The sequence below is a fragment of the Microcaecilia unicolor genome, chromosome 11 (assembly GCF_901765095.1).
Source record: "Microcaecilia unicolor chromosome 11, aMicUni1.1, whole genome shotgun sequence".
Lineage (NCBI taxonomy): Eukaryota > Metazoa > Chordata > Amphibia > Gymnophiona > Siphonopidae > Microcaecilia > Microcaecilia unicolor.
Genome location: NC_044041.1, coordinates 196,652,541 through 196,796,719, shown reverse-complemented (window position 1 = coordinate 196,796,719; position 144,179 = coordinate 196,652,541). Strand labels below are relative to the sequence as shown.

The 144,179-nt window shown below is 46.1% G+C and overlaps 1 protein-coding gene across 2 annotated transcripts; it reads left to right on the top strand.

The window, feature by feature from the left end:
* Positions 1–49,661: 49,661 nt before the first annotated feature.
* On the top strand, positions 49,662–123,469 carry GRHL3 (grainyhead like transcription factor 3). 2 transcript variants are annotated; one of them, XM_030219614.1, is made up of 16 exons: positions 49,662–49,809; positions 73,914–74,100; positions 75,359–75,420; positions 80,758–81,076; positions 82,008–82,087; positions 86,758–86,911; positions 88,771–88,882; positions 90,855–90,949; positions 94,675–94,833; positions 101,953–102,031; positions 107,149–107,282; positions 109,732–109,763; positions 112,177–112,259; positions 113,778–113,863; positions 116,057–116,121; positions 123,097–123,469. In XM_030219614.1, exons 1-16 carry the CDS (start codon positions 49,793–49,795, stop codon positions 123,209–123,211), a joined length of 1,779 nt encoding a protein of 592 aa, XP_030075474.1. In that variant the 5' UTR covers positions 49,662–49,792; the 3' UTR covers positions 123,212–123,469. The 2 variants fall into 2 exon arrangements, with proteins under 2 accessions (XP_030075474.1, XP_030075473.1); XM_030219613.1 differs by having other exon boundaries at positions 49,663–49,809; positions 80,755–81,076.
* Positions 123,470–144,179: the final 20,710 nt, after the last annotated feature.

Genomic DNA, 144,179 nt, shown 5'->3' with positions numbered 1-144,179 from the left:
CCAGGTCACAAATACCTGGCAAGATCCCCAAAAAGTACAAAACATTCTATACTGCTTATCCCAGAAATAGTGGATTTTCTCCAAGTCCATTTAATAACGGTCTATGGACTTTTCCTTTAGGAAGCCGTCCAAAACTTTTTAAAACTCCGCTAAGCTAACCGCCTTTACCACATTCTCTGGCAACAAATTCCAGAGTTTAATTACACGTTGAGTGAAGAAAGCTTTTCTCCGATTCGTTTTAAATTTACTACATTGTAGCTTCATCGCACGCCCCATAGTCCTAGTATTTTTGGAAAGCGTAAACAGAAGCTTCACATCTACCCGTTCAACTTCACTCATTATTTTATAGACTTCTATCATATCTCCCTTCAGCCGCCTTTTCTCCAAGCTGAAGAGCCCTAGCCACTTTAGCCTTTCCTCATAGGGAAGTAGTCCCATCCCCTTTATCATTTTCGTCGCCCTTCTCTGTGCCATTTCTAATTCCACTATATCTTTTTTGAGATACAGCAACCAGAATCGAACACAATATTTGAGGTGCGGTCGCACCGTGGAGCGATACAAAGGCATTATAACATCCTCATTTTTGTTTTCCATTCCTTTCCTAATAATACCTAACATTCTATTTGCTTTCATAGCCACAGCAGCACACTGAGCAGAAGGTTTCAACGTATCATCAACGACGACACCTAGATCCCTTTCTTGGTCCGTGACTCCTAACGTGGAACCTTGCATGACGTAGCTATAATTCGGGTTCCTCTTTCCCACATGCATCACTTTGCACTTGCTCACATTAAACGTCATCTGCCATTTAGACGTCGAGTCTCCCAGTCTCGTAAGTTCCTCTTGTAATTTTTCACAATCCTCCCGCGATTTAACAACTTTGAATAACTTTGTGTCATCAGCAAATTTAATTACCTCACTAGTTACTCCCATCTCTAGGTCATTTATAAATATGTTAAAAAGCAGCAGTCCCAGCACAGACCCCTGGGGAACCCCACTAACTACCCTTCTCTATTGAGAATACTGACCATTTAACCCTATTCTCTGTTTAATATCTTTTAACCAGTTTTTAATCCACAATATAGCTAAACAGGCTTATAGGGCTGCATGAAAAATCCTAATTATAGCCGCTTAACTATGTAGGTGCCAGCACCTGCATAACTTCCAGGTAACAGACTGAAGTGTTCTGATCCCCCCCTCCCTCCCTCCTTCCCACTCCCCAGAACAGCAAGTGACCCTTCTTCCAGTCTTCCCTCCTACCCCTCAGAACTGTAGCAGATCCCCTTCTAATCCCGTCCCACCTCCCTGAACTGCAACACACCCCCTTCTGATCCCCATACCTCCCACACTCAGAAAATAAACAGACTCCCCCTTCCAATCCCCCCTCCCATTTCCCTGAACTCCAACAGAGTACCTCTTCCAATCCCCCTCACTGCCACCTCCCTAAACTGCAACAGACTCCCCCTTCCAATCTCCTCTTCCACCCCAACCCCCACAACAGCAAATGATTTCCTCCACACACACACAAGAATCCCCCTTCTCCTTTAGACCCCTCGGGTCTACCTTCTCAATCCCTGGAGGTCCAGCAGTAGAAAGGGCAGCAGCAATGCCCACTCACTCCTGCCTATGGTGGCATCTCTTCAAAATGGCTGCCATGACCTTTAGCTCAGATACTTGGGAGAACTATTCTATTGGTCAGAGGTAACAGAAGGGGTTCCTTCTTTGGCTAGAAGCTGTGGAAAGAAGCTCAGGTCACTGGGAGGCCGTGGAATGGAGCACCAATTACTGGGAAAGCTCCTCTATTGGTTAATGGCTGTGGGAGGGAGCATAGACTGCTAGGAGAGCTCTTCTATTGGTTGGAGGCAGTGGAAGCAAGAAAAGACCTCCTTAGCTGACTACAGGTTGTGGAAAGAGGCTCAAACAACTGGGAGAGATATTCTATTGGTTGGAAGCTGTAAAAGAGAGGCGGGACAGCTGGAACGCTCTTCCTTAAGAAGCACAGACAGCTCTTCTGTTGCTTGGTGGTTGCAGAAGGGAGCACAGACAGCTGGCAAAATGCTTTTATTGATACCACCTACCCTGGTGGCAAGGGAAAGTGCTTAAACAGCTGTGAAAAGAGAACTAGGTGGACACTGGAAGCTACATTTCAAGTGCACATTGTTGTAAGAGATGATAAAAATCTCTTACCTGATCCTGGTTGGGTTTTTTTTTAATTATTATTATTGTTATAACCCCTCAGATATATCAGCTCTTGCAGTTGACTCAATGAAATGTTGTTGCCTGTTCCGCAATTAATCAAAGGTATAACCCCAGTTTTAAATCTTCCCTATCATGGTCTTACTTTTTAAACTCAGAATCTCATATTTGCTTTTGTCCGTGTTTTGTGTGTATGAACTAAAATTTAAGCTCCAAGGAGCAAGGACTGGCTTATGTAGTTCTGAAAAGGGCTTCAACTCATCTTGTGACACTATTCAAACAGTCCCAGCAATAACGAGAATTATAATAATTTGGGACTGTAGCAGGGAGCAAAGGCAGACAACAGAGATTTTCTTTTTTTTTTTAGTTCAATTTTTTATTAAAATTATATAAAACGAAAACAAATAATACCCAACAATGGTATTAAAACACGTGGAATATAACATATCAGAATAAACATCAAATGTTATAGAAAATAATGCCAAAGGAGAAAGAAGGGACGCCTTATCCTGATTAACATATTCTAGATTAAGTTGAAGAAGGTTTATTATTATTATTATTATTATTATTATTTTTATCGAATTTAAAAAAATACAAACATTTTCAAAACATAAAAAACATGTACGATAATACAATATATTTATTCATTTATTTGTTGCATTTGTATCCCACATTTTCCCACCTATTTGCAGGCTCAATGTGGCTTACATTAATGCCGTAATGGCGATCGCCATTTCCGGAATGAGAAATACAAAAGTGGTCTTGCGTTAAAGTTCATTAGTGACAAAGTAAATGAAGCAGTCAAGTATAGAGAGTTCGGTTCTGTCCAGTTCTGGTATAAGTTTCGTTGTCTGGTATTTAGGATGGATCATTGTGGTATGCCTTTTTGAACAGGTTGGCTTTTAGTGATTTTCAGAAGTTTGTTATGTCGTGCATTGTTTTTATATAATAAAGCTGATTATAGTCTAGATTAAGTTGAAGAAGGGTTTTTTTTTAAGCTGCAGTTTAATTGATTCGCACACAGCAGATACACTGGTGTACGTATAAAATTTTTCAGCCACATGTTCGTAATGTCTGTAGAGGCCAACTGTATTCCACCAGAAGATAGAGTTAAGAAATTTCATGTTTTTCCAATTCCTAAAGAATGTGTTATATGCCAACACCGATTAGAGTTTCAATCAGTTTTGGGTTACAGAGAGTTCCAACAACTCCAGGACGGAGAGAATGTAATAAGATAACATCTAACGAAATGTCAAATATACAGTTTACTATTTCTTGGATCGTGAGCCATATCTCAGACCAGAATGATTTAATCTGAGGGCAGTAAAAAAAAAAAAAAATGCGAGGCAAAGTGCCAGAGGATTGGGATCAATGCCAACAGGAATCCGAATCGCGTAATCTGGCACATCACATTTTCTAAGGCGTCCATGGAGCTTTGTGTAGAAACAAAAAGAATAAAGTCTGATAGAGGCTGCTAGAAGTTGGCGAGTTATTGCATTCCAGAGTAACATCCAATCTGGTTGCAAGGTGGTAACAGCGAGATCTTTTTGCCATGTATCTCGTAGGTCCATGGATGATTTATATGAATAGTCTGTAAATATTTTATACAGAAAGGATACAGTTTTACCTGTGATAAGGGTCAAATCGGTCTGTGCCAGAGCCGGTGGTGGGAGGCGGGGCTGGTGGTTGGGGGGGCGGGGATAGTGCTGGGCAGACGTATACGGTCTGTGCCCTGAAGAGGACAGGTACAAATCAAGGTAGGGTATACACAGAAAGTAGCACATATGAGTTTGTCTTGTTGGGCAGATTGGATGGACCGTGCAGGTCTTTTTCTGCCGTCATCTACCATGTTACTATGTAAATCGCACCAGTCTCTAATGTCAACATGAGGTGAGAGAGAATGCAAAGACAAAGAACTTTGTGAGATTGCTTGAGAAAGATTCTTTCCATTCAGAGGAGAGAGATGATATGGATGGGTAGCATGAACAGAGGGAATGGACAGCTATAAGTTTACCAGTCACTAAAAGTTGATTCAAGGACCAAATGCCAGTCGATTGTCACCTTTTCCCAAAATACAGACTTACCTTTAATTTTCAACAATGGATTATTCCATAAGCGCATTTGCATTTCATTTCATAGAGAATGTTTACTGGTCTGATCCAATCTGCGTAAGGCTGTTAGCGCAGCAAGAGAAAGACGTCCTAAAAGTGTCAAACGTGTCCTAAATGTGGACAGATTTCTTCTCAAAACGTCTAAATCAGTATTTTGAAACCTGTTTTGCAGACGTCTGTCTATGCATTTTGTCTGCAGTGGGTTCAAATCAAAAGGGGGAGCGTCAGGGCGTTTCAAAGACAGGCTTAGGGCGTGCCTAACACTTGGACATTTTACAGCCATAATGGAACAAAGCGAAAATGTCTAGGGTGAAAACGTCAACATTTTGGTCTTGACCTATTTTCAGAACAAATAGGGCACAAAAAGGTGCTCTAAATGACCAGATGGTCACTGGAGGGAATCAGGGATGACCACCCCCTGTACTCCCCAGTGGTCACTGACACCATCCGCCCCAAAAATGTGAATAAAAATAGTACTCACCAGCTGTAATGGCAGCCTCAAGTCCATTAGAGCAGCGAAGGGCGACTAAAATGATAGCGGGGATGGGACGACTTCCCTATGAAGAAAGACTAAGGAGGCTAGGGCTATTCAGCTTGGAGAAGAGACGGCTGAGGGGAGACATGATAGAGGTATATAAAATAATGAGTGGAGTGGAACAGGTGGATGTGAAGCGTCTGTTCACGCTTTCCAAAAATACTAGGACTAGGGGGCATGCGATGAAACTACAGTGTAGTAAATTTAAAACAAATCGGAGAAAATGTTTCTTCACCCAACGCATAATTAAACTCTGGAATTCGTTGCCGGAGAACCTGGTGAAGGCGGTTAGCTTGGCAGAGTTTAAAAAGGGGTTAGATGGTTTCCTAAAAGACAAGTCTATAAACCACTTCTAAATGGACTTGGGAAAAATCCACAATTCCAGGAATAACATGTATAGAATGTTTGTACGTTTGGGAAGCTTGCCAGGTGCCCTTGGCCTGGATTGGCCGTTGTCGTGGACAGGATGCTGGGCTCGATGGTCCCTTGGTCTTTTCCCAGTGTGGCATTACTTATGTACTTAAGTAGGTCCCTGGAGTAGTGTAGTGGTCAGTACAGTGCACTGTAGGCAGGTGGACCCAGGTCCATACCTCCCTCTACCTGTTACACTTGTGGTGGAAACTATTAGCCCTCCAAAAGTCATTAGATACCCACTGTACCCACATATAGGTGCCCCCTTCACCCATAAGGGCTATTGTAGTGGCGTGCAGTTGGGGGCAGTGGGTTTTGCGTAGGATTTGAAGGGCTCAGCAGACAAGATAAGGGAGCAACGGTGAGATGTTTACCATGTAGAATCTCAAAGAGAAGCAACATTCTATGTAGAACTCCAAAGAATAGCAAGATTCTGGAATCCTAAAAAGTGACAAGATTCCATGTAGAATCTCAAAGAGAAGCAACATTCCATGTAGAACCCCCCAAAAATAGCAAGATTCTGGAATCCTAAAGAGTGACAAGATTCCATGTAGAACCCAAAGAACAGCAAGATTCTGGAATCCTAAAGAGTGACAAGATCCCATGCAGAATCTCAGAGTAGCAACATTCCATACTACAAATCCCAGGGCAAGCAGTTGCTTCACATGTCTGCCTCAATAGCAGACTATGGACTTTTCCTCCAGGAATTTGTCCAAACCTTTTTAAACCCAGATACGCTATCTGCTGTCAGCACATCCTCTGGCAAAGAGTTCCAGAGCTTAACTATTCATTAAGTGAAAAAAATATTTCCTCCTATTTGTTTTAAAAGTATTTCCCTGTAACTTCCTCGAGTGTCCCCTAGTCTTTGTACTTTTAGAACTTTACTTCTACTCGTATCGCCCTCTTCCTGGCTCTGGCCTCATTATATCCACTGAAATGCAGACAAGCCTTAAGCATGATTCAGCAGACTGACAGTCATGGCAAAGCTTTCCTGAATTCCTTCCTCTGAAGCTTGCATGCTGCTAAAAGCATGGAGGACTTGGCAGTATTGAGAGCATGAAATGAACATACCAGGAGATAATCATCCTTTTTTTTTTGCCTTCTCCTGCAACACCTTTCTCCATCCTTTCCGGTACTTGTTTATTCATTTGGATTTATTTACACTTATTTTTGAAGACATTCACCCAAGGCAGTGAGCAGCATGAATAAGCCAAACATAGACAATTACAGCAGTAAAAATAGTCAAATAACAATACACATTATGGCTTAGTAACGTCAACACAATACGCAATGAAACATCTTAACAGACAGCATAAGGTGGAACATAAAGGCAGAGAAAATAGAGTAACAGGAATTAAATAGAGAATAAGGGTGATTAACATAAGGAAAAATTGCACAGGGAGGCAGAAGAGATGCAGGAAAATGATCTCAGCCGGAGTAGCACGGATAAGCCAGTCCTGCTCCAGTATGTGCTGCTGGTGTTAGTCCTCCTGCACGTGACTAGCTAGTCAGTTGCCGCTTTCATTAAAGGCTTGGGAGAAGAGCCAAGCTTTCACTTGCTTCCTGAAGTAGCGATAGTCTTTCTGGGAGGCTGCTTTAGAGTAGGGTTACCATATTTTGTCCCCCAAAAAGGAGAACACATGCCCCGCCCCCTTTCACACCCTCGCTCCGCCCCTGTCACATTTTCCCTTCCCCCCTGTCACACACTCCGTCACTCCCCCTCCCCGTCACCCCCCTCCCCTTACCATACTACTGCCCTGGTGGTCTAGTGACCTCTTCGGGGTAGGAAAGAGCCCCCTCTTTCCTGCCCGGAGCTCTGCCCTGCATGCATCCTTCCTGTTGGTGATCTCGGCGCCGATTCAAAATAGCCACCGAGAGGTGAAGTCTCGCGAGGTCACTTCAACTCTCGGTGGCCATTTTGAATCGGCGCCGAGATCAGCAACAGGAAGGATTTCTGGACAAACGGGCAGATTGGCAAAACCTGCCCGGTTGCCCGGACATGTCCTCAAAAAGAGGACATGTCCGGGTAAATCCGGACATATGGTAAACCTACTCTAGAATGTGAAGGCTATTCCGAGGCACCTCCCTTATGGCCTACGGGGTATTACTGCACAAGCAGATGGTCTGACCCTCATCCCAGAAGATAAGCGCGAGAATTATGTGAATCGGGGATCCTACCAGCCTTGGGCAGGAGGAACAGCATATGATATGTTTTGATATTGGCATTGAAGGAAGTGAAACTAGGAAATCAAGTACGCTAGCGTTTAACTATAGAAAAGGTGATTACGACAAAATGAGAAAAATGGTGAAAAAAAGACTGAAAGGAGCAGCTCGCAGAGTAAAAAACTTGCATCAGGCGTGGATGCTGTTTAAAAACACCATCCTGGAGGTTCAGGACAAATATATTCCACGTATTAGAAAAAAGGGAAAAAAGACTAAACGTCAGCCGGCGTGGCTAAACAGTAAGATAAAGGAAATCATTAGAGCCAAAAAACAATCCTTCAGAAAGTGGAGAAGAGAACCAACTGAAAGTAACAGGATAGATCATAAGGAATGCCAAGCCAAATGCAAAGCGGAGATAAGGAGGGCAAAAAAGGACTTTGAGAAGAAATTAGCGTTGGAAGCAAAAATACATAGTAAAAATTTTTTTAGATACATTAAAAGCAGGAAACCGGCCAAAGAGTCGGTTGGGCCGCTGGACGAAAATGGTGTTAAAGGGGCGATCAAGGAGGACAAAGCCGTAGCGGAGAAATTAAATGAATTCTTTGCTTCGGTCTTCACCGAGGAGGATTTGGGGGGGACACCGGTGCCGGAAAGAATATTTGAAGCGGGGGAGTCGGAGAAACTAAACAAATTCTCTGTAACCTTGGAGGATGTAATGGGTCAGTTCAGCAAGCTGAAGAGTAGTAAATCACCGGGACCTGATGGTATTCATCCCAGAGTATTAATAGAACTAAAAAATGAACTTGCGGAGCTACTGTTAGAAATATGCAATCTGTCCCTAAAATCGAGTGTAGTACCGGAAGACTGGAGGGTAGCCAATGTTACTCCGATTTTTAAGAAGGGTTCCAGAGGAGATCCGGGAAATTATAGACCGGTGAGTCTGACGTCGGTGCCGGGCAAGATGGTGGAGGCTATTATTAAGAATAAAATTGCAGAGCATATACAAAAACATGGACTGATGAGACAAAGTCAGCACGGATTTAGTGAAGGGAAGTCTTGCCTCACCAATCTAATGCATTTTTTTGAGGGGGTAAGCAAACATGTGGACAATGGGGAGCCGGTTGATATTGTATATCTGGATTTTCAGAAGGCGTTTGACAAAGTGCCGCACGAAAGACTCCTGAAGAAATTGCAGAGTCATGGAATCGGAGGTAGGGTATTATTATGGATTAAGAACTGGTTGAAAGATAGGAAGCAGAGAGTAGGATTGCGTGGCCAGTATTCTCAGTGGAGGAGGGTAGTTAGTGGGGTCCCGCAGGGGTCTGTGCTGGGTCCGTTGCTTTTTAATGTATTTATAAATGACCTAGAGATGGGAATAACTAGTGAGGTAATTAAATTCGCCGATGACACAAAATTATTCAGGGTCGTCAAGTCGCAGGAGGAATGTGAACGATTACAGGAGGACCTTGCGAGACTGGGAGAATGGGCGTGCAAGTGGCAGATGAAGTTCAATGTTGACAAGTGCAAAGTGATGCATGTGGGTAAGAGGAACCCGAATTATAGCTACGTCTTGCAAGGTTCCGCGTTAGGAGTTACGGATCAAGAAAGGGATCTGGGTGTCGTCGTCGATGATACGCTGAAACCTTCTGCTCAGTGTGCTGCTGCGGCTAGGAAAGCGAATAGAATGTTGGGTGTTATTAGGAAGGGTATGGAGTCCAGGTGTGCGGATGTTATAATGCCGTTGTATCGCTCCATGGTGCGACCGCACCTGGAGTATTGTGTTCAGTACTGGTCTCTGTATCTCAAAAAAGATATAGTAGAATTGGAAAAGGTACAGCGAAGGGCGACGAAAATGATAGTGGGGATGGGACGACTTTCCTATGAAGAGAGGCTGAGAAGGCTAGGGCTTTTCAGCTTGGAGAAGAGACGGCTGAGGGGAGATATGATAGAAGTGTATAAAATAATGAGTGGAATGGATCGGGTGGATGTGAAGCGACTGTTCACGCTATCCAAAAATACTAGGACTAGAGGGCATGAGTTGAAGCTACAGTGTAGTAAATTTAAAACGAATCGGAGAAAATTTTTCTTCACCCAACGTGTAATTAGACTCTGGAATTCGTTGCCGGAGAACGTGGTACGGGCGGTTAGCTTGACGGAGTTTAAAAAGGGGTTAGATAGATTCCTAAAGGACAAGTCCATAGACCGCTATTAAATGGACTTGGAAAAATTCCGCATTTTTAGGTATAACTTGTCTGGAATGTTTTTACGTTTGGGGAGCGTGCCAGGTGCCCTTGACCTGGATTGGCCACTGTCGGTGACAGGATGCTGGGCTAGATGGACCTTTGGTCTTTCCCAGTATGGCACTACTTATGTACTTATGTACTTATGAACAGGGAATACGTGCCGAGTCTTTTCTGCACAAAACTCTCTTGTCAGTGGGCTTGTTCAAAGAGAAAAGTTTTTCATTCTGGATTAACTGTTTCAGTGGTGGCACATGCAGTGAACCAAGTTACACAGCAACACTATGAGCACTTTTTCACAGGGCCGGTCTTAGGCAGAGGCGACAAGGACGATCACACAGGACCCCGCGCTCCTAGGGGCCCTGCATCTCTGGCACATCTGTCCTTCCCCCTCTGAACACCTCCCTGCTCCATACCTTAATCTGCATCCACATTTTAGTAGAGAGCATCAGGCAGCAGCAGCAGCGATTTTCATATCCCGTCAGCTGCTGAGCCTAGAACCTCCTCACTGTTGCGTTCCGCCCCCTTTTGATGTCACTTCCTGCTTCCACAAAGGCGGGATGCAGCAGCGAGGAGGCTCTGGGCTCAGCAGCCGATGGGATATGAAAATGGCTGCCGCTGTCTGCAGCTTTATACCGAAACGTTCGGGATGCACATCAAGGTATGGGGTGAAGTGGGGTTCCGAGAGCTCTAAACCTCCTTTTAAACTTCTGATAAATTATGGCTTCGGGTTGGGGGGGGGCCACTAAACTGGTCTGCATAGGGCCCCACAATTGCTAAGACCGGCCCTGCTCCTTCAGCCACACAGCTGAAGTTTTTTTGATTGGTTCTGCCCATGGGGAAAACACACTGATGCAATCGATATTTTCGCAACTAAGATTTAATGCTAAAAAATGTAGGGTCACGCACTTGGGGGGGTCACAAGAATCCGAGGGGACGGTACAATATAGGAAGTGAAGTGCATCAGCGTACGGAGGAAGAGCGGGACTTGGGAGTGATTGTGTCTGTTGACCTTAAAGTGGCCAAACAGGTAGAAAGAGTGACGGTCATAGCCAGAAGGACGCTTGGCTGCGTAAGGAGAGGGATGACCAGCAGGAAGAAAGGGGTGACGGTGCTCTTGTATAGGTCTCTGGTGAGGCCCCATTCAGAGGCGTAGCCAGGTTCAGCCAGGTTGAGGGCGCAGGGGGAGCGAGAGCGGACTTCCGCCGGCGCACATTTGCAGTGCTACACAACGAAAGAAAATAGATGCCGGAGACAGCAAAGCTCCGTTTGGGGAAGGGGCCGCTCCCCTGGCACCCCACCTAGCTACGCCACTGGCCCCATTTAGAGTACTGTGTGCAATTCTGGACACCACACCTACGAAAAGATATAAACAGGATGGAGTTGGTTCAGACGGCGACTACAAAACTGGTAAGCGGTCTTGGACATAAAACATAAGGACAGGTTTATGAACCTCACCATGTATACGCTGGAAGAGAGGAGGAAAAATAGTAGGACTGAGGAGATTATTAGACTGGGACATTTTGCCAAGAGTGGAGTTATGGAGTCGAGAGTGAATGAAGCTACAAAGTAATTTAAAACGAATCAGAGAAAATATTTCGTCACTCAATGTGTAATTAAACTCTGGAATTTGTTGCCAGAGAATGTAGTACAAGCAGTAGCGGGGTTTAAAAAAAGGTTTGGATAACTTCCTAAAGGAAAAGTCCATAAGACATTATTAAAATGGACTTGAGGAAAATCCACTGCTTATTTCTAGGATAAGAAGCATAAAATATATTGTACTGTTTTGGGATCTTGCCGGGTACTTGCAATCTGGATCGGCCACTGTTGGAAACAGGATGCTGGGCTTGATGGGCCTTCGGTCTGTCCCAGTATGGCAATATTTATATACTTATATGATAGAAACATTTAAATATCTCAGGGGCATTAATGTACAGGAAGAGAGCCTTTTTCAAATGAAGGAAAACTCTGGAATGAGGGGGACATATGATGAAGTTAAGAGGAAATAGGCTTAGGAGGAATCTAAGAAAGCATTTGTTCACAGAAAGGGTGGTGGAAGCGTGGAATGGCCTCCCCGGTGGAGGCTGTGGAGATGAGGATTGTGTCAGAGTTTAAGAAAGCATGGGACAAGCATGTGGGAACCCTTAGAAAAAGGAGGAGTTAAGGGTTATGGAGGATGGGCAGAATGGAGGCGTAGCCTAGTGGTTAGTGCAGTGGACTTTGATCCTGGGGAACTGAGTTCGATTCCCATTGCAACTCCTTGTGACTCTGGGCAAGTCACGTAACCCTCCATTGCCCCTGGTACAAAATAAGTACCTGAATATATGTAAACCGCTTTGAATGTAGTTGCAAAAACCTCAGAAAGGCAGTATATCAAGTTCCATTTCCCTTTCCCCCTTTCCCTTATGACATCACAATATCAGAAGTGAGCCAAGTATGGGGCAATCAAGCCATTGTGACATCACTGATGAGGTTGGCTCTTATTGGTGGAATGAGTGTAGGAGTAGCCTAGTGGTTAATGCAATGGACTTTAAGCCATTGTGACATCACTGATGAGGTTGGCTCTTATTGGTGGAATGAGTGGAGGAGTAGCCTAGTGGTTAGTGCAGTGGACTTTGATCCTGGGGAACTGAGTTCGATTCCCACTGCAGCTCCTTGTGTCTCTGGGCAAGTCACTTAACCCTTCATTGCCCCTGGTACAAAATAAGTACCTGAATATATGTAAACTGCTTTGAATGTAGTTGCAAGTCCCATTTTCCTTTCCCTTTATCTGCCATCATATTTCTCTGTTTCTATCGCATAATAACTCACACCATTAAAATGTATTATGAAATCCAAAGCAAAACTGCCGGAAGCCAAGACATCCCATTTATGGTCAAGTTGATTGCACAACTGTTGCCAAATATTAAGATGCAAATGACATTTGTTATCTTAGCTTCTTTGTGTTGACCTTATTAAAGCGGAGTGGAAAACAACCAATTAAAAACAAACTGCAGCCATTGTTTTCGAGGACAAGCTCCTGAAATATGAAACATGTTCTTTGTAGCAGTAACAGGCTTTGCATTTCTTGGTCTATTAGTATTTTGATGTGGTTGAGGATTATGGGCTGAAGTGAGACTGAATCAGACCCTGGGTTGGATCAGACAAGGGCACATCATCCTAACACATTCAGTTTACAATCTAATGATACCATGAGCAAACCCTGAAGTGTCGTTCAAGCCAGGGGCGTAGCCAGACTTCAGCGGGAGAGAGGTCCAGAGCCTGAGGTGAGGGGGCATATTTTAGCCCCCCCCCCCAGCGCCGCTGACACCCCCGCCACTTTTGATCTCCCTGCCACTTTTGACACCCCCCCTCTCCCGCCGCCACTAATTTTCCTCCGCCACCACCAGGTACCTTTGCTGGCGGGGGTCCCCAACCCCCGTCAGCCGAAGTCCCCTTCAGCGCCGGTCTCTGAGTCTGGTGCGTTGCTGATCTGGATTCTGTTTCTGACGTGAGTCCTGACATCCTGCACATACATCAGGACGCGTCAGAAACAGAATCCAGATCAGCAACGCGCCGGACTCGGAGACCGGCGCTGAAAAGGAGTTTGGCAAAGGTACCTGATGGTGGGAACGGGGGGGGGGGGGGGGTCGAATATGGCAGGGGAGGGGCAGCAGCGGGGGGGGGGGGTGAAAGCATGGGGGCCGGGGCTAAATCTGCGGGGGCCCATGCCCCCATGGCCCCACATAGCTACGCCTCTGGTTCAAGCATTCTGTTACAATGGAAACTCAGTTTGCCCATCTTCATTAATTTATACCCCCCAAAAAACTAACCTGAGAAAATAAATCCATATCCAGATAACTGGATATCTCTTGTGCTAAAATAGTTGTCATAAATTTCAAGGCTTTTGAATCACATCCATGATCCCCTTAAAGGCAGGAATGCGCAAGAAACATGGACTAATGCACTGGATTAAGGGACTGATAATGTCATTCTTTCCCTGGGCAGTTACAGTCCATCTGTCATTTCAGCTCTGCTGTGTCACTCTGAGCTTTCACAAAAGCCCAGGGATTTAAAAGATTGCAGGGCAACACAGAATATAGGTTAAACCTGGTTTCCTGCTCAGTTAAAGCAGTGGTGTGCTGCAGCAGGCTCACGAGAGCCATTTCTTAAGATTTTAGAATTCAATTTAGGGAGCCAGTTGTTAAAGGCTATTTTAACAACTGGATCCCAAAATGTGGGCTCAGGGCCCCTCCTGAATTCTCTTTTACTTTGCTGGTGGGGATGCTGAGCCCTACCCACCTACTGCTGCTCCCTGCTCCTTGTTTCCAGCCTTGAGCAGCAGGCTGGGACTTCTGGTGCATGCGTGAGAAATCCCAGCATGCTGCTCAAAGCCAGAAACAAGAAGCGGGGAGTGGTGGAAGTCCAATTATTGGCGGCCAGCAAAGGTATGCCTAGCATGCCCGCACGTTCCCCCCTCCAGTCCATCCCTGGTTCTCCCCAAATTGCCTACGCCCGGAGAGCCTGTTGTGAAATATTTACCAGCACACCCCTGAGTTAAACCCTTTTGAATATCGACCCCATGATTTTTATGATCACCTGGTGGGTGCACAGCATTAAAGAAAATGCTAGAAGACTAAAGAACGTGGTTGTCTTACACTCATGAACACCGTCCAAGGCCAGTTAACTTCCGGTGCTAACACGAGTGAGTCCTATGAAAAATACAGAAGAGATTAAATCGTCTATTAACTCCTCAGTATAATTACAGGTATTTATTTACACATTAGCTTATAATTGCAGAGAAAACAGCCAAGAGTCTTGCGTTCCTCCCTGCTTCCTGAAATTCACTGCATCGGTTCCTGTTGTCTTAATAAATCTTCGAAGCTTGGCTCCAGGCAGACCCTAGCAGCTCCCAGGCTGTGACCCAGAAAAGCAGCATCACAAAATGCTCACATTTACACATTTAGTGCGGGATTCTATATAGCACGCCCAGCGTTCTGTGCTGAAATCTAAGCGTATTCCATAACAATGAGCGTAACTTAATTGACTTAACAGCACTAATTGGCAATAATTAGAATTTATGCGCAAAACTCGCTAAGCATAATCTGCATTGAAGTGTGCCGAAATTCTAATGTGTGGTTCAAAAGGGGCATGGTCACAGGCAGGGAAATGGGCGTTCCTAAATTTACGTGAGTTGGTGACGTTTTCCATGTTGCTACAAATGACAATCCAGCTTATTTTCGAAAGAGATCGCCGGGCATCTTCCAACACAAATCGGGAGATGAACGGCGATCTCCTGAATCCGGCCAAATCAGTATAATCGAAAGCCGATTTTGGCCGGCTCCAACTGCTTTCCGTTGCGGGGCCGGCGAAAGTTCAAGGGGGCGTGTCGGCACGGTAGCGAAGGCAGGATGGGGCGGGACGGAGGCGTGCATTGAGATGGCCGCCTTTGCCCAATAATGGAAAAAAGAAAGCCGGCCATAATGAGAATTTGGTCCACTTTATTTGGTCCCTTTTTTTTCAGGTCCAAGTCCCAAAAAAGTGCCCGAACTGACCAGATGACCACCAGAGGGAATGGGGGATCCCTGACTCCCCCAGTGGTCACTAACCCCCTCCCACCCTCAAAAATACAACTTTAAAAACTTTTTTTGCCAGCCTCTATGGCAGCCTCAAATGTCATACCCAGCTCCCTGACAGCAGTATACAGGTCCCTGGAGCAATTGTGGTGGGTGCAGTGGACTTCAGGCAGGCGGGCCCAGGCCCATCCCCCCCTACTTGTTACACGTGGTGGAAAATGTGAGCCCTTCAAAACCCACACGAAACCCACTGTACCCACATGTAGGTGCCCCCTTCACCCCTTAGGGCTATGGTAGTGGTGTATAGTTGTGGGGAGTGGGTTTTGGGGGGGCTCAGCACACAAGATAAGGGAGCTATGCACCTGGGAGCAATTTTTGAAGTCCACTGCAGTGCCCCCTAGGGTGCCCGGTTGGTGTCCTGGCATGTCAGGGGGGCCATAGCACTACAAATGCTGTCTCCTCCCATGACCAAAAGGCTTGCATTTCGCCGGGTTTGAGTTGGCCGGGCCCGGTTTCCATTATGGCCAAAAACCGAACCCGGCCATCCCTAAACCCGGCGATCTCAACATTCGACCTAAATGTTGAGATTTAGCCGACGCCAACCGTATTATCGAAGGAAAAGATGGCCGGCCATCTTTTTTGAAAATACGGTTGGCTCCGCCCGTTTATGGAGATGGCCGGCGCCGTTCAATTATGCCCCTCAATCTATCCCTACTGAGGCTTTTGGCCCTTGGCCGCTTCATTCTGCAAGGAACTTTTATTTCACTATTCAGGGGTCCTTTTACTAAGGTGCACTGAAAAATGGCCTGTGCTTTCGTAGACTCATGTATTGGACGCACGCAGGTCCATTTTTCAGAGCACCAGCAAAAACAAAAGGCCTTTTTTGGGCTGAAAATGGACATGCGGCAAAATAAAAATTGATTTGCGTCCGTTTTGGGCCTGAGACCTTACTGTCACCCATTGACTTAGTGGTAAGGTCTCATGTGTTAACCGGGTGGTAATCATCAGCGCGCATACAGTGCCGACTACCCAGCGCGCATACACTGCCGACGACCGCCCGGTTAGCGCCATGCGGTAGAAAAAAAAACATTTTCGGACGCACATAAGAAATGGAATTACCGCACAGGGCTCACAGTAGCCAGGTGGTATTTCCAAATTGATGTGTGTTGGGCGCACGCAGACGCCTACGCGGCTTAGTAAAAGGGCCCCTCAGTGGTCCCCAAAAAGGCTCCACACAGCCTCCTTTCTTTTGTGTGGCTGATGAAGCATAAGCAGGGCTGGCTTCACCATGAGGCAAACTAGGCAGGTACTTGGGATGGCAGCATCTGGGGGGGGGGGGGGGTGGTGGGGGTGGTAAAAAAGCAGCAAGAGTTAGATGCTGACAAGCTCAAGAACCATCCCATAATTTTACCTGCAGGGATATCCACAATGAATATGCATGAGATATATCCATTGTATGGAAAGGACTGAAGAAGATTCAGCAGCATAGAGGAAGCCGAGGCATATGGCGGACAAACTTCTACGGTCTGTGTCCTGCAAATGGCAAAAGACTGAAGAAGGTTTGCTAACTCCAGCATATGGGGAACCAAAGATGATGCCAGGCAGACTTTTATGGTCTGTGTCCCGCAAATGGCAAAAGACAGGTGAAGCTTTGGCAACTCCAGCAGGGCCGCCAAGAGGGGGGGGAGGCGGGGGGGGGGGGGGCAAAATTATCCAAGGGCTGGGCGCCGAGGTCTCTCGCCCCCTCTCCTGCTCCCAGGCCACCAGTGCCGCAGTCCCCAGTCTCCACCTGCCTACCCCCAGCTCCCTTCTGTCTGCCACACGGTCCACCTCGAAATCGGCAGTGCAGTGCCTTCTGTGTGTAAGCGGCAGATCGCCTCGGGCAGGCCTTCCCTCCCTGTGTCCCGCCCTCCTCTGATGTAATTTCATATTTCCGTGAGGGCGGGAGGGAAGGCCTGCCCGAGGCGACCTGCCGCTTACACACAGAAGGCGCTCCGCCGCCAATTTCAAGATTTTTTTTCTTAATGAAGGGGGTCAAATGGCAGACAGAAAAGAGGTGAGGGAAGGTAGGTGGAGACTAGGGACTGCGGCGCCTGCGGCCTGGGCGCAGGAGAGGGCGACAGCAGTAACGATTGGGAAGAGGCGGGGGCGGGAAGCGGGCAATCCTTGGGGGGGGGGGGCGGCCTTGCCCCGTGCTTGGCTCAGCCCTGAACTCCAGTGTTGTACATTGCTTTATTGCCATGTGCTGTGACTGAAGGTGCTGTGCAGCTCAGGGGGAGAAGAAGACATCTTGACCAGTAAGCTTGAATTCTATCAGCAACACTTGGGGATGATATATGGTTATTATAACCAGTGGCTTAGCTACGTGGGGCCTGGGGGACCTGAGCCCTTGTAGATTTGGCCCTGGACCCCCCCTGCCGACGACCCGCCCGACCCCCGACCCCCGCCACCAACCCACTGTCGCGTGCTGGCGGGGAACCCCAACCCTTGCCAGCCGAGGTCCTCTTCTTCTCGCAAAAGGCTTTCTTCTGTTTCTGGGGACAGGAGGGGGGGGGGTGAGGATATGGGAAAGGGAACTGGGACTTGACATACCACCTTTCTGAGGTTTTTGCAACTACATTCAAAGCGGTTCACATATATTCAGGTACTTATTTTGTACCAGGGGCAATGGAGGGTTAAGTGACTTGCCCAGTGTCACAAGGAGCTGCAGTGGGAATCGAACTCAGTTCCCCAGGATCAAGGTCCGCTGCACTAACCACTAGGCTGAGTATTTATTTCTCAATTGTAGTTCAGTGAATAAAGACCCAGGGCTTATATGGTTGTTGCAAAATGTATTTTTTTCCCTTTCTGCATCTAAGACAAAAGTCTCATTTAAGACAAGACTTTATAGAGCTGATTTATCAGGGGTGCATCATGAGAAGAAAAAGCCTTTGATAAACCAGGTACTCAGTGACCACTGATCAGTGGAAATGTGGGATTTTTGTTTATACTTTTGCCAATTCATGACTTACGCCCCTGCTTGCCTCTGATTCAGTGCCCAAAGCCTATCCAACTTGGCTGACAGAATGAGCTTCCACTTTATGGTACCATCGCATCCAAAATATTGCACAGTAACGGTGAATCCATTTCCTGAGCTAACGGCAGGAGAAGACTATTGCAAAATCAAAGGAGGTTTCATAGTGCCAGAGAAACAGTGAGCTGTTCGGTTCCCACTCTCCCCCCCTCTTCCTCCCCCCCAGTCCTCCTGGGGTCTCTAAGTGGTGCAGATACTGAACTCTCTGTACAGCTGCCATGGTGGCAGAATCACAACCCCCTGGAGGCCATTTACGTAGGAGGTAGAAAACTTGTCTTTGGTGAGGTGGAAAGTGTGAGAATTTACCTGACTGGGTGAAAATTGTATGGATTATTGTTAAAAAAAAATAAAAAGCTTCCAATCTCTCTACCTGGTTCCAAAACAAAGTTAGCGGTCAAAGCAGCTGGTATAAACACCCTCACCTTCTTTGGCTATGAGTTCATTTAAAGAGAAGAAATTTCAGATCCCAAAATGTTGTCTTCTTTTTTAAATTTTATTTAGATTTTGCTCACACCTTTTTCAGTAGTAGCTCAAGGTGAATTACATTCAGGTACTACTGGATATTTCTCTGTCCCAGGAGGGCTCACAATCTTGGTTTGTACCTGAGGCAATGGAGGGTTAAGTGACTTGCCCAAGATCGCAAGGAGCAGCAGCGGGATTTGAACTGGCCACCTCTGGATTACAAGGCTGGTGCTCTAACCACTAGGCCACTCCTCCACCCCAAAGAATCTTGTTACTCTTTGGGGTTCTATATGGAATGTTGCTACACGGAATCTTATTATTCTTTACAATCTTTATTTATTTAGATTTTGTTCACACCTTTTTCAGTAGCAGCTCAAGGTGAGTTACATTCAGGTACTCTGGATATTTCTCTGTCCCAGGAGGGCTCACAATCTAAGTTTGTACCTGAGGCAATAGAAGGTTAAGTGACTTCCCAAGACCACAAGGAGCAGTGGTGGGATTTAAACCAGCCACCTCTGGATTGCAAGACCGGTGCTCTAACCACTAGGCCACTCCTCCACTAGCAACATTCTGTGTAGAATCTCCAATAGTAGCAACATTCCATGTTCCACTGCACTAACCACTAGGCTACTCCTCCACTAGTAACATTCCATATAGAAGCCTGCCCTTGCAGATCAGCAACGCGGCCGCGCAGGCTTCTACATGGAATGTTGCTAGTGGAATAGCAACATAAATCTCCAATAGTAGCAACATTCCATACATTTATTTAGATTTTGCTCACACTTTTTTCAGTAGTAGCTCAAGGTGAGTTACATTCAGGTACTCTGGATATTTCTCTGTCCCGGGAGGGCTCACAATCTAAGTTTGTACCTGAGGCAACGGAGGGTTAAGTGACTTGCCCAAGATCACAAGGAGCAGCAGCAGGATTTGAACCAGCCACTTCTGGATCGCAAGACCTGTGCTCTGGCCACTCCTCCACTTCTCCTTCCTTCTTTGCAAAAGGTGGAATATAATACCCTCTAGATAGAGGAGGACAAGATGGTTCTGGAATCCTGGAATCTTTAATATTTACAATAAATATCTTTTTTTTAAGGTAAACGAAGCAGCTACTGAAGGAAGTTAATGAAACGTAGCTTTTTCCTACAAATAACATTCTCCAAATTCTCAGGTTTACGATGCACCACAGTGTCGTCAATCAACACCAACTGCTGGTCCACAACAATTTAGAAGAAGAAACGTCCACTGAAGATACTTTGGCTTCAACAGTGCTAACCCCCTGCTCCAAGCTTGCCATTAGCTAGCGTAGGTGTTTGTGCGTAAAGTGAAGCGAGTAACCGCGGCAGCTGGTGTTTTTATTTAATAAGTCAGGTCATGTTTGCTTTAACATTATTTTGTTTTCTTTTTATTGATTTATTCTGACCCATTGTTTTATGTTCATGGTTTTTTATGTATTATTGTTATGTCTCATTTGAAATTATGCATGTTTTTTTGCAACCCTCCTAGATCGTAACATAGAATAGGAAAATAGAGGCTGACCGAATTTTGGTTTCAGCGCCAAAACCAATCCAAATTCGTTGTTCGATCTGGCTTCAGTTTTGGATGAAAGGTTATTGTAATTTTCGGCCATGGTTTCGGTTTCAGCCAGTGGTGTGCTGGAGCAGGCTCTCACAGGCTCGCAAGAGCCGGTTGTTAAGTTTTTAAGAATTTTGGGAGCCGGTTGTTAAAGTAGGGCCCCTCCATGGCTACTTTAACAACTGGCTCCCAAAATGTGGGCTTGGGCCCCCTGCTGAATTCTCTTTTACTTTGCTGGTGGGGATGCTGAGCCCTGCCAGCCAAGTAAATAGACTACTGCTGCTCTTCACTCCTTGTTTCCAGCTCTGGGCAGCAGGCTGGGACTTCTCGAGCATGTGTGAGAAGTTCCAGCATGCTGCTCAGAGCAAGACGTTGAGAGTGGTGGCAGTCCATTTATTGGCTGCCAGCAAAGGTATGCCTAGCGTGCCCACACGAAGGGAGGGAGGAGAGAGAGGCAAGTGTTGCTCCCCCCCCTCCCACCCCCTGGCCACCCCTGGCCCTTCCAACTGCAGAGCTGGCTACGTCCGGAGAAAGAGCCTGTTGTTAAAAATTTACCAGCACACCCCTGGTTTCAGCACAAACATTATTGGTGGAAGCTGAAAATTTGTGCTTTGTCTCATTTGTCTCCCTCCTTCCTCCCCCCCTACCTGAATAGGATCTGCCCCTCCCCCTATCCAAAGCCCCCCTAGGCCTATCTTACAATCTCTGGTGGTCTAGTGGTGTAGTTGGGGCAGAAATGTCTATTCTGGATCTGCTGTCAAAATGGCTGCCGCAACCGGGGCATCACCCCTGCCCTGACTGCACCACCAGGGATTGTAAGGTAGTCCTGGGGAGGGGGGCTACTCTCTGGGGTTTTTTTGTACTATGATTGCAAGTAATGCAGTTATGATCTTCCACAAATAAATGTGACCATCTCTGTGAAAAAGGGCCTCTTTTACCAAACTGCGGCAAAAGGGGGCCTGCGCTGACGTCGGCGTGTGTTTTTCATGCTCGCCGAGGCCCCCTTTTACCGAAACAGGGAGAAAGGAAGTCTCTCTTTCCTGCAGGAAATGGCCGTGCAGCAAGTAAAGCACGGCCATTTTGTTTGTGGGGGGGAGGAGCCCTCACTGCCACCCATTAAGGTGGTGGAAGGGGCTCCCACACTAACCCAGCAGTAACCAGGGAGCGCACGGCTCTGCCCGATTACCGCCGGGTACACTCCGGTGCTGAAAAAATACTACTGGGCTTGATGGACCTTCGGTCTGTCCCAGTATGGCAACACTTATGTTCTATCCTGTAACCCTGACTGGCTGGGTGTGCCCCGAGGACTGGATCGAAAACCTCTGCTATAAAGGATCACACAGTTTAAATATCAACCCGTAAAATCTTAGGAACAGCAACTGCAGTGGAGCAGCCTAGAACCAGGGCTTTTTTTTGTGGGGGGTACTGAGTACCAGCACCTTTTCTATTGTCTGCTAAATTTGAGCCATGGTCCCCAAGTTTTAATGAAAGAGCTCAGGCTCTACACACCAATTCTGCCTGCTCATAGATTCTGTGACTGGTTGCAGGAGGCTTGGCTATTGTGGGGTGGGTCCCTCAATGATCACCCCGCCCCTGAAGGGTGGCCTGGCATTTGAGTACCGGCACCTTTTTCGTTAGAAAAAAATGCACTGCCTAGAACACATTGCTAGTACGCATCTTCCCCAATCTCCCAGTATTGCCCTCTTATGGAAGATGTTGATGGGTTTGACACTGGACTGCCTGCTCCTCTCTGTCCTCTGCCTCTTCTCCTTTCTTTGACCTGTGATGGCACCACTGCAACGCCACTAACCCTTGAACAATAACAATGCCTTTGTATTGCACTGATGTGACTGAAGTCGACATGCCAACAGAACTGACCTGGAAAATTGTTTCCTGACTAGGAGAAAGGAAAAGTTAACTTTCTGTAAAATTTGAGCGTATGATGCATGCCGCAGCCTTTTGAGCCTTCTGTCTGGCCACGTTTCAAGCCCCTACTGTAGGTGTCAAGGGAAACCATGGCGGTTCTCTGACGGATTCAGTGGAAAGGCTAAAAGGGCACCGAGAACACATCCTCAATATTATGGATAAAAGAAATTTAATACTGAAGAGCTATTCTTTCCTTCTGAAGATGGAACATACTACATTTCAATATGACATGTCCATCCCCTTCAGCTGCTTTCTTGTTTTTCTAGCATTGATGCAGAAGCCATGGTTCCTTTCTTCCTTACAGTGAGGTCTTCCTTCTTCACACACACCCTAAGGGAGAATTTCAACTCAGCCAGCTTTTTCAAGTCGGCAACACACAAGGTTTCTTCAATAGCTTGGCAGAGTTGTGGTGTCTTTCAGAAGGGCAAAAAAACCTGCCAAGAAGTGAGTGGGTGAAGCACGACACAGCAAACACAACACATTCCATGAGGCTCCAATTACCAGGCAAACATTTGTGCCCTGCCTGGTTAGAAACCGATATAGCCATATACATTTGAACTGCCCCTCCCCCTCCCTGTGCCAACAAAAAAACGAATGGACGTCTGCAAAGGATACAGACCAGAGCGACCAGAGTACAGGAGGACACACCTGTAAGGCCGGCTGCCTGGTGAAGCAACTAGTTTTGAGTCCAACACCAAGTGAAATCTCTCTTTCAGTAGCTCGGTTGCATGCTAGAATCTCATTTTTATAAAAACTGGACGTCTACAAAAAGAATGAGTCTATTTAAAGAAGAAATGGAGAAATATAAAAGGACTCCTGAAAGAAAAGATCACTTCTTTTAATGAAGTCAGCTGTGTGGCTAACAAATTTCTACTCAATTATTGTATTCTTGCCTTTTACAACTGTGTATTTACCTCTCCCTTTAAATAAATAAAAAAAGCTTTATTTGTATCGTAACTTTGTTCACTACAAGTGGCGCTGTCAGAAAAATTGCATCACATATCAGCCATCGCAAGAGAGAGAAAATCACCCTGGTAAGAAGATGAAGAATGGAGGCAACCATCCAGCTCATTTTCGAAAGAGATCGCCAGCGATCTTCCAACACAAATCGGAAGATCGCCAGCGATCTCCTGATCCCAGCCAAATCGGTATTATTGAAAGCTGATTTTGGCCGGCCCCAACTGCTTTTTTGTCGCGGCACCGGCCAACCTTCAAGGGGGTGTGTTGGTAGGGTAGCGAAGGTGGGACAGGGGTGGAACGGGGTGTGGTTACGAGATGGCCGGCTTCGCCTTATAATGGAAAAAAAATGACAGGCTCGAACGAGCATTTCACCGGCTGGATTTGGTCCATTTATTTTTAGGACCAAGTCTCAAAAAAGTGCCCCAATTAACCAGATGACCACTGGAGGGAAGCGGGGATCACCTCCCCTTACTCCCCCAGTGGTCACCAAACCCCTCCCAGCCAAAAAAAAAAATTAAAAAACATTTTTGTGCCAGCCTGAAATGTCATACCCCCCTGACAACAGTATGCAGGTCCCTGGAGCAGTATTTAGTGGGTGCAGTGCACTTCAGGCAGGTGGACCCAGGCCCACCCCCCCTACCTGTTACACTTATGGTGGTAAATATTGAGCCCTCCAAAACCCACTGTACTCACATCTAGGTGCCCCCCTTCACCCCTTAGGGCTATGGTAGTGGTGTAGAGTTGTGGGGAGTGGGTTTTGGGGGGGGGATTTGGGGGGGCTCAGCACACAAGGTAAGGGAGCTATGCACCTGGGAGCAATTTCTGAAGTCCACTGCAGTGCCCCCTAGGGTGCCGGGTTGGTGTCCTGGCATGTCAGGGGGACCAGTGCACTAGAAATGCTGGCTCCTCCCACGACCAAATGCCTTGCATTTCACCGGGTTTGAGATGGCCAGGCCCGGTTTCCATTATGGCTGGAAAACGAAGCCGGCCATCTCGTGTAAACCCGGCGATCCTGCTCTAAACCCGGCAAGCGATTTGGCCGGCGCCAAGCGTATTTCGAAAATACGCTTGGCTCCGCCCCCTCGCAGAGCCGGCCCCAAAGATGGCTGGCCATCGATTTGACTGGCGCCGTTCAATTATGCCCCTCCATATCTTTTATAGCGCCTGAGATAGGGCTTCCAAATCCTGTCCTGAGTTCTCCCCTGCTAGCTGCATATTCTGGATATCCACAATGAAGGTTCAAGAGATACATAGTAACATAGTAGATGAGGGCAGAAAAAGACCTGCACGGTCCATCCAGTCTGCCCAACAAGACAACTCATATGTGCTACTTTTTGTGTATACCCTACTTTGATTTGTACCTGTCCTCTTCAGATCAGTAGCAGGGTAAAATTGCAAAAAGCTATGAACAAATGTGGCACCATTTAACCTGTGATAGGTCGGTATTTTTAAAATACCTGAATATTCAGCACCCAGCTTTACGCAGATAACTTCCAGCGCCACCCATAGGTTATCCCAGCATTACCTGATCATGCCGCTAAATCTGCATATACTGAGTCCTCAGTGAGTCTAAAGTTGTATTGTGCGTATTCACTGTGAATGTCTTGAAATTTTGACTAGCTGTGATGTCTCCAACAGAGCCGGTGCAAGAGTGGTGGGCACCCTGAGTGAACCACCAGCCCTACTGTTTCCTCCCCCCCTCATTAACTTTCAGACCCCAGGACTGGAAAGGAATGGAGAACTGGCCTAATGGTTAGTGCAGTGGGCTTTGATCCTGGCAACCTGGGTTCAATTCCCACTGCAGCTCCTTGTGACCTTGAGCAAGTCACTTAACCCTCCACTGCCCCAGGTACAAAACTTAGATTATGAGCCCTCTAAGGACAGAGAAAGTGCCTGCATATAATGTGTACAGTGCTGCATAGAAATGATTAAAAGTAGTAGTGGTCTACAGCCTCTTCCTGATTTTGATAATTGACTTTACAATCATGATCATCACATAATTATCCTATAAAAAATTAGGTAAGATGTGTGCCGATGGTACTTCAAGGTTGTGTAGCTGTCAGGATGTATTAATTACTTTCCAGCTGCTTTTTGGTGCCCCGAAGATGCTGCTCTAGGCAACTACGTAGTCTGGCCTATGCTGCCCTAGGCAACTGCCTGGTCCGGTCTAATGGTTGGGTCAGCCCTGGCCTTCAATACAAGATTGCCTTGGGAGAAAAGAGGTCACGGGACCTTGGAAAAGGCTGCAAAACTCATCACGCAAATGATGTCATCAGAGAACAATTTAGCATGAAAAGGGACAGGGAATGGCGCCCAAGCGCCTTCAAGGAATGCACAAGGGAGAGGCATCACCCTGAAGAGACATCCTGAAGTGTTATGTTCCAGTGCCAGTGGACATTGCCCCTTCAGCTATTCCCTTAATCTTTACGATTTCTCTTAAGTCTGCTTTGGAGCGCCTTGCCAGCTTGCCAGGAAATAAAAATAGCTTTTGCATTACGGTGGAACAACCGTTCCATTATGAGGCTGAGATTAGCATCTAGAACAAAATTTTCATAAACTTCTAATGTATGAGTAACCATTTCTTCTTCTCTTACCATTTATTGGCTTTCAAGATTGTTTAGCCTCTTAACAAGCAGTAACAGGCATTTCACTATGAGGAAGAGAGACCTGAACTCATTTTTAAACAGATCTACGCTTGGCATTAAGGACCCTTCCCTCCACATCATTTTTTCTCAATGCCAAGGAAGCTCATATGCATGAAGATTATTTTATTTTATTTACTGGAATTTATTAACTGCCTTTATGAACAGATTCACCTAGGGCAGCGTACAGCAGGTCCAGTTTAACATAAAACTTACAATTTTTGGTAACAACATAATAGTCAAATGATCAGTTTTGTGTTCAGTTTTGGAGGCCGTATCTTGCTAAGGATGTAAAAAGACTGGAAACGGTGCAAAGAAAAGCTACAAAAATGGTTTGGGATTTGCGTAGCAAACCGTACAAATGACAGACTTCCCGACCTGAACAAGTATACCTTGGAGGAAAGGAGAAACAGGGGTGACATTACAGACGTCCAAATGTTTGAAAGGTATTAATCTGCAAACAAACCTTTTCCGAAGATGGGAAGGTGGTAGAACTAGAGGATATGAATTGAGGTTGAAAAAGGGCAGACTCAGGAGTAATGTCAGGAAGTATTTTTTCACAGAAAGGATGGTAGATATGTGGAATGCCTTCCCGCGGGAGGTGGTGGAGATGAAAATGGTAATGGAATTTAAACATGCGTGGGACAAACACAAAGGAATCCTGTTTAGAAGGAATGGATCCACGGAACCTTAGCGGAGATTAGGTGGCGACCGTGCAGTAAAACCGGTGCAGGGCAAACTTCTACGGTCTGTGCCTTGATCATGACTGAATAGATATGGATGGGCTGGAGTGTAAATTTTAAGGGGCTTTGATGTTAGCTTCAGAACTTTTAGTACAAGAACAGTGCTCTGAGAATGGCAAGGACAAATCAAACTCGGGTATAAAGTATCACATACCATGTAAAATGAGTTTATCTTGTTGGGCAGACTGGATGGACCATTCAGGTCTTTATCCGTCGTCATTTACTATGTTACTATCAGGCTTAATTTTCAAAGAGGACGCCCATCTTTCAACAAAATCGGAAGATGGGCATCCTTCTCCCAGGGTCACCCAAATCGTCATAATCGAAAGCAGATTTTGGGCGTCCTCAACTGCTTTCCATCACAGGGATGACCAAAGTTCACAGGAGCGCCGGAAGCATAGCAAAAGTGGGACTGGGGCGTACTTAACACATGGGTGTCCTTGACCGATAATGGAAAAAAGAAGGGCGACCCCAACGAGCCCTTTGCCGACTTTACTTGGTCCATTTTTTCTTGCGACGAAGCCTCAAAAAGGTGCTTAAACTGACCAGATGACCACCGGAGGGAATTGGGGATGACCTCCCCTTACTCCCCCAGTGGTCACTTACCCCCTCCCACCCTAAAAAAACTTTAAAAATATTTTTTGCCAGCCTCAAATGTCATACCCAACTCCATCACAGCAGTATGCAGGTCCCTGGAGCAGTTTTAGTGGGTGCAGTGCACTTCAGGCAGGCGGACCCAGGCCCATCCCCCTCCTACCTGTTACACTTGTGGTGGTAAATGTGAGCCCTTCAAAACCCACCAGAAACCCACTGTACCCATATCTAGGTGCCCCCTTCACTCTTAGGGCTATGGTAGTGGTGTACAGCTGTGGGGAGTGGGTTTTGGGGGGCTCAGCACTCAAGGTAAGGGAGCTATGCAGCTGGGAGCAATTTCTGAAGTCCACTGCAGTGCCCCCTAGGGTGCCCGGTTGGTGTCTTGGCATGTCAGGGGGAGCAGTGTACTACGAATGCTGGCTCCTCCCATGACCAAATGGTTTGGATTTGGTCGTTTCTGAGATGGGCGTCCTCGCTTTCCGTTATCGCCGAAAACCGGGGACGCCCATCTCTAAGGACGACCATCTCTAAGGTCGACCTAAATGTTGAGAGATTTGGGCGTCCCCGACCGTATTATCGAAACAAAAGATGGACACCCATCTTGTTTCGATAATAGCGGTTTCCCCGCGCCTTTGCGAGGACGCCCTCAGGAAAACTTGGGCACCCCATTCGATTATGCCCCTCCACATTATACCAAATATAAACATAAATACAATAAATGGCATAAACTTGGAAATATGATACAAACAATACCATAATAGACAGAAAAATATTCAAATAACATAGATATAATATGATGTCAGCATAATACCAATGAAACACCTGGGAGTCCTTTTCCTAAGGTGTGCTGAAAATGGACTGCGCTAGTGAAGGTGCATGTTTTGGGAGCGCACAGATCCATTTTTCAGCGCGCCTGTAAAAAAGGCCTTTTTTTTAAATTTTTGCCAAAAATGGACGTGCGGCAAAATAAAAATTGGCACACGTCCATTTGGGGTCTGAGACCTTACCGCCAGCCATTGACTTAGCGGTAAGGTCTCATACGGTAACTGTGTGGTAATCATCGACGCGCGTAGAATGACGATTACCACCCAGTTTCCACCGCACGCAGGAAAATAAAAATTATTTTCCGGCACACGTAGTGGACGTGCGTAAAAAAACAAAATTACCCCCCCCCCCCGGGCTTCACGGTAGCTGGGCGTTAACTCCAAACTGACGTGCCTAAGTGACTTAGTAAAAGGACCCCCTTATAAGCATCGCAATAGAACATTCAGATAGCACAGATTTGATGCTTATGCTTTTCTATGTAGCCGAGGGGCCAAGTGCAGATATATAGATGGGAAAATTGGAATAAATAGATGGGTGACTAAACTCCCCCCCCCCCTCAGGGCGCTCAGCATCTCACTACAGCTCCCACGGGCAGATGATCAAAAGCCCCGCGCTGTTCCAAACAGCGCTCTAAAAATAGCGCTGGAACAGGCATTATTAGACCTGTGATCAGAGATAATGACATGCAAATTTATGCATGCAATTATATGATGTGAAGCCCCGCCCAGCATATCACATCATACACTGGGCAGGGCTAGGCCATGGCGTCGAAGGAAGAGGAGGGAGGCAGACTACCTCCCTCCTCCAACTCAAGGTAGGAGGTGGTGAGGGTAAGGGGATTGACACTGGACCACCAGGGACCACTTATTAATGCAAGGGGGTTAGGAGGCCAGCCCTCCCTGAACTGTGTCAGGGAGGGGGGTGTCAGGGAGACCGGAGGTCCTGCAGACCTCCGGCCTCCCTGTCGCTGAGGGGGGGGGGGGGGGTCGGTTCCCTACTGGGCCACCAGGGACCTTTTAGAAATGCTGAGGGGAGTTAGGGGGGCTGGAGACCCACCGGATTTCCAGCCCTCCTTGAACCTGGGGGGGGGGGGAGAATCGTTAGGGGGACTGGAGGTCCACCGGACCTCCAGCCCCCTGTCACTGGGGGGGGGTCTTTGGTTCCATGGGGTTTGCTTCGTTGGGGGGAATGGGGGCCTGCTAGCATGCAAATGCATGCTAGACAGGGCTCATCATTCCTCCCCTATGGTCTGCAAACCCTAACGCCAGCTCGGAGCTTGCATAGGGTTTGCCACGGCCAGCGACCCAATCTTTGGCACGCTGGTCGCTGATCATTGGGGATGAATAGGTTTAGCCCTGTTTTGCATGCATTTGCATGCTAGTTGCGTTCAGAGCCCTTGAGCACGTTGTGGGCAGTAGCAAACGCCTCTAGCGCCGGCATTTACTTCTGATCATCCGTATGCCAGTGTGCAAAGCAATGCAGAAATGCACGAGCAACAGTGGTGATGGAAAGGTCAACTGACCTCTCAACCCATAGCCATAAAGCGTGTCGATTATATAGGACCCTTGGGAGCCAGCAGAACTGTGATTTATGTTATGGCAGGTGTAATAGGCCAAAATAACCAACACATTTGCACCTGTGGATTTTCAGCTACACCCGTTTCCAGATGAGAAAGCAGAGAAGTTAAACAACAACACGCCATTCTCTCGGCAATTCTGTTTTTCAATCAGTGGTTACAGCTAACCTTACATGCAAACACTGGCCGACACTGAGGGCTGGTTATTTGCTTAATTCCGATCTGAGGAAGAAGGGCAACCTTCGAAAGCTAATCAAGAAATGTATTAAGTTATGTCCAATAAAAAAGGTATCATCTTATTTTCTTTTCCATGTTTTATTTTGTTTGATTTCTATTGATAACCTTTAAGAGTGGACTAACACGGCTACCGCACCTCTCTGCCCATGAAAAGAAAGTGTGATTGAGAAGAGCCCTCCTAATTCCTTAGCTTGGTGTTTACTGTTCTACACTGTCCTGCCAGAGAGGATTTGGCATGCTGCAGAGTTTGCACTCTTAACCCCTAGAGGTGGGAAAGCCAAGGGCTGGTTTTACGATGGTGCCGAATGACTGATCAAAAGGAAGTCTCCTGGGGGAGATGATCCTGACCTCTGGGTCACAGGAGGGTGTCACAGTGCTTGGTCTAAATATGGGAGGGGAAGACAAAACAGAAAACAACCTGGAGGGCCTTGAAAGATGATTTTTTTTTTTCGGAGGCAGGTGGTAAGGAATAAGGAAGAGAATCCCCTCATTTGTAAATAACGCCGAACAGAACATTTTTAAAAATAATCATTTCAAGGTGGTATGATATCATTTGTTTAGTTCTGAAATGAAAAGAGGCGAAAGAAGTCAGTTTCATTCTGTTTTACATTTAATTTCAAACTGAACGCAAACTCTACCAGATTTTCACACACCGGATCAGAAGTGCTCTCAGATCAACTACGCAAATTAAAGATCAAAGAAACAATGTGGGGGCTGGGGCTGGGGCAAGGGTATGGGACACCCCAGGCAAACCGTCAGTTGTTTTCAGGTCCCTAATTCATCAGCTCCCCCTCCAAAGGTTTTGCTAATTAAACACTACAGTTATGATTATCCTACAAAACTCATAACTGGGCGTCATATTTTTAAATATTTAACTTTGTTTTGCAGATAAAGTATGCACTGGTTTATTTATTTAATACATTTATACCCCACATTTTCCCACTAGTTATAGGCTCAATGTGGCTTACATCGAACCGTAGGGAAGACTACAGTACAGAAAAGTACGATTAAACAACGTAAGAGTAAGATAGTAATCAAATAGGTATCATTTTTTTTGTTACATTTGTACCCTGCGCTTTCCCACTCATGGCAGGCTCAATGCGGCTTACATGGGGCAATGGAGGGTTAAGTGACTTGCCCAGAGTCACAAGGAGCTGCCTGTGCCTGAAGTGGGAATCAAACTCAGTTCCCCAGGACCAGAGTCCACCACCCTAACCACTAGGCCACTCCTCCACTACCAAGTAAGGTAGCAAAAGATAATACAAAGTTACACGTTAATAAAGTCGATGAATCTTGCTGAAAACCAGGAATGGGTGGGTTAGGTTGAGTCAGGAAATTAAGCCTTCTTGAACAGGATGGTCTTCAATCATTTTCTAATATTTAGATAGTTCTGGGTTGATTTTATGGATTGTGGATTGTGTGGCTGTCAGGACCTATTGGTTTGCTTTGATTGCAGCTGTGTTTTGCTGCCCCTGGAAGCCACTGCCCTAGGCAGTCTCCTAGTCTTGCCTAATCTTTGGGCTGGTCCTGCAGCAATGCCTTTTTTTTTTTAATTTGATTGGAATTCCTCTGAGACCTAATATGCATAGGGGCACCATTCCCAGTGCCTGTCCTTTATTTCCAGCTCTGCTTCCCCCCTGTGCTGTCTATTAAGAGGTTTTAATGTGTGTTGTGTTCTCATTGGACGTAGTAGACTGTAACTTGAATGTTTTTTTACTAAGTGCTATTCTATATGGGGAACGTGACCTTTATAGAAAAGCATTGGGCACAGATCCAGCGTCTACTGCTTCTTATTTCTACAGTGTTACTAGATGTACACAGTACTGTACACTGAAAATGTAAGAGACAGTCCCTGTAGAGCTTACAGTCTAATCAAAGACAGACAAACAGGACAAACAAGGGATAAGGACAAAGAGTAGCAGGATTCCGGAACCCTAAGAGTAGCAAGATTCCGTGCAGAATACCAAAGAGCAGGAAGATTCTGGAATCCCAAAGAGCAGCAAGATTCCAAAAACCCAAACACTACTACTACTTATCATTTCTATAGCGCTACTAGGCGTACGCAGTGCTGTACGCTGAACCTGTAAGAGACAGTCCCTGCTTGACAGAGCTTACAATCTAATCAAGACAGACAAGCACAACAAATTAGAGATAAAGGAATTACTTAAGGTGAGAATGATAAAATAGACATGGGTACTGAGCAAGCGAATAGGAGTTAGGAGTTAAAAGCAGAATCAAAAAGGTGGGCTTTTAGCCTAGATTTGAAGACGGCCAGAGATGGAGCTTGACGTACCGGCTCAGGAAGTCTATTCCAGGCATATGGTGCAGCAAGATAAAAGGAACGGAGTCTGGAGTTAGCAGTGGAGGAGAAGGGTGCGGATAAGAGAGATTTACCCAGTGAGCGGAGTTCCCGGGGAGGAGTGTAGGGAGAGATAAGAGTGAACAGGTACTAAGGAGTTGCAGGGTGAATGCACTTGTAAGTCAATAAGAGGAGTTTGAACTGTATGCAGAAATGGATAGGGAGCCAGTGAAGTAACTTGAGGAGAGGGCTGATATGAGCATAGCGACACTGGCGGAATATAAGTCGTGCAGCAGAATTTTGAACAGATTGAAGAGGAAAAAGAAGGCTAAGTGGAAGACCTGTGAGAAGCAAGTTGCAGTAGTCTAAGCAAGAGGTGATAAGAGTGTGGATAAGGGTTTTGGTAGTGTGCTCAGAAAGGAAAGAATGAATTTTGGTAATATTATAGAGTAAGAAATGACAGGTTTTAGCAGTCTGTTGGAAATGTGCACAGAAAGAGAGAGAGCAGTCAAAGATGACCCCGAGGTTACAAGCTGATGAGACAGGGAGGTTGAGAGTGTTATCCACAGAGATAGAGAATGGGGGAAGAGGAGAGGTGGGTTTTGGACACCCTACTTATGCCTGCTAAAAGGCCAACTTAAGTGTGCTTCAGGCGAATTCTGTAAATCCGTGCACAACTTTATGGTACACCCCCAACACACACCCTGGCCACACCCCCTTTTTCATGTATGCAAAATTGAAGTTAGGCACCGTGCTTTATAGAATAGTGTGCAGCGAGATGAATGCACAAATATTTAAGACTGCCAATTAGCATCAATCATTGGTTATTAGCACCCAAGTGTTTGTCATGGACGTCCTTGCTTTTTTCGATTATGGGTCAAAGACATGCAAGTGTTAGGCATGCCCAAGTCCCGCCTTCACCACGCCCCTGACATGCCCCCTTGGATGTCCTTGCGATGGACTTCAGTTGGAGACGTCCTAAATCGGGTTTTGATTATACCGATTTGGACGTCTCTAGGAGATAGACGTCCATGTTCCGATTTATGTTGAAAGATGGACGTCCTCTTTCGAAAATGAGCCTGAAAGGGAAATAAAGGACAAATACCCAGAGCAGTTGTAAGAGAAGGGACTTAGAACACACAGTATTCACCACTGCACCTAAGGACTAGAAGTTACCGCTAGACTCTTGCCCTGACATGATTCCTGCCACAAATCACTCTTTTCTATGTGAGAAAAGAACCAGGAACATTTGAGTTTCACGTTACAGATTTGTAGTCTTCATGATTGCAGAAGGACTGAACTGTAATCAGTCTCTACATGCTCAGTTTGACTGATGAAACCAGACAAAGGATACTCATGCCTCACAGAAAAATGAGTCAGGCATGAAGTGGCCAAGAGAAATGAAGTGTTGATCACGGAAAGGCCTTATGGGAACATGAAACAGGGAAAACTTTACCAAAGGGTGAGCAAAGACAACAGGAAAAAGGAAATTCAGGAGCTGTTGATGTAGCTCAACTGGACTGTTTGTTCCTTAAAGTCCATTTTGCGTAGCCCCACATTACTGCATAATAGAATCAGAATGGAAAGTGCGGACTGTGTTCCTTCAGGAGCTGATATCATCAGTGTGTTATAATAAGTGTCGTCTTTGCTACTTTCATTTCACTGCAGAGGTAGTGAGCGTGTAAAAAGTGTGTGTGTTTTAATCACTAGCAAGCAGACACTGAACATTCACTCTCATGTTTCTTTAGATAAACACATTGAGCTTACAGATAGGTGGGGAAATGTGGGATACAAATGTAATAAATAAATAAATAAAAATGCATACTTAGCACCCCATCTACTAACTTGCCTGAATGACTTAGCATGCATTAATGCAAATTAACACACAGTAATTTAAGTGAACATTTATTTATTTATTAATTTACTTATTTATTTGTGACATTTATATCCCACATTATCCCAAATAAGTTTGAGTTCAATGTGGCTTACAATAAACAGGATAGGAATGATACTAGGACATTTACCATGGTTTAGAACGTTCTCCCAGGGCATAATTTGTCCTGTTAGATAGTAAACAGTTGTACAGTTATATTGAGATTTGATAGCAGTGCTCTGCAAAGCCAAGTTTGTTGATGTCTATTTTTTGATGCAATAAAAATGTTTGAACATAAACAGGATAGGATACATAACAAAGAATAATGCATAAGAAAGTAATTTGTTGTAAGAATCCAATTTTACCAATACAGTATCATAAACATACTGGGATAGCTATGGATGTTTAACATTTAGAAAATCTATTACGACCGAGAAATTGTACATGAAGCAAAGAGAAAGTTAATGGTAAATAGAGTAAAAACCAATTCAGGTCATAATCAGTTGTTTGAGATATGGTTGTTCTTTCCGAGGGTTTGTTTGAATAGGAACAATTTGAGGATTTTGCGGAATGTAGTATATTCCTGTATATTTCTTATTTTGGGTGCTAAGGAATTTCACCATTTGGTTCCTGGGTAAGTGAAGTCAGCAGAGTGGACAGTTTTGTAGATCACTTTTTTTGCAATTTGGGAGGTGTAGTCCGAGATAAAGATTCACAATATGAGCATGCTTCCTGGTTGCTTCCGGCTTGCCAGGAAGCATGCTCATATTGTGAACCTTTATGGTTACTCACGCCTTGACACAGCGTCTGAGATAAAGATAACATAAAGTGAATAAGTTCCATACTAGGTCAGATACGGGGTCCATCTAGCCCAGTATCCTGTTTCCAACAGTGACCAGTCCAGATCACAAATACCTGGCAGAGTTCCAAAAAGGGACAAGATTCAATGCTTCTTAATCCCAGGGATAAGCAGTAGAGAGTTGCACGGGGACAGAAATCTTACCCATCCCTGCCCGTCCCTGCTAGAATCTCACCCATCCCCATCTGTCCCCACTGGAATCTTACCCATCCCCGCAAAAATTTAATCCATCCCAACCCATCCCCGCAAGAATTTAATGGTACATAAAAGAAAATTCTGGTCAGCTCCCTCAGTCTCTCTCTGGATTTGAGCCACATTTATTGCATTTGTATCCCACATTTTCCCACCTTTTTGCGGGTTCAGTGTGGCTTACAATATGATTTGAATGTTGGAAATACAATTTGTTACAGATAGTTAGAGATTATATTATGCAGGGTTAAGCGAAGCAGTTGAGGTGTTGTTAGGGATGTACTAATGGGACATAGGCATTGCAACTTTGGAAGGAAACAATGGTAGTTTAGGGGCGATAAAAAGACATGAAGTCATTTGGTATATAACTTTCTGTGAGTAAAGGTATGAGTGATGTGATAATTTGGGAGTGGGAGTTCTGAGATGAATGTACGATGCATTAGTGAACAGTAAGTATGGACTTTATGTGTTTTGTTTTTTTTCCGTAGACTTGTTCGAAAAGATGGGTCTTCAATAATCTGCGGAAGGAAGCTTGCTCGTTGGTTGTTCTTAGGTTGCGCGGCAGTGTATTCCAAAACTGCGTGCTCTTGTGAGAAAAGGTTGACGCGTGTAACGTTTTGTATTTCACGCCTTTGCTATTGGGGAAGTGGAGGTTAAGGAAGGTTCGAGATGATCTTTTGGCATTTCTGGGTGGTAAGTCTATCAACTCTGACATGTAGGCTGGGGCTTCACCGTGAACGATTTTGTGGACTAATGTGCATACTTTAAAAGTTACATCACTGTAGGCAAGGAAGGAATGGAAGCTGAAACTTAGAACACTCTGGTGTGCACATGTAAGATTTGTCTCTGATTTCTGGCAGAGACTTTCTCCAGGTCTACCTTAATAATGTGTTTGTGTTGTATGCTTGTATGCTGCAAAACCCTCTCTTCTGTGCCCTACCTTAATAATGGCCATTTTCTAGGGGGGCATTTTGCCAGCTGTGGTAAAAAGGGCCCTTACACATAGGAAAAACAGCTACCGCAGGGCCATTTTTCCCCACAGCTTAGTCAAAGGACCCCAAAGTTAGGAGTATAAATCCTTAGAATATTGGACCCAACGAGTTGTCTGGCTGAGGAACCAGTTTCCCTAAACAGTGGATCTTTTGATGGTGGCAGGGGAAGGGGAGGGAACCATTTTAAGGTTGAATTTGGAAATTGCTGGCATCAGCTGTACACGTGATCAGAACCAGAGTAGGTGCCTGTCCTTTTTGAAATGAAGGTAGTGTGTGTGAATGTTTTCCTTTGTTATTTGTGGGTTTGTTTGTTTTTTTTTGAAAAAAGTGAAAGAAATGCATTCAGGTGTGATGGGTTCTCCTCCGTAAAGATTCCTCTTTGTTTCTTGCTCTGCTCTTTGCCAAAAACTCCTTCTGGAAAGCTGCACTGACTCTTCACAATCTCGGCAAACCGTTAGAGGAACCTTAAACAATAAGCCTCGCATTTGCCTGGGGCGAAGTGAACAACTAACCAACTGTGAAAGGCAGAGCGGCTTGAGCAAAAATGACAACCTCACAAGTTTGTCAGTTAGTGGTTATTTCTAGGGTAACCATTTCATTTGTCCATCCTGTTTCCATGGTGGAAAATGCTTGTGGATGTGGTCAACCTGGACACCCGGTGGGGGGGGGGAGGGGGGAAAGGGGAGGGGGTTGCCACAGTCTCCAGATGAAAGGAAAGACTCGGAACCTAATGGATAGTTGTATTATTACATAATTTCTATTTCTCAGTCCACAAAGGGGAAAAAAAAACCCTACTACGATCGTTGCAGACCGTCCAAAACACAGCAGCGAGATTGATATTCAAAAAGTCGAAGGATGATAGAGCAGCCCCAGTACTCATAATGCGACATTGGCTCCCAATCAAGGCTGACTATTTTTCAAAACCAACACAATCATCTTCAAAGTACTGTTTGGCACGTCACCGGAATGCATACTAGACATGATCAAACTATCACCAAGAAATGCAAATCCAGGAACTAGAGGTTACCTACTACTTCACCTGTCCAACTGCAAAAACATACTATATAAGTCCACCTACACGGCAGGATTTAGCTACCTGGGCTCAAAATCACTAAAAACCTACCTCTTCAAAAAGGCCTACCCCAACGACCCCACGTAACCCTCTTCACCTACCAACACAGCATGACTGTGATCGAACAAGACATCACGCAATCTTCATCCATTCCAACCCTCCACTTATACCTCATAAGATCACTATACAACTTTGTATTTGTTATCCACCGAATGGGCAAACGCCTTTGACGGTACTATGTAAGCCACATTGAGCCTGCAAATAGGTGGGGAAAATGTGGGGTACAAATGCAACAAATAAAAATAAATAAATAAAAACGGTGGAACTCAATTCCAATAGTCATAAGAAGCATCACGAACTACCTCCAGTTCAGAAAAGACCTAAAGACCTACCTCTTCAGGAAAGTCTATGTTTGTCCTGTTTGTCTGTCCTAATTAGATTGTAAGCTCTGTTGAGCAGGGACTGTCTCTTCATGTTCAAGTGTACAGCGCTGCGTACGTCTAGTAGCGCTTTAGAAATGATAAGTAGTAGTAATAGTAAAATACGCACTAATCATTCTGGAACAACAATACACAACCCAACCTCTAACTGTAACTCATCTTTTCACTTAGGAAATGAACTAAGACATATCTTCTCAAGAAACCCAATGACTATTCCATACACACTAATAGTTATCTTGCCAAGTAATGTAAAACAAAGCATCATACAACCTTCTAAATGTAATTGAATCAATGCAATTTCTAACTGTTAAATATAAGCCATATTGAACGGAAACTCGTTTTTGGATAATTGTGGGATACAAGTATGAATAAATAAAATATCTCATCTCTTCCAGTATGTCGGTGGTAATGATTGGCTTTTGGCCTCATCAAGGCCTTTTTCAAAAACACGGAATGGGAGAAAAACCTTTACAGCGTAATTATATGAATTGGCGTAATGCAGCTTCCATGTATCTTGCACACACTAAGGACTTGATCTATATTACATATTGGGAAAAAATGAAAGAAATATATTGATAAAGGATCAATGACGACTACAAGCTCATCCTTATTCTTGCTGGGCTCAAATAATTTAGCTTAATGATTGAAGCACGCGTATCTGACGGATCCAACTTTGACCCCCCTCCCCCGACGACGACCCTCTCGACCCCACCTCCTGCCGCCAACCCTCCTCCGCCGCCTATCTTTGCAGGCGGGGGACCCCAATCCCCACCAGCCGAGGTCCTCTTCTTCCGGCGCAAGGCTTCATTCTGTTTCTGAGTCTGACATCCTGCAGGCATGCCAAAATGTAGACACGCCGATGCCAACTTATGATGGTATTCTATGACCACATCTTGGCACACAGATGCCATTAGAGAATTAGCACTCAGAATGTGACGTTTTGGCGTCTACATTGTGGCACAAAGTTATCCTCTTGCCCTCTAAGCAGTGGCGTAGCTACGTGGGGCCACGGGGGACTGGGCGCCCCTGCCGATGACCCTCTCGACCCCCTCTCCCACCGCCAACCCTCCCCCACAGTTGCCGTCGCCTACCTTTGCTGGCGGGGGACCCCAACCCCCGCCAGCTGAGGTCCTCTTCATCTAGCACAAGGCTTCGTTCTGTTTCTGTGAGTCTGACGTCCTGCACGTACAACATGCGGGACGTCAGACTCACAGAAACAGAACGAAGCCTTATGCTGGAAGAAGAGGACCTCGAATAGCAGGGGTTGGGGTCCCCCGCCAGCAAAGGTAGGTGATGGCGGGTTGGCGGCGGGAGGGGAGGGGGTCGAGAGGGTTGTCAGCGGGGGGGGGGGTCAAAGTTGGTGGTGGTGGTGGTGGTGGCAGCGGCGGCAGGGGGGGGCTAAAATGTGCCCCCTCACCTCGGGCTCTGGACCCCCCCTCCCGCCGAAGTCTGGCTACGCCCCTATGTCTCTTAAAAGTATGTTGGTAAAAAAAAGTTCATAATAATGTTTGTGAAACTTGCTAACAAGTTATTAATAGACACCAACAAAGTACAGAAAGAGGTCCTTTTACAAAGACGCGCTGAAAAATGGCCTGCGGTAGTGTAGGCGTGGGTTTTGGGTGCGCGCAGAATCATTTTTCAGCGCACCTGTAAAAAAAGGACTTTTTTTTTTGCCAAAAATGGACGTGCGGCAAAATCAAAATTGTCGCACGTCCATTTTGGGTCTGAGACCTTGCCTGCAGATGATGGCATAAGGACCAGCTGACCCATCCAGTTTGCCTGGTGGTCTTCTTCCCTGGGTTTCTACCAGTTTATGTTGTCTAAAGTGGAAAGAGGTTCATCCATCCCCGTTCTAGGGTATCCATCTCTCCATGAAAGCTTTTTCCCTAACAAAGTTTGAGAAGAAGGTATTAATGAAAGCTCAGTTTGCCCTCAGGCTGGTAGATTCCAAGCCATCCTGTCATTAGCCAGCCACAATGGCCCTGTCTGAGGATGTAATTAAGGGGAGTCCTAGGCTTCAAACAGTTACAACATTGGTGACAACAAACAAACTCAACCCTGTGGGAAAGAGGTTTGAACAGAGAATAGAAATAAAAGCTGCAGTGGAGTTCTGGAAATCAGGGGAGATGGATAATATTTCTCCCTGAGTAAATGTGAAACCTTCATGGACACATTTTATTACTCCCCCTTTCCGAAGAATTGTACTTATTGTGCATGCACAGGATTCTTAAGAGGGGGAGGGATGAGGCTCTTATTGATATTATAATCAATAATGAGATCCATTGAATTAATTGCTTTTACGAACAACTACATAAAGCTGGATGAAGACTATTGTACACCTATAAACATAGTAACATAGTAGATTATGGCAGAGAAAGACCTGTACGGTCCATCCAGTCAGCCCAACAAGATAAACTCAAATGTGCTACCTTATACCTGATCTTGATTTGCATCTGCCATTTTCAGGGCACAGACCATAGAAGTCTGCCCAACACTAGCCCCGTCTCCCACCACCAGCTCTGCCACCCAATCTCCACTAAGGTTCTGTGGATCCATTGCTTCTGAACAGGATTCCTTTATGTTTATCCCACGCATTTTTGAATTCCGTTACCGTTTTCATCTCCACCGCCTCCCACAGGAGGGCATTCCAAGTATCCACCACTCTCTCCGTGAAAAAATACTTCCTGACATTTTTCTTGAGTCTGCCCCCCTTCAATCTCATTTCATGTCCTCTAGTTCTACCGCCTTCCCATCTATGGAAAAGGTTTGTTTGCGTATTAATATCTTTCAAATATTTGAACGTCTGTATCATATCACCCCTGTTTCTCCTTTCCTCCAGGGTATACATGTTCAGATCAGCAAGTCTCTCCTCATATGTCTTGTAACGCAAATCCCATACCATTCTCGTAGCTTTTCTTTGCACCGGTTCAATTCTTTTTACATCCTTAGCAAGATACGGCCTCCAAAACTGAACACAATATTCCAGGCGGGGCCTCACCAACGACTTATACAGGGGCATTAAAACCTCCTTTCTTCTGCTGGTCACACCTCTCTCTAGACAGCCTAGCAATCTTCTAGCTACAGCCACCGCCTTGTCACATTGTTTCGTTGCCTTCAGATCCTCAGATACTATCACCCCAAGATCCCTCTCCCCGTCCGTACACATCTAAGAACTCATTAGGAACCCTCCTGATGTAACATAATATAACATGACGTAATTTAAGCTAACAAGTTTTATATACTGTATCAAACCATATAGCTCAGAATGGTTCACAAATCAATTTAAGATGAAGGACTCATGTGCCCTTTTACTAAGCTGCGTAAGAATCTACGCGTGCCAAAATGGAGTTACCGCCCAGCTACCACATGGCTCTGGCGGTAATTTCATTTTTGGTGCACGTCCGATACACGTGTCCGAAAAATATTTTTTCGGACACACATATTGGATGCGCGCCAAGTGGCATTTGACGCCCATAGGTCATTACCACCTGGATACCGCGTGAGTCTTTACCGCTAGGCCAATGGCTGGCGGTAAGATCTCAGACCCAAAATGGATGCGCTGCACTTTTGATTTTGCCGCACGTCCATTTTCAGCAAAAAAATTTTAAAAGGCCTTTTTTACAGGCGCGCTGAAAACTGGATCGAGGCGCGCCCAAAACCCGTACCTACACTACCGCAAGCCATTTCTTCAGCGCGCCTTCGTAAATTGAGGGATCCTTCTGCAAGCGTTTCTCTAATATGTGACTTTGATATGATGAGATCAGGGTGGTAACAGTAAAAATGATGAGTGTATGAAGGGTGAGTGTTTGTATTGAGCTTTTATTGTGTATGTTTTTTGTATCCAACTTGGGTGGACTATAAATATTGAAAATAAATAAATATTCATTTTGTTCACACGATAAAAATAGAAATAACCTATGACTAACAAGAATAACTCTGTAACATTTAGGTTATTTATTGAACAGCCACTTGCTAAGGATGGAAAAACACTTGAAGCAGTTCAAAGGAAAGCGATGAAAATGGTATGGGATTCATTTAGCAAGACTACTACTACTACTTATCATTTCTATAGCGCTACCGGACGTACGCAGCGCTTCACACTTGAACATGGAGAGACAGTCCCTGCTCGATAGAGCTTACAATCTAATTATGACAGACCCGACAGGACAAGTAAGGGATAAGGGTTAGGACAGACAGGACATATCAGGGATAGGGGACAGTTGAAGGTTTAGGTTTAGGAGTTAAAAGCAGCATCGAAGAGGTGGGTTTTTAGCCTAGATTTGAAGATGGACAGAGATGAGGCTTGGTGTAGTTTATTCCAGGCATACGGTGCAGCAAGATAGAAGGAACAGAGAGTCTGGAGTTAGCGGTGGAGGAGAAGGGTGCAGATAAGAGAGATTTGCCCAGTGAACGGAGTTCCCGGGGAGGAGTGTAGGGAGAGATGAAATTGGACAGGTATTGAGGAGCTGTAGAGTGAATGCATTTGTAAGTCAGTAAGAGGAGTTTGAACTGAATGTGGAAACGGATAGGGAGCCAATGAAGTGACTTGAGGAGACGGCTAATATGCGCATGACGACACTGGTGGAATATTAGTCGTGCAGCAGAATTTTGAACAGATTGAAGAGGAGAGAGATGGCTAAGTGGGAGACCTGTGAGAAGGAAGTTGCAATAGTCTAAGCGGGAGGTGATAAGAGTGTGGATGAGGGTTCTGGTTGCATACTCAGAGAGGAAAGGGCGAATTTTGGTGATGTTATAGAGGAAGAAATGACAGTTTTCAGCAGTCTGTTGAATATGTGAAGTGAAGGAGAGGGAGGAGTCGAAGATGACCCCAAGGTTACGTGCTGATGAGATGGGAAGGATGAGCTTATTATCCACAGAAATAGAGAAAGGGGGGAGAGGGGAGATCGGTTTAGATATGCACGGAGAGACTTGCTGACCTTAGCATGTATACCCTGGAGGAAAGGAGAAGCAGGGGTGATAGGATACAGACATTCAAATATGACAGCCTTCCGGAAGCTACTAAAGACTAACCTGTTCAAAGAAACTTACAAAAAGAATCCTTCATAACTACTACTACTACTTATCATTTCTAAAGCGCTACTAGACGTACGCAGCGCTGTACACTTGAACATGAAGAGACAGTCCCTGCTCGACAGAGCTTACAATCTAATTAGGACAGACAAACAGGACACATAAGGGATAAGGACAAAGAGTGGCAAGATTCCGGAATCCAAAAGAGTAGCAAGATTCCGTGCAGAATCCCAAAGAACAGCAAGATTCCGGAATCCCAAAGACTACTACTACTTATCATTTCTATAGCGCTACTAGATGTACGCAGCGCTGTACACTTGAACATGAAGAGACAGTCCCTGCTCGATAGAGCTTACAATCTAATTAGGACAGACTAACAGGACAAACAAGAGATAAGGGAATATTAAAGTGAGGATGATAAAATAAAAGACTTAACATTAAAATTGTACCAGAACAACCCAGCATTGAACTTTTTAATCTGACTACTTTAACCACATTGTTATTATTGAATGTTATACTTTATCCTTGATATCATATACCTAATATGAATTATTTACTTATAATTTACTTGATACTTTAAGTACCTTAATTGTAATAAGACTCTGTACTTCTCATTCCGTTAATGGCAATCGCCATTGCGACATATTGTAAGCCACATTGAGCCTGCAAAGAGGTGGGAAAATGTGGGATACAAATGCAGCAAATAAATAAACAAATAAATATTTGAAAAGTTTTTTTTTTTCCCAGAGATGGGAAGGCAGTAGAACCAGAGGACGTGAGCTGAGATTGAAAGGGGGCTGACTCAGGAGTAATGTCTGGAAGTATTTTTTCACCGAGACGGGTGGTAGATACCTGAAATGCCCTCCCGTGGGAGGGGGTAGAGATGCAAACGGTAATAATTGAAAAAAATGCATGGGATAAACACGCAGGAATCCTGTTTAGAAGGAATGGATCCAAAGAAGCTTAGCGGAGATTGGGTAGGAAAGTCAGTGCTGGGCAGACTTCTACGGTCTGTGCCCTGATCGAGGCTGAATAGATTAGGATGGGCCGGAGTGGAGCTTTTCAGGGGCTTTGACAACAACTTCAGAAATTTTAGAACTAGGCCAGTGCCGGGAAGACGTCTACGGTCTATGCCCTAAATATGGCAAGGATAAAGCAAGATCAGGTATACATATGATGTATCACATCGTACCATATGTAACGAGTTTATCTTGTTGGGCAGACTGGATGAACCGTACAGGTCTTTATCTGCCATCATCTACTATATTATGCCACTCTGTTATATTATGTTTTTAATTGTTTGCGGAATTTTAAATAATCCTATTCTAGATGAAGTTCAGTAGGAATAAGTTCCAGTGTTGTACGGCAAAAAAAAAAAAACAACAACCCTGAATATCTTCTTGGTGGAAGAAATGAGTTGTGGGGAATGAGCAGCGATGAAGAGAAGGCTTATTTTGGGGTACTGACCTGCTGGAATGATGATTAGTAGGCAGGGAAACCAAGGGTCCCTTTTCCCACACTATGGTAGGAACTAAAGCATGCTTACCGCGTACCGCAGGGTGCGCTGAGGCATCCCGTGGTACTTCTAACATGCCCACATGCTACCAGCGTGCTAAAAAATCAAATTAATTTTTTCACCAAGGGGGCGTGTCTGTGCTAATCAGTATTGCAGTTACATTACCACATGCCAACTGATTAGAGTAGGATTACCACGTGTGACTCTTATTGCCTACAAAATAGGTGACGGTAAGGTCTCACACACTAACCCCCTGTTTAATAAACCATGCTAGTGCCGACCAGGAGCGTAGCTATGTGGGGCCACGGGGGCCTTGGACCCCCCTGCCGATGACCTTCTCAACCCCCCCCCCCTCCTGCCGTCAACCCGCCGTCGCCGTCTGCTACCTTTGCTGGCAGGGGACCCCAACCCCCGCCAGCTGAGGTCCTCTTCTTTCTTCGTTCTGTTTCTGAGTCTGACGTCCTGCACGTACAACGTCAGACTCAGAAACAGAACGAAGGAAGAAGAGGACCTCGGTTGGCGGGGGTTGGGGTCCCCCGCCAGCAAAGGTAGGCGACGGTGGGGGAGGGTTGGCGGCGGGAGGGGGGTCGAGAGGGTCATCAGCAGGGGGGGGGGTCAAAGTTGTTGGTGGTGGTGGCAGCGGCGGGGCTAAAATTTGCCCCTCACCTGGTGCCGACGCAGTCCATTCACTTTTGAATGGACCGTGTCAGCGTTGCCGCACAGCTTAGTAAACAGAGGGGTAAGTTTTGTTAATGGCCACCTGCCAATGACAGCATTAGTCCATGGCCATTAAATTGGAAAACAGAAAATCAGCCATTTTCTAGTTGTGGCAAACAGTGACCTTAGTGCACGAGAAAGACCCGTGTAAGGGCGTGCAACGGCCACGTTTTACCGCAGCTTTGTAAAAGGGCCCCTGAGACAGATAAGCGGAACACATTCCATAGAGAATTTTTAAAACTAGGCATTAAAATTTTTAATTCAACTCTTGCTTCTACTGGAAGCCAGTGGAAGGATTGCAACAATGGTGTGATCCTGCCATAACAGGATTTATTGAAAATAGTTCTTGCAAAGGAGTTTTGTAGCATCTTAATTCTGGATGAGTTCTTAGAGAGACCAGTAAACAGAGAATTACAGTAATCAATTCTGGGAAAGATCAAAGCATGAGCAACCTCCTCCTTCAAATCTCAAGGGTCAACCCGCCTTAGTTAGGCCCTTAGGGATTGGGAGGGGTAGGAGGAGAGACCGAAACCTCATTCTGTGTCAGGAAGATCCATGCACCTTTGGTCCCAATACCATCAGCAGATACTGGGTCTTTCTACTATACCCCACCTTGATGTAAAACTGGGGCATCTCTCTGGAGTTTTACATTCTCTGAGATGTCCAGAGAGCCCAGGGTACACAGTGCACAACAACATTTGAGAACCTGGCATTGTGCTTTAGAAATTTAAGTCTTCTAAAACCCCATTTCCACTGTTGATCTGCATGACCCTGGTCGCTTCACGCTACCTCCATCAACGCTATTTGACCCAGATGGAACTCGATAACGGAATAATAATATTGATTCTTTCTCTGACTTATAAGAGTCAATCAATGGCAGCTACCTCAAAGAAGGATGCATGCAGGATTCCGCACTGGGAGATCCTATCTGTATGAGAAGCGCTACGCAGCTAGAAACAGTTACCCTGTTTCCCCGAAAGTAAGACATCCCCCGAAAATAAGACCTAGTAGAGGTTTTCCTGAATTGGTAGATATAAGGCCTCCCCCGGAAGTAAGACCTAGCAAATTTTTGTTTGAAAGCAGGGCTGCCGAGAGCCGGACAAGGCCGCCCCCCACCCAAGGTCGCCAGGCCCCCCTCCATCCACCCTCCGTCGCTCCCGGAACTAACCTTAAATGCCTCCTTTCACCTTCGCAGCAAGCAGCAGCAGGGCAGACCTCTCCTTCCTTCCGTGCCCCGCCCTCGAGGATGTTACGTCAGGCGAGGGCAGGACACGGAAGGAAGGAGTGGCCTGCCCTGCTGCTGCTTGCTGCGAAGGTGAAAGGAGGCGTTTAAGGTTAGTTCCGGGAGTGACGGAGGGCGGGCAGGCCAACCCCGATCCAACCCCGATGTTTCCCCGAAAAATAAGACAGCCCCTGAAAATAAGACCTAGTGCATTTTTGGGGGCAAAAATTAATATAAGACAGTGTCTTATTTTCGGGGAAACACGGTATTAATATTCAGTAGTAAATCCTCATGCACGCCTGGGTGAGAACACGCAAATTGCCCTCCATAACAAGGCTGAACTTAGGCGCCTGGTGTGCTGCTTTCTCCTTCCAGTTTCACTGCTGCTGTAAGTGGATGGCTTCAAGAGATTAAACAGGCAGGCAAGAGCCAGAAGGAGAGAAAGGGAGAGGGATTAAGGTTTCTCCCAGGCTTGTGCTAACAAGCCCGCCTGATCCTTCTACAGCCCTCGATACCCTACAGTTATGAGTCACTGCTTCATCTCTCCAGCCCTTCCCTTGCAGCAGGAACTTAGAAAAACCCTCTAAAGGAGGCCATAGAACAGTATGATGGATCCCGTCTCACTTGCTAAATGTAGCTTATATTTATTTATGGACTTATTAACGAATGTTTATTTAAAAGCATTTCTAGGAGCTCTCGGCAAATTCCACAATAACTTATAAAAGAACACTCACTTTGCATCAGCACTGTCTCTTTAATTAGCTCCCCTCTCAACCAGTTGCAAAGTTACTAGGAGGTGTATTTTCAAAGCACTTAGACTTACACCTAACTTTGTAAGTCTCAGGGTCCCTTTTACAGAGTGGCAGTAAGCCCAACACTCGAACTTCCGGGGTTACCACAGGCCCAACACGGCCATCAGCGGTAGTCCCGCCCTGAGCATGCGCTGTTACCGGGAGAAAAAGAAAACCCTCGGAAATGGCTCACACAGCGATAACCAGGTGGTAGTTTATTTGTTACATTTGTATCCCACATTTTCCCACCTTTTTGCAGGCTCAATGTGGCTTACATATTACCGTTAACGGCGTTAGCTGATTCCGGTCTGAACAAATACAAGGTATGAATGAATGCAAGGTGATATTGTGGTAGATAAGGTACATGTATGGTGGGTATAATTGGGGGGAACTTAGAGAGGGAGAGGGGGAGGAAGAGTCAGGTAATGTCCAATACGGTCTGCCCGGTTACCGTCGGGTTAGTACGGAAACCCTTATCGCTACCTCAGTGGATGGCAGTGGGCGGACCTGCGGTAAAACTTATCTCACCATGTGGCCATTTTGGGGGGGGGGGGGGCGGAGGCTTTTACCGGCTGCAGGAAAAACAGCCCCCGCTGCTAGAGCAGACCCTTCCCCCCCCCCCCAGCATGGTAAAAGGACCCCTAAGTGCTTTGAAAATACCTAGCCTAGTGGTTAGTGGGGTGGACTTTGATCCTGGGGAACTGGGTTCAATTCCCACTGCAGCTCCTTGTGACTCTGGGCAAGTCACTTAACCCTCCATTGCCCCTGGTACAAAATAAGGACCTGAATATATGTAAACCGCTTTGAATGTAGCTGCAACAACCTCAGAAAGGCAGTATGTCAAGTCCCAGTTCCCTTTCTCTTTTTGAGATTCTACATGGAATGTTGCTACTATTTGAGATTCTGTTGCTACTATTTGAGATTCTGTTGCTACTATTTGAGATTCTACATGGAATGTTGCAGGACGTCAGACACAGAAACAGAAGCCTTCGCGGCCATGTTGCTGATCTGCAAGGGCAGGCTTCTACATGGAACGTTGCCAGTGGAGGAGTAGCCTAGTGGTTAGTACAATGGACCTTGTTCCTGGGGAATGGGTTCAATTCCCACTACAGCTCCTTGTGACTCTGGGCAAGTCACTTAACCCTCCATTGCCCCTGGTACAAAATAAGGACCTGAATATATGTAAAACGCTTTGAATGTAGTTGCAAAAACCTCAGAAAGGCGGTATATCAAGTCCCATTTCCCTTTCCCCATCACAATATCAGAAGTGTATCAGGCAATCAAGCCATTGTGACATCACTGATGAGGTTGGCTCTTATTGGTGGAATGAGTGGAGGAGTAGCCTAGTGGTTAGTGCAGTGGACTTTGATCCTGGGGAACTGAGTTCGATTCCCACTGCAGCTTCTCCTGACTCTGGGCAAGTCACTTAACCCTCTATTGCCCCTGGTACAATTAGTACCTGAATATATGTAAACTGCTTTGAATGTAGTTGTGAAAACCTCCGAAAGGCGGTATATCAAGTCCCAGTTCCCTTTCCCCCTTTCCCTTATGACATCACAATATCAGAAGTAAGCCAAGTATCGCAACAAGCCATTGTGACATCACTGATGAGGTTGGCTCTTATTGGTGGAATGAGTGGAGGAGTAGCCTAGTGGTTAGTGCAGTGGACTTTGATCGTGGGGAACTGAGTTTGATTCCCACTGCAGCTCCTTGTGACTCTGGGCAAGTCACTTAACCCTCCATTGCCCCTGGTACAAAATAAGGACCTGAATATATGTAAAACGCTTTGAATGTAGTTGCAAAAACCTCAGAAAGGTGGTAGATCAAGTCCCATTTCCCCTCCCCTCTATACAGGGGTGGAGGGGAGAGAGGGGTTAGAGATTCTTCTAAGGCAATGCAAAACTAATGTGGTTTCACAGTTTATTGCTTGTTGGTTACATCTGTTTTCCTACAGAAAGGATGTCATTCAGAAAATGTTAGTAAACAAAATTTAAAAAAATAAATAAAAGAACACCATCTACAGTCTCAAAACAATGTAACGTCTATTGGGCCACCTTGTAACTGTTGGAATAGTAAATACTGGGAAAATCCCAATAAGTAGTCCATATAGATATAATCAGCCCCCCCCCCCCTCCCCTCTGTGGTGAAACCCACCTGGTAGGATTAACTGAAATAACTCTCAGCAGAAAGCAGGGTGCCAGAAATCCTAGACCTTGTGGGGGGGGGGGGGGGGGGGAGAGTGGGGAAACGATACCCTTCCACGTCCTAACACACAGCAAAAGAAAAATATATGGTTGAAGAGCGCTGTAAAGTCTACAGAATCAGCATTTGTGAAGGTTGTGCGCAAATACGGTAACTCAGGTCATTTAGGTCACAGCTTTACAGAATTTAACGATCCGAGCGAGCCTGAGGTGTTTCTTCTTATAATTAGTAAAATCCGATTACCATTGGGAAGGGCGAGGATGATCTGGAAGAAAAAGAAAGCGGCAGAGCTGAGATTCGAACCCCACACACACCTTCTCCCAAACCGGCCTAGGTAGGTAGGCGATGTGTTTCAAATAAAGCTCGACTCACGGAACCTAAAACATGAACAAGAACTAACACGTCCTCAGTGGTTTTTTTGCTCACTCATTCTCTGTGCTATTAAACCACATCGTTGTGCTGCAGCTTCTTCAACTGTTCCCTCTGGAAAAAGAGCCGGGATCCCATCCCCCCCCCCCCAACTGCCTCTGGCACGTAAAGGGTTAACCGTTGCACCTGTCTGGATGTACCTGTCTCTTAGGCACCTGTGCTCTCAGCCAATCAGCGAAGCTCCCAAGCAACCTACCTGTCAGCAAAATACCTGCACATGCAAAGCTCAACATAAATCTAGCAGTTGTCTCCACGGGCTATGAACGTGCTCAGCGGGCGATAGAAGAGAATAAGCCGCAGTAGATCCGATTACCCGGGTAGCGAGGACGCACGGAAAAGATGTCCAATGAGCTCGAGTAAGTAACGCTTCAGACAATCCCTTTTCTTTCAAAAATGTGTGTGTATTCTGCATCCGACCTGCCAGCTTTTTAAGTCGATTTGACTTGATATCCACACCGCTGGCTAGTCCAGTGAACTGATGATGCCGATCGGGTCTTACTAAGTTGAGCCTCATTTGGAAAGACAGACTACAAAAGTTCGGTTTTTGTTTAAGGAGTTCGTTGTTTAGCGCATTCCACGTAATCAGGAAGTGTTGGAATGGATCTCTTTCCATCTTCAACGGCTTGTAATACTTAAATGTTCTGTACTTATGTATTTCCACCGAGTTGAAACAACACTGTACCTAAGACCCACCTGCTAGAACAAGGCATCTGTCCAAGACCCACTTTCTGTTGACAGCAGACTGGTCCTATGCAGTGGGTTCTGTAAGCCAGGATCACCTGGTCGAAGCATCAGGTGGTTTTGTGTGACAGCTTTCAGGAAATCAAAGTGCCTGTCAGAGTGAAGAGGTATGAACACAGGGATCCTTTTACAAAGGCATGCTGAAAAATGGTTTGCAGGTTTTGGGCGCTCGCTGCCTCATTTTTCAGCGCACCTGTAAAAAAAGGCCTCTTTTTTTTTTTTAAACCAAAAATGGACGTGTGACAAAATCAAAATTGCTATGTGTCCATTTTGGGTCTCAGACCTTACCGCTAGCCGTAGACCTAACGGTAAAGAATTTGGTCGGTAACGATCTATGTGCGTCAGATGCCACTTGGCGCACATCCACTACGCACACCAAAAAATTAAAAAAACATATCGTTCAGATGTGCATATCGGATGTGCGCGCCAAAAATAAAATTACCGCGAGAGCCACACGGTAAACGCGTTGGGCGCGCGTAGGCACCTACATGGCTTAGTAAAAGGGGCCCACAGTATACAAATTATAGGGGGGAGGGGAATTTCTATAGGATCCCCCAGAATGCTGGCCTCTAGTCTCCTTCATTTTGGTTTGTGATGTGGATGCTGAGGGTTTCCTGTTTTCCAGAGCCTGAATATTTAAGGACACATATTTCGAGTTTGATTTTATAACTAGGCACCTATGTAAGAAGTCTAAAAAGGCACCCGTGTTCTTTTTAACACACACATTTAACATTTGCTCCAAAGCAGCTATAAGCGTGGGCATGTTTGTAGTCTGTCCTTGTGTACCTGTAATAGAAATTGTAAACCGCACGGTCACCTCAGGAATTCCTTGTGGTTTATCAAGTGCTGAAAATAAATAAATAAAATGCAGATGTACATTTTACAACTCCATCTCTGCTGTGCCCAAAAAAATGCCCCCCCCCCCCCCCCAGGAATATCAGCATCGCAGTAATGTGTAAAAAAAAACACACACACATTCCTTGCATGTTATTTTTTTATTTGCACTGCAATTGCACAACTTGATAAAACATACCTACCTTTTCCACATATAAAACAGGCTTTGCCCACAGATACGGCTCTGAATTGTGCTTATATGCCAGAGAACATGGTGAAGGCGGTTAGCTTGGCAGAGTTTAAAAAGGGGTTAGACGGTTTCCTAAAGGACAAGTCCATAAACCACTACTAAATGGACTTGGGAAAAATCCACAATTCCAGGAATAACATGTATAGAATGTTTGTACGTTTGGGAAGCTTGCCAGGTGCCCTTGGCCTGGATTGGCCGCTGTCATGGACAGGATGCTGGGCTCGATGGACCCTTGGTCTTTTCTCAGTGTGGCATTACTTATGTACTCATGAGATGAAATTAGACCCAACTAGTTAAGGCAGCCCTTGAACACACCTTATTGCAGAAGGTGGTCTGTCTTGCTACACAGATTAAGGAGGAAAGACCTGCTTTAGACTGACATGGGGGGGGGGGGAGGCTTGGTAAGATTTGTATTTTCTGAGTTTTGCCATAATCACCATGGCTTCACCTCAGTTTGACTCTGAACCCCGTGTTTGACCCCGGCCCAACAAGGCGGAAAGCAATACCAGTCGATGAATTTGGATCTTCATTTGCTAAAAGTTGTTGAAAATTAGTTGCTGTAGCTTAGGTGAGACCACGTCTTGGATCCTTCACGGTCCTCCTGTCTCAGCTCTGCTTAACAAGGGCTGCAGTTCTAAGCTACCTGGCCTGGAAGAGCTGAGATGCACCTGCATTAGAACTGAATGTGCTGTCTTTAGAACCCAAATCGCGGGCAAATTTAACTTGGAAAACTAGACCAAAATTAGATCCAGTTGGCCTCTGCTTGCTCCAGTATCCCCAAGCGAGCCATCACATGTCCAATATATGTATGCCAATGGTGAGTAATCAGCTATGAGAGCAATTCTTGGTATTTACTGCAGGTTTGAGGTCAGATAAGTTAGTCCAGCTTTAGTAAGCATTTTCCCATAGGCAAGGATGGGTTAAGGGTATGGGGGCTCCTGGCAAATCTACTCTTACTATACTTTATAGACCTACCATTTACCCTTTTTCTGGCCCCCTTTAAGCCCCAATGAGACTGGTCTATGCCTCCCACTTACTCCATCACTGTGTGTAAGTGAAATTTATTATATTAATTTATGTAGATTTTGCTCACACCTTTTCAGTAGTAGCTCAGGTACACTGGGCATTTCTCTGTCCCTGGACTACTCACAATCTAATTTTGTAGCTGAGACAATGGAGGTTAAGTCACCAGGAGCAGCAGTGGGATTTGAACTGGCTACCTCTGGATATCAAGACTGGTGCTCTAACTACTAGGCTACTCCTTCACTCAGTTGGGAGAAACACCCTGCACATCTGTCTTATGCAGACCTCTGATTTCTGTAATGACATCAGGCATCGCTCTAGGGATTTGGCCCTCGGCCCTTCATTTCCTGGTGCACCAAAATAAAAAAAAAACAAAAACAGAACACTGTTGTGTGGTGGATCTTGTGCATCCTGCACTACTAGCAGGCGATAGGCACTCATTCATTTGCACAGAAGCAACTGGAGAAAAGCCATGCTGAGTCAGAGCAAGGTCCATGGAGCCTAGCATCCTGTTTCCAGTATTCTGAGAAAAAAAAGAGGCTGGTGCATGCACTATAAGCAAGAGTAACCCACCCCATCCCCCACCGAGGCGTAGCCAGGTTGTGATGTCTGGGGGAGCAGAGAGGCATGCAAGTGTACTGCATGGGTGCAACAGACCACCTGAAAAATAGGCACCATCTGAGGTCCATTTGGGGGGGGGGGGGGCAGTCACTTCCCTGGTGCCCCACCTAGCTATGCCACTGCCCACCCCTGAAAAAGAGAGTGAACACAAGAAACAAAAGGCAAATGTGACATTAAGCCCCGATGCAACCTGTCGACGAAACATGTTAGATTTTTGTGTGACTTTTTATGTTATTAATTCTTTTATACCAACACAGAGTTCTGATTTGTGCTTTCTCTGTTTGATTTTTATCTTTTGTTTCTTGTGCACTTTGTTTTCAATCTGATACACCTTTCAGATTTTCCATGGTCTTTCCTTCTTAGTTTAGTCTACAAACAGGGGCATAATCGAAAGAGGACGCCTATCTTTCGACACAAATCGGGAGATGGGCGTCCTTCTCTCAGGGTCGCCCAAATCGGCATAATCGAAAGCCGATTTTGGGCGTCCTCAACTGCTTTCTGTCACTGGGATGACCAAAGTTCACGGGGGGGGGGGGGGTGTTGGCAGCGTAGTGAAGGCGGGACGGGGGCGTGGTTAAGAGATGGGCGCCCTCGGCCAATAATGAAAAAAAGAAGGGCGTCCCTGACGAGCATTTGGCAGACTTTACTTGGTCCCTTTTTCTCACGACCAAGCCTCAAAAAGGTGCCCGAACTGACCAGATGTCCACCGGAGGGAATCGGGGATGAGCTCTCCTTACTCCCCCAGTGATCACCAACCCCCTCCCATCCAAAAAAATTAAAAAACATTTTTTTCCAGCCTCTATGCCAGCCTCAAATATCATACCCAGCTCCATCACAGCAGTATGCAGGTCCCTGGAGCAGTTTTTAGTGGGTGCAGTGCACTTCAGGCAGGCAGACCCAGGCCCATCCCCCCACCTGTTACACTTGTGGTGGTAAATGTGAGCCCACCAAAACCCACCTGAAACCCACTGTACCCACATGTAGGTGCCCCCCTTCATCCCTAAGGGCTATGGTAGTGGTGTACAGTTGTGGGGAGTGGGTTTTGGGGGGCTCAGCACCGAAGGTAAGGGAGCTATGCACCTGGGAGCAATTTGTGAAGTCCACTGCAGTGCCCCCTAGGTTGGTGTCCTGGCATGCCTACGAATGCTGGCTCCTCCCACAACCAAATGCCTTGGATGTGGTCGTTTTTGAGATGGGCGTCCTCGGTTTCCCTTATCAACGAAAACCGAGGTCGCCCATCTCTAAGGGCGACCATCTCAACATTTAGGTCGACCATCTCTAAGGTCGACCTAAATGTTGAGATTTGGGCGTCCCCGACCGTATTATCGAAATGAAAGATGGACGCCTATCTTGTTTCAATAATACGGGATGCCCCGCCCATTCGTAGGGACGTCCTCAGAGACGGGCGTCCTTAGAGATGGTCATCCCCGTTCAATTATGCCCCTCCACATCATACTTTGTATTGTTACTTGAATATTTTTACTGCTGTAATTGCCTATTGCTCATGTTTGATCTATTCTTACTGTACACCGCCTTGAGTGAATTCCTTCAAAAAGGCTGTAAATAAATCCTAATAAATAAATAAATAGCTGAATCGGGTGAGGAGATGATCCTCTCCAATGAATTGTGACTAGTGATGCAGAGAGGAAATACCCCCCTCCCCCCCCCCCCCCCCCCCCCACACACACACACACTTGACGTGAGGTAGAAAGCCTTCAGCCTCTGTGGATCTGATCTTTACCAAGGTCAGAGATGCCAAGATACCCAGTTCTAAGCTGGAAATTTTGCGACAGTCCTGGATTTGTGACCACCCCATCCTGGTGTATTATGGGAGCTTGCAGCATTCATTTCAATGGTCAGATCAGACACTACAAATCCCACACTGCTTTAGGACGTAAATCTAAAACCAGGACTGGCCTAAATATGTGCGGCCTTGAACTAGGCAACTTGGCATCTCTGCAAGGTATTTCTTGGTTCTCTGGATCCTGCAGTTCAGAAGCTCTAACCTTGCCCTTCTTTTTCACAAGGCTAAGCCATCACTCCACCCCCTCCCTCACATTCAAACTGGGGCACTGCAAGACTAAAATTAATTCAAACACAATAGACAACAACAACAACAACAAAAAAAGGACCCTGGCTTTGTTTTTGAGCAAGTTTTACTCCGAGGAAGTACAGCTAAAGGTCAGTTTGAAGGGAACAAAACCCTTGTGTTCGAGCAGAGTCCCTTTTGCACCCTAATGGTCCATGTTCCAGCTGTGCATGCGTGTGCGTAATGAATGAGAAAAAAGGGTAAGACTCATCCTCTCCCGCCTTCCAAGGGTTAAGCACAGAGCAGCCTCCCAGTTGTGGTTTTTGGTCGAAACCATAATGGCCAGAGGCGCATTTTTTGTCATTTGAAAGGTGTGTTATGAAAACCTGACTTATGCTCCTGATGAATGAAATGTTGCAGCCTATAACTGAGCTTTTGACTGCAAGAACAAAAAGACATTTACTGCAAGTCTGTTACCTGTGCAAGCAACCCAGGGAAAGAGCTATTTTGCTTTATTTTTGGCATTCTGCAGAGCAGTGAGACCCTGGGGACCTCCAGAATGTTGTTTTTAAAGCTACCTGTCTTTACAGCAACAGCACCTGAGAAACTGACATTGGTTTATACTACATTTCCCAGTTTTGTAGGATACAATGTAGGAAAGGGGGAGTAAAGTGGAGAGAAAAGTCTCAATGCACAGAAAGCTCTTTATTTATTTATGAACACAACACATTAATCACCTCAAAGAGCCAAATGCAACAACAATAATAATAAGAAAACAACAACCATTACAATTCAAGAAACCAATAGGTATTGTTATGGCCCAAAACATCTTTGTTCTATGCTCCTTTACAGTTAATGTTTCCTAATTATCAGGCATTTTTTTCATGTTTGTTTGACCTGTTCATTTTTTTTTTCAGTCATTCATTGTTTGTTTGCAACAGCTTTAAAATGTGTGAAATCAGTTGCATGTGTGTTAATTTTTAGGTACACACGTACTAGTACATTTTTAGGCATCCAAATGTAATAAATAGAAATAAAACAAAACAGAGAAAAGAAAATAAGATGATACCTTTTTTATTGGACATAACTTAATACATTTCTTGATTAGCTTTCGAAGGTTGCCCTTCTTCGTCAGATCGGAAATAAGCAAATGTGCTAGCTGACAGTGTATATAAGTGAAAACATTCAAGCATTACTATGACAGTAAAATAGATACTATTGGAGATTCTACATAGAATGTTGCTACTATTGGACATTCTACATGGAATGTTGCTATTCCACTAGCAACATTCCTGCGCAGGCTTCTGTTTCTGTGAGTCTGACGTCCTGCACGTACGTGCAGGACGTCAGACTCGCAGAAGCAGAAGCCTGCGCGGCCACATTGGTGATCTACAAGGGCCGACTTCTACATGGAATGTTGCTAGTGGAATAGCAACATTCCATGTAGAATCTATAGAAATCAAACAAAATAAAACATGGAAAAGAAAATAAGATGATACCTTTGTTATTGGACATAACTTAATACATTTCTTGATTAGCTTTCGAAGGTTGCCCTTCTTCGTCAGATCGGAAATAAGCAAATGTGGTAGCAGACAGTATATATATATAAGAGAAACATCACTTGCTTATTTCCGATCTGACGAAGAAGGGCAACCTTCGAAAGCTAATCAAGAAATGTATTAAGTTATGTCCAATAACAAAGGTATCATCTTATTTTCTTTTCCATGTTTTATTTTGTTTGATTTCTATTGATAAGAATATATAAGTGAAACACAAAAGCATTCTAATGGCAGTTTCACAGGAAGAGGGTGGGGTGGGTGAGAGGCAGGGAGAGCTGGGTGGGTGATACGAGGGTGACAAAGCAATATAATTTTCTGGTTTATAATAGCCCAGATCTTTGTTAAGTCCTGTCTGGTGGGTGCCAAAACATTTCATCATTTTGACTTCAAAGGTCTTACGTTTCTGGATTGTCTTAAAGTTTCCTTTTAGTCTTCTCACCATAACATCATTGATGCAGTGTTCTGGTTTTGTAAAATATTGTCTCACAGAGGTGACATCCTGGTTTGCATTGCGAGGTTTGATTTGCTGTCTTTGTAAATTGATTGTTGTCTTTAGCATCTGGCTTGTGTCTTCCTCCTTCTCGCTTTTTGTATTGAATGATTATATATCTCTTTTGAATATGAGCATGTGAAGGATCCCCTTATGCCAAATGTTTTTCCCATGTGAGCAGTGATGATCCTAGATCGGCTGCCACCCAGGGCGGATCGTCAATGCGCGCACCCCCCCCCCCCCCCCGGGTGCGGCACAACCACCCCCCCCCTTGGCGCAATGACACACACACAAACACCCCCAGCGCATTCTTGGTTGCTGGGAGCAACCATGCGGCTCTCGGCTCCGCTGGCTCCCTACTCCCTCTGCCCCAGAACAGGAAGTAACCTGTTCCGGGGCAGAGGGAGCAGGGAACCAGCGGAGCCAACAGGTGCACGGCTGCTCTCTGCACCCCTCCAGCGGCGTGCACCCGGGGCGGACCGCCCCGCCCTTGGTACGCTACTGCATATGAGTAACTGTGGGATCCTGTGTTGGCACAGTTTAGGCTTCCAAACAACCTAAGGGGCCCCTTTTACCAAGCTGCTGCAAAAAGGAGCCTGCGCTGGTGTCGCTGCGTGTTTTTGGCGCGCCGAGGCCCCCTTTTACCGCAGTGGGTAAAAGGTAGGTCTTTTTTTTTTTTTTTTTAAAGAAATGGCCATGCTGCACGTCCATTTTGGCCCCTGGCTTGAGCACCTCCAATATTGAGAAAATTCCATGTATGTGTCCAGGGAGGGGTTATTTCCATTGGGCTTAGCACCCCCAATAATTTTGTAAAGTTGGCTCCTGTGGTGAGTGTAGTCCGCACTGAACCAAGAGGTATATGACGGAATATAAATTTATTGTTAATCTTTACTGGCTGTATTTTGCAGCAGCGAAATATGCAGTACAGATTTCTTCCAGAATCCACAGAGACTGCATTTCTGTCGTCAATTAAACAGTGGGTTCCACTAGTTCAAGATAATTGTCTGAAACTTGGACACCCTGAGTCTGACAATCTTAAAGATGATATGTCCGGCTGTAGCACCATCGGTGAAAAGAGCATCAATGAATTCTAGGTTGCACCAACACAGAAACAGAGAAAAGGAAGGCAGATAAAGACCATGTGGCCTATCCAGTCTGCCCATCTACTATCCTTTCCTCTCCCTATGCGTTCGTCCCAAGCTTTCTTGAATTCCTTTCCGCTCTCATCTCTCCCTACACTCCTCCCCGTGAACTCCGTTCGCTGGGTAAATGTCTCCTGTCGTCCCCCTTCTCCCCCACTGCTAACTCCCGGCTCCGTTCCTTCTATCTCGCTGCTCCCTATGCCTGGAATAGACTCCCTGAGCCAGTACGTCAGGCTCAGTCTCTGGCTGTCTTCAAGTCTAGGCTTAAAGCCCAGCTCTTTGCTACTGCTTTCGACTCCTAACCATGACTCTCTTACTCAACACCCTCACTTATCACCCCTACCACTGCAATTTCCCCACCCCTAGCTGTCTGTTCGTCTGTCCAATTTAGATTGTAAGCTCTGTTGAGCAGGGACTGTCTTTTCATGTTGATTTGTACAGCGCTGCGTAAGTCTAGTAGCGCTATAGAAATGTTTAATAGTAGTAGTATGAGCCAAGTATAGGACAGTCAAGCTATTGTGACATCACTGATGAGGTTGGCTCTTAGGCATTGGTGGACTGAGGCATTATGACATCACAATGTCAGCTCTGGTTAAATCACCGCAGCTCCTCAGTACCTTTCCGCTCTCATCTCTCCCTACACTCCTCCCCGTGAACTCCGTTCGCTGGGTAAATGTCTCCTGTCGTCCCCCTTCTCCCCCACTGCTAACTCCCGGCTCCGTTCCTTCTATCTCGCTGCTCCCTATGCCTGGAATAGACTCCCTGAGCCAGTACGTCAGGCTCAGTCTCTGGCTGTCTTCAAGTCTAGGCTTAAAGCCCACCTCTTCGCAACTGCTTTGGACTCCTAACCATGACTCTCTTACTCAACACCCTCACTTATCACCCCCACCACTGCAATTTCCCCACCCCTAGCTGTCTGTTCGTCTGTCCAATTTAGATTGTAAGCTCTGTTGAGCAGGGACTGTCTTTTCATGTTGATTTGTACAGCGCTGCGTAAGTCTAGTAGCGCTATAGAAATGTTTAATAGTAGTAGTATGAGCCAAGTATAGGACAGTCAAGCCATTGTGACATCACTGATGAGGTTGGCTCTTAGGCATTGGTGGACTGAGGCATTATGACATCACAATGTCAGCTCTGGTTAAATCACCGCAGCTCCTCAGTACCTTTCCGCTCTCATCTCTCCCTACACTCCTCCCCGTGAACTCCGTTCGCTGGGTAAATGTCTCCTGTCGTCCCCCTTCTCCCCCACTGCTAACTCCCGGCTCCGTTCCTTCTATCTCGCTGCTCCCTATGCCTGGAATAGACTCCCTGAGCCAGTACGTCAGGCTCAGTCTCTGGCTGTCTTCAAGTCTAGGCTTAAAGCCCACCTCTTTGCTACTGCTTTCGACTCCTAACCATGACTCTATTACTCAACACCCTCACTTATCACCCCTACCACTGCAATTTCCCCACCCCTAGCTGTCTGTTCGTCTGTCCAATTTAGATTGTAAGCTCTGTTGAGCAGGGACTGTCTTTTCATGTTGATTTGTACAGCGCTGCGTAAGTCTAGTAGCGCTATAGAAATGTTTAATAGTAGTAGTATGAGCCAAGTATAGGACAGTCAAGCCATTGTGACATCACTGATGAGGTTGGCTCTTAGGCATTGGTGGACTGAGGCATTATGACATCACAATGTCAGCTCTGGTTAAATCACCGCAGCTCCTCAGTACCTTTCCGCTCTCATCTCTCCCTACACTCCTCCCCGTGAACTCCGTTCGCTGGGTAAATGTCTCCTGTCGTCCCCCTTCTCCCCCATTGCTAACTCCCGGCTCCGTTCCTTCTATCTCGCTGCTCCCTATGCCTGGAATAGACTCCCTGAGCCAGTACGTCAGGCTCAGTCTCTGGCTGTCTTCAAGTCTAGGCTTAAAGCCCACCTCTTCGCAACTGCTTTGGACTCCTAACCATGACTCTCTTACTCAACACCCTCACTTATCACCCCCACCACTGCAATTTCCCCACCCCTAGCTGTCTGTTCGTCTGTCCAATTTAGATTGTAAGCTCTGTTGAGCAGGGACTGTCTTTTCATGTTCATTTGTACAGTGCTGCGTAAGTCTAGTAGCGCTATAGAAATGTTTAATAGTAGTAGTAGTAGTATGAGCCAAGTATAGGACAGTCAAGCCATTGTGACATCACTGATGAGGTTGGCTCTTAGGCATTGGTGGACTGAGGCATTATGACATCACAATGTCAGCTCTGGTTAAATCACCGCAGCTCCTCAGTACCTTTCCGCTCTCATCTCTCCCTACACTCCTCCCCGTGAACTCCGTTCGCTGGGTAAATGTCTCCTGTCGTCCCCCTTCTCCCCCACTGCTAACTCCCCGGCTCCGTTCCATCTATCTCGCTGCTCCCTATGCCTGGAATAGACTCCCTGAGCCAGTACGTCAGGCTCAGTCTCTGGCTGTCTTCAAGTCTAGGCTTAAAGCCCACCTCTTTGCTACTGCTTTCGACTCCTAACCATGACTCTATTACTCAACACCCTCACTTATCACCCCTACCACTGCAATTTCCCCACCCCTAGCTGTCTGTTCGTCTGTCCAATTTAGATTGTAAGCTCTGTTGAGCAGGGACTGTCTTTTCATGTTCATTTGTACAGCGCTGCGTAAGTCTAGTAGCGCTATAGAAATGTTTAATAGTGGTAGTAGTAGATATCCTCTTTGTCTCCACTATCTCCGTTAGGAGGCCGTTCCATGCATTCACCACCCTTTCCATCAAGAAGTATTTCCTGGGGTTACTCCTGAGTCTGTCCCTTTTCATCTTCATCCTATGCCCCCTCATTCCAGAGCTTCCTTTCTATTGAAAGAGTCTTGCTTCTGTGCATTTATGCCGCATAAGTATTTAAGGGCGTCTTTTACTAAGGCTCGCTCACGTTTTTAAGCACGCGCTAAAATTGTGGGCGTGCTAAACGTTACAGATGCCAATGCATTCCTATGCCAAAATCATGTCCCAAACATTGACATATTCAGCAGGAGATTTCTTCCAAACAGTGTCCAAATCTATGCAACAAAGTATTTCTGATGATCTTATATATACATTTATAGGGATTATCAGATCTATATGCATCTCGCAACCATCTGAACAATTTTGTTCTATCGTTCTATCGTTGCAAACAAAATGGCGCGGTGCAAATCCTCATAGAATCCCACTTTTACTCTAATATTTAATTACTTTTGTTCAAAAGGATTTTCTTAAAAATTCTTAGAAATTGCAACTTATCTTTAATATCAGGAACCCCCGCCGACATGGCCAAGTTTCGCAAACTGCTTTATCAAGGAGGAGGCTCACGTTATAGCTTTCAAACTGTTCCTGCATAAACAAAATGGCCGCCATTTTGTTTATGCAGGAACAGTTTGAAAGCTATAACGTGAGCCTCCTCCTTGATAAAGCAGTTTGCGAAACTTGGCCATGTCGGCGGGGGTTCCTGATATCTCTATGTTGCTGCCATTAGGAGTTAAAAGCAGCATCAAATAGGTGGGCTTTTAGCTTAGATTTGAAGACGGCCAGAGATGGAGCTTGACGTACCGGCTCAGGAAGTCTATTCCAGGCATGTGGTGCAGCAAGATAAAAGGAACGGAGTCTGGAGTTAGCAGTGGAGGAGTGAACCTTCTTTTTTTGTTTTTCAAAAGTTGGTGGCACCAGTGATTCCCACACGCTGCCCTGCCACCGGCACCAGCTTCTTCTCTCTACTGGCCCGCCTCTGAGGAAACAGGAAGTTGCGTCAGAAGCTGTTGCCAGTGGCAGGGTAGCATATGAGAACTGCTGCTGCCTCCCAAGTCAGCATAGTTTAAGTGGACAGGAGTCTCTCCTGGCAGGTTAGGATGGCAAAATAGGCCAGCGCTAAATATATCTGGGCAAAAAAAAAAAACCAAAAACAAACCTGCAGCAGCCGGCATTTTAAAAATGCTGACCATGAGGGATTAAATATTACCCCGCACACATACTCACAGGGCCGGTCTTAGGCAGAGGCGACCAAGGCGACCGCATAGGGCCCTGCGCCTAAGGGGGCCCCGCATGGCGTGCCTAAGGGGGCCCCGCGCAGCGCCTCAACTCTGCCTCGCTCGTGCCTCCGCTCCGACCTCCGCCACTGCTCACCTTAGTCGCCTGAGATAATCCCCTTTCCCGTGGCTCGGCCACTCTGCTCCCGCCACCACCGGCGCGGCATCCACCCCCGGCTTGGGCCCGCTACTAATTGTAGTGGACTTGAACTGAATAATTTCTGGGGAGGGGAGCTTTCATGATAGCATTGTGCTTATTATTTCAATCAGTTTTTTTTGTACAAGTTTAGCTTCATTTGTCTTTATTTGAAATTTCGTAAATAAAAAAATGTTCTAAAAATGGAATAATCTTATCAATGAGGTGGAGCTAGGGTGGGGGCGGGGCTAGGATGGGGCCCCACCAAATTGGTCTGCATAGGGCCCCGCACTTGCTAAGACCGGCCCTGCATACTCAGGCCACCACCACCACCTTCTTGCGTCTGCTCCTCCTCCTGTCTGTCACTCTCCTGATGCCGGGACCCGGGTTATCACAGTAACGCAATCACCTGGGTCCTGGCCGAGGGAGCAGAACCTTCTGGCGCCGGACACCCCTTGGAGGCCAGGCCCAGTTCCGGCCCAGGGAATCTCGTTCCCCCTGCCCCCCCCCCCCCCTCCTTAGCAGTCCCGCCCACAATGAATATCCATGAGATATATTTGCACACAATGGCAGTAGTGTATACAAATTTATCTCATGCATATTCATTGCAGGTGTCCTGAAAACCTGATTGGCTGGGTGTGGCCCGAAAACTGGGTTGAGAACCCCCCCCCCCCCCCCCCATCGAAGGTCTACTTAAGGATTTCTGACGCAAATCCGTCCCTTGCTTTCTCCCCCTCCAGTTTCTTAGCTTTTATCGTGACAGGAGCAGCTTACAAAATTATAAATGAAAGACAGGTTCTGGTGATGCAGGAGAAAATCTTTCTATGACTAATATGAGGTGCAGGAACACCTTCCACCAATTACAGGAAATTAGTATTTTTTTTCTTCTCCGGACTGCCTACATGGTGTAATACAGCTGTCAGGACACACACCCTCTTCACTCATGCTCCCTCTGTCACCTCCCTTGCCTATGCACTCATGAGAATGCCTTTCTTATTTTTAATTATTATTTGGGCGGTACACCCTGTCCCCCGTAGGACATTTCCTTTCCTCATCAACACCCCGGACCATTTTCTGCTTCAAAAATAAAAGCAATGAGTTCCTCCTCACTGCATTTTGGACAGGAAGTTGTTGGAGCATTGAGGAGGGGGCTGGAGGCGAGAGGAAGGAAGGATTGGTGTGAATTGAACTATGTAATGCCTGTTATGTCAGTTAAAAAAAACAAAACAGCAAACACTTTACAGAATGTTGTATTTGTCAAGGTGGAATTAGAAAAGGGTTAAAGAAGAGCGACTAAAATGATAAAGGGGATGGAACTCCTCTCGCACGAGGAAAGGCTAAAGAGGTTAGGGCACTTCAGCTTGGAAAAGGGACGGATGAGGGGAGATGTGATTGAGGTCTACAAAATCCTGAGTGGTAACATAGTAACATAGTAGATGACGGCAGAAAAAGACCTGCACGGTCCATCCAGTCTGCCCAACAAGATAAACTCATATGTGCTACTTTTTGTGTATACCTTACCTTGATTTGTACCTGTCTTTTTCAGGGCACAGACCGTATAAGTCTGCCCCGCAGTATCCTTGCCTCCCACCACCAGCTCTGGCACAGACCGTATAAGTCTGCCCAGCACTATCCCCGCCTCCAAACCACCAGTCCCGCCTCTCACCACCGGCTCTGGCACAGACCGTATAAGTCTGCCCAGCACTATCCCCGCCTCCAAACCACCAGTCCCGCCTCTCACCACCGGCTCTGGCACAGACCGTATAAGTCTGCCCAGCACTATCCCCGCCTCCAAACCACCAGTCCCGCCTCTCACCACCGGCTCTGGCACAGACCGTATAAGTCTGCCCAGCACTATCCCTGTCTCCTACCACCAGCTCTAGCACAGACCGTATAAGTCTGCCCAGCACTATCCCTGTCTCCTACCACCAGCTCTGGCACAGACCGTATAAGTCTGCCCAGCACTATCCCTGTGGTGTAGAATAAGTAGAAGTAAATCGATTTTTTACTCTTTCCAAAAGTACAAGACAATCGAGGAAGTTACATGGAAATACTTTTAAAACAAATAGGAGGAAATATTTTTTTCACTCAAAGAATAGTTAAGTTCTGTAACTCTTTAACGGAGGATGTGGTAACAGTGGTTAGCGTATCTGGGTTTAAAAAAGGTTTGGACAAGTTCCCGGAGGAAAAGTCCATAGTTTGCTATTGAGACGGACATAGGGAGGCAGCTGCTTGCCCCGGGATTGGTAGGATGGAATGTTGCTACTCTTTGGGGTTCTACATGGAATCTTGCTATTTGGGGGGATTCTGGAGTCTTGTTACTCTTTGGGGTTCTGGAATGTTGCTGCTAATTGGGTTTCTGCCAGGGACTTGTGACCTGGCTTGGCCACTGTTTGGAAAACAGGATCCTGGGCTAGATGGACCATTGGTCTGACCCAATATGGCTACTCCTATGTTAAGGTGACAACTTCTGTGGTTGGAGCCTTTCTGAGTTTTTCTTTGCAGCCGTAACTCTTTGGTGGAAGTTTAGAGAGCTCCGGTGAGGTTGGACTAATGGCTTCCTGCCAGTGCTATGCAGAAGTCCTGAATTTGATTCCCTCAGACAGGTTTTCTACTCACTGATCCTGCCAGTGCTGGAGGGGCAACAAATGGAGGGGGGATTCTCTATATGGCGCCTAAAATTACCACGTAATTTTGCCTAGGCGTGTTCTATAAAAACCACTTGGCTTTATGCACGGTATATAGAATTCGCTTAGGCGACTAAAACTACATGCACTCGTTTACACCAATGAAAACACGGCATAATTTAGTCGCAGTGGGCCATATTCAGTAATAACGCACATAGGTTTTTGGAATGCCCACGTTACAATTTAGTCACTCTGCGTTATGGAATACGCTTAGGGATTTGTGTGCATAAATTATAATTTTTGCTGTTAACAATGCTAATTACCTTGTTAAATCAATTAAGTTGTGCACGTTGTTATGGAATCCGCCTGGATTTCCACACGGAAATCTAGTCACACTATATAGAATCCGGTGTGGGAGGGGGATGTTCCCAGTCCTCCATCAGTGGGACAAAGTTACAATTATCACTAGTAGGACTGTGTCTGCAACAAGTAGCCTGTATGAATTGGAGATCCTAACCTCAACTTTGACTGAGCCGAAAGGTAGAAACTGCCAAGCCCCTATTAATTTAACCGATGGTCAAGGACATGCTAGAGGTTTATGTGTAGCCCTAGTGTTTAGAGTGCCAGGCTAACAGTCAGAGTAAGCCCAATTTAAATCTTGCTGCTGCTCCTTGTGGTCTTGGGCAAGTCACGTGGAGGGGCATAATCGAACGGGGCGGGCAAGTTTTCATGAGGGCGTCTTCGCAGGACAGCCCCATAAAGGGGCGGGGCCACCCGTATTATTGAAACAAGATAGGTGTCCATCTTTCGTTTCGATAATACGGTCGGGGATGCCCAAATCATGAAATTTAGGTTGACCTTAGTGATGGTCGTCCTTAGGCCGTTTTTGAGATGGCCGTCCCCGGTTTTCGGTGATAATGGAAACCGAGGACGCCCAACTCAAAAATGACCAAATCCAAGGCATGGGAGGAGCCAGCATTCGTAGTGCACTGGTACCCCTCTCATGCCAGGACACCAACCGGGCACCCTAGGGGGCACTGCAGTGGACTTCAGAAAAAGCTCCCAGGTGCATATCTCCCTTACCTTATGTGTTGAGCCCCCCAAAACCCACTCCCCACAACTGTACACCACTACCATAGCCCTTAGGGATGAAGGGGGGCACCTAGATGTGGGTACAGTGGGTTTGTGGTGGGTTTTGGAGGGCTCACATTTACCACCACAAGTGAAACAGGTAGGGGGGGTGGGCCTGGGTCTGCCTGCTTGAAGTACACTGCACCCACTACAACTGCTCCAGGTACCTGCATACTGCTGCGATGGACCTGAGGCTGGCATAGAGGCTGGCAAAAAAGTATTTTTAAAGGTTTTTTTTGGCTGGGAGGGGGTTGATGACCACTGGGGGAGTAAGGGGAGGTGATCCCCCATTCCCTCCGGTGGTCATCTGGTCAGTGTGGGCACCTTTTTGAGGCTTGGTTGTGAAAAAAAATGGACCAACTAAAGTCGACCAAATGCTCGTCAGGGACGCCCTTCTTTTTTTCCATTATCGGCCGAGAATGCCCATTTCTTAATTACACCCCAGTCCCGCCTTCGCTACGGTGCTGACACGCCCCCATGATCTTTGGTCGTCCCCATGATGGAAAGCAGTTGAGGACGCCCAAAATCGGCTTTCAATTATGCCGATTCAGGCGACCCTGAGAGAAGGACGCCCATCTCCTGATTTGTGTCGGAAGATGGGCGCCCTTCTCTTTCGAAAATGCCCCTGAAAGTCTAACTTCTTGGCGTTTCCAATTCAGTTGGTGTCCATATGTTTCTATTTCTACATTGGGGTCCTTTTAGTATGTATTTGGTGAGGATCGTGTGACAGAGAGGTGAAGGATTCCACTGCCGAGTCATTTCTGAGTATGTGTAGCAGTCCAGATTGCTTTATTTCTCCAGTAGGAGGTGTATTGGTGTTATAGGGCCCAGTATAATATTTGCAGTGCTGGCTTTTCGTGGGTAAGGTTGTTGCTGTTTGAGGTTGGTAGTTAGTGTATCATCGGTAGGGTTGTTGCTGTTTGAGGTTGGTAGTTAGTGTATCATGGTAAAGCAGGATTGCTGTATAAGTTCTGGATGTCTGTCTTTCAGGATTTTTTATTGTTTCACAATGTACCAGATAGCAGATGGAGCTTGTGTTGCAGTGAACCAGTGGAGGAATGGCCTAATGGTTAGTGCAGCGGGTTACAGACCTGGGGAACTGGGTTTGATTCCTGCTACTGCCTGATGGCCAGCAGTGGTCTGAGATCCTGGGAAACCAGGTTCAATTCCCTCTGCAGCTCAATATGACCCTGGGCAAGTCACTTAACCCTCCATTGCCCCAGGTACAACAGCAGTACAATGTACAACTTAGATTGTGAGCCCACTAGGGACAGGCCCAGTACCCATAAAATGAAATTGTAAACTGCTTAGATTTAAGCAGTATATAAGTGTTTGAATGGTTAAATGAATTGTTTGTTTCAGTATGGTGAGTTAAAACAAGGGACCCTCTTACATCTGCTCTGGATCCTTTGTTGGGGAAATTTCTATGGGTGCAAGGTATGAGTCCTGAATCTGGGCTGCAGGGTTTATATTGGGGTTCTGTCCCATCCTGAATAGATCTCAAACTTCCTTGGTGTTGTCTGGGAGCTTGGAGAAAAGACGGCTGAGGGGAGATATGATACAGGTCTATAAAATAATGAGTGGAGTGGAGCAGGTAGACGTGAATCGCTTGTTTACTCTTTCCAAAAATACTAGGACTAGGGGGTACGTGATGAAGCTACTAAGTAGTAAACTTAAAGCAAATCAGAGAAAATATTTCTTCACTCAACATGTGATTAAACTCTGGAATTCTTTGCCAGAGAATGTAGTAAAAGTAGTTAGCTTAGTGGGGTTTAAAAAAAGGTTTGGCTAGCTTCCTAAAAGAAAAGTCCATAAGCTTTTATTAAAATGGACTTGGGGAAAAATGCACTGCATATTTCTAGGATAAGCAGCATAAAATCTGTTTTACTGTTCTGGGATCTTGCCAGGTACTCTTGGGATTGGCCGCTGCTGGAAACAGGATGCCGGGCTTGATGGACCTTCAGTCTGTCCCAGTATGGCAACACTTATGTTCACGCCCCTTGCACTTTTGCACTATTCCATCTCAATGTGCAGTTGCAGAATACAACTAAGGGTGCCCTGCTGCACTTTTCACTTTTGTGCTTACGTGCTAGTATTCTATAAATGTGTGTAAATCCAGCACCTAAATTATAGATTTGGCCTTCGTGGGTCTTCACTGGCAGCTACCCAGGATTTTTCTCCAATTTTAACTCTACCCTGCTCCCTGTCTATTGAACCCTGTCACTTCCAGAACCCAGTCCCGAGCTCATCCTGGATTTTCTTGAATTCTGTCACTGTTTTTGCTTTCCCGTCCAATTTATGAGGCTGTTCCAGGCCCCTGAATCATTTCTGTGAAGAATTACTTGCTCACGTTACTCCTAATTCTACCCACTGATGAAATCTTACCTATTGAGAGGCGTTTGAATGTCTCTGTCATATCTCCCCTCCTCAGAATGCTCAGAATGCACATACTAAAGTCCTTAAGCCTCAACTCACAGGGCTATGGTTCAGATTCTGGACCATTCTGGGAGTCCTTTTCTGGACCTCTTCCATTCTGTCTATATCCCTCCAGAAGTACAGCCTCATCCAGTTCAGATGTGTGTGGGTTATAATTTTCCTTATCTTGTCTGTGAATATGCAAATTAATAACTTTGAGTATGTCCAGAGTTCTTGGAGTAAAATAGCATGGAGAGAATTCTACTTCTGGTTACCGGTTTTTTTTTTCTCTTTTAATGCCTTGTTCAGATGCTTTGTTCAGGAATCGGACTTTCGCGATGGGCTTTTATTGGTGGGGAGTGCTGGGCCCTGCTGTGTTTTAAACAGGAAGCGGCCATCATAGGGAATTGCCCACTTAGCACGGACAGACATGGCCCTTGTGTGCACAAGCCAGTTGGGGAAATTCCTTCTCCCTGCTTCCTTGTTCTATTTACATCACTCTTAAGCAACTGGAGTCCATGCCCTGAGAACTGTAATTAGCATGCACGCTTTTCATTCCATATTAATCAGTTACTAGGGGCATATGTCCCTCAAGGAAGACACCACAGAGCCGGTGGTTGGGAGGCGGGGATAGTGCTGGGCAGACTTATACAGTCAGTGCCAGAGCCAGTGGTGGGAGGCGGGGATAGTGCTGGGCAGACTTATACGGTCTGTGCCAGAGCCGGTGGTTGGGAGGCGGGGATAGTGCTGGGCAGACTTATACGGTCAGTGCCAGAGCCAGTGGTTGGGAGGCGGGGATAGTGCTGGGCAGACTTATACGGTCTGTGCCAGAGCCGGTGGTTGGGAGGCGGGGATAGTGCTGGGCAGACTTATACGGTCAGTGCCAGAGCCAGTGGTTGGGAGGCGGGGATAGTGCTGGGCAGACTTATACGGTCAGTGTCAGAGCCAGTGGTGGGAGGCGGGGATAGTGCTGGGCAGACTTATACAGTCAGTGCCAGAGCCAGTGGTGGGAGGCGGGGATAGTGCTGGGCAGACTTATACGGTCAGTGCCAGAGCCAGTGGTTGGGAGGCGGGGATAGTGCTGGGCAGACTTATACGGTCAGTGCCAGAGCCAGTGGTTGGGAGGCGGGGATAGTGCTGGGCAGACTTATACGGTCAGTGCCAGAGCCAGTGGTGGGAGGCGGGGATAGTGCTGGGCAGACTTATACGGTCAGTGTCAGAGCCAGTGGTGGGAGGCGGGGATAGTGCTGGGCAGACTTATACAGTCAGTGCCAGAGCCAGTGGTGGGAGGCGGGGATAGTGCTGGGCAGACTTATACGGTCAGTGCCAGAGCCAGTGGTTGGGAGGCGGGGATAGTGCTGGGCAGACTTATACGGTCAGTGCCAGAGCCAGTGGTTGGGAGGCGGGGATAGTGCTGGGCAGACTTATACGGTCAGTGTCAGAGCCAGTGGTGGGAGGCGGGGATAGTGCTGGGCAGACTTATACAGTCAGTGCCAGAGCCAGTGGTGGGAGGCGGGGATAGTGCTGGGCAGACTTATACGGTCAGTGCCAGAGCCAGTGGTTGGGAGGCGGGGATAGTGCTGGGCAGACTTATACGGTCAGTGCCAGAGCCAGTGGTTGGGAGGCGGGGATAGTGCTGGGCAGACTTATACGGTCAGTGCCAGAGCCAGTGGTGGGAGGCGGGGATAGTGCTGGGCAGACTTATACGGTCAGTGCCAGAGCCAGTGGTTAGGAGGCGGGGATAGTGCTGGGCAGACTTATACAGTCAGTGCCAGAGCCAGTGGTGGGAGGCGGGGATAGTGCTGGGCAGACTTATACGGTCAGTGCCAGAGCCAGTGGTTGGGAGGCGGGGATAGTGCTGGGCAGACTTATACAGTCAGTGCCAGAGCCAGTGGTGGGAGGCGGGGATAGTGCTGGGCAGACTTATACAGTCTGTGCCAGAGCCGGTGGTTGGGAGGCGGGGCTAGTGCTGGGCAGACTTATACGGTCTGTGCCCTGAAGAGCACAGGTACAAATCAAAGTAAGGTATACACAAAAAGTAGCACATATGAGTTTACCTTGTTGGGCAGACTGGATGGACCGTGCAGGTCTTTTTCTGCCGTCATCTACTATGTTACTATGTTTCTCCCTTGTGTTGAATGAGAATGATTCTAGAGTCCATGATCCTACTGTACAAATGTGGGGTACTGGAGGTGGGGCCTGCCTGTTCAGAAATGCCCAGGGGGTGTCTTTCTGTTCTTTGGGTCTAGGGGTTCTTCCAGCAGCACAGTTGCAGAACAGACCCCAACAGGTAGGGCCAGCGCAACTGTTAAGCAAGTCAACAATTGCCCAGGGCAGCAACGTCTTGGGGCAACAAAAAGCAGCTGCAGTCAAGGCAAATCGATAGATCCTGAGAGCCCCCCCCCCCAAAAAACTCATAGAACCTTCAGCACCTATTTTAACCTGCATTTGTATAGGATACTTGTGTGATAATCACAACTGTTGAGTTTAATGATGAAAGCAGTGGCGTAGCTACGTGGGGCCACGGGGGCCTGGGCCCTTGTAGATTTGGCCCTGGACCCCCCTGCCGACGACCCTCTCGACCCCACTCTCCCGCCGCCAACCCGCCGTCGCCTACCTTGCTGGAGGGGGACCCCAACCCCCGACAGCCGAGGTCCTCTTCTTCCTGCGCAAGGCTTCATTCTGTTTCTGAGTCTGACGTCCTGCACGTGCAGGACATCAGACTTGCGCCGGAAGAAGAGGGTTGGGGTCCCCCTCCAGCAAAGGTAGGCGGCAGCGGGGCAGGGTTAGCGGCGGGAGGGGGGTCAAAGTTGGTGGTGGTGGCAGCGGCGGTCGGCAATGGTGGGGGGGGGGGGTCGGCGGCGCCGGGGGGGGGCTAAAATGTGCCCCTTCACCTTGGGCTCTGGCCCCCCCTCCCGCCGAAGTCTGGCTACGCCCCTGGATGAAAGTCATGGGGTGGGGAGCTAATTGAGGGGGTGTAGACTGAAATGTCACCTAGAGAACCCAGAACCCTTGCACCAATTATGCTGCCAGGAAGCAGAGAGGCTCATCAACCTTTCTAATGGCCAGGTAGGCCATACCAAACCAGAGGAAGCTACTAGTCCTTAACGAAGGAGAATGGAGAAAGAGATGAGAGGGATTTTGGATAGTCAGCAAAGGGTGTAGGTGAGTCAGCCCAAATAACAGGAAGTGAGTGGAATCTCCTGGGTACCACTGGGAAGTCCAGTCCTGTTGTGATGAATGAGTCTTGCCAGTGCATCCCAACAGGGCAGGTCTTAGCAATTGTGGGGCCCTGTGCAGACCAGTTCGGCGGGGTCCCCCTGGCCCCATCTAGCCCTGCCCCCACCTAGTCCCGCTCCCTGATGACAAGAAGTTTATATATATATTTATTAAAACATACATACATAGTAGATGACGGCAGAAAAAGACCTGCACGGTCCATCCAGTCTGCCCAAGAAGATAAATTCATATGTGCTACTTTTTGTGTATACCTTACCTTGATTTGTACCTGTCCTCTTCAGGGCACAGACCCTATAAGTCTGCCCAGCACTATCCCCGCCTTCCAACCACCAACCCCGCCTCCCACCACCAGCTCATGTTATTTATGATCTCTGGTGAGTCTCCTTTCCATAAAACATGTTAAAAACAACAAAAATTGAAAATTACTCGCTCACTGTCTCTCTGTCTCTGTGAAGCACAAACATTCACTTTCTCTGGCCCTCTCCCTAAGAAACACACACAAACTGTCTTTCTGTCTCTGAGAAACACACACATTTAAATATATCTCTGATCGTCTATGAGAAACACACACACACACACGTTCACTCTCTTTATCTCTGAGGAACGCACACACTGGGAGTCTAAATACAAATAGACTTATAGAGTACTAGTAAAAAAGGCCCGTTTCTGGAACGAATGAAACGGGCGCTAGCAAGGTTTTCCTGGGAGTGTGTATGTTTGAGAGAGAGAGCCAGAGCGAATGTGCGGGTGTGTGACAGAGTGAGACTGTCTGTGTGACAGTGTGTGTGTGTGAGAATGAGAGTGTGTGACAGGGCCCCCTCCCCTGTTCCTAACGCCCCTCACCCCGTTCCCTCCCCTCCTTTTCCTCCTCCTTCCCACACTTTGGGTTCCTTAAGGCTTTCAAAAGTCTATGTACCCCCGTGACCCTAACGCCCAGTACCCAGATACCCCAACGCTTTCCTCCTCACCCCTCCCCCAAGATGTAATACTTTCACGTCCTTCATTTTTTTAAAAAAGTGTCCTATCTACCCTGTGTACAAATGCCCGGCATTCAGATTGTGTTCCTCTCGTAAATTTTAATTTCTTTCATTCATTCAGAACTCCCCCCCCCCCCCCCCCCCCCCCGAACACTTTTGGTTCCTTCAGTCTTTTAAAACTCTCCTATGTACCCTGTGTGCTAATGGCCAGCATTCAGATTGTTCCCAAATGTTCATGTCTTTCAGTGGTTCAGAACTCCCCCCCTCCCCCCATTTAACACTTTCGGTTCCTTCAGTCTTTTAAAACTCTCCTATCAATCCTGTGTCCTAATGGCCAGCACTCAGATTGTTTTGCTTTGCCAAATTGTCTGTCACTGATGTCACTGAGGTCAGAGCATGCCTGCCTAGCAGACCACTTCCGGCAGGCACGGTCCCAGGCACATCCTGTTGGAGGTGAGAATTATTATATAGGATGGCTGCCATTACTGCTGTGGTAATTAGTGATCAAATGGCTTAGAGTTACCGTGGTGTCTATTAAAAGTGTGCTCCACTATCTACCCACCACAAACGTCCAGGCTGGGCACTGAGTTCTATTCCTGACTCAGGTCTTTCGTTCCCCAGGTTTATTTAAGAACCCAACCCAATACAATACACACGATACAGGATACAGCACGCACGACAGGACCGAGGTTGCTAGGTCTAGGAGTTGAGTATTTCTGTACAATCTCTTGGACTTTTAGACAGATAAACTTTGACCATATAAGTTTTTATCTAAAGAACGGCAGCATTTGGGGTAGGCTGGGGGGGGGGGGGGAGGAAAGAAAGGAGAAAGACATATTAATAACTTATATTTTGTAAATATTGTGTAAATAAGTTTCCTCCAATGGCAGTTTATTATTAGCAAGGAATCTTTCCTTTCTGATTCTAAAAGGTAAATTTAATCTTTTCTACTAGTACAATGTTTACACCTGGTGACAACTTTTTAATAGTGGAGTGAAGATAATCTGAAGTTCATGGGCAGAGGGAGGGGTTGGCACTTCCTACCGGTACACCGTGGTCCCACTGTTAAGGTGATTTATTAAATAATGCCACGGAAGGTAATGCATTGCATATTTCCCAAGGTGGGCATCTACTTGGACTTAGCTCGCCTTTCCCCCTGAGCCACCATCTCAAGACCCCGCTTTTCTTTCCCTTCCATTCTTTCCTGTCCCCAGCTTCCGACCTGTCATGGTGCTACAGAGTGAGAATGTCGGCCTTCAGAAGTTCTCTTACGCCAACGAGGATGAAGCCTGGAAGACATACCTGGAAAACCCCTTGACGGAAGCCACCAAAGCAATGATGAGGATCAACGGGGATGATGACAGTGTGGCTGCCCTGAGTCTCCTCTACGATTACTACAGGGTACTGTAATGCTGTTCTGCCTCCCTCCCTCCCCCCCCCCCTCGGCTTTCCATCCACTAGACTTGGGTATCTGGGGAAAATAGCATTGTTGTTTTAATTTGCAAAATATTTCTTACCGACACATTTCAGCCAGATTCAAACAAGCCATGCTGTCATAACAGCCATCTTTGTTTCTAATGGATGAAATAAAATATGTTTATTTTATTTTTATTTATTTTAGTTACATTTGTATCCCGTGCTTTCCCACTCATGGCAGGCTCAATGTGGCGGGCAATGGAGGGTTAAGTGACTTGCCCAGAGTCACAAGGAGCTGCCTGTGCCTGAAGTGGGAATCAAACTCAGTTCCTCAGTTCCCCAGGACCAAAGTCCACCACCCTAACCACTAGGCCACTCCTCCACTGTTGCTACTATTTGAGATTCTACATGGAATGTTGCTATTCCACTAGCAACATTCCATGTAGAAGTCGGCCCTTGCAGATCACCAATGTGGCCACGCAGGTTTCTGCTTCTGTGAGTCTGACGTCCTGCACATACGTGCAGGACGTCAGACTCACAGAAACAGAAGCCTGCGCAGCCTTCTACATGGAATGTTGCTAGTGGAATAGCAACATTCCATGTAGAATCTCCAATAGTAGCAACATTCCATGTAGAATCTCCAATAGTATCTATTTTATTTTTGTTACATTTGTACCCTGCGCTTTCCCACTCATGGCAGGCTCAATGCGGCTTACATGGGGCAATGGAGGGTTAAGTGACTTGCCCAGAGTCACAAGGAGCTGCCTGTGCCTGAAGTGGGAATCGAACTCAGTTTCTCAGTTCCCCAGGACCAAAGTCCACCACCCTAACCACTAGGCCACTAAGCCAACGTTCAAAGGGTCTTGAGAGGGAGATCTGGTCTAGCAAGGGGGAGTGGGCGATGGCTTAATCTCCCAGTCAAATACAGTAGAAGAAAGGAAATGTTCAACAGAAAGGCAGTATGACATATGTCTCACTGTTGGTAACAGAACAGAACTCAGTGGGAGCCAGATAATGCTCTTAAGAGAATTTAATTTAAATCAATTTCCCCGTAGACAGTTATCATTTTCACTTTTCCTCCCTTGCCAGCCACTGGGTGAAGCACCCATCGGAAGTCACCAGACCTTTCATTGTGGTTTATTTTCCCTACCCTTTCTTTAAAATGCCTGGAGAAACGCAGAAATAATTTTAAAAAAAGGTTTTCATGCATTTAGAAAACACAACTCCGCTTTCTTTTTTGAAGGTCCCGAAGGATAAGAGATTTCTTCCAGCTGGTACGACTGGCCGTAATGAACCTGCAAAAAGGTTAGAATTCCCTTTCTGGATTTGAGAGTTTCTTTGGAAACCATATGTAACATGTAGCCTTTTATCAATAAAATAGAGTTTGTGAATTTTAAGGTAGCAAAAATGGCTGGACAGCTTCAGGAATTGGTCTATCTACAATCTGTTTCTATGAGGCCATAAGATTGATATGAAGGAGAAACATGTAAATTGCACTCTGGATATTCACATTATGATTATTTTTATTTGCCATGGTGGTTGTTGTTACTGTTATTAGTAATACCGTGTTTCCCCGAAAATAAGACACTGTCTTATATTAATTTTTGCCCCCCAAAATGCGCTAGGTCTTATTTTCAGGGGCTGTCTTATTTTTCGGGGAAACATCGGGGTTGGCTCACCCGCCCTCCATCGCTCCCGGAACTAACCTTAAACGCCTCCTTTCACATTCGCAGCAGCAGGGCAGGCCACTCCTTCCTTCCATGTCCCGCCCTCGCCTGACGTAACGTCCACGAGGGGAGGGCAGGGCACGGAAGGAAGGAGAGGTCTGCCCTGCTGCTGCTTGCTGCGAAGGTGAAAGGAGGCGTTTAAGGTTAGCGACGGAGGGTGGGTGGAGGGGGGGGGCGGCGACCTTGGGTGGGGGGGGGGCGGCCTTGTCCGGCTCTCGGCGGCCCTGCTTTCAAACAAAAATTTGCTAGGACTTACTTTCGGGGGAAGCCTTATATCTACCAATTCAGGAAAACCTCTACTAGGTCTTACTTTCGGGGAAACAGGGTAGTATTAATCACTGCATGTTATTGTCTCATAGAATTTTGATGTTTTTTTTATTTTCTGGGAATACTAAGGAGGAGGTAAAGATGTCTCTTAGGTCTGATTCCCTAAGCCGGGGTCTTAGAAAACTGTACACGTTCATGAGAAGGGGCCCTGTTTCATCTCCGTATACCCCAGCGTCTCATAGTTTGGAAGCAGGATCAGAACAGAGCCCACAATCACTGTCTTTCCCTGAAGTCTGATTATTAGAACATAAGATTAGCCATATTAGGTCAGACCAGTGGTCCATCTAGCCCAGTATCCTGTTTTCCATACAGTGGCCAAGCCAGGTCACAGGTACCTGGCAGAAACCCAAATCGTGGCAACATTCCATGTAGAACCCCAAAGAATCGCAAGATTCTGGAATCCTAAAGAGTGACAAGATCCCATGCAGAATCTCAAGAGCAGCAACATTCCATACTTCAAATCCCAGGGCATGGAGTGTTGCCACAATTTGGGTTTCTGCCAGGTACTTGTGACCTGGCTTGGCACTGAGTCCTTGTTCTTCAAGTTCTGACCCAACCTCCTTCCTTAATTCTTTATCTAAACATGGCCCCCTGAGCAGAGCATTTATGGCGAACAAGAGCAAAAAGACCTCAAAGGTTTAAAATCAAGAGCTGAGCAAGTCCCATAATGCAAGGTTAAGCTGAAGAGAGAGGTTTTACATTTAGACTGGAAGGTGGCGAGAGAGTGGGCATCTTGGAAGACTACAGAAGTGAGGAAAACCCTATAATGGAAAATAGCCCATTTGATTAATGAGATGCAAAGGAGGTAAAGCCATTGAAAGGGAAGTACTCGAAAGGGGGGATTGCTTGTAGTCGAATATTAAAGGGGAGATTCTCTATATGGCATGGACATCGATGCCAACTACGTGTATTCTATAAGCAACACCTAGATTTAGGTGCAATATATGGAATACACTTAGTTGATATCTCAACACCTAAAACTACGCACCTTTATGTACACTAATGAAAATGTGGCGTAAATCCCGGTATATAGATTTGGACGCACTGGGCCATATTCTATAACTACGCACGTAAATTTTGAAATGCCCATTTCCCCGCCCATAACCACACCCCTTTTGCCTGCACGCGCGTTAGAAGTTAGGTGCACTGCATTACAGAATGCGCTTAGCGAGTTGTGAGCGTAAATTCTAATTATTGCCAATTAGTGCTCATTATTGCATGTTAGGAGCTGTTATCAATGCTGATTGTTAAGCCAAGTTGCGTGCATTGATATAGAATACGCTTGGATTTTGGCGTGGATCTCTAGGCATGCTATATAGAATCCAAGGGTAAGGGACTAATCTCATAATGTGGTTCCAGAGACAACAGGGTAAGAAAGCATCTACCTAGGCGTTATCTTATAAAGGATGTAGGCACCTACTTTTCTCTATATAATACTTGCGTAAGGGGCAGAAATCATTCTTACACCACACCTGTTCTCATGCACATGTAAATGATCATGTGTACTTCTTGCATATATGTGTGTAGATTAGCATATTCCATAATCAACACACATATTAACGGAAAACCGAAGGTAGAGCATCTGTCACCATAATGTATTCACCACAACAGAAATAAAATACTAAAAGCCCGACATGGCCGTGTTTCACCCTCATCCACAGGCAGGAACTGTGTAGAGAGCTGCTTTTTACCAAGTAGGTGATGCTGCAGGATTACATCGCTTGGTCCTTTTATGCCCCTGATGCAGCCCATATGAGGGCGAAACATGGTCATGTCGGGCTTTTAGTATATTAGTGACATTTGGTCTGCTGTTTGCTTTTTCCATCTTGAATCTTGCGGATCGCTTGTCGCCTTGCTTCCTAGGATCGTTAGTATTTCATAAGAGGCCGTTATTGATTTTAATTTCTTTGCATGCGGATCTCAAGATTGTGCACAATTTTAGCCACCATTTAATGTGCTTGTGTGCATAAGTGGCACTTTTTTTTCTTCATTTACGTGTGCAAGGCGCATGTAACTGCAAGTGCACGGTCATAGAATTGCCTCAGGGGTGTAGCCAGACAGCAGATTTTGGGTGGGCATAGGCAAGAAGTGGGTGGGCACCAAATGTTCTCTCCCCCACCCCAAAAAAATATCTCAGCTGGTGGGAAAATGCTTCTCTCCAGTCTCCACCTTGGTAGTCTGCAGCAGGCATGCGCTGAGAACTGAGCATGCGAAGGTGCCAGTATTGTGGAGAGCTGCATTTTCATTACCATGTGCTACTGTTGGATGGGCCTGAGCCCTAAGTGGGTGGGCCCCGGCCCACCCAGGCCCACCTGTGGCTACGCCACTGCTTTATGTGTGTGCCTGTGCATGTATGTAAGTGAGTGAATGTGTATGTATGTGTGTGTGTGTGTTTGACAGGGGTTAGGATAAGAGGAAGTGGGTGATAGAGTAACCCGGAAGAAATGTTTTGCGGCAGCAACATAGGAGAGGCTGGTATGACCCACAAGCACAGATAATGTCTATAAAGTGTAGATCACACAAGGATCAACTTTCAAACTTCTTTTTATTACCAAACTAGTAAAAAAGGCCCGTTTCTGACACAAATGAAACGGGCGCTAGCAAGGTGTTCCTCATTTAGCAGTTGCCTGTGAGGTGCGATGCCCCCCCTCCCGGCGCCATCCCACCCACGGCGATGCATTAGCCGCAGCGATCCGACCCACCGTGCCCATCGCACCCACCTTCGCGTTGGTTTGGCGGCGGGGAACCCGGAACCCCGCCACCACAAGTCCTGTGTGCTGACTACGGCGTCATCGTCGGCGTTGGTAGCCGTGCAGGGCGGAGTTCTGTGCGTCTGACGTCATGCACGTGCAGGACGTCAGACGCACAGAAGCCCTGCCTCCACAGGCTAGGAACGCCGAAGATGACGCCATATTGAGCAGACAGGGCTTGTGCTCGCGGGGTTTCGGATAACGTTTGACGCGAGGGCGGGGCACGGGTCAGTGGGGTGGCTTCACCACCATGAATCCACGAACCGTTCTGGGAGACTGACTGACTTCAGTGACGTCAGTGTCCTCAGAACATTGAGGTTGCTTTTTATTATAGTAGATCTGTGCTTGTGGGTCATACCAGCCTCTCCTATGTTGCCGAGGGCGGGGCACGGGTCAGTGGGGTGGCTTCACCACCATGAATCCACGAACCGTTCTGGGAGACTGACTGACTTCAGTGACGTCAGTGTCCTCAGAACATTGAGGTTGCTTTTTATTATAGTAGATGCCCAATGTAGCCGCATTTTGCCCACTTCTGGCTGCATCAGGGGTTAACTGCAGTATAGTATATTTGAATTAATAAATATAATAAACCAAATAATATTAATACCAAAATGTAACATCTACATAAACACTCATTAAAAATCAAATGATAAAACAAAAACATAAAAATGCATAACATAATCTGGTGAGAACTAGCTAGTGAAATGTGCACAAACATGCCTTTAGAGTGTCAAAAAGCACAAAAGTTCAGAGTAAATTAATAAAGCTTTCTAGATAGAGCTTTATCCTACACACAACAAAACCAAAGCTCGTAATGGTCATATAATAATTCTTCCTCTCTACGATTCCCTAATGTGTCTGTACACACAAACCTTATTCTACCATAACATTACTGTATTTGTTCATACCGGAATTGGCGAACGCCTCTGTGGTACTATGTAAGCCACATTGAGCCTGCAAATAGGTGGGAAAATGTGGGATACAAATGTAACAAATAAATAAATAAAAAATACAGAGCACGTAGGAACCTACTAGTAAGGGAAGAGTGAATTTTACCAACATTGAAAACCTGAGAGGACATTTAAGAGCAGAGTGAGGGGGTGATCCAGCAGTGATCCCAAAATGCTTTTCGCAGAGCTGGAGGTGGAGAAGTGGGATTGAGTTGAGGGTAAGGAGACTGGAGTAAGACAGGAGTTGCCAATGTTTGAAGACTCTTGAAAGGTAGATCTGGTCTGGAAATCTCAGTGGAAAATAAAGAACCTTTGTTCAGTGGCTTAGCAAGGGCGGGGTGGTGGGGGCAGTCCGCCCTGGGTGTCAACGGGTGGGGGGGGTGCATCCGTCCACCCCCCCCCCCCCCCCCGACACGATCCCCACCTGCCTACGAGCTCCATCCATCTGCAGCACTGCTGTAAAGAAGAAATCGCTTCGTCGGCCCTTCCCTCACTCACTGTGTCCCGCCCTTGAGGAAATAGGAAGTTACGTCAGAGGGTGGGACACAGTGAGTGAGGGAAGGGCCGACGAAGCGATTTCTTCTTTTCAGCAGCGCTGCAGATGGATGGAGCTCGTAGGCAGGTGGGGACCGTGTCGGGGTGGCGCTATGCCGGTGGGGGGGGGGGTGCAGCGGCGATCCGCCCCGGGTGACAGCCGCCCCCGCTACGCCACTGCCTTTGTGTTCCAGTTTTGACATGAGAGCACCTATAATATACTGTTCACTAAAATTATCAGACTGAGTCACATGTTTCCCTGGATTATGAAGTACTTTTAAGAGTTGTTGCTTACCATTTCTAAAGCAGTAAATATGTTTTCTCCCTCTTTGGGTCTGCTTTTCTCTTCAGTAGACACTGCAGTGGAATGGACTTTGATTCTGATTTTGCCACTTTCGAGGGTTCGGCTCACCTCAAGCAGATAGCGGATCATGCCTCCATCATGACCCAGGAGTACTCTGACACACAGAAGAAGAACAGCTTCATGCATCTAGACTGCCTCAAGCCATCGCTTCCACCCAACCCCAGCAAATTAGACACGAGCCACAGTGAGGATTTTCTGATTTCCTCATGTGATGTTTTCGAGAAACCGTCTCTCTTTGATGCTATACACGTAACTTCGTCCCAACAAAGATGGCAGCCAGACAGTACATTTAAAGAGGACCCACCGGAGGTAAGAATTCTTCTTCTAGAAATAATTTGGGATTGGTAGCATGAAATCTTGCTGCTCTTTGGGGTTGCGGAATCTTGCTGCTCTTTGGGGTTCCGGAACCTTGCTGCTCTTTGGTGTTGCGGAATCTTGCTGCTCTTTGGGGTTGCGGAACCTTGCTGCTCTTTGGGGTTCCGGAACCTTGCTGCTCTTTGGGGTTCTGGAATCTTGCTGCTCTTTGGGGTTGCGGAACCTTGCTGCTCTTTGGGGTTCCGGAATCTTGCTGCTCTTTGGGGTTCCGGAACCTTGCTGCTCTTTGGGGTTCCGGAATCTTGCTGCTGTTTGGGGTTGCGGAACCTTGCTGCTCTTTGGGGTTCCGGAATCTTGCTGCTGTTTGGGGTTGCGGAACCTTGCTGCTCTTTGGGGTTCCGGAATCTTGCTGCTCTTTGGGGTTGCGGAACCTTGCTGCTCTTTGAGGTTGCGGAATCTTGCTGCTCTTTGGGGTTGCGGAACCTTGCTGCTCTTTGAGGTTGCGGAATCTTGCTGCTCTTTGGGGTTGCGGAACCTTGCTGCTCTTTGGGGTTGCGGAACCTTGCTGCTCTTTGGGGTTCCGGAACCTTGCTGCCCTTTGGGATTCTGCCAGGTACTTGTGACCTGGATTGGCTACTGCTGGAAGCAGGATATTGAGCTAGATGGACCATCAGTCTGCCCCAGTATGGCTATTCTTATGTTCTTATATATACTTGCTATATATGTGTATATACTTAATCATGCTAGTATTCTATAAAGGAAAATAAGCAACTACTTTCCACTATAGAATCGGCTTTCAGTAGGAGCCCTCTAGGCACCTAATTCTAGATGTCCCTTTATAAAAATTGCCTTCACAGCAGATGGTTTGAAAATTGCCTGCAAAAGAAGTTGCTTCTGATTAGCCTAAATTCCTGTTTTCTTGCAGTCGGTGCTGTTCAACGATATTCTGAAATCGCAGGAAGAACACAGTTGCTTGGAGCACTACGACACTTCTGGAACAAAGCGGTAATTAAAACACACTGCGCTCTTCCTGATCTTTTCATGTAGCACTGACGCACTAACAATGTAACGATCACACGCGTAAATGCTAATATTCTGAAACTTCTGCATGCCATCGCTGCCTAACTTCCGGTGACCCATTACAGAATGAGGGGGTTAATGACTGTAGGAACAGTCCAGCCGGTCATTCTCACCAGATCAGGACTAGCGTGAAGCACTATCTCTGAAACCAGCTGCACATACCGTATTTGACTGTATGTACAACTTATCCATCCCAGTGCCTTTGTCTTACTCATCTTTCTTTCTCTATAGCAGGGGCGTAGCCAGACTTCGGCAGGAGGGGGGCCAGGGCCTGAGGTTAGGGGGCACATTTTAGCCCCCCCACGCCGATGACCCCCTCCCCCACCATTGCTAAACCCCCCCCCGCCGCCGTCGCCACCACCAACAACTTTGACACCACCCCCTGCCGACGACCCTGCCGAGAGTCTTGACCCACCCTCCCCCATCGCCACTGTCGCCATCGCCTACCTTTGATGGCAGGGGACCCCAACCCCCGCCAGCCGAGGTCTTCTTCTTCTGGGGCAAGGCTTTGTTCTGTTTCTGTGAGTCTGACGTCCGTTGGTGGAGGGTTGGCGGCGAGGGGGGGGGGGTTGAGAGGGTTGTCAGCAGGGGGGTCCAGGGACAAATCTACGGGGGTCCAGGCCCCCGTGGCCCTATGTAGGTTCGCCACTGCTCTTTATCCAGTTCTACGTGTCCCCCTCTGCTTGAACGTTTCATTTGCATTGCTGACTGTATCCTATTTCTGTTCTACGAATGTTCCACTGTGAGGTTTTAATATGTGCATTACTGACTCTCATTATTGCTATTGATATAATTGCCTATTTCCATGTTGCCGTCCCAGTTCTGTGCATATGTGTTATCCTGGCACTCGGTTATATTATTAGTGTTTATTTACCTGCTGTACACCACCTTGAGCGAATTTCTTCATAAAAGTGAAATAAATAAAGTATAACCTGAACCTTAGTTCTGTGTGCACAGATTTAAAGGCTGGAGGTATACACTTATAAAAAAAAAAATATATATATATACACAATCTCAATCACACACACAGACACTTGCACCCACCCTCCGACTTCGCCGCACCCTCTCTCACTTTCAAACACACACTTTGAGGCATATTTTCAAAGCACTTTGGGAGGCTAAGTTCCATAGGTTTCTATGGAACTTTGGGAGGCTAAGTGCTTTGAAAATGAGCCTCACAATCTCTCTCTCTGTGACACACATGATCTCTCTCTGTGACACACACACGCCCCCCCCCCCCCCCCCGTCAATCTCACACACACACACTGATGCAGGACATGGATAGATGGACACTCACTGTCTCTCTCTGTATCACCGAACGCCAGTGGTGTACCAAGGGGAAGGCGGTGGGGGCGGTCCGCCCCGGGTGCACGCCGCTGGGGGGGGTGCCGCGCACCTGTCGGCTCTTCGTTTTCATGCTCCCTCTGCCCCGGAACAGGTTACTTCCTGTTCTGGGGCAGAGGGAGCATGAAAACGAAGATCCGGCAGGCGCGCGGCACCCCCCCCCCCCAGCAGCATGCACCCGGGGGGGGGGTTCTTTTGCCGGGGGGGGCGTCGTGCTGTTCCGGGGGGGGGCGCTGCACCCGGGGGGCGGGGCGCATCGGCGATCCACCCCGGGTGTCAGCCCCCCTAGGAACGCCACTGCCGAACGCCCCACCTGGCAACGCTGATCCCCCTCCAAGCCCCCTACCACCCCTTCCCACACAAATATCTAAAAACACTTCCAGTAAAAACATTCATAGCAAAATGAGATTGCCTTACTAGCGCCCGTTTCATTTCTAACAGAAACGGGCCTTTTTCTCTAGAGTATATATGTGTATACAGTGAAACCTCGGTTTTCGTTGACTTCGGTTATCGTCGGTTTCGGTTTTCGTTGATTTTTTTTCAGTGAAAAATTTGTCTCGGATTTCGTCGGTTGCCTCAGATTTCGTTGGCGTGCCCATGTGACCTCGCTGCTAATTTTGCGAAAACGAAGGGCGGCCCACGCGTTCTCCTGTTCATTGTGGCGTTGTTTCTCGTTGTGTGAGCATCACCCCGCGCGTCTAACGCAGCACACGCAAGATAAAATCACATGTGCTCAAATCTCATTTTCCCTGTTAAGTGTTTCCCTTGCTAATAAGTTAACCCTTTCCCTTTAGCTCCATCATGGGACTATATTTATTCTCTATAAGATGTGTTTTTGGTATGTATTTTGGAGTGTCTAGAACGAATTAATTGGATTTACATTGATTCATATGGAAATAATTGCCTCGGTTTTCGTTTGTTTTGGTTTTCATTGATTGTTTTTGGATGACTTATCAACGAAAACCGAGGTATACACACAATTGCTTCTGGACCTGCATAAGAGGAGAATCAGTTGGAACGCCCTGGACAAATGAGGGACGGTCTCCTGATCAGTAGACACATTCATCTTAGGAGACAGCTACTGTCTTTCATGGGTGGATAGTCTTTGGTCTTATGGAGAATTCGGTTCAGCCTGTCTCCCTCCCCCCTCCTCCCCCCCCCCCCCCTTCACCAAAATGGCTCTTAATTACTAGTTGAGCCTCAGCTGCACCTATGAGGGATGCATTAAGAACATATTTTCACTAGTGCGGGCGATGTAGTGGATAGATAAAGGGAAAGAGCTTATGCAGGTTCAGCTACTCTAACCATAACAAGCGATGCAATTTCTGGGGCTTGGATGAGTGAAGAGAAAGTTCAGGAGAAGAGCTGCCGGTAGAAAAAGTTTTACATTAAGAACTTTTGCTGGAAGATGCTGTATAAATCAATTATTAAAAAAACAAACGACTACACAGCCATTAAAATATTCTCCGTGCTTTTGCCCTTTCAGTAATGGGCTCTGAAAATCGCAGTTTTAAGGATCTATTATATTCACAAACTATAGCTCAGATTTTACGCGGCAACGTTCTTAAATTTTTTTTATTCTTTTTTATTACATTTGTACCCCGCGCTTTCCCACTCATGGCAGGCTCAATGCGGCTTACTTGGGGCATTGGAGGGTTAAGTGACTTGCCCAGAGTCACAAGGAGCTGCCTGTGCCTGAAGTGGGAATTGAACTCAGTTCCTCAGTTCCCCAGGACCAAAGTCCACCACCCTAACCACTAGGCCACTCCTCCACTGTTGCTACTATTTGAGATTCTACATGGAACTACTAGCAACATTCCATGTAGAGGTCGGCCCTTGCAGATCACCAATGTGGCCGCGCAGGCTTCTGCTTCTGTGAGTCTGACGTCCTGCACGTATGTGCAGGACGTCAGACTCACAGAAACAGAAGCCTGCGCAGCCTTCTACATGGAATGTTGCTAGTGGAATAGCAACATTCCATGTAGAATCTCCAACAGTAGCAACATTCCATGTAGAATCTCCAATAGTATCTATTTTATTTTTGTTACATTTGTACCCTGTGCTTTCCCACTCATGGCAGGCTCAATGCGGCAGGCAATGGAGGGTTAAGTGACTTGCCCAGAGTCACAAGGAGCTGCCTGTGCCTGAATTGGGAATCAAACTCAGTTCCTCAGGACCAAAGTCCACCACCCTAACCGCTAGGCCACTCCTCCACTAGGTCATGCGCTAATAAATTGTAATTACTGCACTGGTACCTGCAAAAAGTTTACACTGGAGCACTTACCGCCTCCCATTTAGTGCTAATGATGTTGTGTTAACCCTGCGTTAACCACTTAGCACACACTAAGGCGAACACACTAGCTGGTTAAAGCTTCCACACCCATTCTCTGCCCATGACGTGCCTCCTGCAAAAAATACATGTTTAAAATAGCTAATGCGAGGGTTTGTGCTTGCGAAGAGGCAACGTACCTCATAATGCTGTAGCTTATTTTGCAGTGGCCTGTTAGCATGTGCTAAACACATGTTAAGAGCTTAACACCCTTTTGTTTGTACCTGAGACAATAGAGAGCGAAATGACAGCTAATAGCATCAAGGGCCCTGGCTTGCTTGATTCTGCTTTAACTACTAGATTACTCCTCCAGTCCTAGAATGATTTTTTTCCCACATTATTTTCACATACATCTATAATTTATTCATATTTTTAAATGTAAAAACAAATACTTCACACCAGAAAATAAAGAGGTATTCAATTAGACTCAATGGATTTAAATTGACCTGTGACATAGCCACATGGGGGGGGGGGGGGCTTGGCCCCCTCAAGGTCTACTGGTTTCGCTGGCAGGGGTCCCCAAGCCCCGCCAGTGGAAGCCTTCCTCTGGGGTTGTTCGCCATCAGACTGCCTACCCTGCTTCCCCACCCCCATGCTCAATTTCATTAAAACGGAGCATGCGCACCATGGGGGGGGGGGGGGAAGCATGGCAGGCACCATGGCAGCGATGAGTGCTGGATGAGTGCCAGGTATGTGGGGTTGTGGCAGGGAGTGCAGAGCAGCAGGGAGGTGGAGCAAAATGTGCCCCCCACACACAAACTTTGGGATCAGCCCCCCCTACCCCCACAAAACAAATTGAGGTCTGGCTTTGCGCCTGGATACAATAATACCTGTTAAAGTGTTTCTGTATTTTTTGTAGTTTGGGCTGTAAGAATATGGAGATGTCAAATGGTTGCTTATAATTATTCCCCTGCGTCAACAGGGACTTTGAATACACCCTGGGATCTCCTAAAGCTCTTCACGTGAAATCAGGGGACTCGCCAATGGCATACCTTAACAAAGGGCAGTTCTACCCTGTCAATCTAAGAACAAGGGAAGGGACCAAATGTTTGCATTTGTCTTCAAATAAAGTAAAGGTAAGACCACTGGACAAGTTGCACCTATGCGCCACATTCAACACAGGGCAAAAGGGACCGGCAACGGCATGCTATATTGAAAGGGGAAACGCGTAGATATGGAACATAATAGCAGCTTAGGTAATATCAAGGTAATAGACGAACGAGTTCCATGATGTTCCATTTCTTGTCAAGATGGTGACTAAATACACTCTGTTTAAGGCTTCTCCTTTGTGTCGATGTAGTTAACGCTCTTTGCTAAGCTGACTCTACAAACTGATTACGGTGGATGAATCTGATTTTGACATAAAAAGCACAGTCTTTACACTTTCAGACTCGGTGATGTTGGGACATCTCCCATCTCCACCACCCTCACCTTAAATAACTTCCAGACTCAACCTAAATTACTTCTTCTTGGTTTCAACAAAATTCATCGACCCTTTTATCTTGTATTATCGTTGCTGTTTTGTATGATACCTATTTGATTACTATCTTACTATTACATTGTTTAATTGTACTTTTCTGAACTGTAGCCTACCTACGGTTATGTGTAAGCCACATTGAGCCTACAACTAGTGGGAAAATGAGGGGTATAAATGTGTTAAATAAATAAATAAACTTGTCTAGGCCTCATGTAGGCCAAGCGCCAACATGGCTCTGGTCTCCATGCTGGTGGCATCGAAATTGAAGACAGACTGGTCATGTTGCCTACTAGATGTGTGGGACTACATGGAATGATGGGAGCAGCCTTCTGGGATGAGGCCTAAGTGTTTTCTTGTTTATTGACTTCTTGCTGGAGTGGTGTGATCAAGAGTTACGATGATCACTGCAGTGTTGTAACAAGCTATTTATTTATTTATTTATAACATTTATACCCCACAATGTCCCAAGCAACCTCTGGTGCGGGCAGCGAGACCACACAAGGAGCGGAGGCACCAAAATCACACCCCGTCCATTGCCTTCCCTGCTTGGCTGTGATGCAGTGGTTTGGGCGGGAGTGCTAAGTGGTGCACAGGGCACTTTTCAGGCTTGGGACACTCCTCGATCACCGTTCATCCATGTCAGCTCATTGCTTGGTGATAATGGTGGAATTTGCTACCAAAAGGCACAGTTTTCAGCACCCACCAGCTGAGAGCAAGTAATTGGAATTTGAACCAGTAATCTAGAGATCCCAGAGGAGTCACCATGCAATCAAAAATAGGTTTAGCATGCATTTGCATGCTATTTGCGCTGAGCCCTGTTTTGCATGCATTTGCATGCTAGTTGCGTTCAGAGCCCACGAGCGCGTTGTTTCACGCGCTCGGGGGCTCTGATCACGGGGCGGTAGCAAACGCAGGTTGGTAGTATGGCGCTAAAAGCCTCTAGCGCCTGATTTGCTTCTGATCATCGGGCTGTAAAAGTCTTAATCTTAGGAAGTGGCTGTAGTATGAGAGATATAATTAAAGTATTTGAAATACCTCAAAAGGTATAAATAATGCACAAGAAGCAAATATCAGACAATGGAAAGGAAATTCTAGAAGAAGGGGTCATGATATGCTTTCCAAAGGTGGCAGACTCAGGAGTAATAAAGGAGAATATTTCTTCACAGAAAGGATGGGGGGAGGGGGATACATGAGACAGTCTCCTAGTAGAGTCGGTGGAGGCCAAAACAGTACCAGCATTTGCAAAGGTCTGGGATAAACACAGAGGATCCACAGATGTGAGAATGTGAATGCGAAGCCTAAGTTTGTAGGTGGTGTTGCAAGAGGAAGTGGCAGATCACATGGACCTGATGGTCCCTACCAATAGTCATTTTCTGTGGGTTTTTTTTAGAATAAGAAGGGCAACTATGATGCTGTTAGGGCAAGGTTTTACATTTGCTTCCCTCTTTCCTGCTACAGAGTGTTGTCATGGTTGTTTTTGACAATGAAAAGAACCCAGAGGAGCAACTGAAGCGCTGGAAGCACTGGCACTCTCGTCAACCCACAGCCAAGCAGCGAGTCATCGATGTCGGTACGAAAAGAGTTATCAACTTTAAATATTCAGGGCTCTATCGAGGCACACATGGGTCAGTATTTAAACTCCATAGTTGGCGATCTTCAGCCAGGTTTAAATCGGACCTTCACAAGTTGTGAGTTGTGACTCCTCCTGCATTTGGGGTCACGACCTGAGCAGACACTCCATAGGACATCGTTGTCCTGCACCAGCCAAGGGTTGCACGCTTTCTGCGACCACATGAATTGAGGTCACAGCCACGGAAAGATTGGTAAGCGCTGAATATTTGGCAACACCATCCGGACCAGTACCGCTGAGTATCCCCGACCCGACTAAGGCAGTGGTTCTCAAAGTTGTCCTGGAAAACCACCAGCCAGTCAGGTTTCAGGATATCCCTAATGAATATGTATGAGAGAGATTTGCATATAGTGGAGGTGACAGGCATGTAACCCTGTCTCATGCATATTCATTAACCTCCTACTCAAATGAGATTCCTAGATTTCACTCTAGTTACTACACTTAAATCTATATTCTCTAAGTGACTATAATATGGATTCTTAATTCTTCTTTATTAGTATCAAAATAATTCTGAATCATTAATTTTAAAAGATTTTTCTCACAGTAATGTTACAAAACATTCTGCCCGGTTTTCCTACTTACCCTAACTTTCACACTTCTAACGTTCATCCACATTCACTGTAACCCCCATGTGTTATCTGAAAAAACACAGACATATCCTATTGCTAATAATCCTCCAATACAGATCTTAAATGATTCTGTTATTCGTTATTCTTCCCATAATGGTTCCCCAGTGCTTTGCATAGACAATTTTTCAGTTCAGCGTTCTCATTCTACAGGTGACCCACATATTTGCAGACATCGTTTCTCCAGTTGAAATACCGGGTTGCTTGTTCCAGCAAGCCGTGTGTTGGTTTTAAAGTCATTTCTCTACCCTGGAATGGCACTGCCATAACAGATCTTTGTAAGCCACATTGAGCCTGCAAATAGGTGGGAAAATGTGGGATACAAGTGCAATAAATAATAAAATAATAATTTTTCTTCTGTTATCTCAATAGTGTAAAGGGTTTACGTATTTCCGTTGCCATCTTTTTTTTTCTTTTCTGCAACTCTCTGTACTTTTCAGAAATAGCTTCACATGCGATTAATTCCTTTTTCCAAATCTGCGGTTATTTTCTTCCTCTCCACTGCTCGTGAACATTCTGTCACGCTTCTTTGCGTTAAAGGAGTCAAACCCTACGCATTAAATGTGTTTTGCTCGCTGCGTCCTCGGGGGGGGTTAACTTTTATATCAAACTTCCGACTGCGTATTCAGGATGGGTCTCCTACAGGTGTCCGGAGCAATGGCGATGTTTTAGAATTATTTTTAATACTAATAAAGAAGAATTAAGAATCCGTATTGTAGTTACTTAGAGAACGCATTTTCAGTAGGGATATCCTGGAAATTCAACTGACTGGTGGTCCTCAAAGACAGGATTGAGAACCATGGGACTAAGGTAAAAAATCTGGATAATGTGGACAGTTATCCAGAGATTTCTCTTTGAATATTAACCAGACGGTGTTTGATGTTTTGTGCCAGGTTATTTCCTTTAATGGAGTGGGCTCAATTGTTTTTAAATAGTAGTCCAAAATAGACAATCGACTCGCACTCCATAACCATGATCTCGGCCTAATCAGAACTTTCCCGTCGCTCCGTAAGACACAATACCGTCTGTTTCCCTTAAATGTCGTCCCTTCACAATGCTCTTTATCATCCAACCTCTTTCTCCTCAAGTAACCTGTAAGCCCCATTGAACCGACTACAGGTGGGAAAATGTGGGCTACAAATGTAGTAAATAAATAAAAAAATAAAACCTTCAACTGGCAGTCGGAACGCTTTGAATTTGCAACAGTTGTACAGGGGCTCGTACAAGGGTAACACACAGCAGTTGTCAGAATTCCATCTTCAGCAGTGCGAATTTTTGTTTTCCAGCGGATTACAAAGAAAATTACAACACGGTTCAAGACATTGAGGAAGTGGCGTACAACGCATTGTCTTTCGTGTGGAACATTAATGAAGAAGCAAAGGTTTGTATCCATTAAACTTCCGGAAATCACTCAAAACTCACCTCTTCAAAAAGGCCTATCCCAGCGATCCAACATAAATCCCCACACCCAGCAACACAGCATAACTAATGATCGTACAGGACAATTTATAATCCTCACTTCCTCCGACCCCTTGATGCCTGATCCACGCCTACCTCATCTGACCACAATATAACTTTGTATCTGTTATCAACCGAATTGGCAAACGTCTCTACGGTACTGTGTTAAGCCACATTGAGCCTGCAAATAGGTGGGAAAATGTGGGGTACAAATGTAACAAATAAATGAATTAAACCAGAGCACCTGATGTACTGGGCTATATGGACCATTGTTCTGTCCCAGTACGGTTACTCTTATGTTCTTGTGTTTCACGGCTTAATTTGATGATCAGAGGGCTTATGACCCCTATGGAAATTAGGGATGGGCTGTTGTTTGAAACAAATGTCGTCTACTGGTAATAGTGTGACCCAGGTGTGTTTATTCTAGCAAAAAAAAGGTGCCTGTACTCAAATGCTAGGCCACTCTTCAAGGGTGGAGTGATCACTGAGGGACCCACCCCACAATAGCCAGGCCCCCTGCAACCAGTCACAGAATCATGACAAGGCAGAATTGGTGTGCAGAGCCTGAGCTCTTTCATTAAAACTAGGGGTCTATGGGTCAATTTATGCAGACAATGGAAAAGGTGCCAGCAGTGGCGTAGGAAGGGGGGGCGGTGGGGCGGTCCGCCCCGGGTGCACGCGCTGGGGGGGGGGTGTCGGCTCGCTGGTTCCCTGCTCTTTCTGCCCCGGAACAGGTTACTTCCTGTTCCGGGGCAGAGAAAGCAGGGAAGCAGCAGAGGCGACGCAGCTGCCAGTGACGTGCACTGGGGGCGGATCGGCCCTCCCGCCTGCCCCCCCCCCCCCCGCTGAAAGGTAGGGTGTGTTTCAGGGGGGGAGCGCTCCGGAGGGGGGGTGCCGTGCCCTGCACCCGGGGGGAGTGTGCAGCGGCGACCCGCCCCAGGTGTCAGGCACCCTCGCTACAGCACTGGGTGCCGGTACTCAGTACCCCCAAGTACCCCCTCAAAAAAAGCCCTGGTGTGACCTCTTCTTAAAGACTGCACATTATGTGCACATAAAGGTCAATTCCATAAAGGGTACTAAAAAGTAGCCCCCGATATTCAAACCTATTTAGCCTGCCAGACACGGCCGCTGACCAGTTAAACAGCATACCGTTAATATTCAGTGGGAGATAACCGGTTATCTGTGATGAATACTACTACTACTACTTAACACTTATAGTAACACTCAGGGGCGTATCTGCGTGGGGCCACGGGGGCCTGGGCCCCCGCAGATTTCGCCCTGGACCTCCCTACCGCCGTCACCTACCTTTGCTGGCGGAGGACCCCCAACCCCCGCCAGCCGAGGTCCGCTTCCTCCTGCCGCTGCCTTTAAAAATATTCCTTCGGCTGGCGGGGGACCCCAACGCCCGCCAGCCGAGCCGAGGTCTTTTAAAGTTATTTTTCACCAGCCGAAAGAATATTTTTAAAGGCAGCGGCAGGAGGAAGCGGACCTCGGCTGGCGGGGGTTGGGGTCCTCACCAGCAAAGGTAGGGGGGGTCGGCACTGGCAGTGGTGGCCGGGGGGGGGGATATAATGTGCCCCCTCACTCTAGCCCTGGCCCCCCCCCTACCGCTGCATTTCAGATACGCCCCTGGTAACACTTATGTCTCCAGAAAAAGGAGGACAGATTGAGCCAGTCCAGGTTTTACTTCCATTGCTTTCAAATGGAAGTACAATCCGGACTGGCTCAATCTATCTTCCTTTTTTCTGGCGCCATAAAGTAACCCTATCCCAGTTACAGAAGTAGATGAGGCCAATTTTTAATCAGAGAAATGTACAAACAATTTTTTTTTAAATATATAATTAAGGAGAAACCCAAGAGCTGAGTTGATTATTTGTGTTTACAAAACGTATTAAACAGATAAACACTTTTTTCCCAAACGGAAGCCAAATGGCACTGCTGCCCTTCCCCCTCCTCCAAAAACGCCCTGCCTCCCATCATAAGAGGTACCCCTAGAAAACTGCTTGTCAACCCAGGCCGCAGGACACACCTACCAATTTTCAAGATACCCACAATGAATATGCAGGGCCGCCGAGAGACTGGGCCGGGCCCGGGACAAGGCCGCCCCCGGCCCCGCCCCCACTGCCACACCCCCATGTTGTTGTCGCCCCCCCTGAGGGGGGCCTGGCGCCACAGTCCCACCCGCCACTGGGCCAGGCCCCTTCCACCCAAACCCACCGCCAGCAGAAGTGCTGTCTTCTGACTCCGGCGTGCGCGGCCCATGCAGACGCGCTCCTCTCAGCTGATCTTCGCTGTACTCTGCTACTACTACTACTACTACTACTACTCTGCAGGGCTTCTGTGCGTCTGACGTCCTGCACGTCAGACGCACAGAAGCCCTGCAGAGTACAGCGAAGATCAGCTGAGAGGAGCGCGTCTGTGTGGGCCGCGCACGCCGGAGTCAGAACAGAAGACAGCACTTTTGCTGGTGGGGGTTCGGGTGGAAGGGGCCCGGTGGCGGGTGGGACTGTGGCACCAGGCCCCCCCTGGAGGCCCGGGCCCCGGGAATTTTGTCCCCCCCTGTCCCCCCCCCTCTCAGCGGCCCTGTGAATATGCACGAGATAAATTTTCATACACTGAAGGTTGTGCATGTGGATATCCTGAAAACCTGACTGACTGGGTGTGTCCCAAGGGACTGGGTTGAGAACCTCTGCCCTAGAATGATTCAAAAAGCAACCTTCCCTTCTTTAGAAAGAAAAGCTGTACCCTAGAGTTGGTTAAGCCTTCCTTCAGCCAGCCCCAGGTCTCTATCTGCTAATCAATGCCTCCTGCTTGGACCATAACCAGGAAGTTTCAGAAAATCCTATAAAGGGGCAGTTGCTGGAGCTTGTTTTAAAATGCAACAGATCTGGTTCTTTTACAACCCTGAGAAGTTAATAAACAGCTTCAAGGTAAAGCTGTCAAAAGACTGAAAACATCTCAAGTATGTAACGTCTCCACGCCCCCCCCCCCTCCCCTCAGCCCTGGTCTCCAGAAACCTGGCATTCACCAGCTAGCAGAATGTTTGTCTCCATAGTGGCCTGGGGCTTCTTCAGGGGTGGGGTTGGACAAAGCAGAAAATCTGGGAGCTTGTAGAAGTGAGAGGGACCCTAGGGCAGGTCAGTTGCAGCTTTTCTATAGCACCTGCTTTTCGGTTTCTTGCAGGGAATTAAGCTCAGGCAACCGGTTTCTTGCAGGGAGTTAAGGTCAGGCAACCGATAAATGGCTCTTTAGCTGTGACTTCAGACCACAAGTATTTACCTCCAAAAGCTCCCGGGCTGTGCAATGAATTTCTAGTGATCAGTGAGGATTAAATGAGGGAAACACACTGGAAAAGTAAAAATCAGTAAAGGACTACAAGACAAACAGTAACAGAGAAAAAGAAACCCCATTCTGATACAGGGATTATAATATTTATTCAGGCACTGAACAGGGGCGAGAAGTATTCAGGTACCTTTTCCAGAGAGCTGAAGGGCCGACCTGCATAGGCGCCATTTCATTCAAAATCCATTTGGGGGATCAGGTTCTCCCATTCCACCCCTCCTAGGTATGCCTCTGATGTACTGATATATATATACCTTAAAGGTGATGTGCTCGTTAAAATTCTCTTGTGCTTCCTTATCTTCTCAGCTCTTCATTGGCATTAATTGTTTGAGTACAGACTTCTCCTCACAGAAGGGAGTGAAAGGCGTCCCCCTCAACCTACAGATCGACACCTATGATTACGGCACAGGAACAAACATGCTGGTTCACAGGGCCCTGTGTCAGATCAAAATCTTCTGTGACAAGGTACAGTGTGAGGTTTCTCTTCGGAGGCTCTTTCAGGGACCCTGCCCGCACAGCCCCTGGTCCCCTCCAGAAAAAGCCATCTCCACATCCCAGGAGCCAGCTGACTCAGCAGAGACATGAAAGAGACCAGGGGTTTCCACACCCGTGGAGAGCTGAAGCTGAGGGGGTGTGGAGGTATAATTATAGCACAAGGAGGTTTTATTATGCTTTAGAAATCTCCTGTAAGTCAAAGTTACACATTCCATTGTATCCTTCAGCCCATAATACGAGATGAGCCAACTCTCAAAACACTTCTTTCTTCTGAGGAGTTCCACCAGTTCTACGTTCCACAGACCCGTGGAAATGCGTGGCTGGTTTCTATTCTGACTTCAAGGACTTCCTTCACATTCTGTCCCCTCGTTGATTAATTGACTGTGAGTGCGCACCCCCTGTAGGAAAACTCCACCAGTGGTCGCCCCTATGATTGCTCGGCCAGTTTTAGTGATTGAAGAAGCTCTGGGGAGGGGAAACTCGTGGGAAGTTATTGAAAACTGAAGATCGTCTTTAAGGATGGCACACTGAAGAAAGACAAGCTCCAGTGTGTCATTCCTGAAAGAAAGGGGCAGGTGATACAGCTCACTGATTTTGGTGGCTGTGTACCTTATGACTAAGCGTAGTGGTAACACTGGGGCTTGGGTTGGGTATGAGACCTTAGTAGAGGACCAGAAAGGAAAGCAAGAAAATCTGATTGGACATGGTGTCACCTCCTACAAATGCTCAGATGGCACCTGAGCAGAACAGAAGAACTGGGCAGACTGGGTGGGCCAATTTGTCTTTATGGGGGTAGTTTTATAACAGAGCACCTAGAATTAGGCATCCCAGGAGGCATAATAGGACCCTATTCTATTTTTAAAAAATGGACTTTTCTTTATAAAATGCTAGGGTAATTGGGTATAAATCCACCTGATGTTAAGGCAGAGCTTTGTAAAAGGGGAGAAAGTGTTAAATCATATTAGTGCATGTTAAAGTGCAATAATGCATTAATTTGTTTATTTAATTTTTATTTATTTGGTGAATTTTTTTTTTGTTTGTTCCATTTGTACCCTGCGCTTTCCCACTCATGGCAGGCTCAATGCGGCTTACATGGGGCAATGGAGGGTTAAGTGACTTGCCCAGAGTCACAAGGAGCTGCCTGTGCCTGAAGTGGGAACCGAACTCAGTTCCTCAGGACCAAAGTCCACCACCCTAACCACTAGGCCACTCCTCCACTGTTGCTACTATTTGAGATTCTACATGGAATGTTGCTATTCCACTAGCAACATTCGATGTAGAAGTCAGCCCTTGCAGATCACCAATGTGGCCGCACAGGCTTCTGCTTCTGTGAGCCTGACGTCAGACTCACAGAAACAGAAGCCTGCGCAGCCTTCTACATGGAATGTTGCTAGTGGAATAGCAACATTCCATGTAGAATCTCCAATAGTAGCAACATTCCATGTAGAATCTCCAATAGTATCTATTTTATTTTTGTTACATTTGTACCCTGCGCTTTCCCACTCATGGCAGGCTCAATGCGGCTTACATGGGGCAATGGAGGGTTAAGTGACTTGCCCAGAGTCACAAGGAGCTGCTTGTGCCTGAAGTGGGAATCGAACTCAGTTCCTCAGTTCCCCAGGACCAAAGTCCACCACCCTAACCACGTGCAGGACGTCAGACTAACAGAAGCAGAAGCCTGCGTGGCCACATTGGTAATCTGCAAGGGCCCACTTCTACATGGAATGTTGCTAGTGGAATAGCAACATTCCATGTAGAATCTCAAATAGAAGCAACAGTGGAGGAGTGGCCTAGTGGTTAGGGTGGTGGACTTTGGTCCTGGGGAACTGAGGAACTGAGTTCGATTCCCACTTCAGGCACAGGCAGCTCCTTGTGACTCTGGGCAAGTCACTTAACCCTCCATTGCCCCAAGTACAAATAAGTACCTGTATATAATATGTAAGCCGCATTGAGCCTGCCATGAGTGGGAAAGCGCAGGATGCAAATATAAAATAAATAAAATAAAAAATACGTGTACGCGGGCGTCAGTGCTAGTGCGTCGGAAACACACCTACCGCTCCATCTCCGTCCATGGATTGATTGATTGACAGAGGCGTAGATTAAGTGGCAGGGAGTAAAGTCATTTGGTGACAGTCGGGCAGAGAGGCAGGACCAGAAGCAAAGCGCCATATGGCAACCTGACTTGGCGACGGTGGTGGATGTTGTCTGGACCCAGCCGGGATGGATTGTCATACTGCATTAGTACAGCTTGGTGACTCTTGCAGCAATGGTTCTGGCCGTGAAACGTTTGGATGCCGTTGTGGAAGTTGCTTTTCAGGTCAGACTATGGGGTTAGCAGGCCCTGTTGCCATAGTGGATCTTGTGGAGGCTGTGATTTGCTGATGTCTCAAGATACTCTTTGTTTATGAAACCTTATCAGCAAGCAGCCTCTGGTTCACCTCTGTTGGCTTGACATAATTCTAGCTGAGAGCCATTCTCCCCCCACTGATCTTGTGTAAGATATCACCTCCTACCCTACCACCCTGCTTGTAAGTCTGGAGTCAGCCCATTTCTCCGGCTCTAACTTGCTAAACAGCCTCAAACCATCTCAGCACATCTTGGGGATGGGCTGTTTATCCTGGGAATCATCTTGCAGTCAGGTTTACATAAAGGCACTGGTCTGTCTCTCGGCAGAGCCTCCAAATTACAGCCCTGGTGCTGTCATTCCTACCCTGGCAGTGGGCGAAGTTGATCAGATAAAAAGTCTCTGAACAGCCACCTCCTGGTTTCGGTTTTTCAGGGAGACACCCTGAGGTGGGGCGGCCCCTTCTGTTGTTTGTTAAATGAATTTTTTTTTCACTAGTATTTTTAATTGTTTTGCTTTGGGATGGAAGAGGTAATACTGCCGAGTCTCTTGTTAGGGTGGGGGGAATCGAAATGGTTGTCCTGGGATGATATTGTGAGGAATAGAGCACCAGAGGGCACCAAGGCTGAGTGGGCGGTGTTTCCATTGTATGCAAATGTATCTCATGCATATTCATTGATAAAATACCCTATTACTGAGCTCTCCCAATTTTTAGAGGTTACCAATATATGATACCGTGTTTCCCCGAAAATAGGACATCCTCCGAAAGTAAGACCTAGTAGAGGTCTTGCTGCAATTTGAAAATATAAGGCCTCCCCCGAAAATAAGACCTAGCAGGGGAGGCCTTATTTTTCGGGGAAACATCGGGGTCACCCCCCCCCACCCGAGATCGCCAGCTCCCCCCCTCGATCGGCGGCTCCCCCCGCCCTCAATCGCTCCTGGAACTAACCTCTTAAACGCTTCCTTTCACCTTCGCACTCGCCGCAAGCAGCAGGGCTGGCCACTCCTTCCTTCCGTGTCCCGCCCTCGCTTGACGTTACGTTACGTTAGGCGAGGGCGGGACACGGAAGGAAGGAGTGGCCTGCCCTGCTGCTTGCGGCGAGTGCGAAGATGAATGGTGAAAGGAAGCGTTTAAGAGGTTAGTTCCGGGAGCGACTGAGGGCGGGGGGAGCCGGCGATCTCAGGTGGGGGGGCGACCCGATGTTTCCCCGAAAAATAAGGCCTCCCCTAAAAATAAGACCTAGCAGGTCTTGGGGAGCAAAATTTAATATAAGACAGTGTCTTATTTTTGGGGAAACACGGTATCATGCAATTAAGTAACCACTATTGTCAATTTTGATCCAAAAATACGCTTATTTTTTATTACATGTATGTGTGGCAAATCCTTACCATACACAGATTTTATAACCATTATCATATCCTATTTACCTCTCAACACACTCAACATTCATACTACTCAATCATACCATACAATACCTACACTAGACAGATTTCAATTCTATACATATTCCCACAGAATTTCAAGACCGTAAACATAACATCAAGTAATAATTCTTTCTCATTTTCTCTTTTTTTCTTCACTATGACCTGATGGTGCAGCAAAGTCCGTTTTTAAAACCCCTCTAGAGTATACAGAACGGGTTGTATTTTGTACCCCTGGACATTTTAACAGGGTGGATTAGGATTCCTTGGGGTACTAGAAGCCTCCTCCCACCCTGTCAGACTGTCATAGTAATGCTTGAATGTTTTCACTTATATACACTGTCAGCTAGCACATTTGCTTATTTCCGATCTGACGAAGAAGGGCAACCTTCGAAAACTAATCAAGAAATGTATTAAGTTATGTCCAATAAAAAAGGTATCATCTTGTTTTCTTTTCCATGTTTTATTTTGTTTGATTTCTATAGATTGTACATGGAATGTTGCTATTCCACTAGCAACATTCCATGTAGAAGTCGGCCCTTATAGATCACCAATGTGGCCGCGCAGGCTTCTGCTTCTGTGAGTCTGACGTCCTGCACGTGCAGGACGTCAGACTCACAGAAACAGAAGCCTGCGCAGCCTTCTACATGGAATGTTGCTAGTGGAATAGCAACATTCCATGTAGAATCTCCAATAGTAGCAACATTCCATGTAGAATGTCCAATAGTATCTATTTTACTGTCATAGTAATGCTTGAATGTTTTCACTTATATACACTGTCAGCTAGCACATTTGCTTATTTCCGATCTGAGGAAGAAGGGCAACCTTCGAAAGCTAATCAAGAAATGTATTAAGTTATGTCCAATAAAAAAGGTTTCATCTTATTTTCTTTTCCATGTTTTATTTTGTTTGATTTCTATAGATTCTACATGGAATGTTGCTATTCCACTAGCAACATTCCATGTAGAAGTCGGCCCTTGCAGATCACCAATGTGGCCGCGCAGGCTTCTGCTTCTGTGAGTCTGACGTCCTGCACGTACGTGCAGGACGTCAGACTCACAGAAACAGAAGCCTGCGCAGCCTTCTACATGGAATGTTGCTAGTGGAATAGCAACATTCCATGTAGAATCTCCAATAGTAGCAACAGAATCTCCAATAGTAGCAACATTCCATGTAGAATCTCCAATAGTATCTATTTTACTGTCATAGTAATGCTTGAATGTTTTCACTTATATACACTGTCAGCTAGCACATTTGCTTATTTCCGATCTGAGGAAGAAGGGCAACCTTCGAAAGCTAATCAAGAAATGTATTAAGTTATGTCCAATAAAAAAGGTTTCATCTTATTTTCTTTTCCATGTTTTATTTTGTTTGATTTCTATAGATTCTACATGGAATGTTGCTATTCCACTAGCAACATTCCATGTAGAAGTCGGCCCTTGCAGATCACCAATGTGGCCGCGCAGGCTTCTGCTTCTGTGAGTCTGACGTCCTGCACGTACGTGCAGGACGTCAGACTCACAGAAACAGAAGCCTGCGCAGCCTTCTACATGGAATGTTGCTATTCCACTAGCAACATTCCATGTAGAATCTCCAATAGTAGCAACAGAATCTCCAATAGTAGCAACATTCCATGTAGAATCTCCAATAGTATCTATTTTACTGTCATAGTAATGCTTGAATGTTTTCACTTATATACACTGTCAGCTAGCACATTTGCTTATTTCCGATCTGAGGAAGAAGGGCAACCTTCGAAAGCTAATCAAGAAATGTATTAAGTTATGTCCAATAAAAAAAGGTATCATCTTATTTTCTTTTCCATGTTTTATTTTGTTTGATATCTATTGATAACCTTAAGAGTGGACTAACACGGCTACCACAATCCTCTACTAAAACAGTATGGAAATTCTTCAGTGAATCTTCAAAATCAACTGTCCATCAGTCAGTTTGATGGTGTTGAAAGTTGTGATTGAGTCAGCTAACAGTGAAGCTATACAAGGCTATGCAAGTATTGTGAGCCATCGAGAGATATAGCTCACTTGGATATCAACACAGTACAAGGCTGTTATGCAAGGTGACTGTGTTTGATACAAGCATCACGTTATTGAACTAACGTGGTATAAAGATTGCTGAATGCATCAAAGCAAATCAGAAATCAAGTATTTGGAGTCAATGAAAATGACCCTGTGTGTGGACTGATGGACAGTTGATTTTGAAGATTCATTGAAGAATTTCATAGCAACATAGTAGATGACGGCAGAAAAAGACCTGCACGGTCCATCCAGTTTGCCCAACAAGATAAACTCATATGTGTATACCTTACCTTGATTTGTACCTGTCTTTTTCAGGGCACAGACCGTATAAGTCCGCCCAGTACTATCCCCGCCTCCCAACCACCAGCCCCGCCTCCCACCACCGGCTCTGGCACAGACCGTATAAGTCTACCCAGCACTATCCCTGCCTCCCAACCACCAGCCCTGGCACAGACCGTATAAGTCTGCCCAGCACTAGCCCCGCCTCTCAACCGTCTCTGCCACCCATTCAAGTCTAAGCTCCTGAGGATCCCTTTTTGTATTTGTGAATTATAAACAACGAGCAACTATAATAACCCCACCACCATCACCCCCTACCCTTCCAGCCCCAATAATAGCTGGCTTCTAGTACCCCAAGGAATCCTAGTCCACCCTGTTAAAATGTCCAGGGGTACAAAATACAACCCGTTCTGTATACTCTAGAGGGGAGAAATATGCCCAAGAAGCAGTTATGATTTTTTAAATCTGTGGATGAATAAGTCATCAACAATCTCAGGATTCAGTCTAGCTCTCCTGTCTTCTGCAGACCTTTCTGCAACAGGAGATGTCTTCTTAGAAGATGTGCTGGTAGCAGGATGTACAGGATCCCCCATGCAAATTTTGCCAGTTGTGGCCAGCATGTTTGCTTGTTTTTTTTCCAAAAAATCAAAATATCGTTGTCTGCATTACTCAAACATTAATAACAATCCAGTTCATTAACAGGCTTGAAAATAGAAAATGACACGGGGACAGAGTGTGTCCCCCTGTCCCCAGGGGCTCTGTCCCCATCCCTGCGGACTCTTATCCCCATGATAATCACGAGTCCCCATCCCTGTGTCATTCTCTAGCAGTACACCTTCAAATGCAACACAGCACTGCATCATACCATCATTCCTTTGAACTATGCATTGCCGGTCTGCAAATAATTGAAGTGACTTTCTAGTGAGAGACAAACTGATCCTCAGATTCTTCAGAATTCAGGATTTTAAAAAAAATGTATTGAATGCTGAAACCAGTTTCACTTTCTGACAGGGGGCAGAGAGAAAAATGCGGGACGAAGAACGCAAGCAGATCAGAAGAAAAGTCAAATGCCCTGACTCCAGCAATAAAGGTACTTGCAGACCAGTGATGTAGTGGGAAAGGTCTCCAGTGATATCGCAGTGTTGCCAGATGGAAAACATTTGTCACACCCAAAACCAGCCCAAAACCCGCTCAAAGTCAATTTGCATGTGAATGACATCATTAATAAATAGTAATGAGTCAATTTGCATATGAATGACATCATTAATCAATATTAATGAGGCCATTTGCATACAAGTGCCGTCATTAAGCCCGCCTCCGTGGGGCTTCTACTGGCCGCGACCACGGGAAAAGCAGCGGTGGGCAAAAAAAACACCAGCGGGGCTTAAAAAAGCCGCCCAAAATCCCGCAACCCGCATGCGGCGTGAAAAAGCCGCAGCGGCTCACGGAAAGGAGCCCAATTGGGCGAGAAACCCGCAGCCCTGGCAGCACTGGATATGAGGCAGGGGGCTTCAGTAATGCCAACAGTGTACTGGGACTGGACTCCAGAAATGAGCTGGGACTATGCTCTAATAATGTGCTGGCCGGGGTTTTTGAGGGAGTCCCAGAATTTCCTCATTAAAGGTCACTTTTACTAAGCTGCGTTAGGTTGTAATGAGAGCCTAACGCACACAGGACGCACTAAAGCATCATGCATTACTTTTGATACTTGTGCATGCTAAGGGGGCGTGTCAGGGGTGGAGAGTGGGCGTGGAAGCAGTAACCACTTAGCATGTGCACATGAACATGAGCAAACCGGTTACGGCAGAGGGGCTCAGGCATTAATAGTTTTAAATGGCCTCACACACAGCCATAAATGAAACCAATGCAAAAAAGGCTTTTCACGGCGGCACAAGAAATGGACTTGGCACACGAGAAAGTCCTGTGTGCGCAGCTTAGTGAAAGGACGCCTAAATTTATTTTACACTGAGGGAGCATGGCTGATGCAAGATACAGAGGGGGAGTGATATTCAGACCGCAGGAGGTAGCCGGGCTGGTTCCCGCAGTTTGCACTGAGTCTGGATATTTAATTCTGGTCCATTTCCGGTGACCAGCGTTGAATATTCGTTTTATTTTTGGCTGGTTTCAACTTAATCGGCCAAGGCGATTATTCAGCGCTGGCTAGTGAAGTTTAAACCGGCTAAAGATATTCCAGCCATTTCAGTGGCCTTAGCCAGTGATGCGCTGAATATCAGCGGATAACTGGTTATATCGCACAAAATAACCGGCTATCCACTAAGCACTAACCTGGCCAGTTTAATGATTTAAAATATGGGGGGGGAGGGGGGGGAGGACTGCAGTTCCTGCTTACTGGCTAACTGGTCCTCAGTGGGACACTTAAGGGTTCTGATTAGTCAATAGTCACTCAGATGTTGTAGTTGAAAGCAGGGGTGTAGCTAGGTGGGGGCATGGGCCACCCATATTTAGCTCTGGCCCCCTCTACTTTCGGCCCCCCTGCCACTTTCAACCTCCCCTCCCGCCGTCGCCACGACGACTCTCCCCCGCCGCCAGGTACCTTTGTTGGCGGGGGTCCTGCAGGACATCAGTCAGAACTCACAGCACAGATCAGCGAATGTGCCGGAGACCAGCGCTGAAGGAGACTAAGGCTGGTGGGGTTTGGGGACCCCCACCAGCAAAGGTACCTGGCAGGGGAGGGTCGTCGTTGTCAGGCGTCCAAAAGTGGCGGGGGAGGGTCGGCAGCAGGGGGGGATGGTCAGCTGCTGAGCGAGGTGGGCTAAAATGTGTCCCCCCCACCTTGGGCGCTGGACCCCCCCTCCCGCCCAGGTCTGGCTATGCCCCTGGTTGAAAGGGGGCTGAAACACTGACTAGGTTAAGGGTGACCAGTCCTCTCTCAGGATGACTTTCCAGCTCTGTAGGGCAGAGCTGGAATAATTACAAGCAACACCTCATAGTTCCACCTGGTCTGTTTTTTTTTTATTTTTTATTTACCAATGGGAAATATTTACAAAGCTCAGTCCACAGGAAACTTCGCATCCTGTGTTTGCACTTTGAAACAGCTGGAGAAGCATCAGGACACTGCTCCCCTAGAAACACATTTGTTTGTGGAAAAGCTGTAACAGCTGAAAGTGCAACACCCACAGCTACAGCAGCGAGCTAAACTGAGTCCCTGCTCCCATGAGCTGACTGACGTATCCAAATCACTTAGCCATCCCAGCAGTTCTAGATATTCTGGCTTAAGAGCTGAGCCGCCAAGTTGCCCAGTTTCCTGAGGGAGCCTTTTTGGCCAGTCCTGGGTTTTGAATTCTACCCAGGGAAATGGGTGTTATAGGTCCCATAATGCATCAGCATAGGGTTGCTTGAAATCGAAAATAAAAAAAAAAACAACAACAACATGGATGCAGGCCCTCAATAATCAAACAAAAAGTACACTCAGACATTTTCTTTATTGCAGCAGGTTTGCAAAAATGCAGGTAGTTTGATTAACTAACCCTCACTGCAATCAACTATATTGTAAGCTGCCTTCAAAAAAAGGAGTGGCCTTGTGATTCAAAGCAATGAAAGAACTAGGGGAAGGCAGGATTCAAAACCCACTGCTGGTTCTTGTGAACTCCGGCAGGGTCACTTCACCCTCTGTTGCCCCAGGTAAAAACTAACAGCTTGATTTACTAACATGCTAATTATGACTTAATGCAGGTCCCATCATTGTCAAAGGGAAAGGGAAGGGGATTTGATATACTGCCTTTCTGTGCTTACAGTCAAAGTGGTTTATATATTTATATGCAGCTACTTATTTTGGTACCTGGGGGGGGGGGCAATGGAGGGTTAAGTGAGTTGCCCTGAGTCACTGGAATCGAATCTGGTTCCCAGGCCACTGCACTAACCTTTAGGCTACTCCTCTGCTCCAGTAGGGACTATTTAGAGTATAAGAACATAAGCACCGCCATACTGGGAAAAGACCAAGGGTCCATCAAGCCCAGCATCCTGTCTCCGACAGCGGCCAATCCAGGCCTCAAGAACCCGGCAAAACCCAAAAAACCACAAAATTGTAATAATGTTCAATGGACTTTTCCTTCAGGAATCTGTTCAAACCCCCCCCTAAACTCCGTAAGGCCAGCCGCTGTCACTACATTCTCCCGCAACGAGTTCCAGAGTCCAACTACACGCTGAGTAAAGAAAAACTTTCTCCTGTTTGTTTTAAATCTACCGTATTCTAGCTTCATCTTGTGTCCCCTGGTTCTATTGTTGTTTGAAAGTGTAAACAAACGCGTCACATTTGTCCGCTCTACTCCGCTCATTATCTTGTAGACTTCTATCATATCACCCCTCAGCCACCTTTTCTCCAAGCTGAAGAGCCCTAACCTTCTCAGCCTTTCCTCATAGGGAAGTCGTTCCATCCCTTTTATCATTTTCGTCGCCCTTCTCTGCACCTTCTCCAATTCCTTTATATCTTTTTTGAGATGCGGCGACCAGAATTGGACACAATATTCGAGGTGCGGTCGCACCATGGAGCGATACAACGGCATTATAACATCCTCGTGTTTGTTTTCCATCCCTTTCCTATTTATTATTAATTCATGTTAAATAGCGATAGCATATTAACACATTAAGGGCTCCTTCCTGTGGTAGTGTGGGTACGTCTTTTAGACGTGCGCGGGGCCATTTTTTACCGTGGCTGGGAAAAAGACTATTTTTTAATGGGCCGTGAAATGGACCTGCACTAATATTAAAATTAGCATGTGCCTATTTACGACAGCCCTTACTGCCACCCATTGACCTAGCAGTAAGGGCTCACGTGCTACCCACGTGGTAACCAGGGGTGTAGCCAGACCTCGGCGGGAGGGGGGGGCCAGAGCCCGAGGAGGGGGGCACTGTTTAGCCGCCTCCCCCCGCCGTCACCGAACCCCCCCCCCCCCCGCTGCCCGCCCCCACATCACATGCCTTGTTGGCTGGCGGGGGTCCCCAATCCCCGCCAGCTGAAGAGTCTTCTTCAGCACCGGTCAACTCCGGCGCCTTCGTTGTATGATCATCTGTTTCTGACGCCTTACGTCCTGCACGGGGCTACATGCACGGTGCAGTACATAAGGCGTCAGAAACAGATGATCACACAATGAAGGCGCCAGAGTCGACCGGTGCTGAAGAAGACTCTTCCGCTGGCGGAGTTTGGGGACCCCTTGCCAGCAAACAAGGTACCTGATGCGATGGCAGTGCGGGGGGCGGGCGGCGACAGCAGGGGGTCAAATGTAGAGGGGGCCAGGGCGTAAGCTGTGGGGGCCCATGCCCCCGTGACCCCACGTAGCTACGCCCCTGGTGGTAATCATGCAGCCAATTATTTTCTACCGTGGGATTCAGTGTGTGCCAAAATCAGAATTATCGCCAGGCGCACTCGCTATCCAGGCAGCAGTGCCGATTGAGCGCGCGCTATTCGCGTATTAGACCTCTCGCGCCTTTGTAAAAGGGCCCCTAACACAGGTTAGTAAATCTAGCCCTTATACTGTAAACTTCTTGGGTAGGCAAATAACTACAGTACCTGAACGTAACTTGCCTTAGCTTGGATTTGAAGAGGCTGGTAATCAACTCTAAAATTCACGTCAAATGTTTCCAAAAAGCCAAGACTGGCCTACGGTTTCTCTTCTCTTGGAACTGGAGCAGAGAGAATGAGGTGGGAGCGGAGTAGTTCATTTTGTGCTGACCTTTAACTGGGAGGGTAAAATTGGAGGTCAAGGGCACACACTGAACCCAAATTTTATCGAGTGTGTGTTAACAACACAGATTGTCCTTTTACTGTTTTTGAGAGAACGTGAGTAGCAGGTTTCATATCTCCTGCTGTACCTCATTCAAATTTTTTGGTTAGGTTCTCAATGTGGACAAAATGACTGTTTATCAGGGGTTCTCACCCCAGTCCCCAGGACGCACCCATCCAGTCAGGTTTTCAGGATACCCGCAAAGAATATGCATGAGACAGATTTGCATACAGTGGAGGCGGTGCATGCAGATTTACCTTCATTGTGGATATCCTGAAAACCAGACTGGCTGGGTATATCTCAAGGACTGGGTTGAGAACCCCCTGCTCTGTATAATTAGAGCGGTGCTGTTCTACTGGGTTCTGATTGTGTCTGCCTCTACTTTGTACCCTCCCGTGATGAAATTCAAATGTGCGTGTAATAAATCTCTGCAATAAATAATTAAATGAATCAAATTTCTTGATAGATGACAAAGGATCGTTGCTCGCAAGCTTACGTGGAAATGACATCACATACCTCAAGCCGGAAACGGATCTTGAAACGCAACCTGTGCTCTTTATTCCCAATGTTCACTTCTCCAACCTTCACAGATGTGGCATGGTAAGCATAAAGCCCTTTTCAGACCAGGGGCGTAGCCAGACTTCGGCGGGAGGGGGGTCCACAGCCCGAGGTGAGGGGACACATTTTAGTCCCCCCCCCTGACGCCGCCGCTGACCCCCCCACGCCATTGCCGACCCCCCCCCCCGCCGCCACCACCACCAACCACAACCACTTTGACTCCTGCCGCCAACCCTTGCTGGCGGGGGACCCCAACCCCCACCAGCCGAGGTCCTCTTCTTCTGGCGCAAGGCTTCGTTCTGTTTCTGTGAGTCTGACATCCTGCATGTACAACGTACAGGACGTCAGACTCAGAAACAGAATGAAGCCTTGCGCCAGAAGAAGAGGACCTCGGCTAGTGGGGGCTGGGGTCCCCCGCCAGCAAAGGTAGGCGGCGGCGGGTTGGCGTGGGAAGGGGGGGTCGAGAGGGTCGTCGGCAGGGGGGTCCAGGGCCAAATCTATGGGGGCCCAGGCCCCCGTGGCCCCACGTAGCTACGCCACTGTTTCAGACACCGGGACCTGGGCTGTAGCACAGTCTAAAGAGGTTGGGGCTCTTCAGCATGGAGAAGAGATGGCTGAGGGAGAGATATGATACAGGTCGATAAAATATGGGGGATGGCACTTGATATACTGCAATCAAAGCGCTGTTTACATATTATATACAGGTATTTATTTTGTACCTGGGGCAATGGAGGGTTAAGTGATTTGCCAAGAGTCACAAGGAGCTGCAGTGGGAATCAGACCCAGTTCCCTAGGTTGTCAGGCCACTCTTCCACTCTAGATAGATGTGAATCACCTTGTATACTCTTTCCAAAAATACAAAGACTAGGGTGCATGCCATGAAGTTACTATGCAGTACATTTAAGACAAATCAGAGAAAATAATTTTTTCAAATCAATACATACTTAAGCTGTGGAATTAATTTTTTCAACCCATAAATACAGCTAACAGAGTTGGGTTTGGACAAGTTCCTAGAGGGGGAAATCCACTGCTTATCCTCGGGGGTAAGCAGCATGGAAACTGTCTAATCTGGGGGACCGTGCCAGGTACCTATGACTTGGGTTGGCCACTCTTGGGAACAGGATACTGGGCTGATGGGCCCATTGGTCTAATCCAAGATGGCTGGTCTTATGTTCTTGTTGGTTGATCCTTGTTTCCACATATCCAAGTGGACTAACCCAGCAAACCCAGCTCTGTGCTGGAGAAAGAGGAGGAGTGAGTCTAACGTTACCATGGCCATGCCTTTCAGTCTTTGTATTGGTGCTTTCCCCGTATACCCTTCTACATCGTGAGTGGACAACCTGTATACACAGAGGGCCACATAAATGTCATTACTATCCCTAGCAAGTTGCACACAGAAAAATGCACCATACAGTAGCGTTCCGAGCCTGTTCGCCACCGATCGCTTCTGGCCCCCCCCTAGGGTTACCATATGTCCGGTTTTACCCAGACATGTCCTCTTTTTGAGGACATGGCCGGGCAACCGGGCGGGTTTTGCCAGGCTGGTGGACGGGCCTAATGGTGTCCTATCCTAGCCTCCCCTCCCTTTATCTTACTCTACTGCCCTGGTGGTCTAGTGACCTCCTTGGGGCAGGAATGAGCCCCCTCTTGAGTCTTTCCTGCCCGGAGCGCTGCCCTGCATTCTGTTCCCCTTGCTATGCTGAGTGCTGATGGTAAGCATCTATGCACGCCTAAAGCGCGCCAAAATGGAGTTACTGCGCGACTACTGCGTGGCTCTTACAGTCATTTCACTTTTTGGCACACATCCAATACGCACATCTGAAAAATATTTGTTTTATTTTCAGGCGCATGTAATGGACGTGCACAGGTCATTACCGCCCGGTTACCGCATGAGTCTTTACCGCTAGGTCAAAGTCTCAGACCCAAAATGGACGCACGGCAATTTTCATTTTGCTTGCATGTCCATTTTCGGCAACAAATTTTAAAAAGGCGTTTTTTTTACAGGCACATTAAAAAATGGACCGGCACACACCCAAGCCCGCGCCTACACTGCCGCAAGCCATTTTTCAGCGCGCTTTTGTAAAAGAACCCCTCAGTTTAAAGACTGCCTTTCTATTAAAACGTTCAAGATAGATTCCAAACACAAAACCCCCTCAGCCCAGGAGAAAAGTGGCAGCTCTCACAGGGTGCGTTCAAGCCCCAGTATGGAGACTGATAATTCTTTTTTGTTAATTTGATTCATTAGGAGCTCCCTGAAATGACAACTGTTCCACTGTTAGCCAGAGAGGAATGTGGCAGTGTAAACTGGGAGGAGGGAGGGAATTAATGTGACAGTCAGAAGAGGCCTGAACGTGAACCGAAAGTGCCAGGGCTCTGAAAACAAAGCTTTTGGACAGTTTGTGGGAGGCAGTCTGTCTAGATGCTAAGATTAGGAACAACCGTGACAATAAACACATCTTCTTTTTTTTTTTTTTTTTTCTTTTCAATGAAGGTAATCCCTGCTGTACCAGATAACAAAACCAGGTATGGAGAAAAATGTCCAATTACTTGTGAAACCACATTCTAGAGCTACAAACATGTCTCTTGAAACACACCAGTGCATGATCGGCTACAAACTAACATTGCATAGTTATCACGGTTCCTTACCCCTCATTCTGTAACGTCAGCGCCTACAGGTAGATTATAGAATGCCAGCAGTTACACCGCACGTGAATGTTACAGATTTGCGCGTATGTGCCAGCTGGACACTTAAATGGTATTCTCTAATCTTAGCTTGCAACTTGCAAGGGAGGCAGTTAGATGGGGGGGGGGGGGGGCTGGGTTGAATCCCACAATTATGCACACTTGTTACAGAATTGTGTTATTTATGTGCAAACTGAACATATAAAGAGGAATCCAATAAAATTTATATGGAAATATAATGTTTGATTTTAACAAAATATTTCTAAAAAGCAAGGAAAAGACCTCAAAACGCCCGACCGCTTACTTTCAGTTTTCAGCGGCTTTAACTGGGGGCGTGGTGTTCATCACTGGTCATAAAAACCTTGCTTGGAAAGAATTATTTTAACTTTTAATTTATTTCCAAATAGATTTTAACAATTTTGCTCTTTTTACAAGAAAATTTTTTTTAAATATATTGACAATATCAATGCTAACTTCAAATTTTCTTTGGTTCGTAAAAACCTTCGCTGATTCTCATGAAGTGCTCTAAAGCTGCTTTACAAAGATAAAGTAAAGTCGAGCACTTATCTGTTGCCCGACGGTAGCCCCATCCGTTTCGTTTGTGGGCTTTTTCAAGGGCTGTGCTTCGACAGAGAAAGCATTGAGAAAATTTTTTTCCTCTCTCTTGATCTGACCATAACTTAGTGCTGCCTGCTATGGTCAGATCAAGAGAGAGAACATTTTAATTCACAGTGTAGGGGTATAAGCAAAGATGGAACACATAGATAGGTAAAATAGTATGTTTTTTTTGTTTTGTTACATTTGTACCCCGCACTTTCCCACTCATGGCAGGCTCAATGCAGCTTACATGGGGCAATGGAGGGTTAAGTGACTTGCCCAGAGTCACAAGGAGCTGCCTGTGCCGGGAATCAAACTCAGTTCCTCAGTTCCCCAGGACCAAAGTCCACCACCCTAACCACTAGGCCACATAGATAGGTAAAATAGTATGTTTTCACGTGAGACTTTACCACTAGGTCAATGTCTGGCAGTAAGGTCTCAGATCCAAAATGGATGTGCAGCAATTTTCATTTTGCCGCACTTCCATTTTTGGCAAAAAATTTTTTAAAGGCTTTTTTTTTTTACAGGTGCACTGAAAAATGATTCTGCGCGTTGCCCAAAACACGCCTCAGCACTACCGCAAGCCATTTTTCAGTGCGCCTTTGTAAAAGGGTCCCTCAGTAAAGGGTAATGTGAGGCTCATGGCCAACACCAGGACGCCTGTTCTTCCCTTCTCTAGCACAAAGCCGATGGGTCCTGGAGAGGCTGTGAAACACTTTATAGACCAAAAACGCAAGTGATCTAAAGGACTTGAGCTCTCGTGACTGCCCAGCTCTCTAGTTTTGGATGTCACGCTCGCGTGCCCTCCAAAGCCCATAATGTCTTTGAATCAGCCTTGCATCAGTCCATTAAAAAGTATCGGAGCCCATAAAGAATCCATTATTTTTTCCATAAATATTTCACATGAAAGCACCGCTAACTTTCTCAGCAGATAAAATCTTCCCAAACAAGGGGGGGGAGGGAGGAGGAAAGAAAGATTTTTAGTAAGGACAGCAACGAGACAGGGGATGGAAGACTAAATACCGTGCTTGCAAGTCAAGAACTCGTAAAACGATTGTAAACACAAGATTTCATAAGCCTAACCCTCCCACCTCCAATGGACAAAGTCATAAAGAGGCAGCTGACATGTAGTTTTGTATCAGAGTTCCCTTGTCTACAGCTGGAGCTTCCATAACTGTTAACTGAAATTTCGCAGGGTAGATACTTCATTCTTGACCTGGTTGGTAGAGATGAAGTCATAATTTCGAAGGTGCAAATACCTGCTAAAAATCTGTTGGGCAAGATTTAGCCCATGGCAAGGGGAAGCATTTCATTAAACTCTGGCGGGTTGAATTAGACCCGGATATCGGTGCCAGCCCCTATCCAGGAACTGGCATTGACTATCCAGGTCTAAGGCACCCACCAGGAGTTACCGGGTGTCGCCGATATACAGCGGCATTCTCTGGCTAGCGGCCATATTAGCGTAGGAAAGCCCTGCCTGAACTCTGACCCCGACCACCCCAGCACAAATTGGCTAGTACCATAGTGGTTAAACAGTTTATTTATGACACTATCTGGGTTTTTTTTGCCATTGTCTGTAGCCCTGATTATTGTAAACGGACTCATCCTCTGAAGAATCATTTTTCATTCTGATGTTTCCTTTCATTTGTCTCCCTAGTTTGAAACGGAGCTGTCATTCGTTCCCGGATGAATTTGATCCTTCACCGTCCAAACTGTTGAAAAATGAAGACCCACGAAGAGGTAAAGTGAGAGATCCACTCCCGTACCCTCGCGCAAAAGAATTAGAATTCTCTCCCTCGGCCACACCCAGTCTCTTCCTTTCTTACCTCTCTGTTCTCTGCCTTTGTGTGGCTCCCTTCTTTTCTCTTGTCTCCTTATTTTGATGTTTTTCATTATTATTATTATTATGTTTGTAAATTGCTATGATGAATATAGGCAGGGGATAGGGTAGGTCATTGCTCTACCAATATTTTGCCTGACACATCATCGGTAAATAGAGATCTTGGAGGCAGGACTGGAGTTTTGGTTTGCTTGGCTCCTCCAACCAAAAATGGGTCCCAATGCACCTCAGTGTTGTTAATAGTTAGAAATTTTGTTCAGAGAAAGGGGGTATTTGGGGAAAAAATGATCCTGAAAAAATGGTGTTATTCTGTGACTGCTGTACAGAGTAGCAAGTAGTTTACAATGGCTTCCCTGATTTATGGGATCTTTTTACTAAGGTGCGCTGAAAAATGGCTTGCAGTAGGGTAGGCATGGGTTTTGGGCGCACGCCAATCCATTTTTCAGCGCATCTTTAAAAAAGGCCTTTTTTTTAATTTTTGCTTGAAAATGGACGTACAGCAAAATGAAAATTGCCGCGCGTCCTTAGCGCCAGCCATTGACCTAGCAGTAAAGTCTCATGCGGTAATGACCTACGTGCACCAAATGCCACTTAGCGCGCATCCAATATGTGCATCAGTAAATAAAAATTATTTATAATAATAATAAGCATCGCCATGCTGGGACAGACCAAGGGTCCATCGAGCCCAGCACCCTGTCACCGACAGCGGCCAAAAGAACAAGCAATTTGTCCCGCCCATCCTAGAAATACTGTATTATTCCCTCGTCCATTCAATAACATTCTATGGCTTTTTCCTCCGGGAAGCCGTCCAACCCTTTTTTTGAAGTCCGCTAAGTTAACCGCCTTAACCACCTTTTCCGGCAGCGAATTCCAGAGTTTAACTACGCGTTGAGTGAAGAAACATTTCCTCCGATCTGTTTTTAAATTTACCACACTGCAGCTTCATCACAATAGCCATGCGGTAGGCGTGCAGTAACTCCATTTTGGCACACGGTCGGTGCACATAGATGCTTATTCAGCTTCATAATAGGGCCCCTATGTCGCCAAGATGTTCAAATCGCATGAAGGTATAGACCGTATGAAAAATGAGGGTTTAGCTGAGCTAGGACATTTGCATGAGATTAAAAAAGAACACAGCCTTCTATAAATACCCTAATAAATCTCTTCCTTCTCTTTCTTCCCTTAATTAATCTCTACACAATACTTGATACACTGGAAAAACCATGTTAATAATACTATGTAAGCCACTTTGAGCCTGCAAATAGGTGGGATAAGGTGGGATACAAATGCAATAAATAATAATAATGAAATCACCAAAGAAAGTATGAACGACCATTGTAGGTCCCCCACAGTACTGTTTAAACCTTGGTGCCCTGAATAATGGAAGACAAACTAACCCTGCCATTCTGTATTCTCAGTATTATTATATGTACGGAGGGAATCGGAAGAGGCCTTTAATGCCCTAATGCTGAAGACTCCAGATCTCAAGGGATTGAGGAACGCAGTAAGTTTCACCCTGAACTTTATTTGCACCGTTGGCTACAAGGTTAGGCCACGGTGATTGGCCTACTTGGAAGCAACTTGCAGATTCATGTCTTTTTGTTAGACTAACTTCATCTATTTTTTTTTTTTTTTTTTTTTTTTTACAAGCTTTAGAGGGCATTGCTTCCTTCATTAGGTCAGGGCTGAATATGCTCATGAGAAAGCAGAACTCTCAAAATACAGTTAAAAGGCTATCATTAGTGCGATAAGAAGGTCTCACTTACAGTCAGTTTGTTGACTGCACACTGCTAAATCATTCCAACTTGGCAATACATTGGAAATTATATTAACTCAAAGGCTTTCACATTGCCAGGTTTCCCAGCCTTTTGCAATAACCAGTGTCATATAGCCAAAAGCAAGCATAAATCTATCATGGTCAAAAGTCCAGCCTGGCAAAAGTGTTCCCTCTGTCCCTTTGCCCTTGTCTGACTTTACCAAAATGGACGCTTTTGCATCTCCTAGAGGGCTTCCTGGGCTGCCACTAGGGGGCACGATATTATACGTGAGTAGCAGCAAATTATTGACGCTATCATGTCCCCTCCCACTGTTAGAAGAGGGGGGGGGGTTAGTGGGGAGAGAGGTGCAGCATGCCAACATCTGGAAATGAGAAGAGGCCAACTCCAGATGGAGCGACTCCCATGAAATACAAGACTTTGACAGCACACTGTTGTTCTTGCTGCTCCTGCTGTCACTATGAGTAGTATCCAGGAGGCCTCATCGGGATCATGTAACCTCATGACTGACTTAGACTAAAACTGTAATGTAAAGCCAGTTGCGTGCTTTCAGCTGCTGGACAGTCAGCCATCTTGAATTCTACTACTACTACTACTACTTAGCATGAGAGGTCTCTGTTAAAGAGCTAATAGCATGATTTGAAGAATGACCATCCAAGACCATCCCTTTACTAGTGTTTTTAGGTTGTGCAATGCAGGGGCATAGCCAGACAACAGATTTTGGGTGGGCCTAGGCAAGAAGTGGGTGGGCACCAAGTGTTCTCCCCCTCCCCTACCACCACCAAAAGACATCTGAGCTGGCAGGAAAACGCTTCTTTCCTTCTTGGCAGTCTGCAGCAGGCATGCGCTGAAAACTGAGCATGTGCAGACGCTGGTATCATGGAGAGTAGCGTTTTCATTACCATCAAGGGAAAGTCTTCGGCTCGCGTAGCTTGGGATCCCCACCAGCTATCGCTAAACATGTGCTACTGTTGGGTGGGCCTGAACCCTAAGTGGGTGGGCCTTGGCCCACCCAGGCCCACCTGTGGCTACGCCACTGGTGCAATGGGAGAAGTGCAGTACTGTCAGCGAAATTCATACCAACATATTTTCTCTCGAGTTGCACTGTCGGTTTCAGTTATTCAGCAGTGGTGACCCACATGATATGCTCCTTTGATCCTTCTCGGCAAGGTTTCTGATAAGAAACTGCTTCGAAAGCAAAACAAAGGCACTTTGGAGGCTGGGATCCTAGCTGTTATCACATGTAAAATATTTTTTTAACCAGCACTGAGAACTCTATACATGAAGTGCTGTAATAGATCTGGTAAATAGTCATGTTCATGCAATAAATTTTGCTATAGGCCTCTCCTTATCTTAGGTGTTGGAAGGTTGGCCAACCCAAGATAATCACATGTCTTTGCAGCACTGTAGTCTGGAACTGTAATACACCTAAGGGTAAACTCAAAGCAGTCTGGGGTGCGAAGGAAAGAGATCACCATTTCATGAGCAGTGATGGAAGGGATCCATTGGAACTGGAAGCGAAAGGAGTAGGAAAAGCTAACTCCACATCTGTACTTTCCCTGTTTCCATGAGACACATTAAGTTGGAACTTCTTTCTCTGTAAAATTAAAGGCCGCTGAGTGAAGAATTTCCAATTTCTGTGGGGCTACTGAGGATGGGTCAGTCAATAAACCCAGCTTAGACTTGGGGCATTAACATGTGGCTGGGCTTTAAGCCCATCATGATCAGAGATCAAATTAAGATCTCAAGTGGGGAGGGCAGGAAAACATTGTAATTCCCCCCTCCCACCTATTTTCTAAGCCCCTCCCACCAGTCAGCACACAAGCTTTCAGCCCATCTACAGAGGTATTGTACAAAATGCTAGACTACCTCTGGCCAATCCCCTTCGGATACAAAGACGATAATGCTCTCTTCTGTTTCAGATCTCAGAAAAATACGACGTACCTGAAGATAGAATTCACAAAGTCTACAAAAAATGTAAACGCGGGTAAGTCCATGCCTTCCGCTCCTTTTTCAACAGGGTGTTTAACTAACAATACCTACACCTACTGCTCAGCCCATACAAACTTGAGTGGTACCTGGGTCATTAGGTTCAGGCTCTGCTTGTCTTGCAGCTAGAAGTGCGCGTGTAGCCATCTACGGTGTTAAATGATGAGGTAAAGTACGTGGGATCTTGCCAGGTATTTGTGACCTGGATTGGCCACTGTTGGAAACAGGATGCAGGGCTTGATGGACCTTTGGTCTGTCCCAGTATGGCAATACTTATGTACTTGTGTACTTGGGATTCTGAATGGAATCTTGCTACTCTTTGGGGTTCTACTTGGAATGTTGCTACACTTTGAAATTCTGCATGGAATCTTGTTGTTTTTTAGGATTCTAGAATCTTGCTACTCTTTGGGGTTCTACTTGGAATGTTGCTATTCTTTGTTTTTCTGCCTGGTACTTGTGACCTGGATTGGCCACTGTTGGAAACAGGATGCTGGGCTTGATGGACCTTTGGTCTGCCCCAGTATGGCAATACTTATGTACTTGGGATTCTGAATGGAATCTTGCTACTCTTTGGGGTTCTACTTGGAATGTTGCTACACTTTGAAATTCTGCATGGAATCTTGTTGTTTTTTAGGATTCTAGAATCTTGCTACTCTTTGGGGTTCTACATGGAATGTTGCTACACTTTGAAATTCTGCATGGAATCTTGTTGTTCTTTAGGATTGCAGAATCTTGCTACTCTTTGGGGTTCTACTTGGAATGTTGCTACACTTTGAAATTCTGCATGGAATCTTGTTGTTTTTTAGGATTCTAGAATCTTGCTACTCTTTGGGGTTCTACATGGAATGTTGCTACACTTTGAAATTCTGCATGGAATCTTGTTGTTCTTTAGGATTGCAGAATCTTGCTACTCTTTGGGGTTCTACATGGAATGTTGCTATTCTTTGTTTTTCTGCCTGGTACTTGTGACCTGGATTGGCCACTGTTGGAAACAGGATGCTGGGCTTGATGCACATTTGGTCTGTCCCAGTATGGCAACGCTTATGTTTTTATGGGTTATAGCAGCCCCCCCCCCCCCCCCCCATTACTAGTAAAGTTCTCACAGTATGGTAGCAACTGGGGTATTATATGGCAGTCCATTGTTTTCACAGCAAGGTGCAACTGTCCTACCCCTCCGGCAGCAAAATCCTCTTTCAATATTTATTTAAGACGGTGGGGCAAACAAGCAGGCCCAAAGTGCATTTCATTTGTACTGCGGTGTTCAGTTGAGTATTTTGGCTCCCACTGTCTATCGAAAAAAAAAAAAAACTAGTCAGCCTACATCTTTGTTATGTGCAAAAGTGGAAGTGGTTTGTCTACTTGATAAGTAAACATGTAGCCATATGACAATTTGTAATTATTACAGATGGTTAATTGACAGGACAGCATATACTGGGAGTGTTTTTGTAAATACATTCTGGCTGTGGTAACATAGTAACATGGTTTTTGGCTTGAAAAATACAATTGCTGGCTACGTTCATCATCATCTGAGTATTCTTGGCATCAGTTTTTCGCTGCAATGAATTTATAGCCCTACCCTTTTATTAATACCTAGAAATATTTCTCTGTCCCTTCTGTCATATTATTGTGTGATTTTTCTTAGCTTGCAGTAGGTAATACTGCATTTAGGGGCCCTTTTACTAAGCTGCATAGGCGCCTACACTTCTCTTACTGCTCGGCTACCGCGTGGCCTGGGCGGTAATTTCATTTTTTATGCGCGTCTACTAAGTGTGCCAGAAATTTTACATGTGTAGACCATTATCGCCCAGGTAACGCATGAGACCTTACTGCTAGGTCAATGGGTGGCGGTAAGGTATCAGGCCCAAAATGGAGGCGCGCGACAATTTTTATTTTGCTGCAAGTCCACTTTCAGCCCCCCCCCCCCCCCCAAAAAAGACCTTTCTTTGCAGATGTGCTGAAAAATGGACCTGCGTGTATCCAATACACACATCCACGCCAGCGGAGGTCATTTTTCAGTGCACCTTAGCAAAAGGACCCCTTAGTATATCTGAGTATCTCAATATCCTTTACTTACTGTACAATAGAAACTTATAGCAGTTCCTCTTTGTATTGAAAGCAGGGGCGTAGCCAGACTTCGGCGGGAGGGGGGGCCAGAGCCTGAGGTGGGGGGGCACTGTTTAGCTGCCGCCGCCCGCCCCCTGCCCCACCACCGCATCAGGTACCTTGTTTGCTGGCGGGGGTCCCCAATCCCAGCCAGCCGAAGAGTCTTCTTCAGCGCCGGTCGACTCCGGCGCCTTCGTTGTGTGATCATCTGTTTCTGACGCCTTACGTCTTGCACGGGGCTACGTGCACAGTGCAGGACGTAAGGTGTCAGAAACAGATGATGACACAACAAAGGCGCCGGAGTCGACCGGCGCTGAAGGCGACTCTCCAGCTAGCAGGGATTGGTCACCCCCACCAGCAAACAAGGTACCTGATGATGCGGCGGCGGGGGGGTGGGATCAAATGTAGAGGGGGCCCATGCCCCCGTGGCCTCACGTAGCTACGCCCCGGTGGCCCCACGTAGCAACGCCCCTGATTGAAAGAGGCAGTGGTGTAGCCACAGGTGGACCCCGGTCCCAACCACTTTGGGCTCAGGCCTACCCAGTTGCTGCAGACCTATGATGTGGCTGGCAGGAATCCCAAGTTCCAACAGCTGAAAACTCCCGGCGTCCCTCCCCCTACATACCTTTTAAACGCCACTTTGTTGGCAGCGAGCAGCGACCGATGCATGCAGCTCTGCGCCGGCTGACAGTCTTTCCTCTGACATAGGCCCACCTATGTGGAAACAGGAAGTTGTATCGGAGGGAAGGCTGTGGACTGGGTCTGAGCAGCCTGCATTGTTGCTGCTCACTACTGATTAAAAAGTGCTATTGTAAAAGGTACGCATGGGGAGAGTTGAGAGCCCAGATTGCCTGCAGGGTAAGGGAGTGGGGTGGAGGGGAGGGGAGGGGAGGGAGAAGGTGCCCACCCAAAACTGAGTGTCTGCCTACACCATTGCTTTGGAGAATTTTAGATTAGGAACTGAACAGGGTGCTTGTCTTCCCTTAAGATTCTCCTTCTCTGGTGCCGGATATGCTAAAACCCAGAAGGGGGGGGGGGGGCTAAAGCCTGCCAACAAGTTATGCCTCCTTCAGATTTGGGGACTCTTCCTGCATGGGGCTTCTGAGCAAGTTCTCTTGCTAGTCTGCTTGTTCCTCCTCTTGCCCCCACCAACTTCCCTCAGCAGGAGGAACAGATCCAATAGGACCCCCCCCCCTCCCCCTTTGTCCATCCATTTCTCTAGTTAAGGTGCATTAGTGAAGGAGCCTGTTTTCCTAAGCAGAGACAGCTGCCCTGTAAGGCAAGAGAAGTCCCTGCCAGAAGGAGGGCCAAGTCTGAGCCAGGAAACGCAAACAGAAGAAGCCGATACTGAGCAAGTCAGTACTATGCCTGTGCTTGTCCTGGCAGAAACTCTCCCTAAAGTTCTGGTTTTTTGTTTTTAAATCAATAAGAATTCTTTATTCTCTCTCTCCTTATGTGACTACCAAAGAATCTAGAATTTCAGAGGTAGGAATTCATTCCACTACTAGTCCACATGGTACCAAAAGCAGCTTTTATTTCTGGACTCTATGGGACTCACGGTCCCTTTCCGAGCCAGCTGGTGTCCATTACGGACAATTCCCAGACAAGTGCTTTTCCAAAACACTAAAGAACAGTGTAAAGAAAGCAGGGAATCTGTTCGTGCAATTCATAGCCAGGAAAGACACTAAAGGACAACCTAATTCCATTGTATGAATCAAAAGGAAATGCTATTCAGAGCATCTTTAAAAAAAACATTTTAGAATTACAGTAGGTGCATCATTTCCAAAGAGGTAATTACTATTTTCAAAACAAGATTTCTTAAGTGGTTCAATGAATCACTTATCACAAGCGTGCAAATGCCCTGATCTGATGAGAAGGAATTCCAGGAAGCTGTATTTCATTTTCATAGCTCGCGTACAGAAGAACGATATGACCCTGCGTCTGCAGGCACCACCGACTGCATGAAAGACTTTGGCCTTGTTTTAATTGGCTACAATCCAGTATTTCTTTTTTTTTTTCAATTCTTTCTTTTAATGCAAAGTAAGACTAGAGGATTCGAATGACGACAGGTCACACATTTTTTCCTCGCTGCTGCTTTAGGTGATGGTTCATCCAGCATCTCTAATCACGATTTTTATTTGTTTTATTTTTGTTACATTTGTACCTTGCGCTTTCCCACTCATGGCAGGCTCAATGCGGCTTACATGGGGCAATGGAGGGTTAAGTGACTTGCCCAGAGTCACAAGGAGCTGCCTGTGCCTGAAGTGGGAATCAAACTCAGTTCCTCAGGACCAAAGTCCACCACCCTAACTACTAGGCCACTCCTCCACTGTTGCTACTATTTGAGATTCTACATGGAATGTTGCTATTCCACTAGAAGTCGGCCCTTGCAGATCACCAATGTGGCCGTGCAGGCTTCTGCTTCTGTGAGTCTGACGTCCTACACGTACGTGCAGGACGTCAGACTCACAGAAACAGAAGCCTGCGCAGCCTTCTACATGGAATAGCAACATTCCATGTAGAATCTCCAATAGTAGCAACAGAATCTCAATAGTGGCAACATTCCATGTAGAATCTCCAATAGTATCTATTTTATTTTTGTTACATTTGTACCCTGCGCTTTCCCACTCATGGCAGGCTCAATGTGGCTTACATGGGGCAATGGAGGGTTAAGTGACTTGCCCAGAGTCACAAGGAGCTGCCTGTGCCTGAAGTGGGAATTGAACTCAGGTCCTCAGTTCCTCAGGACCAAAGTCCACCACCCTAACCACTAGGCCACTCCTCCACTGTTGCTACTATTTGAGATTCTACATGGAATGTTGCTATTCCACTAGAAGTCGGCCCTTGCAGATCACCAATGTGGCCGCGCAGGCTTCTGTGAGTCTGACGTCTGACGATTATGATTATTCTTTTTTTTATTAAACATTACTAGCATTGGAACTGCATGGTCTAGGCCTTCATAATTGCATCCCCATCAACATAATCATATGCTTTATGATTTTTTTAATGTATGTTTTTATTGTTACCTGCCTAGAACAAGAGAAAGTGTGTGCTATACATTTTAAAATAAATAACCAACTCAGTAGGGATGGGCTGTCTTTTGCAATGACATATCCCATGTTCGAGACAATATGTAAATCCATTGTGAAAGAAAAATATTGGAAGATATTGACTAGGTTCATAAATTCTTTTGAAATATTTGATATTGCACCAGTCTAAATTTAGAATTTTTGCCGAACATTGAGTGATATCCCATGTCATGGCACATCATCAACAAGCAAAAAAGACAAACCTACAATATTTCATGGGGGATTTTTGTTTGCTGATAATGATGCGCATTATTTGCAAAGAGAGAGCAGTCTTTCCTGATGGCATGAGTCAGAGGAGCCAGCGCTGTGGGTGCTGGAGCCCCCTTAAGATTGACCAAACTCCTTGACTGTGTCCAGCAGAAGGTCATTTCTGTTGGGTTCAGCACCCCCAATTTTGAAAAGTTGGCTCCTATGGCACAAGTGGAGGAGTTGCCTAGTGGTTAGGGTGGTGGACTTTGGACTGAGGAACTGAGTTCAATTCCCACTTCAGGCACAGGCAGCTCCTTGTGACTCTGGGCAAGTCACTTAACCCTCCATTGTCCCATGTAAGCCGCATTGAGCCTGCCATGAGTGGGAAAGCGCGGGGTACAAATGTAACAAAATAAAATAGATACTATTGGAGATTCTACATGGAATGTTGCTATTGCACTAGCAACATTCCATGTAGAAGGCTGCGCAGGCTTCTGTTTCTGTGAGTCTGACGTGCTGCACGTACGTGCAGGACGTCAGACTCACAGAAGCAGAAGCCTGCACGGCCACATTGGTGATCTGCAAGGGCCGACTTCTACATGGAATGTTGCGCTAGTGGAATAGCAACATTCCATGTAGAATCTCAAATAGTAGCAACAGTGGAGGACTGGCCTAGTGGTTAGGGTGGTGGACTTTGGTCCTGGGGAACTGGGTTCGATTCCCACTTCAGGCACAGGCAGCTCCTTGTGACTCTGGGCAAGTCACTTAACCCTCCATTGCCCCATGTAAGCCGCATTGAGCCTGCCATGAGTGGGAAAGCGCAGGGTACAAATGTAACAAAAATAAAATAGATACTATTGGAGATTCTACATGGAATGTTGCTATTGCACTAGCAACATTCCATGTAGAAGGCTGCGCAGGCTTCTGTTTCTGTGAGTCTGACGTGCTGCACGTACGTGCAGGACGTCAGACTCACAGAAGCAGAAGCCTGCACGGCCACATTGGTGATCTGCAAGGGCCGACTTCTACATGGAATGTTGCACTAGTGGAATAGCAACATTCCATGTAGAATCTCAAATAGTAGCAACAGTGGAGGAATTGCCTAGTGGTTAGGGTGGTGGACTTTGGACTGAGGAACTGAGTTCAATTCCCACTTCAGGCACAGGCAGCTCCTTGTGACTCTGGGCAAGTCACTTAACCCTCCATTGTCCCATGTAAGCTGCATTGAGCCTGCCATGAGTGGGAAAGCGCGGGGTACAAATGTAACAACAACAAAAAAAAGTGAAACATTGTGCACACGCAAAGGCATCATGCATGCACGAATTTTGTGAGACTGTCAGGAAAGAGTGCATCCACTTTGCAAGAAGGACACACTCGTAACGACATTGTGCCCAAAAGTGAAAATAAAGACCAAAACAAAAAACCCCAAATGAACAATGCTGCAAACACAAATTGAATATTTTTGGACTGTCCGTCCTTACAACTCAGCAATTTCTAAATCTGCGATTGATGCAGCCTTTTTCTCTCACGTATCAGAACTGACTGCGGCAGCATCTAAATATACCTGTCCTAATTTCTACTTTCTTTTTCAGAATATTGGTGAACATGGACAATAATATCATCCAACATTACAGCAACCAAGTGGCCTTTTTGCTCGACATGACGGAATTGGAAGGCCAAATCCAGGTCATGCTCAAGGAAATATAATGAAGTTTGCCCCATGCGCTGGACTTTCTTCCTCAGACTTTGTCCAAAGCATGAGAAATACAGACCCAGCCAAAATGGAACGGACAGCTCCACAATATTACACCTCAAAGTTTTGCTCGGATGCGCTCTTGTAGGCCTGAGGCAAGATGCCATCAAATGCAAAACAGAAGTATTTGTATTAAGTGATTTTTAGCGCGTAGGGTTGGAACTTCCGCATTGCTCAATAAATATCTTCTGGTCAATATTCCAAAAAAAAAAGCAGACGGGCAGCTGAATGGACAATGTTGGCCCAGTTTTCTTTTTAAGCGGTGTGGGAAGTCTGCTGCTTGCGTTCTAACCGCGAGGCCTGCTGCAGCCTTCCTGTGTTTTGAACACATTGGGCTCCCCATGGGGTGCTGCTGCTGCCTTGACAGTTCAAATCGCAGGAGGGATGCAGGCCTACCCCCTTAGAACGCAGGCAGTGGACTCCCAAGCAGCCAGAGGGAGCACTGCCTTGGCCACTGAAATTGTTAAAAGGCTAGAGTTATCTATTTAAAAAATGATCATAATTGGGGTGGGGGGGACTGCAATATTCAACTCTAAGATAGATAATTTATCCATCCAAGAGGCAGCCCACAATTTGCAGGTATAACTTTAAAGCTATTGTAAGAATTTTCAGCAGGCATCATTTAGACGGATGGCACCAGTGAGAAAAAAATACAACTTTTACGTGGCTGGCTGAATGTTACCTCACTATTATTTCTAAAGGAGAGACGACAAGGAGCGTGAGCAACTCTGAAGAATTTCTGAAAATGTTATGAACAGGAATGCACCGAAGTATCTGTACAATGAAACTTTTAACAGTAGAACACAGGATTCTTTTGTTCCGCTTGTTCATCTCGGTTCCTGCTGCTCTTAGAGACAATTTCAAAAGGGGTTCAATCGACTAAGGGCCCTGTTTACCAAATACCCATCGAAATATATGGGTGGCTGTAGCGTTAGCGTGCGCTAAACGCTCTAGCGCACCTATAACACGGCTTCGTAAACAGGGCCTTGTTAACCAGCTAGATCAAAGGGTTTGAAAATTGTGCTGCTCAGGTGGCTTTTAGCAACTAAAAACCTGGAGGTGGAAATGGGTCAGGGGAATAAATATATATAGAGAGAGAGACAGAAGTTTCAAACATATGTAAGTTGTTTCCCTTGTTTAACCCAGGGCTGCCGAGAGGGGGGGGGCAGGGGGGACAAAATTCTCCGAGCCTGGGCCTCCACGGGGGGGCCAGGGTCAGGCCGCCGGTGCTGCAGTCCCCGGTCTCACCTGCCTGCCCTCGGTTCCGTCCGCCACAGGGCCCCGTGCATTAAAATCGGCAGCACCTCAGCTGAGCTCCATTTGGAAAGGCAGATCGCCTCCCTTCGGGCCCTCCCTGTGTCCCTGCCCCGCGGAAACCGGAAGTTACATCAGACGAGGGTGGGACACAGTGCGGGAAGGCCCAAAGGGAGGCGATCTGCCTTTCCAAACGGAGCTGAGGCGCTGCTGATTTTTAATGCAGGGGGCTGGTGGCGAACGGAGCTGAGGGCAGGCAGGTGAGACTGGGGACTGCAGTGGCACCAGGGGGTGGGGGGGCGGCCTTGCCCTGGGCCCGGCTTAGTCTCTTGATGGCACTGGTTTAACCCCCATCTGCAGATATAGAAGGGGCAAAGTAAGTGAGTACAGAAGTGTTACAACCTGGCCATTTTTAATAATCATGTGAATGCAAACGTACCTGGACACATTGGACTAAATTCTATAATTGGCACTGTAAAAAACTCGCTCAGCGCTATTCTATAACCTACGCTTAAAGTTAGATGTGGTCTACAGAACAGCGCTTAAACCCAGGAACCACGACTACATATAGGCGAAGCCATGTACACAAATGGAAATATGGTGGAAATGCTCACGCCTGAACTGGGTGCTGATCCCACCTTATTCTGTAATTACGCACATGACTGAAAGTCCCTAATTCGCCCATGACCTTCCCATTTCCACCTCGCACGTACAATTTAGTTGCAGATCCCACGCCTAAATTTATGAGTGTATATTTTAATCAATTCTAATTAGTGCCAATAATTGCTTGTTAAAAAGCCAATTGTCGGTGCTAATTAGCATGTTCAATTAAATAGCGTGTACAATTTGTAGTACTTTTTATTGAATTGGGGGGTTTATGGCTAGGCAGCTTAGTGAAAATAGGTTCAAGAACGTATTCAGACCTGCAATGTATCAGAGAAGTACAAGGAATGACGGCATAGCTGTCTGACACACTGCCGGCTTTGTTTCTTAGAAAGGTGTTGTTGATCTGCTGAAATCCTGTAGATGTGTTCCTGCCCACTGTTCTGTTGAGGGGAATTGGGTGCTCTGTCCTGGTATTCTAGAATTTGTATTTCATCTGTTGCAGACTTCCCTGAACTAGAATACAAACCCAATGGGGTACCTTTTCAAAGATTTTGACACTTGTTACATGAGTAGATTAACTTGTAAGTAAGTGGATTTTCAACTCATGCATGTTGTTCCATAATATCCACAAACTTGGCCACATAAAGAGGAATTTGATGGGGTATGAACCAAGGAGGTTTAATGACAGGAGATGCCATGAGCCTATCTGACCCATTATCTGGGCTGAAGCCAGTGGGTGGAGCTTGCCGCCATATTGGTTTGTCCAAAACAATAGCAAACTTGTGAGGGTTGTATTGTTTTATTAAACCTCCTAGGTTTTGCATTCTCTTTGTTAGGAGAGGATAAAGGGGTGGGGGGAAGAGTTGGGGAGCTTTTGAGGGATCTGTGAAGGGGGGGAGGGTTAATGTGTTTGTCAGTGCTCCAGAACTTAAAAGTTAAACAAAGGATACTGCGGGATCCTCGGGATTCTTCCGGATCCTCTTAGTAAACCTATAAAAGTTCACTTCTTTTGTTCCACAATTGTTGAAATGCAGACTTTTTACATATATTCCCCTTTTGTTTTGTTTGTTTAAATACCTTTAGATGTTTTTAAGGCTGTGGACTATTTTCCTGGACTCTCCTGCTATCCAGTAGCATCCTTGTACTCCTTAAAAGTTACTATGTAATTTTGGCAAGCCCCCTTTGTTATTTGCAATGCAGTATTGTGGATTTCAGTGCTGCGTTATATGCCTTTATACAGCGACAGCAGTAACCCATGGCCTGGGTGCCTCTGCCTATCCCAGGATTAGACTCTAACTGCCCGAAAGGCTCCTGCCAGTTAAATGGCTTGTAGTGCAAGCTGAATATTGACCAGCAAGTTTGTCTTCCTTTCTCTCCGTGACTCAGCTCGTCTCAAACCCAGAACTCCCTTCCCTCCTGGAAGCCTTTCACTGCTCCATGTGCTCTCTGACAGCTTTTTCTTATTTATTTGAAAGGTTCCTGTATATAGTTCCTCTGTGTACATACCTATGCTGCACAAGCCGTCATGTTTCTAAATAGAACTGAGATTTTTAAAAAATGCACAATGATAACGTGGATGCCACTGCTGATAGTTTGTTTTGGACATACCAAGATGGCAGCTGCTGGGGAAATGGGCTTCAGCTTTTTGAGGTCATGCCATCTCCTGTCATTAGACGCCCTTGGTATAAACTAGATGTACATTTCAGAAGATACATATGGAGAGAGGACCTGCTGCTTACCTACTTAACCACCTCTCCATTTTACTTCATCTGCATGTATATGAGTAAGTCGATTTAACCAGATAACCGCTTTTCAAACTCAGCACACACACAAAGCTTACCTTTAAACATTTGCCTTGTTCTAATGCACGTTTTCAAGTAGACGTATAAGTAAGTCTTTGATAGGTGACTTTACTGAACATTTACTTTGAGGCCTTGAAATGGAAGCTCTGTCCATTTTTGGAGTTTTGTTTTTGTTTTTTTGGGATTTTTTTTTTTTTTACATATACTGTGCTGACTAGACAATCTCCAAGCATCACCAGCAGTTATAATATCAGGGCTGACCATCATTGGCTGGACAGAATCTAGAACCTTATATCAGGGTTCAATATCATTGGCTGGATAGAATCTAAAATATTAATATCAGCAATTATAATATCTGAACTGAACATCATTGGCTGGACAAAATCTAGAACCTTAATCCCAGCAGTTATATTATCAGGGCTCAACATCATTGGCTGGACAAAATCTAGAACCTTAATCCCAGCAGTTATATTATCAGGGCTCAACATCATTGGCTGGACAAAATCTAGAACCTTGCTACCAGCATTATGCTGTCAACACAAAAAACATCATTGGCTGCCTAGAACCCAGACTGCTTTATACATTTCTAACTCCCAATTAATTTTGTATGTGATATGTTTATATAAATATATGCACCCTTTTTATATGTTACAAGTACAAAGCATAGCTGGAATTTGTGTCATTTCAAATGAAAAATGCTTTTTTCACAATTTGTAATGTGCTCAGTTTTTTAAAAATGTTTTTGTCGTCGTTGGTGTTGTGTGTTCTGGCAGACTGTTTAGTAATAAAGGTTACAATATATACAGTGTTTTCTGAAAAGTTGTAATTGTGCCATATTCTTTCATCAAATTGCATATGGGCTTATTATGGTAAGACTCCTTTTAGTAATGGAAACTAAATTTTCCCACATCTATAAAAACAAATACTCAGTACTGTCAAGTGGATCAAAGAAACTTCTTACTTTTCTTTAAGCAGATTCAGGCCCGATTCAACATGTAGAAAGCAAAATGTTCTAATACCAGGATTTAACAAAAAAAAATACCCAAGTGAATAGCAGCATAAACTGTTCAAGTGGATTTTCAAAAGATTCATCTGGATAATTTCAGTTGCCTAACAGTCAGAGAGAGGATGGGGAAATTTCATTTATCTGGGGCATACAATATCAAAGAATGGAGATGAGGAGAATGGATGTCTGAATGTGTATTGTTTTAAATACCAGCTGCAATGATCAATAAATATCCGGATATTTAGTGGCCAGTGCTGAATTTCTGGATAAGGCATTCAGCAGCAGAACATAAGCCAGACAGTGGCAATATTCAGTCTGCTAGCTCGATAACTTAGAACAGGTAGAATGCTCCTTGAGGTCATCCGGATAAGAGACTGAAAATTGCCACTAGCTGGATAAGTTCCAAGATCGCCCTGGCGCCGCCCCTGCAGTATCTGCACAATACAGAGGTGGTCTGTAAGGATATTTAGAATCACTGTCCAGATGGTGCTTCTGAACAGCCCTTATCTGGAAGGCAGGTACAGTATTCTGGATAAATGCTTTTGAATATTGACCCCAACAATGTAAAATTACCTGGTTATCTTTATAAACTTGCTGTCCTCTAAAATTCAAATGTTTAGCAATCCTCGGTGGGTTTGAATGCCAGAGTAATAAGCCTCAACTCCCCCCTCCCCCTTCCATCTTTCTCCCAAACCCAGACCTAGACTAGAAGTTTACTGATAGTTCCTTAAAGCAGGGTGTTAAAGCCAACAAGGACATTTTCCAGGATATCCATGTATTGTGATGTAAAAAGCAGAATACACAGATACCTAGAAAGTACAGGAAACCACACCCATGACACACCTCCTTCAAATCTCATATATGTGTAAGTACAGTGGAACCCCGATATAACACACCCTGTAATAACGCAAATCCACTTATAACACCATCATGTCTGACAGCAATGTCTAGCTACAGCAGGGAGGAGCCCTCCCCCCATCCCTGCATGAAAACATCTCCTGCTACTTTCTAGTTATGCTAGGGTAGGCCGCCTGGGTCCACCTCCGGGTGAGCTCTATCTACATGGCTGAAGGCCATTCCCAGTGCCCGTGTGAAAACAACTTCAGATGAGCTCTGTCTACGTAGCTGAAGCAAAAGTCTTTCACTACTAAAGAAAAGTTATCTCAATCAACGGAAGTCTGGTGAACAACAAACTCAGCTGGCCAAAGAGCTTGGCATCAATGAATCTACTCTAAGAGGGTGGAAGAAAGAAGAAAAAAAAACGTATGTTAGAAGAGGAATCAATATTACAGAGGAAAGAAAATTAATTAATTAAAATTCATGGAAAGTATGGTAACCAAGCAGCTTACCGACTACTTAAACAAATTCTCAAGAAGGCCCTATTCTGGCCCCATCATGAAAGCTCAGGTGGAAACATTTGACCAACAGCTAAATGGCCAAGAGTCTACATTCAAAGATAGTAATGGGTGGCTCAACAGATTTAAGAAAAGGCATGGCATCAGTCAAGTCCTTGTCTCAAGGAAGCACATTCTGAAATTGTGGGAAGAAGGAGGGTACAGTGAGGATCAAATGGACACGTGATCAAAAAGGACCGTGTTTCAAAATTGTAACATAGTAAATGATGGCAGATAAAGACCTGAACAGTCCGTCTAGTCTGCCCAACAAGACATAAACTATTACATACCATGTAAAATGAGTTTATGTATATCCGAGTTTGATTTGTCCCTGCCTTTCTCAGGGCACAGACCGTAAAAGTCTGCCCAGCACTGCTCCTGTACTAAAAGTTCTGAAGCTAAAACCAAAGCCCCTTAAAATTTACACTCCAGCCCCTCTGTATCTATTCAGTCATGATCAGGGCACAGACCGTAGAAGTCCATTCTACACTGGTTTTACTCTCCAAATACCGGCGTCACCACCCAATCTCCGCTAAGATTCCGTAGATCCATTCTTTCTAAACAGGATTCCTTTGTGTTTATCCCACGCATGTTTGAATTCCATTACCGTTTTCATCTCCACCACCTCCCGCGGGAGGGCATTCCACATATCTACCACCCTTTCGGTGAAAATAATACTTCCTGACATTACTCCTGAGTTTGCCCCCCTCCCCCCCCCCCACCACCTCAATTCATGTCCTCTAGTTCTACCACCTTCCTGTCTCCGGAAAAGTTCGTTTGCGGATTAACAGATCATACGCTAGCAGTGAAGGATGATGTACGCAAACAGGAAGACTTTAAACAAAGAAAGGACAGAGTGAGCTTTCTTTTTTGTGTGAATAAATCTGGCAATCATAAGGTAAAACCACTTATAACTGAGAAGTTAAAAAAAATCACCCAGGTGTTTTCACCATGTAAATATGAAATCTTTGCCTTTTGAATATACAAACAGCAAGAATGCTTGGATGAACTCTTCAATCTTTACAGACTGGTTTCATAAATCCTTTGTTCCAGCTGTTAGAGCTCATTTACGTTAAATTTAAACAAGAGAAAAAGGCCCTACTTCTTCTGGATAACTGCCCGACACACCCTCCAGCAGAAGAGCTTGTTAGCAATGAAGGTAACATCAAAGTGTTTTATCTACCAAAGGATACAACTTCAGAGATTCAACCCATGGAAGAGGGCATTCACTAATACGAATTACGAATGTGAATTAAGAGGATGGTGGTAGATAACACTGCCACAGTTGATACAGCACTGGCATCACTCAACCTGAAAGACGTTTGCCACGTCAATATAGATGGCACTGAGCATTCGGTGCTCAACACTAGTCTAGAAAGGGTGCTCAGGGTGAGTGTTCTTTATGGAATAACGTTATGCCAAATTCTTTGCTCAACTTATTTGTAAAATACATCATAGGCTCGGCCCATTTTTGCAAAAACATCTACATTCCCACTTCCATGACTTATCTAAAATGACGCTGTACATGTAAAATCAATAAATTACCACAGACAAGCGAAGATGATCTAGGAGTTGGTTAGTTGAAAGGTTTGGCCTCAAATGAGTTGACTTAGTTGAAAAAAAAATGTCTTTAGGGAGGTTTAAAAGTACACACCCCTCTTTCTTTCCAAAATCAGCTGTACTAATTATAGCAACAAGATTCCTGTGGTTGTTTGCACAAATTCGTCCTACCCCTTGAAAGCAAAGTTTCATTGCAAAACCATTTCACACACACACACAAAAAAATTTTTATTTGGAAGGGTGGTAGCAGCTTGTGAAAACTATTCTCTTTCTAGCTCTGAATTTGACACAGAAATCTCATCTTTTGTATTGTACTTTATCAGGACTCATTTGTCAGTTACATTTCAATGAACACACACAAACAAGGCAAACTTTTAAGGCTCCACTAATACATCCAAAAACAAGACCGACAAATTCTGAGGACAGGCTGATGTCACCTCAACTTGGAATGTAATAGCACCAGTTTCAAGGGCTGGACTAGTGGCCGAGTAACATGTTACCAAGTGTGAGATCCATCCTGGGGACCCAGCTTGATCCCTTGGGGTTGGAAGCATAGTTACAAACTTCAAGCACCAGCTCCTGACCAACCCACATTTCCTCAGTTTGCCTACTTCCAGCTAAGACTTTCTCCATTTATGTGTGTGCTCCAAATTTAACTAGTCTGTATAGAGAATGGGGGAAATGACTAAAGCCCCAAGACCAACCCCTTCTTACACCTACATACCCCATATGCCAGGGGTTGTCAACCGCTTTCCATGCAATAGTACATAAGTACATAAGTAATGCCACACTGGGAAAAGACCAAGGGGCCATCGAGCCCAGCATCCTGTCCACAACAGCGGCCAATCCAGGCCAAGGGCACCTGGCAAGCTTTCCAAACGTACAAACATTCTATACATGTTATTCCTGGAATTGTGGATTTTTCCCAAGTCCATTTAGTAGTGGTTTATGGACTTGTCCTTTAGGAAACCGTCCAACCCCTTTTTAAACTCTGCTAAGCTAACCGCCTTCACCACATTTTCCGGCAATGAATTCCAGAGTTTAATTACACGTTGGGTGAAGAAAAATTTTCTCCGATTTGTTTTAAATTTACTACACTGTAGTTTCATCGCATGCCCCCTAGTCCTAGTATTTTTGGAAAGCGTGAACAGACGCTTCACATCCACCTGTTCCACTCCACTCATTATTTTATATACCTCTATCATGTCTCCCCTCAGCCGTCTCTTCTCCAAGCTGAAAAGCCCTAGCCTCCTTAGACTTTCTTCATAGGGAAGTCATCCCATCCCCGCTATCATTTTAGTCGCCCTTCGCTGCACCTTTTCCAATTCTACTATATCTTTCTTGAGATGCGGTGACCAGAATTGAACACAATACTCAAGATGCGGTCGCACCATGGAGCAATACAACGGCATTATAACGTCCTCACACCTGTTTTCCATACCTTTCCTAATAATACCTAACATTCTGTTCGCTTCCCTAGCCGCATGCAAATTTCTCATATACGTATTCATTGTGGACACCCTGAAAACCCGACTGGCTTGGTGGTGTCTTGAGGACTGGGTTGACAACCATTACCATTCACCATAACTTCACTTACAGTGCAGGTAATACCAGTGTGGTAAAGCTTTAATCATATTCCTGGACCAGAGTAGGTTTCCATAACTTAAACAGCGAAGTTGGTTCATTATTACCAGATATATATTTACATACTCTTCACTCCAAAAAAAAAAAAGGGCTTTGCATGCAGAAGTTAATATTATGGTAATGCAAATCATTTTGTCTTTTTTGTTTGCAGTCATGAAACCACAAGCCCAGTCCAGAAAAGTTTTACAAGATTCACTTATGCAAATAAGATTTATTTCTGGCCTCAGGGGCCCTCCACTGACTTACAGGTGTTTGCTAAATTAACAAATTACGGAACAGCTCAGAAAACTCATTTTTGTAAAGAGAAAACATAACACATCACTTGACAAGTGGATATGCAAACTAAAGTTGTAAAAGATCTGAAAATTTAAAAAAAAAACCCATTATCAACGGTTTGTAGAAAGGTAAAACCCAAGGGAAATTTGGCAACCACAGACCTGGTCTGCAAATTTCAACGAACACTGTGCATTTAATTTTGCTTACTCATGTATCTAATGACAAAAGTATCCATGGACTATGCAGTAAGGATTTTCCATGTCATTTTTAATCCAAAATGACAGCCCTCCCCCCCCCCCCTCAAATTTAGTGGTTTTTTTTTCCTTCGTCTTTAATAATGCAGACTTTCATGCAGTGGTGCACACTATTACTCAAACAATACACCCTGTTTATCACCAGCCACATTTTAAAACCCTGAACAAAATGAAAAATTCCTTAAATGACACTTTAAACTAAATAAAGCAATTCTTTGGGTCTGCACACCCTTACTTGCACCTGCTTTTTCTGTGAGCTGAGAGGAAGTAAAGCGTGCCGTTGTCTGTCTGCTTTACTCCTACTCTACTCGCCTGCCCGAGACCCACCCCCTTGAAGCCCCTTTTCCTTGCAGTTAAGAGAACTTGTGTCGTGAACTCCTTGCACACTTTTAGCTGTTGTGAGATGGAAATTTTCAGGAAGGCCAAATTATCTGGGGAAATGGCTCTGAAAACTGAGAGGTAGCCTAATGGTTAGAGCAGCAGGCTGAGACCCCGACTCAGGGGCGTAGCCAGACAGCCAATTTCGGGTGGGCCTGAGCCCAAACTGGATGAGCACAGAATTCAGCCCCTCCCTCCCCACGCTCTGCTCTCCGCTCCGCATTCTGCCTCTCCCCCTACCCTCAAACGCAAAATATTAAATACCTGAGCTGGTGGGGGATCCGCAAACTGCACCAGCTGAAGATTTCCTCCTCCTCCTCGGGCAGCCAGTGCTCTTCCAAACAGCAGATGGCAGCACTTGACTTGAGCTGACGCCGCTGACAGTAGTCCGTACTTGCTTAGTGCTTCCGCCTGGGGAAAACTGAGCATGTGCAGAGGGGCCGGTGTGTGGTGCTAGCTGCCCGAGGAGAAGGAAATCTTTAGCTGGTGGGGTTTGGGGATTCTCACCAGCCACAGCAAGAGTGCCACAATTTTGGGTGGGCCAGAGTACAAATTGGGTGGGCCACAGCCCACTCAGGCCAAGGGCGTGGCGGTGGGGGCGGTCTACCCAGGGTGCATGCTGCAAGGGGGTGCAGGGAGCAGCCATGCAGCTGTCGGCTCTGTCGGTTCCCTGCTCCTTCTGACATTACTTCCTGTTCCGGGGGCAGGGAACAGGTGGAGCCGACAGCCACACGACTGGTCCCTGCACCACCCAGGAGGTAAGAGCGATGCACTTGAGGTAGGGGGTGGAGGTGATGCGCCGGGGGGGGGGGGGGGTGCAGCGGCAATGCGCCCTGGGTGGCAGCCGACCTAGGAACTCCACTGCTGAAGACTTTGAAGTGTGAGATTACCAAATGAACGAAGCAGAAGGAAAACACTAAGTGAGCAGCTCTATAACTTGGTAACTCCAGTTGGGTGTGTTGATGCAGCCCGTTGAGCCCCAAGTCTATAGCAGTATCTGTGTGCCACCTGAACGGGCACATGAGGCAGAACTGTTTATGTTAGGTCAGTGGCATTACATAGAAACATGACGGCAGATAAAGGCCACATGACCCATCCAGTCTGCCCATCCTCTGGAACCCCTAATTCTTCCTGTTCCTAAGCGATCCCACATGCTTATCCCATGAACAGTCCTCGACTCCACAAACTCCACCGGGAGGCCATTCCACGCCTCCATCACCCTTTCTGTGAAATAATACTTCCTTAGGTTACTCCTAAGCCTATTCCCATTATGACATCACAATATGAGCTCTGGTTACCAGAGACTGAAATTCTTCACACTAAGGGGGGAAAGTAAGCCAAGAATAGGACAATTGAGTCATTGTGACATCACTGATGAGGTTGGCTCTTAGGCATTGGTGGAATGAGGCATTATGACATCACAATATCAGCTCTGGTTACCAGAGACTGAAACACACTAAGGGGGGGAAAGTAAGGCAATAATAGGACAATTGAGCCATTGTGACATCACTGAGGAGGTTGGCTCTTAGGCATTGGTGGAATAGAAACATAGAAACATGACGACAGATAAAGGCCATATGACCCATCCAGTCTGCCCATCCTCTGTAACCCCTAATTCTTCCTGTTCCTAAGCGATCCCACATGCTTATCCCATGCCTTTTTAAATTCTGGAACAGTCCTCGACTCCACCACCTCCACCGGGAGGCCATTCCATGCCTCCACCACCCTTTCTGTGAAATAATACTTCCTTAGGTTACTCCTAAGCCTGTTCCCTCTTAACTTTGTCATATGCCCCCTCATTCCAGAGCTCTCCTTTAGTTGAAAAAGGCTCTCTTCCTGTACATAAATGCCTTTGAGATATTTAAACATCTCTATCATGTCTCCTCTCTTCCAGAGTATACATGTTGAGGTTCATAAACCTGTCCCTATATTTTTTGTGTTCAAGACCGCTTACTAATTTTGTCGCTGCCCTCTGGACTGACTCCATCCTGTTTATATCTTTCCGTAGGTGCAGCCTCCAGAACTGCACACAGTACTCCAACTGGGGCCTCACTAGAGACTTGTACAACGGCACTATCACCTCATTCCATCCAGGCTTATAGCCCACTAATACCTCAACAGTTTTAAGTAGGTTCCAATCAAACAAGTCAGAACAAACTTCTGGGATGCAGTATCAATAACATTTTAATTACAAAATTTTCTAAACGGATATGTTTTTAAGAGTTTCCTGAACGACAAATAAGAAAGAAAATAGCTCTGCTACTTCTTTCCATAAACCTACTCCCTGAACTGCTAATAGCCTGTCGAAAAGACCTAGCCTTTTCCTTCCTTTAACATGTGGAAATGCATTGTGTTTCTTCTAGCAAAAAAGGTGCCGGTACTCAAATGTCAGGCCACCCTTCAGGGATGAGGTGATCACTTAGGGACCCCACCCCACAATAGCCAGGACCCCTGCAACCAGTCACAGAACCTATGACCAGGCAGAGTTGGTGTGTAGAGCCTGAGCTCTTTCATTAAAACTTGGGGACCATGGGCCAATTTCAGCACACATTTCTTGATTAGCTTTCGAAGGTTGCCCTTCTTCCTCAGATCGGAAATAAGCAAATGTGCTAGCTGACTGTGTATATAAGTGAAAAGGTGCTGGTACTCAGTACCCCCAAGTACCCCCTCAAAAAAAGCCCTGTGGAAATGTAAAAACAAATTGTCAGCCGAATGCCTTCTAATTCTATTAAAAAGCGCGGAACAAAAGTGATTCAACATGTAAACAGGAATTTGCCAACACAGCACTTTATCAAGAATACAAGCACATTTAAACAAAACTCTGGCCAAAATCGGCAACCAATGAAGTTTCAAGTAAAAAGGAAGTGCATACTCATACCTGGAAAAACCAAAAATCAGTCTAATAGCCGTATTCTGCACCGTTTGTAAGCAAACCCTTTGGACAGCCTAAATAGATCAGATTACTGTAGTCGAGTAGATAACAATATAGAGTGGACTAATCATTCATATTGATTAGATTCAAACTATTTCCTTATACTTTGAAGTGTGTTCATTTAAAAAAAAAAAATTTTTAAACAACCGAATTTACCTGCGATTCTAACGAAAGTGAACTAGCAACATAAACCCCCAAGATCTTAATTAAAGAGATCTGATAATCGACATTATTGAAAGTAAACAACTGAGGGATCTGTTCAGGTTTTGAATGAAACATAGACGTTTTCTTTTCTCTATATTGAGGTTTAATTTATGCATATTCATCCACCCTTCTAACAGGTCCACGCAGAACTGAACTCTAGCAACATTGATGTCACAAATAGATGGAAAAGGAATTAATTTTTTTTTATTACATTTGTACCCTGCGCTTTCCCACTCATGGCAGACTCAATGCGGCTTACATGGGGCAATGGAGGGTTAAGTGACTTGCCCAGAGTCACAAAGAGCTGCCTGTGCCTGCAGTGGGAATCAAACTCAGTTCCTCAGTTCCTCAGGACCAAAGTCCACCACCCTAACCACTAGGCCACTCCTCCACTGTTGCTACTATTTGAGATTCTACATGGAATGTTGCTATTCCACTAGCAACATTCCATGTAGAAGTCGGCCCTTGCAGATCACCAATGTGGCCGCGCAGGCTTCTGCTTCTGTGAGTCTGACGTCCTGCACATACGTGGACGTCAGACTCACAGAAACAGAAGCCTGCGCAGCCTTCTACATGGAATGTTGCTAGTGGAATAGCAACATTCCATGTAGAATCTCCAATAGTAGCAACATAAGTACATAAGTAGTGCCATACTGGGAAAGACCAAAGGTCCATCTAGCCCAGCATCCTGTCACCGACAGTGGCCAATCCAGGTCAAGGGCACCTGGCACGCTCCCCAAACGTAAAAACATTCCAGACAAGTTATACCTAAAAATGCGGAATTTTTCCAAGTCCATTTAATAGCGGTCTATGGACTTGTCCTTTAGGAATCTATCTAACCCCTTTTTAAACTCCGTCAAGCTAACCGCCCGTACCACGTTCTCCGGCAACGAATTCCAGAGTCTAATTACACGTTGGGTGAAGAAAAATTTTCTCCGATTCGTTTTAAATTTACCACACTGTAGCTTCAACTCATGCCCTCTAGTCCTAGTATTTTTGGATAGCGTGAACAGTCGCTTCACATCCACCCGATCCATTCCACTCATTATTTTATACACTTCTATCATATCTCCCCTCAGCCGTCTCTTCTCCAAGCTGAAAAGCCCTAGCCTTCTCAGCCTCTCTTCATAGGAAAGTCGTCCCATCCCCACTATCATTTTCGTCGCCCTTCGCTGTACCTTTTCCAATTCTACTATATCTTTTTTGAGATACGGAGACCAGTACTGAACACAATATTCCAGGTGCGGTCGCACCATGGAGCGATACAACGGCATTATAACATCCGCGCACCTGGACTCCATACCCTTCCTAATAACACCCAACATTCTATTCGCTTTCCTAGCCGCAGCAGCACACTGAGCAGAAGGTTTCAGCGTATCATCGACGACGACACCCAGATCCCTTTCTTGATCCGTAACTCCTAACGCGGAACCTTGCAAGACGTAGCTATAATTCGGGTTCCTCTTACCCACATGCATCACTTTGCACTTGTCAACATTGAACTTCATCCATTCCATGTAGAATCTCCAATAGTATCTATTTTATTTTTGTTACATTTGTACCCTGCGCTTTCCCACTCATGGCAGGCTCAATGCAGCTTACATGGGGCAATGGAGGGTTAAGTGACTTGCCCAGAGTCACAAGGAGCTGCCTGTGCCTGAAGTGGGAATCGAACTCAGTTCCTCAGTTCCCCAGGACCAAAGTCCACCACCCTAACCACTAGGCCACTCCTCCACTCCACAAGTGTAGGGTGCATAAAATACGTCATACGAAGCGTGAAACTTCTTGTATATTGCTGGAGACACGCCCATGTCCCTCCTATGCTCCGCCCACACATATATCCCTTGTAGTCAGTGCTATTATATGTAGGTGTTTTCTCACTGACAGCACCACAACCCTCGATAACAAAAAACATCCAGGCAATAATGACTACGCCTTTTGAAAATAATGGTATAATGCATGTAAGCAGAAAAACAACACAAGTAGGGTTAACACAACAGAAGGAAATACCTAATTTGTTTTCAGCACCTAAGGTATGTCTGCCTCTAACTCACACTGTAAACACGATTTTAAGCAGGGCAAGTAATAGACAAAAGAAAAGTCAGCTGCTCAGCCTCAGGAGAAGGCAAGCAGGGTGTCTTTCCAACAATAACAACAAGGGTGTGCTGGGATGGGATGGGCCCTGAGAAATGATGTAACGAATGACAAAAGGAAATTTGCTGCCAGCCAGAGGCATGTGGGCAACAAGGAGAATTACAAAAGTGGTGAAACCTCTAACCAACCCCCACCCTCTCTCCTCTCCAATCACTGAGAAAACAAATGAACAGGGCTGGTCAAACCCAGTAAGCGGGGTAAGCACCACAGGGGGGGCGCCTGCCTTCAAGGGTGCCGCTGTGGCACTGTGCTGCCATACCACACCACCCTTGGGGGTTTAAATCTTTCATTTACCTCCGTCCCAGCGGCCGCGTCATTTCAAAGCCCTGCCCGTCTCTAGCATTCCCTCCCTTCGTGAGTTCGTTCCTGCAGAGTCCCGCCAGCTGACATCATTTCCTCGAGGGCGGGACTCTGCGGGAACAAACTCACGCAGGGAGGAAAGGCTAGAGACAGGCAGGGCTTTGAAATGACGTGGCCGCTGGGACGGAGGTAAATTTAAAAAAAGACAAACCACGCAAGGTGGCAAGAAGAAAAAGGGGGATGTTGGGGGCAGAAGAGGGCGGGCAGGTGGCCATAAATGGGAAGGGGATGGGGGCAAAGGAGAATCGCTGGACAGGGGCAGGGTGGGAGAAGAGAGAAAGGAGATGGGGGGCGCAAACTGATAGTCTGCAGGGGGGCGCCAGTGACCCTAGGACCAGCCCTGCAAATGAAACCAACAGATTTACTCGGAGATATTGTAGCACTGTTACAAGACATTACAGAATACATAAGTGAAGCTACACTACAGTTGGTGATCTCATAACATTAACAAAATTAATATACGGAGCACGAAAACTACTAGGATTACATTTTTAAAAAAATATCTAAGCTGGTCATTTCTCAAAGCCTGACTATGCCGACTTTTAGTTAACCATGTTAGACTGTACGCAACAAAATGACATAGCATTTTACGGGGAACCCAATATGAAATCGAGAATAAAAGCATAAATAGACTGGGGGAAATTCAATTGACGTACAAACTGAAGGAAACCCACAACTTCACTTACAATCATATATATTTACAAGGATAGGATCACTTAAAAGATAACGTATCCATCATATCATTTTATGCAGACTCATATAATGTTACTAAGGCACATACAGCATGAATTCAGAATCCAACCATGACCCACTCCTATGGAAGTACTTGCTAGGGATGGGCTGTCATTTGCAACACCATGGGAAATGTTAATATATCCTAAAAAATAAAAAAATATATCCCATGCACTGTATTTTCACGTACATAACTGAGGTTGTACTTTTTTTTTTTTTTTGCAAGAGATGCAAGTTCTGCACAAATTTATTTACAAAATCAGTGCTTTTAAAAAGGAGTAATATACAATGTTATGTTTTATTGCAATAAATGCAGGGTACACGGGTGTGGGGTATATACAGGGGTCTGCTGGTAAATTTTTAACAACAGGCTCTTTCTCCAGACGTAACCAGTTCTGTGGCCGGGGGGGGGGGGGGAGCAACACTTGCCTCTCTCTCCTTCCTCCCTTCGTGCTGGCAGCCAATAAATGGTCTCCCACCACTCCCAAGGTCTTGCTCTGAGCAGCATGCTGGAACTTCTCTCACATGCTGGAGAAGTCCCAGCCTGCTGCCCAGAGCTGGAAACAAGGAGCGAGGAGCAGCAGTAGTCTATTTACTTGGCTGGCAGGGCTCAGCATTCCCACCAGCAAAGTAAAAGATAATTCAGCAGGGGGCCCAAGCCCACATTTTGGGAGCCAGTTGTTAAAGAAGCCATGGAGGGCCCTACTTTAACAACCGGCTCCCAAAATTCTTAAAAACTTAACAACCGGCTCTTGCGAGCCTGTGAGAGCCTGCTCCAGCACACCATTGGGTATATACGATTTTACTTACGAAATTAGCTTTTTCTGTGGGGTTTATATGGGTGCAGGGTACAAGTGTGCAGGTTACGTTTACAAAAATACAGTAGTTTCATGTAATTAAAAGAAAGCAAGCAGAAAAAAAAAGACATTTTGTGTTTTTTTCATTTGCCAATAATGAGGAAAGGGAAGGGGGATGGAATTTGATATACTGCCTTTCTGTGGTTACAATCAAATATTAAATACAGGTACTTATTATGTACCTGGGGCTATGGAGAGTTAGGTGACTTGCCCAGAGTTACAAGGAGCTGCAGCGGGAATTGAACCTGGCTCTCCTTGATCTCAGATCAGTGTAGATAAAAACAAAGTTTACTGAAAAATAGGTGATCTAAAATAGAAAGCCCGACACAGGCCGTGTTTCGCCCAACTGGGCTGCATCAGGGGCTACAAAACAATAATATAGCAATTAAAAGCACACATAATAAAAACAAATTAAAAAACAAATTAAAAAAACAATTATAATTAAAAGCTAGGCTGATAAGACAGAACACCATGATAATAAAACATGATAGTAAGATAAAACACCATTATAGAAAACCACGACAGTATGAACTGATAACATAAACGTCAAAATGATAGAATGAATGTTGCAGTATACATACGAGCAGATCATTATAATTATAATTAATACATAAAGTAAAAAATATATATATATAAATTACTTTATAAACCATAATAAAAAATCTATATATATAAAACTCACCCTCAACATTCTATTGGCTTCTGACGTCACTGAAGCCAAGGTTCGTATGTTCGAAGCTCTGAAGCCTCGAAAATCACAGTGTCTGGGCCCCGCCCTCGCGTCAAACGTTATGACGTTGAAGGCGGAGGCGGATCAATTCACCGCCCTCGCGTCAAACGTTATGACGTTGAGGGCGGAGGCGGAGCAATTCACCAACATCGACGACGGGTGGGGGGGGGGGGAGCCACAGGAAAGCCTTGCTAGCGCCCGTTTCATTGGCTCCAGAAATGGGCCTTTTTTTACTAGTAAATAATAAAAACATAAGAAATATGTGATAAATCTTGCCCTTATTTAGAATCATAGATTCTAAATAAGAATGACAGATAAAAAATGATGATACATAAAAGAAGTCATGTTGGATACATTGTAGAAAACAGACTAGCAATATGAAAAATATGTATTGAATAACGAAATGGACACCCAGCTAATCGAAACACCTTCCTCTAAAAGCACACAATTGTGCCCACAAGTGACATCGACTTAAAAATCTAAAACTAAAATAGAAATAAAAAGATAAAAATAAAAACATAATAAAAATGAAGTAGAAAAAATAAAAAAAATAAGTGAAAACAATACAAATATAACAATATGTATAAAAATGAATGTATATAATAAAAACATATATATGTATGTATATATTTAAAAAACCCATATAAAATATGTCCAGAACTCACATAGGTAAAAGTGAAGTTAATAAAATGATGATGACAAATATCCTCTCAAACACGAAGCAATGCAAAAGGATGTGTCCTATAGTGAACAAAATGAATAGTTTTTTTTTTTTTATTACATTTGTACCCCGCGCTTTCCCACTCATGGCAGGCTCAATGCGGCTTACATGGGGCAATGGAGGGTTAAGTGACTTGCCCAGAGGTCACAAGGAGCTGCCTGTGCCTGAAGTGGGAATCGAACTCAGGTCCTCATGGCCGCGCAGGCTTCTGCTTCTGTGAGTCTGACGTCCTGCACATACGTGCAGGACGTCAGACTCACAGAAACAGAAGCCTGCGCAGCCTTCTACATGGAATGTTGCTAGTGGAATAGCAACATTCCATGTAGAATCTCCAATAGTAGCAACATTCCATCTAGAATCTCCAATAGTATCTATTTTATTTTTGTTACATTTGTACCCTGCACTTTCCCACTCATGGCAGGCTCAATGCGGCTTACATGGGGCAATGGAGGGTTAAGTGACTTGCCCAGAGTCACAAGGAGCTGCCTGTGCCTGAAGTGGGAATCGAACTCAGCTCCTCAGTTCCCCAGGACCAAAGTCCACCACCCTAACCACTAGGCCACTCCTCCTCCTAGTGAACAAGGATGTAACGTTTTATCTACACTGATCTGCTTTTGTTTGTTTCCATGTTGGAGTTTGCAGATCGGCTACCCTGCTGTTTTCTTGGACCTCCCCTTGATCTCAGGCCACTGCATTAACCATTAGGCTACTAAATAGTGCATCCTGTTTTCCTGACTATGCGCACGTGCGTGATGGTTTGGCATGCACACACTATCGTACTCTTGACAACGTTTGAACAAATCAAACCTTCCCATGAATGACAGAGGACATGACATGAAAATGTCCTGCCTGCTTATTTTCGAAGGAGAAGGGCGGCCATCTTCTGACACAAATCGGGAGATGGCCGGCCTTCTCCTAAGGCTGGCCAAATCGATATAATCGAAAGCCGACTTTGGCCGGCTTCAACTGCTTTCCGTCACAGGGCCAGCCAAGGTTCAAGGGGGCGTGTCAGCAGTGTACCGAAGGCGGGACGGGGGCGTGCTTAAGAGATGGCCGTCCTCGGCTGATAATGGAAAAAAGAAGGCCGGCCCTGATGAGCATTTGGCCAACTTTACTTGGTCCCTTTTTGTTCACGACCAAGCCTTGAAAAGGTGCCCCCAACTGACCAGATGACCACCGGAGGGAATTGGGGATGACCTCCCCATACTCCCCCAGTGGTCACCAACCCCCTACCACACAAAAAGAAAAAGATTAAACAAAATTTTTGCCAGCTCTATGCCAGCCTGAAATGTCATACCCAGCTCCATAACAGCAGTATGTAGGTCCCTGGAGCAGTTTTAGTGGGTGCAGTGCACTTCAGGTAGGTGGACCCAGGACCATCCCCCTCCCCTACCGGTTAACACTTGTGGTGGTAAATGGGAGCCCTCCAAAACCCACCCGAAACCCACTGTACCTACATGTACAGTAGGTGCCCCCCTTCACCCATAAGGGCTATGGTAGTGGTGTACAGTTGTGGGTAGTGGGTTTTGGGGGGGGGGATTTGGGGGGCTCAGCATCCAAGGGAAGGGAGCTATGTACCTGGGAGCAATTAATGAAGTCCACTGCAGTGCCCCCTAGGGTGCCCGGTTGGTGTCCTGGCATGTGAGGGGGACCAGAGCACTACAAATGCTGGCTCCTCCCACGATCAAATGGCTTGGATTCGGCCGGATTTGAGATGGGCGTCCTCGGTTTCCATTATCGGTGAAAACCGAGGCCGGCCATCTCTAACGCTGGAGATCTCTAAGGGCGGCCCAAATGTTGAGATTTGGCCGGTCCCGACCGTATAATCAAAACAAAAGATGGCCGGCCATCTTGTTTCGATAATACAGTCAGGTATACCGCTTAACGGGGCCGTCATTTGAGATGGCCCTGTTCGAGTATGCCCCTCCTGGTCATCCATCCCTAGTAATTGCTGTTATAAGAACATGTAGATCTGGGCTCTACGGTGCTCTATGGTATCACATCGGATCTCAGAGTCATGACCATGGTACCTATTATGATGCGATTCAATACAGAACT

Coding starts and splice junctions, on each gene's coding strand:
- GRHL3 (XM_030219613.1), top strand. Junction 107,283..109,731: donor ACCTTCACAGATGTGGCATG/GTAAGCATAAAG, acceptor TTTTCAATGAAG/GTAATCCCTGCTGTACCAGA. Junction 109,764..112,176: donor GTACCAGATAACAAAACCAG/GTATGGAGAAAA, acceptor TTGTCTCCCTAG/TTTGAAACGGAGCTGTCATT.